Below are 125,364 nucleotides of genomic sequence, written 5' to 3'. Positions count from 1 at the left end.
TACCACAAAATTGTGGTAGGGTCCATGTTCTGTTTTATGAGTAAACTAAAGTCAACTTGAAGATCCCGGGGAATCCTGTTTTGCCGATAAGTTTTGGAAAACAAAACCCTTTGCATTCTCTTCATATCCCTACCTCAAGACAAAAATTGTACTCGTACTTCAAGCTTGGTTTACGCATAATGCTTGCTCATGTTTTGTTTACAGACATTCCTTTGCCAGCTACTCAAGCATCTTATATAACTCAGCCAGGTGAATGTCGTCTTCTCTCTAAACAGCAAGCAGCAAATAAGTTCAAAAGCAGAGTTTTGTGTCAACAAGTCTATGTAATACCCACTGTTCTGAAACTTTTTCACAATGGCTGAGTCAAATAGTGTGAATGATATGAATAATGGAATTGTTGTTATGTCTGCTTATGCACAAGACAAAGAGGATGTACCCGTACATGCCACAAATAGCGAAGAGGGTAATAACCCTGATATAATTAGTTTTTTGAACTCACAAGCTCACGAACTGATACTTGATTCTGATGTAAACGACACCAGTCCTCAAATACCACCCACAGAATACCACATTGAAGACGACATAATTTCATTATCTCATTCTAATCCAAACCAATTTTTTATTTCGCACTTTAACATAAGGAGTATAAACAAAAACTTTGATCAATTCAATATGTTCGTGAATCAAGTTAAATTTGATAGTCAGGTTATCGGAATCAGTGAAACCTGGTTAAATGAAACATCACCTTCTTCGCTATTTACCATTGATGGCTTCACTCTTTTGACAAAAAACAGGGCAGGTAAAAAAGGCGGCGGAGTTGGGCTTTACGTCACTCAGAATTTGAATTATGAACTCTTAGACGAATTCAGTTTAATGTCTGAAGTTATCGAGAGTATTTTCATTGAAATTAGGGTTCCAAATAGAAAAAGTATTGTTGTCGGTGAAATATACAGACCTCCAAATACAAGCCCCACTGAATTTATTGAATCTTTATCCGTACTTTTAGCTGATAAATATTTGGAGAATAAAAGTTGCTTTATCATGGGTGACTTCAACTTAAACCTTTTAGACTGTCATACCAACTCCGCATGCCAAGATTTCCTCAATGTGATGTTATCCGAGTCCTTTTCACCTCTTATAAAGAAGCCCACTCGAATTTCAGATGTCACAGCAACTCTAATTGACAACATCTTTGTTAATAGTTCTCTTTCCAATATCACGTTTGGTGTAATAGTGTCTGATGTATCCGATCATTTTCCGATTTTCGCTGTTCTGCCCAATGTTAACATAAGTAATGCCTCTTTTTATTCGCCCAATTCTGGTTTTCGAGAAATGTCAGAAACTAATCTTAATAGACTTAGGGAGAGACTAGGATCCGTTAATTGGTCAATTGTTAATAACCAAAGCGATGCAAATCTAGCTTTTGAACACTTTTCACAAATATTATCATCCGCATTCAATTCCATTATACCCGTTAAGCCATTTACTCGTTCAAACCGTAAAAAGGTTCCAAAGAAACCATGGATTACGAAATCTCTCCTGAGGTCTATTAACCGTAAAAATGCTCTTTTCTACAAATACCGAAGTGATCCTAACAGTCGAACTCGGTCTCGGTATGTGCATTATCGCAACGTTCTAACATCATCCATACGTTTAGCCAAACGAATGTATTTTTCAAAGCAATTTATCAAGCATAAAAATGACATCAAGAGTACGTGGAAGGTGATAAATGAAGCGCTGAACACTAAAAATAACATCGAACCACCTAGGCATATTATTAATAATGATAAGTACATTGAAGATGAAGCTGATGTGGCAGAAGTATTCAATGAATACTTTGTAAGCATAGGACCTAATCTTGCCAGCAGTATTCCGCATTCAAATACTGATTTTTATTACTTTCTAAAAGACCAGAATCAGCAGTCTCTTTTTTTTGAACCTGTCATTGAAGAAGAAATCAAAGATATCGTGCAAAACTTGAACACTAAGAAAAGCTCTGGATGTGATGGAATCACCAATTTTCTCCTTAAAAACATCATTAATGAAATAGTTATACCATTAACACACATTTTTAATCTATCGTTATCTACTGGCATAGTTCCACAACAAATGAAAATAGCTAAAGTAGTACCAATTTTTAAAAAAGGACAAAAAGAATCTGTGACAAATTATCGCCCTATATCTTTGTTAACTTCATTTTCAAAACTTCTTGAAAGGTTGGTATATACGCGCACACACAAATTTCTCGAAAAGTGTGAAGTTTTCTGTAACTCCCAGTTTGGTTTTAGGAAAAACCACAGTACGACCCATGCCTTACTCACTTTTATCCATAAAGTTGCTCATGCTATAGATGATGTCTCCCACACTATTGGAGTTTTTCTTGATTTTTCGAAGGCCTTCGACACAATTGACCACGATATTTTGATTTACAAGCTACGACATTATGGTATACGTGGGAAGGCTTTGGACTGGTTTCGAGATTATTTATCAAACAGAAAACAATTTGTGAGTATAAATGGCCGTGATTCTCAGTTAAAGTTAATTTCATGTGGTGTTCCACAGGGCTCCTTACTAGGCCCACTATTGTTCATTTTGTATATTAACGATCTTCCTAGTTCCTCGCCAATTCTTTCCTTTATATGTTTTGCTGACGACTCCAATCTGTTTTTTACACACAGAGATCCTTACACTCTTGTTAACACAGTGAATAAAGAACTTAAATCTGTGCAATCTTGGATATACGCCAACAAATTGTCACTTAATATTGATAAAACTCATTGTATGCTTTTTAGCAATAGTCTTAAAACCCTTCCTTTTCATATTAAGTTTAATGAAACTGAATTAAATCAAGTCAGTAGTATAAAATTTTTAGGGCTTTTTATTGATAGTGATTTATCTTGGAAATCCCACGTTAGTTATTTAAGTAATATTCTTTCTAAAAATACGGGTGTTCTTAATAAACTTAAGAGTGTTTTTCCAAGTCAAATTCTGCTTAATCTTTATTCTACTTTGATTACTCCGTACCTTAATTATGGTATTCTTGTGTGGGGGAATGCAACTAGAAATCTTCTTGATATACTGTTCCGTATTCAAAAACGTGCCATCAGAAATATCAACCATGTCGGATATTTGTCCCACACGAATGATTTATTTTTGAAAAATAAAATACTGAAAATATCAGATCTGTTCAGTTACAACGTCGGCATATTTATGTACAAATTTTCTGCCAACGAGTTACCGGGTGTTTTTACTAGCATGTTCAGAAAAAACTATTTGATTCATAATTATCCTACCCGCCAAAGTGACGCATTTCACCTTCCACGTACTCGAACAATTTTCGCTAAAAAAACGATAATGTATACGGGCCCTAGATACTGGAATGACCTCTCCCCCGAAATAACAAGCTGCTCGTCCTTATATTCCTTTAAACGTAAATTAAAAGAGTTTTTATTGAGTGCATATTTTGCAGACACTGAACAGTCGTAATGTCTTATGTAATACTGTGGTATGTTATTGTCCAATCAAACATTTTGTCAACACGTTGCAGATTCCATTTAGGGTCTTGCCGTCGGGCTCTCTGAATTCATCATTAGCAATTCCACATTCTACTTCGTTTCCCTCTCTTCCTCTTTCCCTCTACCCCTCTTTAACCTTCTATGCAGAGCTTGACGGCAGGCACCAAATGGCTTAATAGTTGTACATGTTACTTTTTGTGTCTTACTGATCATATCCTGGTGAAAGTTTTAATGCAACAATAGTTCATAGTATATATACCAAAGTAGGCTGTATAATAATGATGGCTCGGTCACAGTAAGTTCATATTAATGTATAGTTTGTTTGTTTTTCTTCTTCTTCTTTTTCTTCTTCTTTTTTATTACATAAAATTGGCAACCTTACATCATCATTCTGGTCTTATCTTCTATCCGTTCTCCGTTTCTTTTTCACAAACACTGATTACTCGGGGCTTACAGCCAAACAAGCTAGCTTTCATGTAGGTCCCGTCATACTTCTCTTTGATCAACCCCATTTCGATTTCGATTTTGACCAGTTATCATTACATGTAATTACTGTGTTATCACCATGTATATTGTTTGTTTTCTGCACATTGTTCACAAGGTAAAAGAACTTGTCTGGTTTCTGTTGTAATGTTCATAAATGAGAAGTATGAAAATAAATGAATTGAATTGAATTGAATATTCGAAAGGAAATCATGAATGGACATTACAATGTATATGAAATTCACAGATCCAACGCGACATGAGTCTGTTCAGAGTGTAGGCCTATTTTGAGGTGATTTTTCAGTGATTTTCCCTGATATATTATTAGTAACACGCATGTCCAGCGGGTGAGAAGACATTGTTTCATTCAAAATGTTGCAACGATAGTACCTGCATGATACACTGTACTTTCAAGAAGCTTTTGGAGCTCCTTGGCCAATTTGTGTTACAGGCAAAGAGTATACAGTTGTACGCTTCTATACTCTTTTTGGTTACAGGTGTTTACTTTTCGGATCGCTACGCAAGATTTGCAGCCACTGTTATGTGTACCTTTGCTAAGTATGACAAGTGCACAACCAGCGCATCGATCGCGCAGCATGTTTACAAACGCCACTACCACAGATAACTACGAACTGAGGTGCCATGGCTGACGACGAAGAAGAACTGCTGCGAAATGAAGAATTAGAGCATGAAGAAGGGAGCGACGATGAACAAGGTCAAGACGGGGATGACGACGACGAGGATGACAACGGTAATCATGTAACGTTTAGAAATTATTCTATTTGTTGTTTACAGTTTCTGGCCCAGGACATGACACGGACTCAGCAGTCTGCTAGCCCCACACGTTCATAATTGTGTTTGCAGCGGACCCAAAGCTAGCTGCGCTGTCATTTCTTGGACATCGCGTTTAACTGTAGGTCCAGGAAGACACTTTTACACCTCCCACGTCACGAAAGTGGCGCAGACAAGCGCAGGCACTGGTTTGAACAGAGATGACATTATGACAAGTATTGCCATAGACGTGCTTACACATATAATTTGCATTTCCCCCCGCAAAATGTGAGGTTAGAACGCAGAATATGAAAAGATTCTGTACAGACTGTATTTGATTTTTGATGTTTAAAAGCACTGTCGCTGTTAAACTGACACTGACTGCAGTGCTGTACATGTAGGAACTGTAGTGCTAAGTTTATAATGTAGATGTTTGACTAGATACCGGTCTTTAGTAGGATTAATGTTTAGGCGGTCTAGTCTAGTCATACCAGGGTTCGAAATTGGCGATGGTCCGCTGGCCATTGGCCACCCAAAATCATGTTGGACTAGCTAAAAATCATAAAATTCTGAAGTAACTAGTCCGTCTGGCTAGCCAAAATATTGCTTCAGTATCAAAATTGATTCTAAGTAGTCCGCCTGGCTAGTTAAAAAAAAAGTTAAGTGCGACCCCTGCATACATTCATTATACAATGATACGCTGTGATGTGGATAGTGGATTGACTGCTTCAATATAATATTGATGCTACATGTACAACAATTTGTGTATTAGATTACAAGTTCTGCAATATTTTTTTGTGTAGGACCTACTTTCGACTGTTTTTGGTCTGTTATTAATGTAAGCATTTGCCTGTTATTCAGATGGCGGGAATTGCATTGTAGATATTACAGGTTGCTGTCAAGGATAGCACTACTAGCTATACGTACACTGTTGAAGGCATCGCATGATTACAGATTGCAATCAAAGTGATAACAGCAGGTTATTAGTAATGGTGAATAGAAAATGGTTGACTTAATGATCAACTGCATGTCTGCTTATAACATGCTAATCAGAGATATACAACTGTACTACATGTATATTACATAATACCCCACCCCTCATACATCCTCAGCTCAGAGATACTCGATGCACATGTACCACTGTTACATCAAGAATGTGCTTGCAATAAAAAAGGAGATAAGTTTCAAGAAACCATGATGTACCCCAAAAAATGACTGATCTGTAAACCAGCTACTGTTTATTTATTTACTACTATTCATTATTTATTACAGTATTTTTTAACCCATATGACATGTAGAGTTCTTGAGCCAAAGTTTGCTACAGTGAGTAATTTGTTTCATGCAAGTACATTTTGTAAAATTCACTTTCACAAGCTTATGTACAATTTTGTGTATATGTGTATGTACATTTCTTGTGTCATGGATTCATTGTTGTTGTTGAATGTATGATGGTGGATATATAGCAGTTTATTTAACTGGTCCAAAACTTGTATTTTAAAAGAAAAAAATGTGTGTGCATGCTATTACAGCATTTTTCATATTACTGGTATTCTGGAGCACATACATTTGTATGGGCTTATTCTATTTAATTTCATTTTTTTTTCAATGAATACTTCAATGAAGGTGTGAGTGTTCATAGGAGACAGTGAAGTCATAATCTTTTTTTTTTTTTGTCTGTTTTACAATGTACCTGTGGCGATTGTCATCTCTTCATGCAGATATCAACATCTTTGAAAGACTGAGATTGCAAATACGAGGAAGGGTGGACCAAGACAGTGTCAGCAAGAGGCCAGACAAAATAACCTATGACCCTTCAAGGCCAACAACGCATTCGGTGGGTTAGTGGAATGGTTCAAGTGATTATGTTAGAAGGAATTATATGCTTAAGTTAATCTTAACTATTTCTATCAATAAAAACCCAGTTGACAGTGACAACTTTCAGCTGATCAGTCGAGCAGGATAGCAGAGATTTTCATGGCCATTTTGTTTTGCCAGTTGAAAACTGCAGATGTGCTTCCAGGCACCGTTTCTTGAAAGTTGTCAGCCCTGGCAAGTTGTTAGTCTCTGACAATTTTAGTGGAATCCCTGGTTGTAATTGGCTGAGAAGCTTTGGTCACTGGCTGTTACTATGGTAATCAGAGACTGACAACTTTGCAGGGCTGACAACTTTTATAAAATGGTGCCTACATAGGTGATCACTTTCCAGACTCTTCCTTGTACATAGTATACTTTGTATCTATTAGAGCAATTGATTGAGGTCAATATCTGTACTTGGGTTCACTTTCCTCCTCCTCCTCCCCCTCATCTTCCTCCTACTCCTCATCTTCACCAATTATTGACCAATACCATTATTGTCTACACCCTTTAACCTATCTTGTGTTCATTTTCGGAACAATTAAATCAAACTGCACAAATGGGATATCCTGCTAAGTATTGCTGCCTCTCTGATCCACTTTCTGTCTGCAGTATCTGGGTTCCGACCTGGAGGAATACAGTGGCCGGACGGTGCTTGATGATGAATGCTCTGTGTCTCTGCCCCTGGTCCAGTTTCCAGGCGTGGTTCTTGTTCCGGGAGAGACCCTTCCCTTGCACCTCTTCAATCCTCGGCTGATCAGCATGATGAAACACATATTACACAACAATCGCACATTTGGCATGCTGTATGAGAGGTTCGAGAGACATTTCATAACCATCTTTTTTCTTTTTCTTTTTTTTTCTTTTTTTTTTTTTTGGGGGGGGGGTCCATTTGGAAGACACTGCATCCAGCATTCTGGCAGCATTCCACTGCACTCGTTTGATTTGATTCTCATTGATTTGAATTCAGATACAATTTTTGATTTGGATACATTGTTTCTGCATGGAAAAATTAAATGCATCACCCCAAAAAACAAACAAGTCATGGTAGTTTGCATATGATAGAGGGTAAATATTAAGACAAATTTTCACGAAAGGGACAAAATAAAGTTGGTAAAATAAGATTATCAAAAGTACAGTATACTGTAGGAGCGTTCCGTGTTGATGTTAAAAAATCTAACCATTAATATTTTCCATCCCTGCTTCTACTTTCACCATACCTGGACTTACTGTGAGTTTCAAATTGATCAACACTGATCAATTACATTCGTACTTCAGGTTGGAAATTTGTTTTGGAAGAAAAATCAAGAGCCTATATTTTTTTGGTAGTGTTTGACTTTATCTAAAGTGAATCAAAGTTTGTTTAGTTATGTGATAATTTAACACATACATGTATCTACAAGTTCTTGATGTCTTCATTAAATGCACTTTATGTTTATTTACTTGTTTAAGGAATCAATAAGGATAAATCCTATAAAGAAACATGTTTCATATTCACAATATTTCACGATGCACTGTTTGCAGATTGCAGAATAGGTCATTATTACCATTCAAGTTTTCATGGATAGATGAAAATGACATCCTCATCTCAAATGCAGCCGGGACAGAGCCGCCAGACATGATGGCAACATCCCAGATGTGGGAACGACAGCAGAGATCTTCAGTGCCAAGGAGGAGGATGAGGGAGGGGTGGAGACGATGCGAATCAAGGCCATGGGAAGACAGAGGTTTAAGGTGATGGAGACAAGGCGACAGACGGACGGGTAAGACCATATGCTCAGATCCTTTGTCTCATCCAAAGGGTTACTCACAGATAATAAACAAAACTAGAAAAGCACTTGGAGAGTGCAGACCTCCGCCACGCAGCTCATTTCAACCATACACGTATGCTGAAAATCGCTCCATTTCCCAATGCAGAAACCTTTGGTTTGTGTCATCAGCTTCCAGCAGCATGACACATAGCCCCAAGCAGAGCACACACTTTATTATAATACTGTGGAAAAACGAAATAAATTCGAACTTGAACTTGAAGATATAGCCAGGTTTTGCTGGAAGTTTGGGCGAAGTGTACATGACTCTCTTTTTAACTGCAGGATTCTGATTGGTCACTGTACATGACTCTCTTTGACTGCAGAATTCTGATTGGTCACTGCACATGACTCTCTTTGACTGCAGGGTTCTGATTGGTCACTTTACATCACTCTCTCTGACTGCAGGATTCTGATTGGTCACTGTACATGACCCTCTTTCACTGCAGGATTCTGATTGGTCACTGTACATGATTCTCTTTGACTGCAGAATTCTGATTGGTCACTTTACATGACCCTTTGACTGCAGGATTCTGATTGGTCACTTTACATGACTCTCTTTGATGCAGGATTCTGATTGGTCACTGTACATGTCTCTCTTTGACTGCAAGATTTTGATTGGTCAATGTACATGACTTTCTTTGACTGCAGGATTCTGATTGGTCACTGTACATGACTCTTTCACTGCAGGATTCTGATTGGTCACTGTACATGATTCTCTTTGACTGCAGGATTCTGATTGGTCACTTTACATGGCTCTTTGACTGCGGGATTCTAATTGGTCACTGTACATGACTCTCTTTGATGCAGGATTCTGATTGGTCACTGTACATGACTCTCTTTGACTGCAAGATTTTGATTGGTCAATGTACATGACTTTCTTTGACTGCAGGATTCTGATTGGTCACTGTACATGACTCTTTCACTGCAGGATTCTGATTGGTCACTGTACATGATTCTCTTTGACTGCAGGATTCTGATTGGTCACTTTACATGGCTCTTTGACTGCGGGATTCTAATTGGTCACTGTACATGACTCTCTTTGATGCAGGATTCTGATTGGTCACTGTACATGACTCTCTTTGACTGCAAGATTTTGATTGGTCAATGTACATGACTTTCTTTGACTGCAGGATTCTGATTGGTCACTGTACATGACTCTCTTTTACTGCAGGATTCTAATTGGTCACTTTACATGACTCTTTGACTGCAGGATTCTGATTGGTCAGGTGATGATCCTGCCAGAGAGGAAGGTGGCAGACCCCTTACAGTGCATCCGCTGCCATTCCCTGGACCGCAGGAGGATCGTACCCCACCACATCGCCCCCTCCCGCAGCGACGGAGGGGTGCGGTGGCTGAAGGAAAGGCGGAAGCGGTACCTCTCAGAGGCCAACTTTACCTGGTGGCCCCCCTGGGTCTACGAGATGTATGATTGTGTGAGTTTGTGGGGTTAGAAATGAAAAGGACATTTCTTTGAGGGGGAGGGGGGTAGTTGATGGGAAGGGTAAAAGGAGGAATACAATGTCTTGTTTGGAAATCATTGCTTTGGAAGAAAGGGGTTGACTGTGATGATGGCACTTTAGGTCAATCTAAATCACAGCAATCACTGAGGAAATTGGTGGGCATACGGAGAATGATCGGTGTTTATAAGATGGAATTCCACACCAGTCATGGTCAGGGTGAGTTTGATGAATAAAGTAAAATCAATTGAAGAGAATTTGAGAAATTTATCAGACTTGGACATGAAATTAGAAAATAGAAAGTTATGGAATTCTAAAGAAAGGTAGTGTAACATTTTCTTATGTACAGTCACTCTCACAATGAGATGGAAAAAAAAAATAGTACTGGTACTCTAGGTTCTGTAGTAGATATGCAAATTAGACATCTCCTGTACTAGCCAACTGTATATTCAGACTTTGACCCTATTTGTACTGCTGTGGCCTCTGATTGTGAGTTTTATGGGTTATTTCACTGGACTTCATCCTTGATGTTTGTTGGCAGGATGTGCTGATGATGAGGATCAAACAAGAGCTGAGTGGCTGGTATGAAAACTCCATGCAGCTGAAGACGGTGCCAGCTAACCCATCAGGTAAGAGTTAAGTTTCCTCCTTAGTTTGGGTTTCACCAGGCACTTTTTTTCCCTCAAGGCTCACTGAATAGAACGGTCATGTAATTTGTTCAGATTCTATGCATGCTTTGTTCACAAAAGCTGCCCTTAACAACCACAAAGCTTGCTCCATTTAGCAACAGATAAGTGAATTGCTGCGTATGGAACTTAGTGGGAGGGAGCAGGTGAACTCGGCTGAAGGCCAACTTTGCATATTTTGTTCAAACGCACAACTACGCACAAACGGATCACTGAATCACAACATGCAACGGTACATTGAAAGAGTCCTGGCCAGTGTCTAAAAATGTATTTCAAGCATAGCTTGCAATTTTCTCTACAACTTTGCTGCACTGCATTTATAGCATAAATGCTTCTGTAAAGAGGCTTTGAAAAAGAATGTTTTCCAAAAGCACTTGTGTATTTCGGTTGCACTTGTCTATTTCAGTCTGAGAATAATGTGGCACACAGGTCCACCCCAGGACACACAAAGTTCAAATGGTTTTACAGTGTGACATAGTTCACAGTGACCCAAGTCAACAGTATTGCTTGCCATCTCATCTTACTGCAGACTTCTCATTCTGGGTGGCCAGTAACATGCCCCTGGATGACAGCCAGAGAATCAGCCTGCTGAGGATAAACTCTGCTGTGCAGCGGCTCAGAAGGGAACTAGAACTCTTACAGAAAGTATGACCTTTGAACTGTGAGGTGGTGATGAACTCACTTCAAATTTGTTTTTCTCCTTAAAGTCACTGTTGGGCAGGGGGTGGAGTGTTTTAATAGCACTTTTGCTTTTCACTTCTTACGAGATTTGCTCTTCCTTTCAAGTGATCCTATGTCTGGAAAGCAATTTCTTGTATTTTTCTTTCCTTAGGTATAAACATATGTATATATACAATGTATTCAAACTGTATAACCAAAAAAAAAAAGTTTTGAAATGTGCATGCAGTCATAACTTTGTCGGGTTGGAAGGGAAATGAAATATTGGATGTTCACCAAGCCATAAATGAACAACAGCAGTTAATTCATTTCCTAACGATTACATAAATGTGTGCTGTCATTATCTTTTTCCATCAGAACAATGATGCACATTCAGTGCATGTTTCTCAAAACTGCGCCCCCTTCCCACCCCCACCCCCCAAGAAAGTTAAGCTTTTCTTTCATTTTTTTTAAAAAACTAACCCATGACCTCACTTGCCACTCAATGCTTTGGAAAATATATGAGATAATGTATTTGAGGTAGTTTTGCTTTGCAGACAGATATGAAGATAATTGTACATGACTGGCAGCATACAATTACAACTTTAACAACTCCACTCATTAAAAATGATGTTTTTTAGCCCCAAATATTTCATGCCTGCAAAGGATGCAATGGTCACTTTTTCTCTTCATTTCCACCTCATATCCCATAGTGTACAATGCTCTGCTGTGGAGAGTGCTACACTCAGATTGCAAATAAAAGCGATGTCTTCAGGTAAGTAGTTTTAACGCCTTATAAATCATCCTTGTGAGTTCATTTTGTTATCTCTGAGCAAATTGTGGGAGTGGCTGATTATGTGTACATTGATAGTAGAAAATTGTACTGGACATCAATCAAGGCATGATGGAGTTGTGTATGTATCAGTGCTATGTATTGTGAGGCAAGTTTTCTAGCCAAGTAGATGAAAAAATTGTTTGCAGTAGAAGAGGATTTAAAGTATTATTACCATATCAGACATCTGAGCTGTGGTTCTACAAAATTGTATTCCACTCGTTTTACGTACCAGCAGCTTGAACAAGGGTGTAATTCTTATATCCCCCTCTTTTACAAATGCCTATGGGATTTACGTGTTAAGAAATAGGGGAATATAGCATTCAGGCATTTGAGGACTCGGTGATGAAAATTCGCTGTTGATGTGAGTTTTGCAACAGAGGGCAAATCCCATATGCTATCACATAGAAATAGGAGACGGTCGCAGCACAGTGTGTAAGCGCTTGTGTGACTGTGTGCGCTGGCTGTTATGCACGCTGCATGCCTGAGCTGTGCATGTGTGCATCCATGGTATGGATGTATCGTAGTAGTGGTGTAGAGCTCAAGCTGGCACCGATTGGAAATTTATTGTGAAGTTGAAAAAAGTTTACATTGAAATAGTTTATGTTACTGCTCAAGATGTGGGTAACAATAGTGAAACCGGCATGGACTGGTTGCTTTCTGGGGATACGACATTAATCGCCCTCACTAGAATTGTAAGTAATAATAAAAATATAAACTGGCTACTTTTGGAGGATACAGCATTAATTGCTTTCACTAGAATTGTATTGCTCTCGTCTTTGACACGGGCAATACAATTCTAGTTCAGGCGATAAATGTATCCCTCTCAGGGCCAGTCCATATTATTGATATACTCGGGATGCTGAAAACTTCTCTCACGAACAGGTGGTAAAAAAACAAAAGGTTGGAGGTTTGAATCAGATGGGGGCTAGTAATGGTGGTGGGCAAAATTCTCTAAACTCCATGATCAGAACAACAAAGTGGAGTACATGCAAATCCCATTTCCCCTTTGCTCCTATCCAGCATGTCGCTTGATGGACCGATGGCTGCGTACGTCAATCCGGGAGGGTACGTCCACGAAACGCTGACCGTCTACCGCGCCCAGAATCTGAATCTCGTCGGGCGGCCATCTAAAGAGAACAGCTGGTTTCCAGGGTAAGTCGGCAGTACATTGTATAGGACATGCTTGAACTACCAGCAGTTTTCAATGCTAGGTTGTGTTGCATAGCTGTGACCCTCAAGGTAATGATATATTTTGCAATAATTGTAGTGGTAGTTGTGTGGTAAGTGTTAAGATTTATGGTGGAAAGAGGAAAAGTAGGAGTAATAGCAGATGGAAGTAGTAGTATACAAATGATGCACAGGATAGAGTGCGTTAGTGTAGGCGTATAGTGCACTCGAGGGTATTTACAATTGTGAAACATGCACGAGGCGAAGCCGAGTGCATGTCGCACTACATTGTAAATACCCGAGAGTGAGCTATGCCTCCACTAACGCCACGAAATAATCCTGTGCATCATTTGTTCTATAAAATGGGTCGAAAATTCGAAAACTAACAGCATTTTTCAGCGTTTTTCACGTACCTTTGTGGGTCAAGACGTCCGAAGATGTTCGTCCCAAACATTTACGCACGTCGCACTCAGAAATCCCGCACATACAGTATAAGTATGATGGGGGGTTGGGTTTCCGGACACTTAAGTTCCTGCATGAAAACTTACTTATTTTACGTAGAATATGCACCCTTTACCTTAAAGACTTGATATAGACTCCTCATATAGGCGTACTAGACAACATACTCTGAAAACGGCGTGAGAATGAACCTGCTAAATCGTTGGATTTGCCCTTCAAAGTGACTCCATGTACGCGTCCGGTCCCACAACGCTTGGTCTACTGTACTGTACAAAGTGTACGTAAGTAGAGCATACGTACGCCACACATGTTACTACAGTATGCACAAGGGAAGAAAGGCCGGCCGGCCGGCAGCCCGAACTAGAAGTTGTTTACAGGATTGACAGCACGTATGCATGCAATTCAAAGGAGCCGCCGCGCGCACAGACGATCGGCAATAGGATTTAACACGCAGTGCAATGGGACTAGAATAAAGGAAGCACACGTGACTCATTTCAGCGCTTCCTATTGGCTACATTCTTGAACCCATTTTATAATAGAATTTAATAGCAGAAGTAGAAATACTGTGGTCTGTCATAATAAATGACATTGACATATTACAATCTTTTAATCTTTTTTAATCTTTTTTTCTTGCCCCAAAGTTCAACGTATATTTTTGTCCCCACCGAACGAGTTCGGGCAGGGGACTATGAAACGGGCTCTGTACGTGTGTCCGTGTGTCCGTGTGTGATCAAAATGCTACAAAATGCTACTCCTTCGCCATTTCTAACCCGATTTCGATTCCGTTTGCTTTATGTTATGGCGCTAGGTGAGGGCTTCAAAACTTCTACACAGAATTTTGACTTTTGACTTCTTTGACCTTTGACCTTGATTTTTGACCAGTATTGTACATTTTGCTACAAAATGCTACTCCTTCGCCATTTCTAACCCGATTTCGATTCTGTTTGCTTTATGTGATGGCACTAGGTGAGGGCTTCAAAACTTCTACACAGAATTTTGACCTTTGACTTCTTTGACCTTTGACCTTGATTTTTGACCTATATTGTACATTGGCTACAAAATGCTACTCCTTCGCCATTTCTAACCCAATTTCGATTCCGTTCGCTTTATGTGATGGCACTAGGTGAGGGCTTCAAAACTTTTACACAGAATTTTGACCTTTGACTTCTTTGACCTTTGACCTTGATTTTTTGACCTATATTGTACATTGGCTACAAAATGCTACTCCTTCGCCATTTCTAACCCGATTTCGATTCCGTTTCCTTTATGTGATGGCACTAGGTGAGGGCTTCATAACTTCTACACAGAATTTTGATCTTTGACTTCTTTGACCTTTGACCTTGATTTTCGACCAGTATCGTACATTTTGCTACAAAATGCTACTCCTTCGCCATTTCTAACCCGATTTCGATTCCGTTTTGCTTTATGTGATGGCACTAGGTGAGGGCTTCAAAATTTTCTACACAGAATTTTGACCTTTGACTTCTTTGACCTTTGACCTTGATTTTTGACCTATATTGTACACTGGCTACAAAATGCTACTCCTTCGCCATTTCTAACCCGATTTCGATTCCGTTTCCTTTATGTGATGGCACTAGGTGAGGGCTTCAAAACTTCTACACAGAATTTTGACCTTTGACTTCTTTGACCTTTGAACTTGATTTTTGATCTATATTGTACATTTTGCTACAAAATGCTACTTCCGGCGGGGACATATATTACGCACAACATAATTTCTACTTTTCCTTGTTGATTTTGTATTTATTTTCAACAAAAAGATCTATCAAGTAATTAACTGGTCCAAAGGAGTTTTAATGAGAGGTATTTGTAGTATTAGTTGTGACAAAATTAGTAGTAGTATTGTTGTTGGAGCATTATTAGCTGTTGGAGTAATAGTGAAAGCTTTTGAAATATTGGTGAATCTACAGCTGTAGTTGGTGATGGTCTTTGCAAGGGTGATAGAGAGTGGCACATTTTCTGTTCAAAACACCGTTGTTCAATGTTTTCATTCCAATTGACATTGAATGAGGAATATAATGGTGATTGGACTACCACATTGACAAAACTCATATCATAATTTCACCTTATCATTGTCAGTAATTGCGAGATATGTAGTACAATGATATTTCTTGTATAGGCAGAGTCATTAAAAGAAAACATACCCTATAAAACTGGAATCGGGAAGAGAGACGGGTTTAAGTGACATCCCTCCTCATTACCAGTCACTATCTAAGGTTACTGCACTACCCTATGAATAATAACTTCCACATAATCAGACAGTCACAACAGGTATTTTCACCTCATAATGGACAATTTTTGACTTGGCCTGCAATTGGTGTTTCTACATTAATTCAATTTAGTTAAACTTGGCTTTATCATAGCAATTTGCTACTGGTAGATGTATGATAGCACACAGAAAGAAATTTGAAGACAAAAATAAAAAATGAATCAGACACAAAAATTCATCATCAAATGTATGTGTCTGCCCCCTTCCCTACCTTTTTGACCAGCTACGCTTGGACCATACTCCAGTGTCGCAACTGCACAAGTCACCTGGGCTGGAAGTTCACCGCCGTCGAGAGGAGGCTGCGGCCGGAGAAGTTCTGGGGTCTGACGCGGTCGGCTTTGAAGACGGGTCTCCAGACGGATGAAGAGGAGCACAGCTTCCCTCTAGAGTAGACAAATCAACAGCATGGGTTCCTGGAACCATGAGCATGGTGCCAGTGCACACCCCACCAAATATTTGAAATAAGGGGAAGGGGCTTATTAACCATCAAGGGGGAGTTCCAGACCAGTTAAAAGATAGTCTGAAAAGAAAGACTAAAATCTTGTAAGCACAATAGTGAAAATTTACTCAAACTTGGACAAAGCTTAGGGATGTTCACTATTTCACTATTTTTGTTTTTTATTTTTTGCAAAATGGTTCTGAAACAGTTGATATGAATGAGCTGATGATGTCATCACCTCAAGAATTTCCATTAATTGTGTCCCAAAAAAATAATGAAAATTCAATTATTCTGCTATCAAATTGTAAAACAGAATGTCATTCTTGGCTGAATAAATTCAAAATATATTAGTCAGATATGTTACTGTATGATTAGGATTTGAAACTGGGGCATAATTGATTTTGCACGAAAGTGGACATTTCAGAATTCTGTGTACAAAGTATATGGCAAGGTGTGAGGTGATGACATCATCAACTCACTCATTTGTATATTCATGTTGACTGTTTGAGAAATGTTCTTTGAAAATTTCCAAAACTTCACAATTTCATTACTTCCTTAGATGAAAATTGCACTGTTGTGCTTATGAAATGTTACTCTTTCTTATTACATGACCTTTTAACTGGTCTGATTTCCCCTTTACCATGCCTCTCAATGTGCCCAGTGCCCAAAATGCTAACCAGTCAGTGCCACATCTGATTGGATATGTAGGGGAAATAAGAGTTCAGGCGACTCCTGTTATAACGAAGTCCTTGTCGGGACTGGCAGTTTTCTTTGGTTGCATTGAAATTTCATCATCGCCAAATAACAAAGTATATCATTAAGATATATAGACAAAAATTTTGTCACCTGAATTTGCACTTCGTTTAAATGAGAGCCTTGTTACATCCATGTTCATGATAACAGGAGTGCACTGTTCTTATTTCTGGCGAAGATTAAAGGCAATCAAGTTAAACATGATGCTGAGTGATGATCTAATCAGTGGAATCAGCCATGCATGTTTCACAATATACCACAAGATCAACAGGCACCCAGAATGACTGTGTGTCGGTGGCTAGTAAATGCAAAAAGGGCACTTTGCACCAGGGCATGCATATGCAAGTGTGACCTGTTCAGGGTTACCCCTCTCCCCCCAGCTAATATCTCAAAATAGATTATTTATTTATTGTCGATCCCAAGATTGATGCCTTCCTTCAGCTTATCATGTTGAATGTGATCCCCATATATAGATACATTCACAGATGAGAATGAGACATTTGAGAGCTACGAGGGCATTGGTGGTACATGAGAAATACTCTACTTAACTCGAAATAAGCCAAATATGCCAAACAACAACAGCAAAAGCTAGACGAAAGTAGCATGGGATATAAGTCAAAGATGAGAACCAGGGGATTCGATTTGAATTGTAAATGACATCTGCCTATTTGCCTTCCAGTTTATTACAATAGAAACAATGTGCATCTCAAACAATGCTACAACTGTTGTACTGGGTAGTATACACATATGAAAACAACATTGCAGCCTCCTATTCAATGATATCCATCAAATTGATACTTCATCCTCATGTGGTGTATATACCTAAACAATACTTCAACTTCATTATACCATAATACTGCAACTACACATACCATTGTATATGATGAAAAACATTTCTTCACTTGCATTATAACATGATACCATATAATACTTACTGTGTAAAGATCAAACAAAAAGGCATTGCATGATCATAGTAGATGGTGTATTACTGTTCAACTTCCAGTTGTGTCCAGTTTTCATTGCCAAATATTCAAGTCAGATGTTTTGAGAGGCCAAGGTTGCAACGTTAGCCCATTTGTTCCTCTTGTCGTGATAGACACAACAGTAGATCTGCTCTGTAAAAAGCTGAATAATATGTCAAAAAACAGTATTATGTCATGATTACAACAGATGGTTTGAAAAGATTAACTTGAAAATGTATTTCATACTTTATACCTTGGGGGTTTGTCCATATGTGCTCTCAATATCATGCCAATGTCATGCATGCCAGATGCCTTGTCACATTGCAATCAAAATTTTGATAACCCAGCTTTGGAGTGCAGATTGACCTGAAATGTAGTACAGACTTTATACCGTGGGAAGTCCTCCATGTGTGCTCTCAATATCATTATGTCAGATGCCTTGTTACATTGCAACCACTATTTTGATAACCCAGTTTCGGAGTGCAGATTGTGCAAGATGTAGGGTTGGTGTGGGGCAAGGGTCGATCATGTGATTGTCATACAGAAGGGTTTTTTTGTGGTATCATTTCAATGGTCAAGATCAGTGGCATGACTCATAATGATTATCAATAGCTGACCCTGTTCTTGGTAGAACTTGATAAAACTTTGCTTCTTTTTGACCAAAGTTCAAATACTGAAAGGTTTCCACATCAATTTGTCAATTGCCAACTAGTTTTCTGTGGCAATATGAGACCTGAAATTTTAGGCTTTTGAACGGAGTTCATGGACCCTAATTACATCATACAATGAAGGTTTGTTATTGTAACCCAAATACATCAACACATTACTTCTTTGTGTGCACACAAGCTCATCAGATAGGATATCAGACAACTATTGACTGTGTCTTCGTGTGCGCTGGGTGTTTTGTGAAAGTGACAACAGTTGTCCATGTCATAATTGTAATTTGTCATTAGAGTGGAATAAGGCTATGAAATTTTGGAAGAGCTTTTTATTTTCTCATCAAACAGTAACTGTGGTGATTCTCATCCATGCGAGAGTGTTTGCCAGGTATAAGCATGTTGAGGAATGATATAAAAACCATAATCATACAGAACAGGTGAGATTCAGTACACTCATTCAAATTACATAGCACCTCACCTTCTAAAGCTGATAAGTAATCTAGTATAAAGTATATTCATGTGGTACACAGACCCCCCCCCCCCCCCCCCCCCCCCCCCCCCCCCCCCGCGCCTACCAAACCTGAAAAGGCTGTTCATGTGTAGATCATGGGTAGAGTACAATATAATATCATAAACTGCAAAATACAGGTGTATATCATTGAATATTGATGTTTGTGCTTCATACGTATGTATATCACAAGTGATACGGAAAGGAAGCAGCCAACTCGTAGACATCACATAAATTCTGCTACTTCCCTCCAGCGTTGATGTTCAATAGATGTGCATTAAAGCCACTGTGTTTAAGTTAAAATGTTATCATGTTATGCTGTAATGACAGGAGTGCAGTGTGCAAACACCACACACAGATTTAAAGGTGGTTTATTGGCAGGAGTATACCAGTATTCCATTTTTCCTATTTCCCGTTGAAATGGAGGTGCTGTTTTCTTGCTGTACTGTCAGTGTATAGCCACAATTGTATCTTACTGTGAATGATTGTGCAAATAACACACTCATGGCATAGTACAACTCAGAAAATGAAGGTTTAGAAGTTAACAATGATGCGATAGTAATCTTATTTACCATCTGTACACTCACATTTATGGATGCATACCTTTGCTGTAGATGTAAGTTCAAGTCACACCAGGTTTACCTTTATTGTTGCTTCTCATGCCTTGATTGCTATGAACTGAAATGACTTCTTATAAAGTGAGAAATTTCATTCTGGAACAACAGCAAAACCCACCAAAGAACAAACATGAAACAATCAGAACTTTTCCGAAAAGGTAGATTGGTCTCCCCACCCCTCCCCCAATGGTTTGATTCATATTGATCTCATTTTATGCTTCGGGACAAATTCATACCCTGCGCATTGTTGAAATGAGGTATAATCAGTTTAATTATGCAGAGAAAACTGGGATAATCGAGTGCAAATTTGATCCCAATCTCACCTTCATGTTCACATGTTGGAGTAACAAGGCCATATCAACTCAAAGCTACAGGGGCTGTAGAACTGATGCCAAGCGGAATCATGTCTAACGTTATTATTTATATTTCTCCAATTCGATTTCAAGCATGTTGATTCACAGATGAATTTTTTATTATATTAATGTGTTCATTCAAATGCAAGGTTTGTTACACCTTTATTCACCCACAAACTTTTACTGTGCAAACGCCAGCTTTAGAGTTGTAGAACAGTGGGGCACAGCGATTAAATCAAGCTTTCATTTTCTGTGTACCCCATTTTTCACGAGATATATTTTCCCATTATTTTGCCACCAAAAGCTGTATTGTATGTACATGTATATGAAGAAGATGTCTCTTTATCTCTTTCTGCCCAACAGGATAAAATCCTTTGAGTGTTGAGTATAAATGCAATAAAATATTATGGTGAATGTTGTATGCAGTATGTATGTAGTTTTGTGTAGCATTCTTGGTTGGGTCAAAGGTCAAGTTATTTCTTATCTTGTGAGGGTTTTCTTTCAGCCAGCACTTATATTACTTGCCAGGACTTAAGTGTGAATGATCATATGCTTGAGTTTGTATATGTTTATATATATATATATATATATATATATATATATATATATATATATATATATATTATGTATTATACACATATGTGTGTGTATATATATATATATATACATATACACTATATATAATGCTGTTTATATATTATGCATGTACATTCATTTGTCTTTAAGTGTTTGTTAATTTATGTAAGCATTAATGCACACACACACACACGTACAGTTGGTACATAGGTATATGGTTAGATTCAGGTGTAGATGCAGATATGGTGTTAGATTACTGATGACGAGGTCGCAAGTTAAGCGAAAATAAATGCAGATGTAAAAAAAAGCAACAGCAAACAAACACTGAAAGGCTCATGGGACATTTTTTTTTTGTACAACGTAGTAGGCAAAAGAGGAAAAATTCACGAGTAAAAAAAAAAAACTTTGGTGGTCAAGGGACTTCCAAATGATTGCCTCTTGGATAAGCAGTATGATTTCACAAAGATGGAACCACAGGAATGGAAAAGAAAATGAAACGCAATGTACTAGCACTGAACCATCAAGGCCTAGGAGCATTTGCTGCAGAAATTATCTTGTAATCATTGAACTGGCAACGGTGAATTTGACTGCGTATACTTATATTGGAGAAACATTACATTAGGGAACGGGTTGATATTCATTATAAATAAATCATTAAATTCATTAGAGAAACAGTAAAGTAGTTGTTTAAGCCCTGTTGCCAATTTAAGAAGCAGTTATAAACTTGAAAGAAAGAGGCTTCTGAAAATTCAGCAGCTGAAATAAACAAAACTAGACGGATGAAAGGGACTCAAATGAGACAATTTCATTTTTACTCTGCCTTTTGAAATGCAATGTACTAACAATAAATATGCAAAAGGAAGTATATATATATATATATATATATATATATATATATATACATACATACATATACATGTGTAATTAATAAAAAAAAAGGATACAGGACCAAACCTCAGACTTGTGATTTTTGTTACTTGATACATTAACCACGCAATGTTTACGCATTTTTGTTGTTGTTATAAAACACCTTCAGATATAGGAACAAACAACAAGATGAGTACACATTTATATCAACTCGTTAATGATGTGCCAAAATGCCATTCAGATCAATTTTGATGTTTAAGTTACTGAAAAGAAGCAGTATAAATCTATTTGCTATGAGAGTACCGAACTCTTCAATCATCATAGATTGAATTCAGATTAAAGGCTAAACAATATTTACAACCCTTACTATTCATTCATTCATATTCAATCGGGACAGTGCATGAATTCTACGTGTTAGATGACTTGATTCCTGTCCTGTTAAGTTCTAATAATAATAATAATAATAAAAACACCCAACAAATTTATCTCAATAGACATGATAGATCAGTCAACTTGACCGCGTCCTGGATTTCATCCTTAAAGTGAAGATTATTTACAGATATATTAATAAATAGACAGAGGAATTTACATAAGCTAGTAAATCACGTTCACAAAAACCCTTGTAATATTGTCTGCCAGCAAAATCTTACGGATTCAAAATACCAGTTAATCTCTGCCAGCCGAGGCCGTTCGTATATAGGCCTACCCATTCGGCTATAAAAGGCTGTGACCAGTTTATTGCCATAGTTTTCTCGTTTGTCGTAATTCTGTGAAAAGACTTATTAAACAGTTCTCTTTCATGGAATGTGATATTGTGATTACATAGGCACGAACAAAGGCAATGTTACATAATTTTTTTTTTCCACCTCCGAAGTGAGTTTGAGAGTATCCGGATGATTTCTGCGGTACATCGTTAACCGCGCAGCATTTTGTGTTAGGGACGGAATGTGCCTTCCGCTTTAATACACTGTATAGGCCCTATACGTGGATGACGTCGACAGTGTGAAGGTGTACATCGCGAGTTGTATCTTCTCTCCTTCATGAAAGCACATTGATTTTCTTTTGTCAAGTCGTCTTGCTGGCATCATGACAAACAGAGAATCACCCAAAAGTTTGTCTTATATCAATCTGAAGTTCACCTAGAACGCTCACTCATAAAGGTCGCAGTCACATCGTCACACTGCAATGGAAGTGGGTTGTTCAACCGCTTCCACTAGGTCGGTCACGCCAACCGCAGCGCGGTAACTCCCGCGTCGCATCGTCTCTCGTTCATGGTAGTGGGTTGGACCTTCCACTTGTCTTGCCACTGGTCGTAAACCTCTACCGTATCCAACAGAGATTGACCGTCATACCTTGATAATATAACAGAAAGGATGGAGGGAGAAAGAGAGATCTGCTTTTACAGGACCGTAAGAGGGACATTGCAGCTTACCTAAATGCCGCAATCGTTATTTTTGACCTGGGAGGTGAGTGTCTCACCTTCCTGTTTGGACAGAGGGAGAATGAAAGCGATCGCAGTTTCTCTGCCATGATGAAATGCAAATTTACATTGTCTTTAGTCTTATTTCGTATCCTGTTCACCGTGAAGTTTGAATTAAGACATTGATCATCACGAAACTCCAAACAACAACAACAACAACAACAACAACAACAACAACAACAAAACCACAACGGTTAAACCGGGGGTTTCAAGGGGATGGCTAGTAACTGATCAGTGGGAATCAGTGGGAATGTTGTGGGATTCATTTTAAGAGTATATCATACATTGTATATCTGTTGTTGTGTGAAAATTATTTGCTTCAGAACGGTCTCACATTCAAGTAATGTGCAGTTTAATGCCCCGTCACTGTACAGGCATGCTAGCCTGGAACCATTAAACTGCACATTACTTGAATATGAGACCATTCTGAAGCAAATAATTTTCACACAACAATAGATATATAATGCACTCTTAAATGAATCCCAGAAGAATTGGAACAATCATCCCCCAGCATTCCCACTGATTCCCACTGATCAGTTACTAGCCATCCCCTTTAACGTACATGAGTTCCATGTAAAGTATCAAATGGAAAGGGACTATTTACAGATATCAATTTACTTTCCTCTCAGGGGTCAAATTGGCCGATAACATTCGCGTGATAAATGTTTTTTTTTTTCATTGCAGTTTGAAAATAAGATTAACCATACTTTAAACTTAGACCCTTACTGCTGTGTACCATTATTTCATACCATGGTAACTTTCTCTGTCTCTCTCTCTCTTTAAACCAATCTCGGAGTATTTGGTTCTTTCAACTGAGGTCACTGCAGATAAAACTATTGGTAACACCATTAAATAAACTCCACAAATTTATCTCTTTTGCTCCCAGTTAAAACGCTGTTGGTATACATGAAATAGCTGAGTCATTATGACCCACATGTGTGCTACATTAATCTATTGTCGGTATGCATTAAAGAGAAATTTTTGCACATTTTTGATCTATTGGCACAGAAAGGGTTAAAATTGACATAATATGATTGATAAGAGTTGATAAAAAGATATTGTGCAAATTTGGAAGACTCGCGGTTACCCCGAAACTGCGTACACTCGTCCGTGTATAGAGGCGGCTCCCGCGTAACACCTTGCAGAATTCATTTCTGACAGAATCGTCCATTTGTTAGTGCGGGGGTTAAAACACTCTGCCGACGCGATGTGTTGTGAGCCATCGAATCCTCCGAAAACATAAATCAACTCATTTGCTACCGTCACACCTGCACCTATATTTCCAATGAGAATGAATGGAAATGAAAATGTTAGATTTCTCATTGTGATTTCATCGCTGGATGCACAATAATTGGTCTACAGACACAGATTAATGAAATGAAAATACAGTGCAACTACATAATCTCATGATGAAAAATCATGACACATATGAAGCCATACAAAGTCATTCAATAATAATATCTATGAGTAATATGAAATCTAGACACGTTAAAGTTGGTTCATTCGTTATGTAATGGAGGAAACTCAACATTAATCGTCTAATATATTTCAAAGAAGAACAAAAGGATAGTGGTCGTATAGGCTGATGTGCTCTAAAAGTTACTGTGTTAATTGTGACCTATAATACAATGGCCAGACAATAGTCAACAACAACGAAAACACACCCTACACTTTGATAGCTTTACCTGAGCGCTGAATATTCATGGGCGGAGCAGACATCCACTGCCCACTGTTGGGGTCAAACATCTCCACGGATTTGAGTATGGTGGCGCCGTCGTAGCCCCCTATGCTGTAAATGACGCCATTGGTGGATACTAGCCCCGCCCCTTCCCGACTAACGCTCATGGGTGTGGCGGTGGTCCAGCGGTCGATGAGCGGGTCGTAGGTCTCCACAGAGCTGTGCCGTGAATCACCGTCAAATCCACCGGCCACATATATGAGATCTGTAAGTATCAAATTGATAGTATTTAAAGTGGCAAGGGTTTTTTTTTTTACTCATCTGGTATGTCAACAGGTCTCAGACATACTGTAATCAACTTCATTATTAGCTCATCATTAATTTATCTATTTTCTTTTTACTTGGAGCAAGGGATGTATACAGGAGTCAACAGACCATTACCTCCTTGCATGAAGCCAAAAAACTCAGCGGACCTGTTGACAAGGTTGACAGATTGCTCCGTCTGAGGTAGGCCTATGCTCTAACAAGAAACTTGCACTATCATGTTAATAATTACAAAAACAGCAGTAGGCCTAGTAGACCCTTACGTCGAATGGAGAAAATGATCTAGTGTAACTTCAATACTTGTCGGTCTTCATGAAGTCTCCAAGCAAGTCATGTTAAAGAAAAAATACCATCCATGATTGAGACAATAAAAATACATTGCATGTTGTCTCTCCGTTGTCGTATTCTGTGGATGCGTGTATTCACACGAACCTTTGTATGCAGTGGCGCCAGGGAGGCCTCTGCTGATGCTGAGAGGGGAGAGGTGGATCCAACCAGACTCCCCTTCTCCCAGAGTGGCACAATCCAGACACGTGACCGAACTTAGACGTGACGTACCATCGTAACCGCCAATCGCGTAGAGGCGATCCCCGAGGGCCACCGAGGCGAGATAACGTCTTCCATGATCCAGGGCCTGTCAGAAGCGGCAAGTGAATATCATCATTGTATTCTGAAAGTGTTACGAGTAACATGCATCTCTCCCATTTGGTTTTTGTTCAGCAAAACATAAATTCGTAATTTAGAAATAGAACAATTAAAACCCCCATGCCCCCGAAACAAAGGGGGAGGGGTAACTGTAACTCGACAAAAATTCATGAGGTAATTAATGGTTCGTTTCTTTTCTGTCTCAGTATAACGTTAAACTTCAGAATGCACAATACATGTATCTCTTATTATATCGAAATCATATTTGTATTCGACATATCATATTATGTCGAAACTAAATAGGAGAAATTGAGTGAAGATTTTTCTTGAGGTCAGTCGAAAAAGTGTGAGGTCAGATCGTCACATCACCAGTTAATAATGTCTACTCTACTCACGGGAAGTGTGCGCCATTCTGATACTTTCGGGTTGAACTCCTCAACGAGAGACAGCGGCTGGCGGCCTGTACCAAACCCGCCAATCACAACGAGGCGAACATCGCCCCCTGAGAGAAAGAGATACGTCATAATAACTAAACATGTGAGTTGTCACGTGATTGAATCAAAAGAGGGATGAATTAATGACTACTCCATGCAGGGTCCCGTTTCATAAAACTTGTTATTAGTAACAACAGCCACATTTCTATGGCAAATTTGCCAATCAGACGCACGGATTTCAGTAGCTTCTAACAACTATTGTTACTTGTTACTGATAACAAGTTTCATGAAACGGGGCCCAGGGTAGTGTGTAAATGTCCTGATGATATGGTGTGGGGCATAAATGCACACTGTTGACTAATTTCACGTTTTCACAACAGGAAGTGGAGAAGGCGGGGAGACTTTGAATGTTTACATACTCTCCGAACGATTGAGCATACAAAGGGGACTTTACTCTGCTGCATTCTCTGACAAGAGTTCGACTTGAAAGCTACAATGTCTAAATTTGTATCTCTACTTAAATTTACCTATTATTTTTGTTTTAAGCCACTAAACCATAGCTTGTATATCCGTTCGTCTACACCTGACTCCAATTCATGACAAATCAATGTTTGAATCCAAATCACAGTTTTTATTCAGGTTTGTAAAGTGGCTAAAAATGCAAATGATTTTGTAATGTCTGGCCTGAGATGCGTTTGCAAATACTCCATCACTGAAGGGAGGAAACATACGACTTTGACGTCATGCTATGTATATATGAGATGCTGATTCCACTTCATCGCGATTGACTTCATACACTCACCTGAGGCTGAAGCGATACATGTGAATAATCACACACCTAAAGCACACCCCACACATGCGTACACGCACGCCTACACAAATTCGACAGAGGAAGATAGAGATGGTAATTTTAGATATAACTGCCCGTAATGATTGATTTGCAATGTCATCTGTGCTGAGATGAGTGAGTACTCTGCATCGACCGTTTACCTGTCCGAGGTTGGAACCTCTGTCCGTGCATCTCGGTCCGACAGTCTGGCCTAAGATGGAACCTCTTAGCCTCGTCCACTAAGTCTCGACACTCGTGACTGGTCTTCACCAGAGGCTGTGGAGTTAAAAATTTTGCCATTAAATATCAAGTGAGAGTGGTTACATGATTGGGGGTGTGTGTGGTGTGTTGTGCTGGTGCTGGTGCTGGATCAGTCCATTGGAAAATCCCCCTTCATCGATTTTCCGAGGAAAAACTCTGGATTTAATCTTTACCTGTTGTGCACATTAGATACTTAGCTACATCTGAAGTGATGTCTGTGAGTATATTTAGTCATTTCATTGATGAAAATCTGTCAGGAACTTTGGACTAAATGTCTTGTCTTCAGAGTACTCTACAACTGGAGCTGTAGTCCCACCACATGTCTCTGATGTCGTGATTGGAAAACACAACCCAACACTGGAATTTTGCATAAGCCACATAATCTTTTGGACCAGATGTGCACAGTTGTATAGGCCTACAGTTAGGATCCCTACTTCATCTGGAGTGATCCTGTGAGTATCTGCTTATTTGATAGGTGAAATTTTGATTGTAGTTTTGCCGGATTTGTCATGGAGTACTTTGCAAGTGGAGCTTATTTCAACATCACAAACTCCATCACTACTGCATAAACTTCCCAACCCTGTCCTACATCACTCCAGTTGCCGCACCTACAAGCGCTCTCCATGCACAAGGCTATGTCATTCCCCGCTCCAGAACAGAACATCACAAAATGTCCTTCTTCCCCAGAACACTAAGAACATGGAACATCCTCCCACTGAGTACTGTAACCGCACCATCACTGGAAGCTTTCCGCTATCGACTGACGGAAGGCAGTGAATAAGTCCCTGGACTGTTTTTACTTGCACCGTGTGTATACTCCGCACCATGCACCTCAACCACTACATTTCACCCACACACTCACACACATCCAAAGTTTGCGAGAATCTTCAAGTTTGAAGATGCAGACTGAACTAGAAGAAGAAGAAGAAACCTGCGTTTGTGAAAAGACGCGTCAGTATTTATCGAAGCATGTTTTATCAAGAGGTTATTCTATTTAACAAGTGGCTGCAGATCGATTTATAGTCCTATGACATTATACGTAAACTTGGACGTCTTATAAGCTCTGAAAGGAAAATCTTACCACATCAACCACAAAAGTATAACGATGTTTCCCGGCATTTAATTCGTCGCAGTTTTCAAACTTATACAAATATTTGAGCGCGCTTTTATGGTAGGGACTGAACCCCCCCCCCCCCACAGTTTTCTGTATCTTCTCTTCGTACTCAAGGAAAGAATAACCGTATGATCGATACCTGTTTATCGACGATATCGGTGATGTAGATGGGGCTTAACAGAGGCAGTCGTACGTGTTCTAGGATGGTGTAAAGGTGATTCTTCCTATCGTCCGGTCGATGCTTGACCCATCGTATCACTGCTTCATATACCTCGCTTTCATCCGATACCTATTATCACCAAGGTGACGATCATCACCATCAGAACAGTAGAACGATAGATGTCGTTGTACGATTGCTGGACATAATCATAATCTTATGTGAGCTTCAATAAGTCTGTTCTATCAAACAAGAACGTATAGAGGTTACATTTTCACGCGCTGTCAAAGGAAATTCCTTTCTCTGGTAACAATGGCCCCTTTCAAATTAGCTCATTTTTTTTCTTTCTGACAAGGGTCCATTAATATGCCAACCTTCTCGTATACATGTACTCATTCCATCCGTCCTTTCAAATAAGATAACATTGAATTCTATGAATAAAGAACATGAAAAGAACACGGAACTTATCTGTTAGAACTAACATGTCTTCAACCATTCAGCTCTTAACCTTCTTTTCCATTTCTAGCGAGTCGTAACTTGCCTATAGATTTTACATTTTACACCGGTGAAAATAAAACCAATCCAATTATTAGCTCCGAACGAGATGTAGGCCCTACATGTGCTGAAAGAATGATCCCAAAAACATCAAAAATTGCTTCAAGACTGTCACAATAGAAAGTCAACACACAAACAAATATGACAATGTCGAAAATTTCTGCGCAAACACCAACTAGCTGAAAACAATTAGACGAACCAACGTCATGTCCTCCTAAGTATGACCACGCCGGAAACTTGCCTCGAGATTGTCTCGACAGAGGAGTTGGGAGAGTTCGTCCGGCCTAATCTCGAGGAACTCCTCCTCCCCGGTGATCTCGCCGAAGTGCGTCAGACAGTACGTCTCGGCCGCCGCCAGAAGTCCCGGCACGGAGTGGGTCTCGGCGAAACGCCTGATCCCGATGCAGTTAGATGGATCCAGCTGGTCTTTCAGGAACTCGCTGCACCGAGTTTCGATGCCTTTGATAGGGTGGGAGCGAAAGAAAAGATTCGGTAAAATCGCCAGCAAAAACTCAATAGTCAATGTACACTCCATAGCTCGTTAACTCCCTTCAAAAGTATTTTTCTCCTTTAGCTGTACAATGTTTTGCTTCGATCCAAACTTAGTCTTAAAAATACATTCATTTTTTTTTCTGCAGGTTGACAAAGTTATATTCATAGCTACACAGTGACAAATGAATGAGTGAACTTACTTAATCCTTTCACATTAAAGGGAGAGATCTAATGCAACAATCATGCTTTCAAACATTACTGATAATAGGATCGATAGCTGCGATGCGATTCTTTAACGGTTTCAAATGTTTCACCAAGAAAACTGAACTTGTGTATCAGGAAAAGTCTAGGATAATAACTGTATATTTCACAATCTCATTGATAATGAACATGAAAATAGAATTTCACCTTACAATCGCGCGAAATGGCCGTGGCTGCCGCTGCTGACTGTAACATGTACTTCTGTGCAACGTTCCTTGTTGCTACTTGAAAAACTACTAATAGAACAGGTATTCTATCAATTACAGCTTCTGCGGTTAGCGACACTTTTACTGTTTTCTCTGATGTCACTGCGCCTAATAATCATGCATATATTATGCATTTTGTGTTCATAAAGCAAATCATTGAATTTGACTGATACCAGGGCAGTTCCCGAGGTCGTACCTTTCAACTGCAGGAGACAGGCGGCCGGAAGTAGTTCCTGAACATTTTCCACAGTGACCTCTACTTGCTCTGTGTAGATGAACTGGAGGAGAACCTCCATGGTGACAGCCTTCAGACCGCGCAGCTCAACGACCGATTGACTGCTCTCACTCATCTATGCAAATTAGATGAATGGGGACAGTGAGCAAGGAAAGTTGACAATACTGATAATGGCGATGATGACGATGACGATGATGATAATGTTGATTATGATGAAGATGATGGCGATGATGATGGTGATAATGATGATGAAGATGATGAGACGACGAGGATGACAACCTCGAACCTGTCATCTACTTCTTTCCGGGCAGCGACACTACCACCAGGCTATCCCAGGTTGCCGGCAGTGACACGATGAACTTGGAATGAACACCCAAGCTTAGAAATTCCGACACTGCCATGTTAAGTAGTCCAAAGCTGACTGCTTTTTTTGGTAGTGTCGCTGCCGGGAAAGACAGGTTCGAGTCCCGCGGTTCCTTTTCACCGACATGTTTGTTAAATTACAGGTCAGTAGTTGCGATCTTACAAATATCATTTGTATATAGAGGGAGACAAAGTGAAGAAAATTCACACCGTAAATCTTATCCCTTTTCTAATTCTTGCATATAAGGGCAACTTGCGACAACGATTGTCGTTGATCATCATGCCACAACACTGCTACATAGCGTGGATGCAATCGGGATCCTTTGTGCAATGTATGCACTGAAGACGGCAAAGCAGTTGTTTTTTTTAATTGTCTTCAAATTATCGTGAATGACCTTTGACATTTATTTCACGCTCTGGGCTCACATTGTAGGATGTGGTTCTATACGAAAGTCCAACCCGAATTTAAGGACCTGTGATCGGCAATCAGTGATACACCCCTTCAAAATATTCAAACAAAATCAATCTGATTCCATTATGAACTTGCTTTTAACAAAGTAATACTTTGTTATATTTGTGATGTTTATCATTATACATGTTCAGTCAACTGTGAGGTCGTTGTGAACATTAAATTACAATCTCTGTGAAACGAAACAAGTTTACGATCTCAGCTCGCATCCTGCCTTGGATATTCTTTCCCGACTTTCATCTCTTTGTTTAACTGTATGGGGCAAATTGTTCCCCACGCTAATCAGAGGAACTTAACATCTAAAAATAGCGTGCAGTATAGTGATGCGCTTCAGTGAACTATTTTCATTTATTTTTCATCAAAAGAGAATAGCGCCGTTGCTACGCAGTGGATTGAATATTACAAGGTCAATACAATATCAATACCTTCTTTGCCAATGAGTCAAATGTGCACAAATTTCACGCATATACCTATGGACAGGTTATAAATGTGGCACACAAAGGCTTTTAAATCATGTGACTGATGAATGTCACATGATTGATTGCAGAGCCCTGTTTTGAATTGAACTTCTGAGTATGAATGATTGTATCATTTTAAAGAAACACTTTGATTACTTTGCAGTTGCATTATCGGCTTTTGTCAAGTTAACTGCTGTTATCGCATCCTGCAAGTGTCCTGTAATATAGGTCACTGAAGACACAATTCTGCGGTTGACACTGCACTTGACGATATGACATCATCGGCAGTATAAACCATTGTTACGAGAACGACCTTATCATTTAGCATTGATTTGTATGAAATCAAACGGATCGATTTTGACTGGTGATGCTACAATACTTTGAAAGCAATGTGTGGAATATACTGATGTTCTCGCATGGCGTTTGAAACAAGTCACATTTTTTCCACTTATTATTCACCTCCGTCACAAGAAGTTTGGGAAAATGTTCCAGATGGTTTTCGTTTGAGATAATATCAGACAGTTCGTATAATATGCTCTTTTTGGTCAACCTGTACAGATGGCTCGAACAACAATGCTCCTGAATAAAAACAGAATACACGAAATTTTTCCTCCGATGAAGTGTGTGTAATTGAGAGGAGATAACAGTGCGCCTGACTTTCTGTTTGTCGAAGTGGTAGAGGAGGTGGAAGAAAAAACAATTTACATTCCAAGACTTTCCCGCTTAATTCATTTGCTCAAGATCGGCAGATAGCAGGAGTTTGAAAAAGGGAAACATTGATTCCGAAAACAGCAACAAAAATAACAAAACAGCGACAAAGATTTGGACTCAACTGATCGGTTTAGCTAACTAATCGGATGTCAAAATAGTTTCTTTCTCTCCTGTTGCTTTCGTTTCATCCCTTTATAAAGAGCTCTATGTACATAGACTCAATCACCCCTAGACAAAAGCGTTGTTGAACCCAGATTTCGCCGTGCGTGCATCATCCAATGAAGACGGATAAAGGCTGGAAATATCTGGCACTGCTGATTTTTTTTTTTCTGCGCACAGTTGCTCATAGCGTTTGAATCGATGATGATGATGATGATCCACAGCATTTGTATGGCGCCATATATCTGTCACAGAAAGATTCAAAGGCGCATCGAATCGATCAACATTATGCATGTCACGCAATACACAACCTCCTAAAATGCTCATAAACTTAAATAACATGCCAACATACGTTGCTGAAATGAGTGAAAAACAAATAGAAGATCTGCTAAAAAAGAAAGAAAATCACCAAGTGTAGGTTACCCGATCACAATTTTCCTGAAGTTTGGTCCCATATTTTACACTGTCTATTGTATAAAGTTATTGATAACAGCAATTATCTTAATCATCTTAGCATTAAAATCCAGGATGCCAAAACATTGCATGTTTCATTAAGAACTTTGAGTACAGAGAATCAATATATTCCTCATATATGATGTGAATGATCATCTATATCTTGAACAATAAATTTACTCCGAAGTTCAAAATACGCCACAAGATGTAGATGAATGAATGGAAGAAAAAAATGATTGCAGAGGAATATATCGGTAAAGGCACTGGGTAATATTGATAGGTGTTGATTTTATTATGAAAAACATTACCTGGTTCGTGAACATGGCGCAGAAGTAGTCGCTGCAAGCCGCCAAAACTGCTCGATGGGCGACGAACATACTGCCGTCGACGGTCAAGGTGACGTCACACAGTTGACCCCTGACGCGAAGGTCGTTTAGGGCGAGCAACATGCACTTTGCGTGCGAGCCAAGAAAAGGCTTGCGCGCGTCCGTTTTCCTCAGACCGGTATTATCAGTCATTTTGTGCGCAGTGAGCGCATCTCAAGCTCGCCAGCTTCACTTATTTTTTGCCCTCTTACTGGCTGAGGTGCCGCCAAGACTTGAAAAGCAATATGCAGGCTCAGTCAACGACACGACCTGGTCATCTCACAGAGTTTCTTTGAAGCATGACTTCCGGGTGAGGTGATACGATTTCCCATTCTTTATTCGTAGCGTTTTATTGCCATCAAAATAACGTTCGGCCTAAACCAGGTATAACTTTTGCTCCCCCAAAGGAGCATTCAAGGTTACGCTGCGGTTTGAAATAAAGGTATCAAAATCATCATATCAAAGGAAAACAGATCGAACACATATTGCCAGTCAAGTATAACTACCGAAGCCTACAGAAATCTATGCATCCAGTATCGTTATGGTTTGTTTCTGTTAATTTTAGTTTGAAGTTCATCATCATTACCATAACGGAGATGCCATTATAGGATGACTGGTCGTGCTATATGTGTCGAATGGGTAAAACTGATGTCCGACGGGCGAGTTCGGCCGATTGAGACAATGATGAAGCAGTCTGGAAGAGTGATGACAAGTTTTGCAAGATTAGTGTCATATTAATAACTATTCAATTAACAATAAACTCTTTAAATATCAGCAACTCGTTTATGCAAAATGTCAATATCATTTTCAGAAAGTGGTCCGGGAATAGGAACAGTTATTACAGTCTTGATGTTGAAGTGCCAACATATTACAGTTCATACATTTTGCTTAATTCGTACCACCCTGTCGTTTAACCTATTGATAATGCTAAATACTAGGGACGTGCATGTAATCACAACCATGTGCAAATCAGATACCATGATATACTGTATAATGAGTATTATCATAGCATATCTAGCACATGGGACAAATTAAACCATATTGCTATACATGCAAACATGAGTGCTACCGTATTTTCGATATTCGACGCCCTTAAAAAGATTAGCCCACAAAACATTCCAAAGCGGGTTGTTTATTTGTTAAGTGATTTGAATAGGAAATGCACAAACACAAATTTGGAGCCCACGCTAACTGTCTGAAAATGGGTCACGACAAAAGGCACGTGCATTAACCATATGCAACGTTGTCCTTCTATCTAAACTAGACATTTTCAGTAAATTCGCATTTTCTGCTTTGACGATTTCCCGGCTCAAAAAGCCGTATACTTTGTTGTATGGAGATCTCAAAGATGAGCTTCTGGTTTGTACATCTGCTATCTCCAGGATATTTCTGAAAAGCCAGTCAACAGATTTCTGACATATGCAGCTACCAATGAGAAGCTATATAGGGTGAAGTTTTTGGAGAGAGCGATCTTCGGGCATAAGGCCAGAGTGACTGCACTGACACTATAGAACTGTGATAATATCCAGATCACTATGAAAACTCACTGCTTATTGATTTGACCATAACAGGCTCATCCTGCAAATGAAATGTCGTCAAATCTGTTCATAACTTTTTAAGTATACAGCCTACGGCTGCCACACAAACAAACAAACAAACAAACAAACAAACAAACAGTAAAACCCAACCCTTTTGGAGAAGATCTAGCTGTGGCGGGTCGATCTGCTCGAAGGAGTGTGGGAATTGGAACTTGACCAGTGAGCATTGCACAGCTTGTGCATGAGTAGTAATTTCAGAATATTTGATATCTGAGAGCCCGAGCTATATTTCTATTCTTTACCCTCCGTCAATTTGTATACACACACACACGCACACACACGTCTCTCTCTCTCTCTCTCTCTCTCTCTATATATATATATATATATATATATATATATATACAGTATATATATATATATATATATATATATATATATATTGTGTGTGTGGGTGGGTGTGTGCGTGTGTGTATGTGTCTACGGATAGTAGAATACGTATTATGATTAGTGCGGATTAGGACAATAGTTGTAGAACTTGCAACGTGTAAAATTGTGTAGATATCTTTACCAACCTCTTTCGAGATAGAGCCTTTAATATTCCACACATTCAATGATTGTTGCACTTCACGATAGTATGTATAGCATGATCACAATTTCGATTCACAACGACATTCACCGGATAATGATAAAGACGGTGCTCAGTCCCACTTACCCATCTTTACCGTGAGCCGTGGTCTAAGCCATTCCTCAAAACAATCCGGCACTTCGCAACATTTTAATAGACATCTCTTCTTCCAGCAGGGCGATGGATCCTGATGTTCATATCAAAAGCAAACACCGTCTTTCAAAATAATCAACAAGGCAACAGCAACAAATAGGCAATTTAACAGCCTCTCCTTAGCCGGTCACCCGGCCACCCTAAATGTACATGACTGTCATTTGGCAGGCCAGAGCAATAACACACGATCTCTTTGCCATTTGCAGCTGTGAAAGTTTGTCCCGGGGTACACCATGCGTTCAGATTGCTTTGCATCAAACTGGCTGCCAGCGCACAATAGACGTCATTCAAGCTGGAATCGTGTCTAAAAGTGCCATACAATGGCAGACGATATATGTCCCGATCGGAGTTCAGTGTTTACCCCGAAATCTCGCTCTCAGAGTACACGCCTTATTGTATTGTACTCATACAGCACAGACAGAACAAAATAGGAATTCACGCTACAAAAGTAGGCCCTACATGATTGAAACTGTGTGACTGGAAATGCCAGCAAAGCGATGGAGCGTAACTTTAAAGGCAGTGTCATTATTCTAGCTCATATAAACTAAATCAAAACTTTTTAGAGCTTGAATCTATCTTGAAAGGGCGGTACAATATTGAATGAGATGAAGTTACTAGTAGCTTTTAACTTCTTGCAAGATACTTAGAAAACATTATAAGAAAATGTTAAAGAGCATAAAATTCTACGAGGAATTCAAAGTCTATTTGATGAATATCAGTTTTGAAATGGCTAAGATAATCAAAAACAACGTAAAACAAAGCGATCCTAACAAAAATTGGGTCTGTTTTGGCTATATCAATCATTTCAAACCAATTTTCATCAAATAAACTTTGAATTCCTCCTACAAATATATGTTCTTTCATAATCATTTCATAAGATATTTCTCATTATCTCACAAAAAGGTTGGAAACCTGAAGCCCCAACCAGAACTATATACCATCCCTTTAATTCATATTCTTCTACGATAGAGTATGTCAGACTCCCCATGAACCACAATAATCATTGCCGACGTACAATGTTATGTCATATTGAAGTAAAACTATTTTGGGAATACACTCAGCTCTGCTGAGTTTTGCTCTTACTTGCCTTTGAGTTTTTCACGTCCAGTGATATCCTGTAAAAACCGTGGTATTGCCATCTAGGCCTACATCCATCTATCTCTCCAGATACATAAACATCTCTGTTTCTCTTATAAATCTTTCTTTGTATATCATATATATATACATATATATATATATATATATATATATATATATATATATATATATATCCTTCAACCTCAACACTTCAACCTCCCAGAACACAGCCTGAACTGCTTACAAATCACTGCCATTGAACTAATCAAGAAGAAGACCCGCCCTGTGATTCTAAATCGTGAATCCTACTGGATAGCCACACTAAAAACATTACAGCCAAATGGCATCAATGTTGATCCTTAACCAGCAGACCATTAACTGCACATGCGCAACAATGTGATGCGCATATGCAACCATACGCCAACCCAAACATACACACACACACGAACAGACACACTCAACCCACACAGACACCACCGTAAGCCTTTATATCCGCCATTAATAAGGTAAATCCTTTTTTTTTTATTATGTGAACCGTTCATTTTCTGTACCTTATGTAATATTCTGTTATTATGTTATAATACAACTGTATGTATATGAATGGTTGTGGTATATTAGTATTATTTACCTCATTATACGATAGCCAGAAGATGACGCGCGGCTGTTGTACTGTATTATATAGCCACTTACGTCTTGCAATGCTGCCACATGCTGTATTATCGTCGACAACATAAAAATGTCTAGTTTGATAATATTACAGTCGTCTGTCACACAACACATAAGATGAGGATACTGAATTGGTGTTTTTGTTATATACCTTAACCTCAATTAATAACACGAGTGTGATATGAAATGTATTCAATAATATGCAATTGATTATGTATATGATTATTGGAATATGTTATATACAGCTGTAATTACGGATTGATTGATTACACAGTCATTATAGACTCACGCCAGTTAGATTTATATTAGTATATATATATGAATATATATTTATTAGTGTAGCCATACGAGTGAGTCATTTTTGTATCGTTACAGCCCTGATGAAGGTCCGTTTGGGACCGAAAGCTCGGCGGCAATAAACAGACACGTTGACCTAGCTACGTCCACCTGGCTCTTCTTTTCACACTATATATATATATATATATATATATTAAGATTCCACAGCATATTTCTTTTGGTTACCTTTCTTAAACTACACTTCTGTGTATATAGTGATTACAATAATCTGAGACACGATTACCCCCTGTCAGTGGGCCATAAAGTAAATTCAAACCCCATGGAAATAAGAAGACACCTTCCTCCAGGTGTCACACAACTCTATTACACTCATTTTGAACACGAAGCTGAAATATCGGCTCTAATTTAAACATTGTATAAGGTGGCATCCAAATATTGCTACCTAGACCTATGGCTCTGGCGTTTTGCTTGGAAAACATCAAAATGGACTTTATATTTTTCCCTGTATTCTAATGAAGATAACTATTACGGAGCTAATTACACTGAATACTAGTAACTGTTTTGACACGCTTGTAGCGCATTGTAAAAGAGAAAGTATTGTTACAGATGCAACGTATTCTTCAGGCAATGTCTGAGGAAAAATATTACACGTAAAAGGATAAATGACCTTTTCCGAAGTGTGTATACACGATTCAAAATAGATTTTGCACATTGGCCTCAGATCATTATACTGTTACGACTAATACACTCTTGAAAATGATCGCACAAAAGAATCAATAAACTTTATCTTATTAACAGTAATATTTGGGGTACAACCAGTAATCAATAACAATCACATATCAGTACAATGATAATGTAATCACTTACATTTGTGTTACTGTAAAATGTAACATCACAAGGTCCATGTAATTCCCCTGGTATTGTCCAAAGATGATGTCCAATCAATGCACAGGTGAATGAGTTTCATTTTCAATTTCAATTTTATCATTTTTTCGTATTTCTCGATGGAAAATACATGATATATAACAAAACAGAATACTAATATATAATAATACAGAATGTCCAGCTTAGAAATAGGAAATAGGAATACGAACATGATACATAGCGGTCGATGTGTCATTTTTAATCAAAGTAAAGGATGCAAAGAGAAATACGATGGAACCTACTAAAAAGAAAAGCTTGTTGAGTGTAGGTCGCTTGTATAGCAATGCCAATTTACGTGAGAATGGAGTCTGTCGCGATTATACGAGAATCAATTCTCCGTAGGCAATATGTCTCACAGGTTTTATCTCCACAAGTATAGCTGGCCAGCAGGCAACACAGGACTGATTGTAACAAGTCGCTTCAGAGCCAGAAGTGGCGTAACTCTCAGAGCAGAGGTGTTGGGTACTCTGTCTTCTTCATCATTTCTGTGGCTTAGGTACCTGCAACCTTTCTTGAAAGTTCTGTAATTCTCTTCAACAAGGGGCTATATACTTGTGATTTCAAGAGCCTTCGAGATACCCTGACTCACTGTCTAGTTATGTGCATAACATCATACCTAAAAATAGTTACTAATCACACTGGGCTACAAGTACAGTGTACGTATTGCATCACTTTGAATGGCAATATGTAGACATTTCTTAGAACATTCTGGATTGGGTGAGTTCTTCCTTTTACATGCATGCATTGTAGCTATACCAAATAGAAACTTCTCTCTAATCTGGTCAACCTCTTTACATATCTACCAGTATGTACATTCATGACAGTACAGCGTGATAAAAAAACCTTAATGATAGCAAATGTCTTATCCCATAGATTGCACCTGTTGCACGAGTAGTAATTTTCTGTAGAACATCATCCATGTATGTGACGCCCAATTCAGATGTTCATTTTTTGTAACACCAAGAATTAAAAAAAAAAACAACAACGACTCGCAATCTGTTATGGTCTTTGTTATAATAATATCAAATATATACTCTCTAAAAAAAATCGAATGAAAATATTGAAGGAGTGAATACAAAAAAAGAGAGTGAATTTAGAGTAATATTGGAGTGAATTTTGAATGAAAATGTTCATTTTCTGCAAGGCAGGGCACTCATAGGCTCAAAATATAAGAAAAACAAGTGTCACGCCTCACCCATTCACTAAAAACATAAAAAGCAAGGGTTCGAATTGACCCGCTCTTAAATTCATTAATCGAGGTTTGAAATCTAATCTACATCTCACACACAAACTGTCATCAAGATGAACTCACCAGTTTTGTCCATTGGAACATTGTCTACGCTTTATGACAAGATTCTCCTCTTCCTGTTTCACTGGTCATCTTCCCATAAACTCTTTGAAACATCGTTTTCCCTTAAAAATCACACTACGAACGAAGGAGTAGGCCTACAGACAATTTGCAGAATGCATTTTGCTTTTCATTTATTTAAAACATTTCTTTTTTTGAAATAATTATTTATAATGCAGGTTATGTTATATTTTGTTGTTGCTTTTTGAAGTGTTTGATATTTGTACTGAATAGGCATGGTTTTACCGTCACAGCTGCACAAGTAAATGAATACGGGGTGCGTATTTTGCTGTCGACCTTTGGTTCTGTAAAGATGGTCGTAATAGTGATAGGTGGGCGCTGTGGCATAGTGGATAAGACGCGAGTTCGAATCCCGCCCAGTGCTTCATACGTCCTTGGGCAAGATGTTTTTACCAACTACTAGTATGTCCCTCTCGACCCAGGTGTATAAATGGGTACCTGGCAACGTTAGGGTAATGATAATAGCAAGGCCCTCTGGTAGAACAGTGGCAACACTGAAGAGGCTACCCTGGGTAAATAATACCTTATTATATTATTCCTATTCTTCTTATTATTCTTCTTCTTCTAAATTATCATTATTATTATTATTATTATTATTATCTACAGTGAGTTTGTGTATTGATTAGAAGTGATATGGAGAAAAATGATTGACACATGAAGGATTGAGTGATATTAGGGCTTTCTGTTCTTATTGGTGATCATTTTAAGAGAATTCATTTTCTGTTCGGGGGAGGGGGGGTGGCATTGAAAAATTGCCAATCATATCTTTGTGTTCGTAAGTGTCAGACTTTCATCTCTTCTGGAAAGGATGTTTAAATCAACATTTTCAAAACGAATGAAAGTATCCAATAGAGACATATAGACATTACTGTGATAATTTACATAAATTTCCATTACGGCGGCCATTCTGAACACCATTTTGGCTGATAAAATGACAAAATCGGTGAACTGAAATGTGTGTAAAAGTACACATTTTTGCTTTTCACCCTCGGATCAAATTTCCGAATCACTTTAGAGCATTATTTTTCAACATTTACAAAAAAAGAAAATGAATAGTGAATCTAAAATTTGGTGGCCATATTATTCATTTCGAATAATCTCAAAATCTTGACGGGTGCAAGAGTTGAATCATCAGAATTCAGCACTACAGAAGCAGAGTAAAGCCTTGTTGTTGTTTTTTTTTGTTGTTGTTGATTTTTTTTCATCATTTATAAGGCAATCCACACACAGGATTTCAGATTTTTGCCACCATTTTAGCAATCAAGTTTTGGCGGTCATCTTGGATAACTCAAAACCTTCAATGGTACTAATGTTTCATCGTTGTTTATATGTAGTTCTTCATATACTTATTTCTTGACAAAGGGAATATCAGGAAACTGAGAAATACCGATTTATTCAGGCTTATGTTACAAACATGAAATAAATCATTCTCGGGGTGGGAGTTGATAATGATAATAATAATAATAATAATAATAATAATAATAATAATAATAATAATAGTAATAATGATAATAATAATAACAACAACAACAATGATAATAATAATAACATTAATATATATATCTTATTATTATTATTATTATTATTATTATTATTATTATTGCCATTATCATTGTCATCATCATTATTATGGCCGGTTCCTTGAAACTCTGGCCATTTATATAAGTACTGACATGGGAACAAATACCGCAGGTATACAAAAGAGACGAGAACTAATGTTCCATTGAGAAATGAAGCACGTGAATAGTTTTATTAGCTCCTGAAATGTTCCGGCATTTACTGTACAAAATATAAAACACTGGAAGTATCTAATCATACGTAATCAATGATGTACATGTGTTCCAATCTGCATCTCGGTAAAGGCAATTTATCTTCTATGGTCATGTTCTTTGTAATCAATGGAGTCTACAGTAAACATTTAGCACGGTCGCTTGAACAGGCATTGGTCGCACTTGATGCGGAATTTCTTACCGATCAGATAAGATCTACAATAATTATTGCATGAGAAACTACATTAAAAGTTGCATGTTTTAAAAAAAAGTAAAGAAAGAAGGTGCGTGCGGAATATACATTACTTATCTATACTAATCTGAAAATAATTGGTCAACATTCAACCCACCGTCACATTACAGATCCAACCCTTTATTATTATTTTTCTTTTCTTTTTTTTTGGAGGGGGGTACCGGCAGCTTTTAATGAGCACAGGCGATTGAGAGTCTCCACCCGCAGCCATAATACAGTATTCAGTGTTGCAGTTTGATTAAAGAATGATAAATATATATCATATATCCAAATTGCATAGAGCGACATAATTACAAGGACAACAACCATAACAAAAACACCATGACAATACTCAACTCATCCATTGCCACTGACAACCATTTGACAGTAAAGATTCGTGATGTTTTAAAGTGGTGGTGCCAAGAAGGTTAACCTGGATGGTTCAGCGTATGATACGGCAACGGCCGATACGTTTTTAAAGTAGTCTCTTTCGAGAGAGACGGTTTTCTCTGACAAACGGAAAACTTGTGTTTGCTTCCGTTAAGATAATGTCCAATAAAAATAGATTGTGGAATTATAGACCAGGTTGTGTCTATCTCTTATCAGGTTGCAAAATATGTTGAAGGTGAATTTTTGTTTCCAGGCAAAAGGTTGGATCTGTAATGAATCTTAATAAATAACTTGCACGTCATGAGATATCCTTTCGTACCTAACTAAATAAAAAGACATATTCAATTTAAAAGAGAAATGTACAAATATTCGAGACTCGCAGTGCATTCTCTATAAGTGCGAAAAATACTTAGATGGAATGAACTTTGAAATAAAAAGCAACATATTATTTACATAGCCACCAAACCACTTAATTACAAATAAATATGCAACATCCTGATACTTATATCATCATGTATTCATATTATCATCTTATACAGGCAAACCTTTAAGTAATTGATTAAAAAAATAGTAATGAGAGTGAATGAATATGATAATGTTCAGCCAGCATGCAACATAGGAAAAAGTAATTACGTAACACAGGAAAAACGAGTAAAATTTGCAACCATAATGATCTATGACATCAGACAAATCGTTCCGTCACAGAGTAAACTATTGTCGCTAAGAATCTAGCACCATCAATAGATAAAATTGTCGGAGAAAGGGTCTATAATGAACACGAGTTCACGATCGCACATTGTAAATGCCAAAAGACTTTATATCTAAATTAGCAACATTCACACGTACAAAATTGCGGGATGACGATCGCGATGCAAATCTTGAGATTTGTATCCCGCTAATTTGCGTACGTATGAATCCCACTAATACGATGTCTCTTTTGCATGAACAAAGTGTTTGTGTCAAAACGACAAAAACGCCATTTGCGCACTCAAGAAACTCATAGGAAATATACATACATGTATAGTCATTCAGTTTGAACAAGCCGGGAGCAGTAATGCATACATAATATTATCTGATATACATGTATTATACATATCTGACGCTAAACTGCACGCCTGCTTAAAAGTTTGCTTAAACTGAATTTGCTTGGAATTGAAAAGGAGGGATAGAAAGAGTTCCTCTATAAGTGTTTATATATATATATATATATATATATATATATATATATATATATATATATATATATATATACGACGCCCGATATTCATGAAGCACTTCACGATCACTTATACAAGGAGCCTTCTGAAAACCCAACGGAAAGAACCTGCGTCATTATCACTACTAGCTATCTGTTGACACGCATGTCTACCCCAGAAAGGGCCAACGGCAATGAAAAGACATGATAACGTATAGTATTTGCTGAAGTGATTGAGGCATAATATAACGTTCCTTGGCAGAAGAGCTATGGCATATGAGGGTATATTATGCAGGTAACTGTATACACGTCATGTACAATATACATGATACGAGTGTCTCCCGATGATACTTAAGACTGAGGCACGAGTGTGTGGAGTCGGGCTTTCCTGGCCTGTTGCTGGACGAGTACACTCATTAGGGCCTACTCACCTTGACCTGTAAACAAGAGAAGTAAAATCAAAATCATCATCGGGTGGGTTTGGATGAGTAGCACAAATTCAGATTTTGTTACGTCACATGTGTACAAATCTGCTTGTGCAACAAAACAAAACAAAAAATGATTCTGATAGATTACATCGATAATGATGCGTCTCGCCAAAATTACTTATTAGCAAAAGTCAGTATTGTGACGATTTTGCCTTTAAAACAAACAAAAACAACTCACAAGCGAACAAGGAGAAAAACTTGATAATAAACATTGGTGGCAGAAGGATTGAATCCTGTACAGGTGCTTTAGCACTTGCTTTAGCCAACTATATTCTTGTGTTGTGACGAATAGGACTCGCATGTAGAGTGATTTTGCAGATGAAATTTAATGCAACTTTATAGTCATTTCAGATTTCGATTATTGCGTATTTCTCATACTAGCTCATATCTGAGAAGTCTTAAACTATTATTTCTAAGATACCCATACTGTTATTGTTTCATAAGTTATAATGCAGAAGTACAAATCCCAGTGTTTATCTCTTATTCATTGTACTGCATAATATATGAGGAAAGGGGAGAAAGAGACCTGGAATTGTTAAGCCTTTTTTCTTCTCTCATGTAGCTTGTCAGGCCACTTGTGTAAAGGAGATATCAACTCCCTTGCCATCCTCTATAAGATGTGATGGGTTGCCATGATCGATGATTTTCGCATTTCATTCGGAATTTTACAAAGATCGCTTCATTTCAGCTCTATCATATGTCTTCTACCAATGATAATAGCTTTAAGGACAATAAATAATTTCATATATTTATTCATCTCGTAAAATAAAGCAAAGCAATTTATCAGTTGTTGGTAAAGTAATGACGGAATGGTAACAGGTATAACACACAAGTGACAGGGAATATTGGCTCAAATTGTAAGCGTGTAATAACTTGTTATTATGGAGCGACGCGATTTGCGACGCGAACGTTTGCGTTTGAGACGAGGATTGCGTTGGCCGTTCTCCTCTCTCCCTGCGTCGTGTTGCAAAGTAGCTTTAGATTACGAAGGACGCAGTCTAGACAAAGTAATATGGCGCCCCCATATTATTATGATCAATGCGTCAAATGACTCTCAGCGTCGTAAAATGGCCCAGAACCGACCGTGCAAAATCAGACGACGCGAGGTCGATTTTTATAAAGCAAATTTGCGCATGGGCAGAGCAGGTGTTTGTTTGTTTGTTTTTTTCCTCTGAACGTCCGCGTCGCGAAAATCCAAAGCTCCCTCTTGCGTTGAGAACGCAAACACAATATTTCAATCTCCCAACCGACTTACTAATTTCACATTTCGCCCCGCTCCATCCATGTCGACACACACAAGTATTTGGCGCCACACATTGTCCGTGGTTGGAACAATTATCGGGACATACGTCAGCTAAACACAAAAAAGGAGGGGATTTAAGAAAGAAGGAAAGAATCATATTACAAAAGGACACAATAAAACTTGACAAATAGACATGACGAGTAAACTTTCATTTTATAAACGACTGATTCACATTTGGAAATACCGATGCGAGTATTTCATACAATAACTATTCTTTAACACTGAACGATTGTTGGTTTTTTTTTTTCTATTTATGTCACGGAACGATTATAGTTGTAACGAGAACCTGCGTAAACCATGGAGTACGACACTCCAAGCTATTAAACTGTATATTCATTTTCTGATGACTAATGTGACCGAAATACACATACTTCAGTTAATAGTCTATAGTAATGCTAATAGGCACATTTATAAATGAGTGGCTCTACAAATACAATTCTCTATTTATTTATTTATTTTTTTGTTTACTGTGGCATTCTCTCTTTACAGATCCAGGAATTATGAAAGTTATAAAACTATATTCGAATACTTTACAGCATGCCAAACAAATCTCAAATCTATATGATTACTATGCAACATCATTCGTATTTATGGTTATAGATGTTAGCATGTTATGTGTGTGTGTGTGATTGTATGTATGTTTATTTGTCTGTGTGTGTGTGAGAGAGAAAAGAGTGTATGACCCCGTTTACAGTGCGAGGCTCGGCCGCGGCTCGGCCGCGGCCGTGCCCAGCCCCGCTTCAGTGTAAACGCGCAAAAGGCCAAATGCGAGGCCAAAATTGGCCTCGCATTTGGCCTCGCTCTGGAGGTGGTCTCGGCCGCGGCCGAGCCGCGGCCGAGCCCGGCCTTTTCTTGGTGTAAACGCAAACTGGGCCAAATGCGCGGCCAATTGCGCTGCCAATTTTAGTCTGGCTTCCAAACCCTCTGCCTGTATCTTTCGCTTTTCAGGAAATTAACCCCCTCAACGTCGAAAAGTAGTATAGTTTAAGGTGGTTTTGTCCTGCAAAGGATTCTTTCCTTCGGCAAAGGCCTTTGCCCGAACGGCGACTTCGTCGCCACGGAATTCATTTGGCAAAGGGTCTGAAAACCAGACAATACCAAATTGCATTTGTTTACAAGCAGAGCGCCACTACGACAAAATAATTATTGAAAGGTTTGAATCAAAAGCGCGGCCGAGCCCAGCAGTGTAAACGGACAAAATTGCGGGGCTCGGTCGCGCAATTGAGGACGGGCTCGGCCGCGGCCGAGCCACGGCCGAGCCCGGCCCCGCACTGTAAACGGGGTCTATGTCAGAGTGTGTGATGTATTTGTATAATTTTTTGTTTGTGTGTTTTTATGTATATGCTCTTGTAAGTACGAATGAGTTACATGATTCAATATATTCAAGGGATATATTTGTGTTTGGCATATGTCAATACTTTCTAGAGAAGGAATTATCAGTGGGATTGATTCATAATCGAGTTATTCATGTTGAAGAGAGATTATTTGCAGTATAAATTGAAAACATTGATTTGTTTGTGTTAAGAATGTATTTGTATTGTTTTTGTTCGTTACACCCAGCATGGGTTGATTCATGAATGATTTCAATGAAATCAATAAATATCAAGGAAAAACAAACAAAAGTGTAGCTTCTTTCTTTGCATTTTTTATTAATCCATAAGCTCCTTAAAGAGTAACCATAATTATGTAGAATTCACGTTATTAGCAAAAATTGAACATGAAAATAAATGTAAAAGGAGTGAACGCATACACTCCCTTCGTTACCAGCTGAAGCAGGCCTACATACCGGTCTGGCAGCGATGACCACTGAAGCCCGGAGGACACAGGCACACGTTCGGCTCTACACACTTCCCACCGTTGAAGCAGTGAGGGATACACAGAGCTGTGGAGACAACGAAAGCAGACAGACGTGATAACAACAACGAATCTAATCATGTACGTTTAACTTTAACCCATTACCTGCCATACCTACGGTTACTTCGTAACCCCCATGTGTAAGGTGGGGATTTTCAGATTCTCGTAGGGAATTATATAGTTAAACCAGATAAAAAAGATATGACAGCGGCAAGTGAGGTTTACGTGCAGATTTCGAATCGACTGGGTTGTATCCCCTTCCCTATCTAATGTTCCCATCGAAAAAGCGATTTAATGATTCCTTAGTCATTCTTCTTGAAGGCGGGTTTACATTTGAAATCACTCAGAGTCGTCCAGAATATTTCCACCTTGCCGTTGTCTCTTCAATATTCATTCCGTTAAACCAAATATATAAAAAAAATGAAGGTTTAATAGTATTAATCATGTTACCAATCAATAATTCGATCATCCATCGAATCAGTTATAAGCGTAGGGTGACCTACATGACTGCATGTAGTAAAGAGCCCTGCTTGCTTCTCAGCGTTAGTGTACGATACCAAAGCACCGGGCTTAGAAGGTACCACAATGCGTAATATTTATGATATCATATTACATATGATTTATGTACATAAGTTTGGGTGCAAGAGTTCAGACGAGACGCGTACTGCTCTGGCTAAAGACAGACACCGTGGGAGAGTCAAATACTTTGCTGTCACGGTCGGACAATTACTAATCCTCGCAGTCTATTCATCAACATTACTCTTAGACTCATCCTTCGATTTCGGCGGTGTGAAAAATCTTGGTCCAACAATCAGGAAAATTGTTGCCCATTGTGTCTCAATGTCACTTTACTGTAAGGGATTTGGCGACAGCGACGGCCACTGAAACGCCGGTAGCGCGAAAGTTATACCAATTGTTTATGCAGTCACCTGACAGTAAATAATCATTATTTCAGAACAGTGATGGATGGTGTTTAGTGTGGTTTCTTTCGGTGTTTGTGACGTCATGTTCTCTGTATCATGATTATTTCAAAACATTATATGATCTTATATAGTTAAGATGCATCAATTCAAACCAAGTCAAATTAAATTAAATCGTGCGGCCAGATATGAAAAGCCAGCAGTACAAAAATTGTCAGGACGGTGCTTACCATAATGTACAGCCACCTACATTACATACTGACTACTTCAAAACAGTAAATTATGTTCAGTAAGGTTTCATGCGACGTACCATATCGTGATCATTTCAAAACAGTAAATGACCTCAGCAATGTTTCATAAAGTCAAATATCGATTCGAAATTAATCAAGTCAAATCAAGTTGAAATAAATCAAGTCTTGTTCCACCAAATCGGATCGAAGATAATGATTACCTAAGTCAATAGCTCACAAATCCTAGAATTACTTCATTCAAGCTGACGAATTTCCCTTAGTTTAGTGTCTATTCGCGAGATTCCAAGGCAACCTTCGATCACAAACTGGTTCACTCATCCTACAGAATATTTGTTGCTGGATATTTCGACATGCAACATCTGTTTATGAACGCTCCTTCCCATCAGAGCGGGCTAGACTTACCATTCTCGCAGGCGGTACCATAGTAACCCGATGGACATTCGCAGACCCCGTCATCGGCACACCTAGCTCCGTACGCACAGGGCGGATGACATGGCGTAACTGGTCGGGAGAGAACGGACGGTAACGGTTACTATTGTGATTATCTGTGTTTTGGGCAGGTGGGTTAACCTCCACTTACTTACAGGTAACGAGGTGTGTAGTGTGTTATCCCTATTCAGAATTACAACGTCTAGAAGGCAACGTGTTGATAATGGGATGGACGGATGGATAGATAGGTAGGAATAGGGACAGAAAGACGAAAGATGGATGATTATACACGGGTGAACATAATATGGGGGATAGATGGATACAGCATTCAAACACAGCACAATTTTACAGAACACATACAAAGTTTAACAGATTTATGATCGATCATAAAATCGTATACATTAATAGGTTTTGGTCTAAGATTTGACAACTAAACCCCCTTAAATGCCTGTAATTAATGAACTGTATATATTACATCATTAATCCCCATCCCCCCCCAAAAAAAAAAAATAAAAAAAAACATCCGGTGAGGATTTGTGTGATGGTCAGTAGAGGACATGTTTATTCGATGGCATCGTCACATACATCTTAAGTTTCGTACACTGGTACATGCAGCTGTAAACATCAGTGTTTCGCAATACCAACATGGTCCCGTAAAGTATATAATTTTCCTATCCTATTTGCAATTTTTCATGAAACTGCACTGACCCATTTCTTTGAGCATACTAAATTTCAAGTAGCAAACTTAAACAAGGAGTGAATGTTTTATGGTTTGTGTGCTCCGGATGTATGTCTTTGTCGATGTATTTATCATTCATCGTAAGACATGTCAGACAACCATCGTGACTAAACGATTATAGAATTGTTGCTATCATATCAAAGAACGCAACCCGAGTCCAAGAGTACATTATGTATATCATGACCTTGGAACTATTAACTATTTTAAACTAGACTGCCTCACCCTTTTTCTCGCACTGCTTCTGAACGTGTATTTTCAACGGTGACGCCGGAATCTGGCGCTTGGTGGCGTCCCATATTTTTATCGTCAATCTTCCAACAGCAACGCCCGACTTGCGTCCTGTACACGGGAATCCGACCTTAAAGACTAAATTCGTGAATGAGAAATAGCAAGACAGTGTTTAGTGTTATCGCAACACGAGTGAGAAGACAGGGAAAAAGTACATGAGCAACTGAAATCAACTAAGGATACGAACAAAAGAATGGGGGACTAATTTACAAGCCTCATTTTCTCTTGCTTCAATAAGCCAGTTCGGAGTTAGCCCATGGGCACATTAGTACAAATGACATTTCTCTTTTCTTCGTCGGTTAAGGGCTTTACGTTACAATTTATGGGATTCATAAATCCTATTGAAACAAAGAATGAACTTGAGTAGACAAGGGGGTGTTTCATCAACGTTTGTCAGCGCTGACAACTGTCAGCACTGACAATTTCAGCAAAATCCTTGGTTTTGATTGGCTGAGATGCTCTAGTCACGGACTGTTACTATGGTGATTCAAGTTGTCAACGCTGACAAACGTTGATGAAACACCCCCCAGATGACCAGAATGGTCCGGCAATTAACACTTGGCAAAGCGTCCATTTCATTATTTTGTATTAAATGTACTGTATAAACAACCTCTTTCTTTGATATTGCCAATTACTACTTTGGGTGTTAGGTGGATGTGCTGGCAAGCAGCATTTTTTAGGACCATAATCACAGATGCTTATCCCAGTGAATTTAAAAACCAACATGCCTGTTGATAGGAATGACCTTTTTTCTGCTCATGCGAAAAGAGGAAATGCGAACTGGCTTATTATCCAATTTGAAGAGCGCAGCTTGAGCCCGGAAATAACCCATGAACCACTGTCAGCGTGTACGATATCGTCGGCGTAATAAGGGCTTTTGTTTTGATCATCATATCTTTGACAGACTCGACTGAAAATCATCGACAAGAGAATTCGACTCTATGCCTCGGGAAACATGCGATTTCCTGTCGTCAGTCAGATACGAATTGTTGTAACTTGCTTAGTTTAATTTTCTTGAAAAAAAACATACATATACACACACGCACATACACACACACAAAAAAAAAAATCATGAAACAGAGTTGATTGCAGTAAACGAATGATACTGCCAGACATTTTCCCATTATATCTCCTGACATTTTCTTGAAGTTAGTAGGTATTTTACTTGATCGATTTCCTGATAAAATGGAATAGTCCAAGAGTATTAGTTTTAACCTGGACATTTTTGGTAACAAGCTGATTTTTTCAGGATAAGTCCAGAAAAATGTCTAGAATAACATACTAAAAGTCCTCATAAATCCTCTTTGAGCGTTTTCCGCAATCAAAGATGGCGTCCAAAATGGCCGCCATTTAAAGAAATTCTTATAACTTTTCAACCAGAGAACCCAAACACAAAATTTAACTGTCTAAATATAAGTTTTGAAGCATGAAGAACTCAATAAGATACATATTAAGAGATGTTGGTGCACGCAAGTACCGAAATCCAAGATGGCGTCCAAAATGGCCGCCATTTTCTGAAATTCTTATAACTTTTCAGCCAGGTAGCCTAAATACAAAATTTGAATGTCTAGATATATGTTTTGAAGGATGAAGAACTCAATAAAATACATATTAAGAGTTGTTGAAGCACACAAGTACCGTAATCCAAGATGGCGTCCAAAATGGCCGCCATTTCTTGATTTTTTTTTTTCATAATTTTGCCAGTAGATTTCAACTGTACACACCTGGAATGTCGAAATATACGTTTTGAGTCATAGGGAATCAAATATAACATTTATTCAGAGATTTTGAAACACAAATAAAGCACTTAAGCACTTTCAAAAATGATGTCCAAAATGGCTGCCATTTCCTGTTTTTCCATAACCCTGCATCTAGGTGACCGCGATATGCACTTAAATGTATAATATAAATTTTGAGACATAAGGAACCCAACGAAATACTTATTCAGAGATCATGAAGCACGTACATTGTAAGTTCAAATAAAACAACGTGAGTTCTTCGCGAAAACCAAATGTTGCCCAAAATGGCTGCCGTTTGTTTATCAAAAATTGCTGTTTTTAGCCTGTTTCAAGAGACAAAGAAATTCAACATAATGTTCGAGATTCAACAACTCAGAAGGTCCAGCGGAATCTTTCCCTTAAAATGTGCACAAAACGGGTATAGGTTGGGTTGGATGTATTCCCCCCCCCCCCCCCACCCCGTCCTTGGGGAAGGTGGTGGCCTGTACAATCATTATTTTCCAAATATTCAACCTGAAGTATTTGTACTTTGTCATTGAATTACAATCATAAAAATGCTAAACGTCCCTTGCTCGGCCCCTTTCCATAGACTTTGTACACTTTTGAGATTAACAAATTTCCGAATCTGTCGTCAAAAAGTGTGCACTAGATCTTTCACTTACAAAATGCAAAAGTTAGTTCCCTCATATTGGAGAGTAATTTGCCCTAACTTTTCAACCGCTCACTTCCCCCAATATCAATTGAATACCTCTTTGATTAACAATTCTCAAATATTCCATCAAGTGTATGTAAATGACATAATCATTTTCATTTCTATTCAAGTGTAAAAGCTCCCTCGTGTTGGTGGGGGGATGGGGATATTGAGCATATTGAGACTATTATTATCTCCTCTTTGAGGATGGACAATGTTCTCAATATAACACCAAGGGTGCATTAGGTCGTTTAATGACAATCATCGAAATGCAAAACTCCCTCCAGTGGAAAGTGATCCCCCCCCCCATCCTCTACTAGCTCATTGCCTTGAATATACTAGTCTTTATTCTACTTACACTTTGTAATAGAAACAAAAATCTAGTATTTCATCAACAGAGCGCACCATAAAACCCATAACCTGAAAAAAAATCTCCATTTTGTGTGAGGTGCATGACCTCATAAACCTCCCCCGCATATTTCCATAAATATATATTTTCTATACTTATAGGACAAAAACAAATCTCAGATATTTCACCAAAAGAGTGCGCTAAGTCTCTGAATTTCAAATTGGAAAATCCCCAAGTTTCCATCGTATGGGAAGGAGTATTTTCCTCTCACACTTCTCCCTCCCGGACGCTTTCCTGAATATATATTTTTCCTAACGTTTTCAAATAGAAAACAAATATTGGATATTTCACCAAATGGGTGCAACAGCTCTGTGAATTTCAAGTCCGAAAATACGAAAATTTCCCTCATGTGGGAGCAGGCAACCCTATAACCGCGCGCACTTCCATGATTAGATATCTTTTTGTTCCTTATTTTGATGGAAACAAAAATCTAATATTTCACCAATAGGGTGCACCAGATGTCTGAATATCAGGTCTGAAAATGCAAAATCTCCCTCATGTTGGGGGTGGGGGGGGGGGTGGGGAGAGGGAGGGGATCCCCCTTCCACACCCTTCCATATATTACCCATTTCCCTGAATACTACTTTATATCCAATTTCCTACTCTTTGATGGAAATAATTCAATATCTTACCAAACGTTTGCACTATATGTTTCACTTTCGAGTAAAAAAAGAAAGAAAAAAGGTCCCTCGTGTGGTAGAGGAGTATCCCTCCTCCATGTACCAATAACTATGAGTGCCATATTCTCTGATTTTTATTCATTATATAATTTTACCTAATCTATACGAAATGAATAAGATAATTTAGACACTATATGTTTAGGTAAGCAATATACTGCACCAAAGAAATTCACTGTCATGTGATGAATTACACATTATTTTGTCGCACATGTAGACACTAATTTATTATTAGTGTCTACCTTTATGTAGCACAGATATTAAAAAGAATTGTTTTTACTTCTTTAAGAATTGTTTTTACTGGAACTCACCTCATGGTAGACATCAAATGCATTGGTAATAAAAAGGGGCTAGCACTAAATGTTCATCTCATGTGCTTAAAGGGACACAGTCCTCACGAAATTTAAAAAAATATGTTGTTGTTGGTACCTCCAATGAACTACTTTCACCAAAAACAAACTTTAAAATCACCAAATAAGCTCGTACATTTTGGTTGAAAAAGTGTGACTCTGCATGGTGAATATGCTAATGAGCAAGTCTTGGCGGAGAGTCATACGTCGTCGATGCACAACTCTTCCCAGCCGTGTTCTGCTCGTTATCCGTACGCTCCCTAGTTTACCCGGATGCATGAAGACGTCGGTGGCTACTCCGACTCGTATTTGACATTGTTTCTACGTTGTGTGTGTGTGTGTGTGTGTGTGTGTGTGTGTGTTTGTGTGTGTGTGTGTATGTATTGTGTATTATATTCGCACGTGTGGACGGTACAACTAGATGATAGATCTACGGTAGATACGCGTACGCACCCCGTACGCGGTTTGCCCTTCGCACTTTTCCAGTCTCAAGCGCAGCTGCAGCCCTACCTGTCGCCGCTCATGCATGTTGATAGTACGTACAGAGTGTACATATTTGTAGGTAGAAACGATTCTACACAGGCCTGCTAGTACACTACAGGGGCGACCGCATTCAGCGTCGTCTGGTCAGGCTATCTTACATCAGTAGTTTTGCTCGAATCGTGCAGAAAATTTCCCAGGAAAATCCTTTTTTCCGTCCCAGACCAACAAAAGTATCGTGAAAGGTGAGCTGTATGGCTGGGAAATATCGGTACAACGATGCCGAACATAAGAAACTTAGGGCCTACAAAATCTCGAAATCGTGTTGTGACCGACCTGTGCGTGGACAATTTGTGAAGCGATGTTTTTACGTGGACCGGCAGGCTGTGGCCCTCGGTTATAAACCGAGAAAACTCCTGAAACCAGATGCAATCCTTACCATTTGCTCACATGAGTTATAAAACAGAAACACCTCGAGCATCGACTTCGAAGAGAACCGAGGGAAAAAAGCGTAGAGAGGTAAGGAAAGTGGCTAGCTATGTTTAATTTACCGTGGGCCTGCAGCCGGGGTTGGACTGCAGTACAGTGCCACTGAGCTAGCCAGTGCCGACTGGACATGCACGGCAAAGTGGAGCGAAATCATATCCCTACGACCCCCTGTGTTTACCCTTCCCGGCTCACGTCATATTTTTTTTTTTTTCGAGGAAAGGCGATTATCTGACTACTTACAGAAATATTGAGATACAAACAATATTTTCTTTGAAGAATTCGACTCTCTCATGCACAGGTTATCTTCGGTTTGAATGCCAAAATCGACTGAACGGAGTCGAGTGTACTGTGTATGTATACATTGGTATGGTAAGGATTTGCGCGCGAGAGTGGTTTCTACGCTAAGAAGTATGCAACACGGACGGAAGCTAGAAAACGACCGTGCCTATTTGATGTCAAGTTCATGGTATATTTGGTTTAAAAATACATATGAATTTATGTTTTCAATATTAATTTTTCGTAAATTATATATATCTAAGCTTGAAATATTTTGTTTGAAATTATAAAACCACAAACTTTCACATTATATGATAAAATTGCAACTAATCATTTTAACACTTAAATTGGTTTTTAGAGGCACGGCTGTCAACTTGGTGAGTAGGGCATGCACCACAGAACTCTTACACATAGAAGAATCACTCGCCACCCGTTTTGTCGCCGTCGCTCGACTCATTGTCACGTGACGTCCGCCATTTTGCTTAGCGGAACTTTTTTGCGTGCAAATCCCAGCAGACGCCATCCACATACAGTGACTGCATGTTGCACCGTGTTTTTCTGACGTTCCGAGACCCTGAGCGAGGCATTAAAATGCCGTAGTGTGCGGCTGTAAACTGCACAAATCACTTGACAAAAGGATTTTGAAACAGGTAAGTTTGACACCAAGCCATGATGAGAATAACAAGTAATTAATTTCCCAAGTAACGTTACAATTAGGCGGATCGGTCGTATGTTGGCTTTCTTGTGAGCGCAGTAGCAAAGGTAGTCCCAGACACTGGATTTTGTGTTTGCCGTCGACATATCTGTTTACCACCAACTACCAAAATATGCAAAATAAAAAAGATCAAGTAGGCCTAATTTAGGCCCTGGGGCTATACACTCTGTACGTTGTGTGTTGGGGCAAGCAGCTTTGTACATGTTACTATCTATTTATGTAAATTTGAGCTTAGGTGTAAACTTTACACGTAGATTTATTCTTGTCTAGCTAGAGTCACGTACAGTACTAGTGGTGGGTCAGTGTCAGTGACAACACTCTACAGTCGTTTAGATACTAGATTGTCTAGACTGACTGTGTACTCTAGTATTATCAGGAGCTTTCCATGGACCATGTCCATGCATGCAATCATCATCATGCTTGCCATAGTTGTATTGTAGGTACACATGTTTTATGATTATGAATATGAGGTCTATACAAATCTGATATGGTAATAATTTTCACATGTATCATATGTTCTCTGTGTGTTAAAAATCCTAGATTTCCAAGAAGGGGTGTTGCTCTTCGCCAAAGATGGATTGTGAACATGAGAAGAGACCACTGGATTCCCAAACCATACTCTACCTTGTGTTCTGACCACTTTGAAGAGAAGTACTTTGATCACACCGGCCAGATAACAAGGCTGCGGGCAGATGCTGTACCAACTTTATTCAACTTTCCACAACATCTCATGAGGGTACATGCAGAAGAACAAATTTTAATTTTGCATGTTAGGTGTTTGAAATTTGAGTTTTAGTTTTGAAATCCGTCCGACCAGGAGCAGACATATACCCTTCTGTGTATGTCTGCTTTAGAAACGGATTTTAATCTACCATCACATCGCATCCTGGTCGCTGATGAAGAATGCGATGACTAACCTGTTTGGTGTCTTGTTTCTAAATAATGCGCTTTCCTTGCCAGGATAAAGCGTTTTGAGGTCTATTGCCATTTTAGGTTTTTATCACATTCACTTCTGTTCTTTCAAACTATATTGCAGGATTTCACTTTAAATGGTGCTTAACCTAACAAGAGCAAGTGCAATTTTGCACTACGTGTGTATATGAATGTATTGCCTTTGTTATCATTGCCAAGAATGCCTTTCATATTCTTGCCAGACAGTGTCCATTATTCATGGATTTATTTTTATGTTGTTGCCACATTGCCAATTTAATGCATGTTCATGAAACATATTGCTTTCGCAATATGCAATATTTTTCATACATGTATTTGCGAGACTTGTCTTGCCTGCATATTGTTGCCACGTTAACATTTCGTACTATACCATAGTATGTTTTCACACTCATAAGGATTTCATTTTGAATTGCGCTTGAAGCGAACAAGTGCAAGTGAAATCATGGATTATACAGTATTGCCTCTGATATTTTTTTTTATATTCTTGCCAGTGTCCATTATTCATGGTTTTATTTTGCTGCCATATTGTATGCTAAGTGATTGTACATGCATTTGCTTTTATGATATACAAGACATGTAGTTGTCATATTTGTGACACTTGTTTTGCCTACATGTACATACTTTGAGATACAGTGTACTGTAGTATGTTTTCACACTCTTTAGATTTCACTTTGAATTTCGTTTGAAGCAAACGGGTGTGTGTGAAATCTTGCATTATACAGATGTTCATGTATTGCCTTTAGTTGATCTTGTTATGCCAAGAATGCATGTGATATTCTTGCCCGACAGTGTTCATTATTTATGGATTTTATGTTGTTGCTATATTGCATGATAGTTGATTATACAGGCATTTGCTTTCGTGATATACAACATTTGTTGTATATATCTGTGATACTTGTTTTGCTTACATGTTGTTACCAAATTATATTTTCATACTATACAGTGTATGGGGTAGTTTTTGTTAAACTCATTACTAAGGATTTAATTTTGAATCATGCTGAGCTAACAAGTACAAGTGAAATCTTACATTTACAAATGTTTTGCCTTTAATACTGTTACCAGGAATGCCTTTGGTGTTCTTTTCAGTGTCCATAATTCGTAGATTTATATTGCCATAGTGCATGCGGATCAACACAATATGTTTTCATACTATACCATAGTGCGTTTTTACACTCATTAGGATTTTCTTTTTGAATCACGCTTGAAGCTATCAAGGGCAAGTGAAATTGTGCACTATATTGATGTATTGCCTTAGATAATCTTGCCAGACAGTGTTCATTATTCATGAATTTTATGTTGTTGCCCTAGTGCATGTCCATTATAGATGTATATATGCATTTGCTTTTGTGATTACAATAGTTGTCACAAATTTGGGACACTGGTGGTCTTGCCTATCATTTGCATAACATGTTCCTGACGCATGTACTGCCTGTGATTATAGCCGCCGTATTAGGTATGATAATGGTACGTGTACTTCAAGCAAGTGGTATATCACTGTACTGTGGTTGATTCTCAGCAATCAACTTTGACCTTGATAAATGTCAAATAAATTGTAAAAAATCAGGAAAATTAACTCTGTCCAACTTAACTTCCTGTTTTTTTTTGTGGGAAGACAATCTTGAAAGGAGTTCATGTTTGTAATGTGTGTGTGTGTGTGTGTGTGTGTGTGTGTGAATACATATATATATATATATATATATATATATACATACATAGATAATTATATATATATATATATATATATATATATATATATATTGATTGAGTACCGGGTAGTCTACATGTTGGTGCAGCAATATCATGATATCGAAAGTAAAACAGGAACCAAGTTCATGTTGATCACCAACAATTTATTTACAGCACACAAATATTTGAGCGATTCGCTCTTTCTCAAGTGTTGTTGGAAATCGCTCAAAAATTGGTGTGGTGAAATAAATTGTCGGTGATTAGCATGAACTCGATTTCTGTTTTATTTCATGTATACAGATATACAGCGTATATATGCCTATAGGCCTATTGCTTCCTATACCAATATGTGCAATAGTGATAACTACATTGTACTACACACTACTAATGATAATGATAACAGCAGGAATATATATAAGTAAGGTGATCGTTGTCTTCCAAATTTCTAATATGTTGAACGAGTATATGTCAGATGGGGAAGATGTATTACATGATCATATCCACAAATCATTGATTTTTACAACTGGACTGACTGGAAATTAATTTGACCTGTTTAATGGGAGAAAAATCAAAAGCACGAACACACATCTTCTTACAATATCACTGGAGGGGGAAAATGCAAGACATAGGGTTGAGAGGGGTATCAGAAAAATGGCAGGACACAGACAAGGACAGGCGCGCGTCTTAGATTATTTTATACCAAAGCAGATCACGTCTCCGAAGTCAAATACTATAGTACATCTATCCAAAAGGGGAAAAACACCTGTTTCAATACAGACAACTTTCAGGGAAGAGTGTGAAATAAATAACATAAATGAGTACATGAATCTGTGGTCAACGCTGGATTGAGAAGTACCAGTTTGACAGTTTACAAGTTCAAGTAAATATCAAGGGCTATGAGCGGCTGTCATACTGCCCGATCAGTGAGTTGACCGTACCGTACTCGCGAGGAGCTGCGGAGGTTCCGCTAAGCAACATGGCGGCGTGTGCACTGAGGCGTCACATCCGGGGCGCGCGGTGGCGACACCGAGCTCAGCGGGTTGTGAATGGGTGTGATTCTTCTATGTGTAAGAGTTCTGTGGCATGCACTACGTAGCATCTTTTTGCCGGCTCTTTCACGATCGCTTGCAGGAATTATTTTTCAAAAATCGCGTACGGAGACAATTTTTGATGTCCAAGCGTATAAATTGGTGAAAGTTTATATTTTTTACTCTTCTTAATTATCAGTACAGTGAAAATCTCAGGACTGCTTCCCTTTAAGGTGACGAAAATAGACCATGTGGTAAAAAGATATTGCCTTGTAGTATATAGGCTCTCTGTTTAGCAACAAATCTGTTGGTGAAATATTTCTCTCGTAACAAGGACACACTCCTTGAGTTTAACATGCAAATGCTTTTATTTGTATACTTTACACATAAAAACTATATTTTGAATAAAAAAAGTTTCTTATAAACTATACTGACATTTACATAATTGTGAGATAAAATTGTGACTGCCGGCCATTTTGCACCCAATTTTCCATTTTAGGAAGAGCTCGAGCGGTTAAATCAGTACATGCGAGCGTCAAAATCTCTTAATATGTGTTTTATTCAGTCCTTCACGTTTCGAAACTTGTAAAGACGCTTAAATTGTGTATTGGGTTCCCTAGTTGAAAGGTTATAAAAATTTCAGGAAATGGCGGCCATTTTGGATGCCATATTGGATTACGGTACTTGTGTGCGTCAGCATCTCTTAATATGTATTTTATTGAGTTCTTCATCCTTCAAAACATATATCTAGACACTTAAATTTTGTATTTGGGTTATACCTGGCTGAAAAGCTATTCAGAAAATGGCGGCCATTTTGGACGCCATCTTGGATTTCGGTACTTGCGTGCATCAACATCTCCGGATATGTGTTTTATTGAGTTCTTCGTGCTTCAAAACAAATATTTAGACATTTAAATTTTGTATTTGAGTTACATGGCTGAAAAGCTATAAAAATTTCAGAAAATGGCGGCCATTTTGGACGCCATCTTGGAATTCGGTACTTGTGTGCACCAACATCTCTTGATATGTATTTTATTGAGTTCTTTATGCTTCAAAACATATATTTAGACATTTACATTTTGTATTTAGGTTCTCTGGTTGAAAAGTTATAAGAATTTCTGGAAATAGCGGCCATTTTGGACGCCATCTTGGATTGTGGAAAACGCTCAAAGAGGATTTATGAGGACTTTTAGTATGTTATTCTAGACATTTTTCTGGACCTATCCTGAAAAAATCAGCTTGTTACCAAAAATGTCCAGGTTTAGGCCTTTTTTTGACCTAATGCTCTTGGACTAGAAGGGAAGGAAATGCATGAGACACCCACCTGATTCAGTCGTTGGTATGACTCCAGAGGGCGGTATATTGATAGTTGGATTGCCTAGGATTTCCGTGCGTGCGGTGCGACCATGGATTGAATAGGAGAACTGGAAATAAACGAGAGCGAGAAAAAAGTGGAGTGAAACAAGAGCTGATGAATTCCGTTGAGACTACACAATTAAATAGTTAAAATGGTGGAAAGGACTAAATTTAATAACAAAAGATGGTAAATGGAGAGTTCGTTTTAAATCAAAATATTGAAATGCTTACTAGAATAAGACTTTTTTACTGAAAAACATAGATCGACACAGTCTTCATTTTCTTATTCTTCATTTCGTAAAATTCGTAAATTTTTATTGACAGGGATAACCTCACATATTCACTATAAAACTTTAGAAAGTAAATAGAGTAGATGACAAAATGATCAGAATTGCAAAAGAAATAGATTTATCTTTTATCTATCATTGCATCCTGCTGTATAAAAAAGTACAAAAATTTTTAGTCGTTGTTTCCCGAATACTTATTTCTACATCTGCAAAGTAATCATCTCAAATAAATACAATAAATAAGGATTTTTGTGCGTCTCCTGTGTGTGCACAGTGTATGTGTGTGTGGGTGTGTGCGTGCGTGTGTCCGTGTTTGCTTGTGTGTTTGTATACCATGATACACAATGAATGATGTACACGTAAGAAAATGAGACTTTCCGAAAGTAGGTGAGGAGACATGGATTCATTGATATCATTATCAATCCCCTATCGTATCACACCTAACATGTTATTCCAATTTGTAACGTCAATCGCGTTTTGTGGTACTCTGATTCGGAAAGAGTTCACGAGAACGCGTCTGATAATATTATAATCACAGAGCCATATGGCGTCATTATGGAAAGAAAATTGCTACAAATTGATCGGTGACTATACGGGACCTCCCACAAGCTCGTTCCCGACAACCAGTGGCTAAACAGCGGACGGGTTAGCGGGAGCCGGTTAGCGGTAGCGGGGTTGCCTCGGTCTGTCGTGTGTCAGGCATATCAGTGGGGTTCATATCATGACGTCAGCTGCTATACCAGCAACATGTGTGTGACGGCAAGCATCAGGGCCCCGTATCGATGAAAGATGTTAGGATGTCAACTCTTGCTGGAATGGCAACTTCCCATAGCAACAGCCAATCAGGAAGCTGCATTCTAGTCGTTACCATGACAATTGCCATTCCAGCAAGAGTTGTTATCATATCAGTTTTTTTATGAAATGGGGCCCAGCAGATGGCAGTTGAGGTGGTGCGCGCTCTTTTGTTTGTTGTTGTTGTTGTTGTTTAGAACGTATAGTTTTGAGCACATAATGATGCTATTGAAACAAACGAACATTTTTTTTTCAATACCTATTTATACCGTACTATAGTTATACGGAGTGAAAGAGAGAGAGGGAGGGGGGGGGGGGGGGAGAGAATCAACTGCAAGGAGCAGAAGAAGATGAAAAACAACATAGACTGACAAGAAGAAGGAGGAGAAGATGGAGAGGGATGGACGAATGTCAGAGTTTCGAAAGATCTTTAAGCAGACAAGGGATACACGGCCGGGGTGATGCTTCGTGACCGTCCTCTCTCATCGTATGGTGTTCAAAAAGTTTCCGTCGTTTGGAATTATTCAACTGTTCCTTTTCATTGGCCATCTCCTCACGGGTCTGTAGCATGATGCTTGAACAATAGGAGGAGTAGGAGGAGAGTTCTAATTGATTTTATGCTTTTTGTTACGAACAGACGCGTTTGGTTTCTTTGAGTCAACATGTGCAAGAATTTCATAAATTCTGCGCACACAGAAAAATTAGGAGGAAGTTTATCGATCATAAGTTGAGAGGATTATTGCGATACGCTTCGCTGGTCGAACTCAACCTCCGTGTAAAGAGCATTAGTGTGTGATACCTGTTTTTACTCTTGAGGTTAACCCAATTTCCTGTGTTAAATATATCCGTGTACATATACCATTGTTTCTACAAGCTCCATGCATGATTCTTGCACATCTGGTTCAAGGCCCCCGAGGGCAGATGTGGCACGGGCTCTTGCGGCGAACCAAGCACCAGACTGGATGCAGCAGTGCGAGAAACCGACAGAAGTCTAATCGAGAAACAAAAGTCTTGCGGACAGTATAGCTGGCGTGGGAAGGCTACAATCAGTTTTGAAGGGCAAATAGTCATCTGTATCGGCTTGACGATATACATAATATTCGCGTGTGTAAATGATCGTGGAATCAATGGGGGAACAAGTGTTTAAAAACAATGAAGGTAGTATGATATTATGAGGTGCACGGAACAATATTCCCCCTGAACCACAATACGTGTGCAGTCTCAGTCATGGATTATGAACACCTTATGAAGCATTAGTAAAACGGTTCCATGACATTTGCTCCTGCGACAATCATTACCCCAGTGAAATATCTGCGCACTAAGCCAAATATAAATTCTGCCTACAAACATAACCCCTACCCTAATCCTAATCCTCACATCAAACTAAATCTAAAATCCTATCACAACCCCCACCCTTTCCCTAAGTCCTTGCAGAAAATAAACCCGGCGCAATTGTCCCGGGAGCAAATGTCGTGTCATCCAGTAAAACATTCGAGGTGGTGAAATCGATTAGGTGCATGATGGCTATCACAAGTTTTGGTCACACAACAACAGCAATGGTTCTGACACAGAATGTCATAATCATTATTATGTCGATGACTCGGCAACATCAAAGTGTTCCTGAGTCTTGCCCATAAAAATCGTCAATGCTCTAAAATTATTACAACAAAACAAAAATATGATGCGAAGGATGCACGTTCTTCTTTCTGATTTCACGATCAAAATAGCATATTCATCCAACAGCGGTCCAAGTTTAATGTGCAGGTCAATGGTACACGCATGAGGCTATATGACATCACCTTATCGCTGTTTCAGGAACAAAAATGTGAAAAATAAATCAGAATTCCCCAACTCATTTTTTTAGGTCAACTTGATGAACACTTGTGCATTAATTGATTAAAGGTCCCGTTTACTTTTGAGAGCAGTGATATAAAAATGTTCCAGATATCACATTTGATGCATATGTGTAGCACTGTTGTATCACAAAACATCCTACCATATAAAATTTTCGCAATAAAGCCTAAAAAAGGAGATATCAGTATTTTTCTCAATAAACCATAGCTATAGACGGTTTAGTCTGAGAACATTTTTATTAATATAGCTATTGTTCACATTTTGTGTATTTAATAATACTTAACATCGATTGTACGGATTCAAATTTTTGCAGTGGTTGTTTCTATCCCTAACTCACATTTTTGAACTATTGTAAAGCACTAATGTTGAGTTTTTGTTTCTTCTGCAAATGGTAAATTATGCCTTTAATCTTGCTTGATTTTGAATCGCAGTCTGTGATAAATCCCACCAATCGCTTTTATTGGTACAGTATTCGCTACTGGCATGGTGACTGGGGTACATTGTAAAATATCACATTCTTGTTTCAAGACTATTCTATCTAAGTGCTATACAAACATGTCGATAGAATATTATTGAGCGCGGCATCTGTTCCACGGCTAATTCAGCAGAGACAAAAGAAATTTGAAGAACATATTATTCACGACGATTTCGCCTATGCCACGAGAAGTCAAGTTCGATTTCGCCTATACCACGAGAAGTCAAGTTCAAGTTCATTTCGTTCTCAGTACGAAGTAGATATAGCTCAAGGTTTACAGGAAGTCATACAAATTAAAACCATAGGACGACGAATTCTGGGTAATGTACGAAATTCCAATGCCATATTGTACAATGTATATTTTGTAAGAGCGGTTACATCGTTAATTACATTGCGAAATATGAACTTTGAAAATCACAAAGTGTAATTAGTAATAAACTGATTAGATGATGAAAGAGGGATACATGTATATAATTCATAGCAGTCCTTTTTATGAATAAGGTTAGTGAAAGTAAATTGCACCCTTGGTGGAGCATGGGGAGACATAATTCTCAATATCTGGGACACCCCACTTCACCCAGATCTGTACCCTGCGGAGAACATTGTTGTTACGCCGACTTAATGCGGCTGTCACCAAAACACGACGTCGTCAAATCCCCAGCGGAAATCGAAAAATACAAGATAGGCTAGCTGCCCGACGTATACTACATAACTGGTGTCGTCTGCGTGGTCTGGTGTTCTGATAACCCGTCAAATTATTGGCGTAACCGTGAGTCGATGTTTCGTTCAAACTTGAATCACGGAACGGCTGTTATTCCATTTCAAGTTGATTGACCATTCGTTTTGTGATGGGCAAAGTTAATACTGCACTTTGAGTTTCTAGTGTGTCGATTTTCTTTGGGTCTAGCTGTCTCCGTATCTATCTATCTATCTATCTATCTATTTATCTATCTATCTTTATCTATCTATCCATCCATCTTTATTTCTATCTATTCATCTATACCTACTCGTCTCTCTTTTCATCAAGCTTTCTTTTCATTTATATCCTTCTTCTTTTTTTCTCCGAACAGAAACGAACAGTCAGCAGATATGGTAGGACAGTGAGTGTAAAGGGTAACGTTTGTCATTATGCATATTGCTTTGAAAACTTTGTGCTTGTTTGACATTTCAAAACACAGCCTTTATCACCATAACTATATTGATATCTCTTTGGTGACTGCTTCTTGCCGATTGTTGGCGTCAGATTTCTCCACAAATATCTTGAAGATATAAGTGCTTTTATCGCTTATAAACACAAAACTGCCAAACAACTTTCCAACAAAATATGAGCATATCATATCAAAGAACACATGAAGGAAAACTTCTAGAAAGTCAACACCACTTCACGTATCCGTAGTTTCATCAGGGAGGTGGTATATGTCTCATATACCATCTCCCTGCATATACCACCTCCCTGGTTTCATACTGAGTAGTCATTGTCCTGCTTAGTGACATAACAGACAGATCATAGTTGTGTACTTGGAAACATTTTGGTTAACCTGATAAACAGTCATGGTGATATGCATGCTTCAATTCAATATTCAGTACTCATTCAATATTGGTCGGTTGCTATACTTTTCCATATTGAGCCTACATCATCAACACGCCTCGAATGTTTTCAAGATGAAAGGCCTGCATTTTCGACCAGAACAATGAATATAAACGCAAGTTGGAGGAGAACTTCTTTTCTGTATAGACAATGAATGTGAGGATAATTATAATAATGGTATGGTATTCTTTGTCCAGGGTAGATTCTTCAGTGTTGCCACTGCTCTATACCAGAGGGCCCTGCCATTATTATTACCCTAGTGTTGCCGGGTACCGATTTATACACCTAGGTCGAGAGGGACATAGTGGGTGCAAACATCCTGTCCATGGGCGTTGGCACTTGACGGGGTTCGAACTCGGGACCCCCGATTGAATGTCAAGAGTCTCATCCACTAGGCCACAGTAACCATGGTAACCCCACTGCCTTCGTTTTCTTGTTCACTGCCTGTCGAATAGTTATAGTGATGCATATACAGTAGACCTGATTCGAAATTCCCTCTTACCCCTATTACAAGGGGGGTCATCCCACAAGACCGACACCCATGAGTCATACAGCCTACGAGTCCTACAGCCCACGAGTTAGACACTATAGGCAAATAAAGCTCATGAGACCGACAGTAGGTAAAAAACAGCCCACGAGTTTGACAGAGACAACCCGGGGTTTAATGTGTCGGTCTCATGGGTCTTGTTTGCGTAGTGTCGAACTCATGGGCTGTATGATTCGTGGGCTAGATAACTCGTGGGCTGTATGACTCGTGGGTGTCGGTCTCGTGACGTGAACCCATTCCAAGGCATGTATCGAGCAGATTTGTTCTTTGTTTTTAATTTATCATAAAGATTGCCGATTCAATGTCACGAGTTCACAGTTGAGATGACATGCTTACTGGGAGAGTCGGTGTCACGATGATGCCACGATACCACGAGACACCTGAAATGCTCCGCAGGTGGGGAATGAGACCATCCGCGGTCATCCGCAATGATCGAATGTTGTTCCCGTGTGATGACTCAGTGATCACCTGATTGACACATCGGTCACGTGTCACACACACACGTTGATAAGTCATTCATCTTTCTCGTCTTCATCAATGCCATTAAACAATCACATTAACCCTCGACTTCAAAATGCCATTGAAATGGTGTACAAAGAATTTGCCATGTAAAGGTATTCAAAGGGTTCAACCATGACAATGTGACTTTAAAATCAATGTGATCTTGAGAAACAAACTATGAGTAACGCTGCATGTAGCCAGATCCTGTCGACATCAGCAGCAATAGCGACAAAAAGCCAGACAACGAAAACTGGGACAGCCTGCTAAATCACAAACTAGAATTAATCTAGGACATGAGCTCGTGTTGTCCTACTTCACCATATATCTCACAAATGAACGTGTACCGAATATTTTTCTTTGTCTCTTGCCAGACGCAACCAACTTCCTGGTCATATGATGATTTCGATACAAACATCTGTTTACAACAACCACTATCATAATAGCCTTGAATTCTGCCTTCGTAGGACAATAGACGACAAAAATTACGTGATGATGTAGCATTTTCATAAACAAAAATCGCGTAAATATCAGCGATGTTTACGATTGCGTATGACATGTATGAGCTCATTCAGTTTGTGTACACGATGCATTCGGACTGTTGAACGTGATATACCGTGTATACAGGGTGTGTTTTGCTGTGCGCACAAGAGTGACTTTTTTTGTTTGGTTGGTTGTTATTTTGCATTGACTCGATTCTAATGTTTAAACGCATTTTGGAGAATATGAAGAGTAAAGTCAAACTAGATTAGTGATGAACTTTTCCTTGAATTGGACAGAGTGTTCTCATTAAGCACTGATATAGTTTGACATTATAAAAATTAGATACAGATCATGATGATCACTCCCTCCCCCGAAATTTGAATACAACAGTGATAAAGTAACTGTAATCTCTGCTATTGCAAAATTACGATTACTAAGTTCCTGCAATTTTCGAACAATATAATACGTAGAAAAAACTCTTTTTTAACTTTCTTTACTTTTACTTTTACTTTTTTTATATACTGGAATTCATTTCAAAAGGAAAAGGCGTATATCCCTTTGTGTATGAGCAAAGCTATGTTTGCGAGCCCTACTATTCTACACTTTATATCAATCATGGCGAAGTGTTATTTAGAACAAAAGTGCCACTAAAGGTTTAAATACCCTTGAACTATTTTGTTGTGTAGAATGCATTGGAGTATGTAGACTAAGGTTAACGTTCTTCATAACAAATTGTGTAATAACGAAAACAATCTGTCCACATAATATGATGATAAAAAACGTTACTGCCTCGATACTTCTGAATTAATATTTCTCTGCGTCTCAATATAACATAGTTCTACTTCGAGCTACCAGCTGCTGTGAAAGGAGGATGAAAGTCTATGGAAAATTCCGAACCGTGTTTTATTGAGCAGGTGTTACTGGCGCAATCGAAAGTTTATTCCCGATTTGCACCAGATGTTGAAGGAGGGAAATTTTGTGTGCTCGTTTTTACTGTTCTGACGCTGACATTTGACCTTGACACGCTAATATAACCAGACAGTTTTATCATTTTTTTTTCGTCACCATGGAAACTGGAAGGTTTCGTGCGATAATCTTGACTGAAATCGCGGATGAAAAAACGCTCAAGACAAATAATCAACTGCAATGTTGAGCCGGCAGATCAAAGATGAAAAATCCATAAAGACAAAAAAGAAAAAAGAAAAAAGAATAAACAGAGGGAGCGAGAAAAAAAATATACTAAAGATGAAGCAAAAATAAAACCCATAACAGCCAAACACAAAATACAAAGATATTAAGTAAGCGGACGCGTAGACTGACATGCGCATAATCTTATCTATCAAATTCGTCATATATGCATTTCAATTTTTTTTAAAGGTTCAAACGAATAGATATAATCATGTCAGTCTCCGTCAAAATCTAAATGAAATCTTTGACAAAGTTCACAAAGTGAGCGAGACAAACAATTTTTTTTTTTTTTTTTGGGGGGGGGGGGGTGCCAGAAAGGCAGTGAATGAGTGACAATAAACAACCGACGATAAACAACTAACCCCCTAGCAATGATGTGCATTTCTACTCTGACAATGTCAGATGAAAAGACTTCCTGCCTTCATTCAACTCCGTCTGACAAACAAACAAACAATTTCTATTTTTGAAACACTTTTTTTTTGGGGGGGGGGGGCGTGGGGGGGGGGTGGGAGGAGGTTACAATCCGAACACCAACAGGTATTAACAAACAGCACTTCATCACACCATTCATGACGAGTGCGGTATATGGAATAGTTAGCTTTTTATTCATGGGAGGGTAGCTTAGTGTCCGATGAATGGAACAGGACAACAAGAACACTTGACCGAAAGATCGGTCTGTATCTGGTCGTCGGGGAAATGTTCCGCGGAGACTGCGTCTGGCTTCACGGATCCCCTCCTATACGGAGGAGAACGATAACGTCAAAAAAATAAAAGACTCCTCCGGACAGACGGATCTTTCTGTATACAAGAACACCAACTATGAACATGTTTTTGCCGTTTGAAAATTGGTTTTGAAGTGGCTGATATATCAAAAAAAAAATAAATAAAGAGGTTCCGATAGAAGGTGGGACCCATCTTTTATTTGGGATACTTTGTTTTACTTTTTTTGTTGTTGATATCTCAGCAATTTCAAAACCGATTTTCGTCAAATGAATCATGAATTCCCCTTAGAATTGTGTGTTCTTTAACATTTCTTAAGTGGTTTCTAACTATCTCACAAGAAGTTAAAATCAGAATCCCCATCACGCATCTCGACCACTAGAGTAACCCATCCCTTTAAATTAAGTTAATCCCATTTCTTTGCTCAATTTTCCACTAATAGATTAAATCTAATTCAAATTAATTCAGCTCAGTTTAATTCACTTCAATTCACTTCAATTCAGTTCAATTCAGTTCAATTCACTTCAATTCAGTTCAATTCAATTCACTTCAGTAGTGCCGACCTCTTTTTTGTGCGAAATGCAAATTGTCAAGTTTAATACAAAATATGTTACATTCATTCTAATAAGCGAAGACTTGAATTTTCTTGATTCTTCTCGAAGAGCATGGCCAAACTGGCCGAACGGGAGTTGGGCTCCTCTATACGTGCTAGTGGTACATGTATATGATGGGGATCCATAACCGTGCCATCTGCGTGAGGGGTCGTCTATAGGCTCACTCTCAAGTTTGAGAAAATATTTATCGAAACCGCTTTCCTTTCAGCTGTATTATACCCCATCAATATTTTGACTTCCTCTCCCGTGTTGTTCTCCTCTCCCTTTCGTTTCTTTTTAAGCTTAACAAAAGCCGGTAATGTCAACATATCAAGATGTCGATTCTCATTAGGGGAGGTGTAGAATAACACGGAATTTATTGTGCTGCTTCAGTGTTCAGAGACTGCATTATAGGCCCGTCATTCTAAGCTCCGAAGTGCATGATGTGCTCTTCTTTTTCTTTTTTTTTTCAATACAAGACTTTGCAAGATAACTCCATGCAAAAGGACATGATTAATAAGTCCTGTGGAAATATCAATACCATTTCAATTGATGCAAGCTTGAATTTGGTGTGCGAGGTATTCATCGATGCGGTTATGGTTTACACACGGGTGGGTTAAGAATAGCGAATGGAGAATGGGAAGAATTAGACTTGTTGCTACAACTCCTGTACTAATTTTTTTCTCCTTCTTCGTAACAATTCACGGTCTGTATTTTGCACTATGAATTAATGGAAATAAAACGTTCAAGTTCTGCCTGTTCAGTAGTTTCATTGAGAGCGGCCTCGCTCGTTTTAAAGCGGAACAATTTACATCTTTCTTTTTTTTTTCCAGCGTCTGTTTGGATAAAAATGATTCTGAAAACGAACGGTAGATGTCCCTCACTTTTTGGCCCTTTCATGCTTCTTTTTGATTTTGCACAATTTAGGGGTGTGATTTCTCTTTTGCGTGACCTACAAACGGTGAGCGGGGGGAGAGAGAGAAAAAAGAATGAAAACAGGTAAGCTGCTGGTGATGTTTTGATATCGGTTGCTAATGCGGTGCATGAATGAGACTGGTCACAATGCGAGAAGGCAAACCCCATCGCTAGCCCGGCGCGTACCGGGAGACTCACGGGAGGCTGCGGTTCTCTGTTTGTCGATGGCTGGTACCAGTGTAAAGTGAAACGCTACATTCATAACAGGTGCTAATCCTTTTTTTTTAAAATTTCAATGCATCCAGCGGCGCCTTTGTTTCCATGCTGTTTCACACATCCCTTAAGTCATACTCTCTTTTATAACGTTATTATTACTATCTCTTTCGTTCTAATTCTTCTTGTACGTTTATAAGTTTATAAACAAAATACAGACAGGTAAGATATTACTGTCGGGATCTCATCAAAGAATCACGGCTTCAGACAGATCGAAGTAGTTAAAGGTCGTATGTCCCTTTGCAAACTTATCATGTATTTAGGCTTACGGTGTTAACCTCATTTCCTGTTTAAAGAAATGAAAACTAACCACATGCCACTCAAATTACGCTCCCCTTTTGCACCGAAAATAACAATAAGCCAGTTTGAGAGACAGGTTGGTCTTTAAATTCACTGAGATAAGCATCAGTGATGTTACAATTATTCATGTAATCCTTTACATGGTGCTTGCCATAGTACATCCACCTGACAGCAAGCCTGGTATTTGGCAATGTTAAAAAGAAAAAGTTTGTTAACGCATTTAATACAAAACAATGAAATGGATGCTTCCCGGAGTTTTGATTGACGAACCATTCTGGTCACTTAATTGGTCGATGCAGTTTCATTCTTTGTTTGCATATGGATTCCATGAATTGCTATGTTGGGCAAGCTGATGTATTATGTCTCTTTGAACCGAGTGAAGTGCCTAACCAACTGAGTAAAAAGAAAAGTCATTTGTACCCATGAGCATATGAGCTATCTCTGAACTGGCTCAGGTAAAGCCTATTGTATTTTTTTTTTGTTCGGGGTTCGAATAGATTGATTTGAAATCTATACTTTTGTTTCCTCCTCCATTGTAAGGAAGTTTCTAGTTTTTTTTTTATCATTCTGAGGAAAGGTCTAAATTACCTACCCCTACAATATATGTATCAGTTTATGAAAAGAATATAATTGTCAATGTTTCAAAAGGGACACACGAACTTCAAGGGAGTCCGCTTGATATTATATTTTTTTCTTCTTCCCAAACCAGGGGCCCGTTGCATAAAAGTTACTTTATCATGGTAACTTTGCTATCCAATGGTAACTACCATAGCAACAATACTCAACAGCCAATCAAAATCAAGAATTCCATGGAAGTTACCATTGGATGGCAAAGTTACCATAATAGTAACTTTTATGCAACGGGCTTCAGATCAATACACTCGGCAAGTTAACTGACATCTGAAATGTCATAATGAATACCACATCGAAACGCACCAAAATAAGACGAGGCGATATTTGTTGATCCATGAAGTCTTTGCAACTAATGCAAATATGAACTTGAATCACACTGATACACAAAAGACGTGATGATTGCATGACTTAAAGGGTTAAGCACACGGCACGCCATGGATTATGTGACATGGGTGAAGCGAAGTATAATCAGGGAGGTGATGGGAAAACTTGCTAGGTGGGGTAGAACTTGCACCTACATTTTCCCCCTTTTTTGATTGTCTGTCGTCTGGTCTATAATTGTCCCTTCCGCTCTCATCAACCTTTCTATTTTCTATCTTCAGCGTTTCCACTGTTCAATTTCTGTTTTTTTTTTTACCTTGTTCACCCTTCCCTCTCTCCTTCCGCTTCTATCTGTCTGCCAATCCCTCTCTCTGTCTTACCTCTTTCTTCTCTTTCTCTTCTGTTTTTTCTCTTTCCCTCTGTTCGCCTTTCCTCTCTCTCCCCTCTGTTTCCCCTCTTTTCCTTTCTCTCACCCGCCCCCCCCCCCACCACCATCCAATCTAATCTCTTTCTCATAATGGACATCTCACCGTCCTTTGTCTGAGGACGTGACCCTGGTATCATATCGGGTCTTTACCTTGTTAAATGCTTTAAAGTGCTCCGAACTTGGTTTATTTGAAATGGCACCTGTTAATCCCAGGGGCAAGTTTGAATTGATGAGAAATATTCATCATTAACACAACATTTCCTGCCAGAAAAAAAAAATGAATAAATGGAAGAAGATGACTTTGCAACTGAATTCCCCTCAATAGCATTCAGGGAAGAATTGTCAATTTACGAGTGATTTTCCCCCCAAAGGGGACGATGCGTGGAAGCGGTTTCATCTTGTTATGAGAAACTGTTAGTTATAATTGACATGCCAGATTGAAAATCGTGCGTCTAGCAGAAAAAAAAAAAGGTCTTCCGAAGTCCAGAGGCCTAAAGTGACGTTGGGTACAACTGAAGTGGAATTGCTCAACCCTGGACCTGATGTGCTTTCAAAGTTCACAGAACCATGTGAAATGAGACTGCGATTTGTCTCCTATTTCTAATGCTTATCATCATTTATACTCTAAAACACTAATTTTAAACGTCGCCAGACTGTAAGCAGGATATTTGTTGCCAGACATATTAAACTCAAGCGATACAAGTAATCATCTTGATATCATATTCAATCTTCCATTTGTTGAAGGATGGAACGTGAATGGACCCCACAAGGCAGGTTGTGCCACTCAGACGGCATGTCGACATCTTGTTTCTTTCTGCTACAGAAGTCTAGCTTTGGTATTTTAGATACATAGAAGCCAGAGTGAATAGCCTCATGTTCGTAATGTTGTCTGGCTTACAAAACTGTTATCCATACATCAAAGGTCTATCATTTTCATTACCGGTAAAAGTACAATGTAACAGCCGGAGGGAGGTGGTCTATCTCCAATTATAATTATGACTTTTCCGTCTATTTTTGTAGTCGGCTTGAACAATTTTAACTCGTGACTGATATCACTGATCCATGGGAAACAAACAAACAAACAAACAAATAAACACAACAGCTTACCCGCTGAAAGCCAGATGAAAGGTCAACAGAGCGAGATGCTACCAATTTGCCGTATTTCTCGCAAGATTGCAAATAATACAAGACATAGAAGAAGAAGCTTGGACATCTTGCCAAAGATGCCATTGGTCGGCATGCAAGAACCAAATCTTTCGAATACGCCACATGCTTTTTATTTCTCTCTGTGTGTATGTGTGTGTGTGTGTGTGTGTGTGTGTGTGTGTGTGTGTGTGTGTGTGTGTTTTGTCTTGGACATCTCTTTTTGTTCACCAAGCACTGCCAAGAGAACTTCGAGATAAAAATCTTGATAACTGCGATCGAAGTTATTTTCAAACACTGTTTGTTATTTTTGCTACATTGTTTCCTGCACTCTCGAAGTTTAAATGTGATTGTGTAATGTTTCTGGACATGAGTGAACATAAAAGTAACCCTAAACTATCAATATTAAGAAAAAAAAAGTTTGAGAAAGCAACGCAAATTGTGACTTCATCTTACCCCAGGTGACGCCCTCCACGTGATATTGACAGTGCTGACTTCAGCTGGGATGGTAGTGTGTTTATCCCGCAGCTTTTCGAGGATGGGCTGCGGCTGACCGTTCCGCACAATATCGAGAGTGGCGCCTCGACCTGCAAAATGACAATGAGAAAGAGAGAGAAAACCTGAATAAATATCAAAGAATACCCAAACAAAATGACCAAGTTGTTGCCACTTAATCAGGCGTACATACAAGGAAAATACAAAGAGAGTACGTAAGGTTGAAGGCCATGCACTTTCGCTCTCGTCCAAAGACACAAAGCGCATTGGAAATCAAATTCATGCATTCCTTAGTCATAAAAGAAACACAGCAATCATGCAGTTGAAAGTATTGAACTATTTTATCCACCCATTCAGATACGCCTCCAGATTAAGAGATAACGATATCAAATTTGCGATGGAAATTGTTTTCTTTCTTTCTTTTTTATTTTCGGAGCGACATTGACCTGTTCTTGTTCAATCGTTTGTATTCATGCAGCGAAATACTGTGCTCTTCGAAGCAGGACGACATAAACAAGGATATTGGCATGATTGGGAAGCAAAGTCTTGTGATCATCAACATGCAGGCCTAAATATAGATGACATGTCACCGGTCAGTGGAGCCTTTGTATAAAAAGCGATAGCTATGAATATGGCCATAAATGACTTTTTTAATACAAAGAAGGGGTGTATACGCGCAGTGTGATAGTAAGACTAGTTAAAATGATTCTGGCACATCATGGCCGAATCGCTCAACAAGGGAATTACCCGTTGTTTATTTGCCGTTGGCTGGATATATGCCCTTGTCTATAGGAAGGGCTGCATGGTCCGTGTTTTCACGTTGAAGCCGCCCACTGCAACCCGCTCGTGTCTTCATGTCGAAGACATAATTGATACATCCTTCTCAATCATTTGCAATTGGCGAATCAGCCATAGATGATACTCATCACCAGTAAGGTCTCTCTTATTTTGTATACAACTCTCGATACTAGTAGGCCTACATGAACCTGAAAAACATGACAGATGTGATCAGCTAGTATCATGTTATTGATTGGTGGAGGAGTTCCATCCTACGCTCGTTATCATCATGAAGATAAAGAAGCAGATATATTTCATCACGTCCTAATGCTGGTTGCAATTTATGCAGATAGTATTTGGTATTCTCCCATTTGCATATCCATTTTAAACAAACTTGATCGTCAAGGTGGTAAATGATCATTCTTTTCTTCGATGCTTATAGACCTTTCTGATATCAGACAACGTTAATACTGACCTTCAACTTGTCTGTGCCGATCATTTGTCACTTACTGACATCTAATGTATCAAGCCCTAACTTATACACAGGGACTTGCCTTTTTTTTACCTAAAAACTTTTACCAGGGGTTTGACGAGAATGACCCAAATATTGAGCGTCATACGGCGACGAGGGACGCAGCTGGCCAACACATTGTTGTCGACCTGTCTCTTGTGACTCATTTTTACTTGTGTTCTCCATAAGACACTCGGTCAAAATGCACTTTACGGTTGACATGTTTAGATATTCATCTTTGCTCTCCAAAATGGAAGAAGACACAAATAATCTAGCTGCATGAGATAGCCAAACAGTGGCTGGGAATGGATCCTTGCTATTGGACCAAATCTCTCCTCATCACTGCCTGTAAAAGTGAAGGTCTTGCTCGACAAAAATATTCTGCTATTGACTAGACATTGTGCATGTATGCGGAACAAAAACATTCAAACGCAGACAAAACGCCCAAAGCTAAATGACTCGCTGGATAAAGGTAAAGAGGAGCAGGAGGCTTCAGAAGCGCACATATAGTGGACCTTCAGCTCGAATCTATGGGGATGATGCCTTTACTAATCAAACGGGATCGATGTGTAGGGATAACCTTATACTATTTTTTTTTTCTGAGAACAAGAGAAAGACGTACATCTGTTGGAGAAAGTCGAGCAGTGGCTGGAAATATGTGAAGAAAGAACACATTTCATGATGGAAAATACAAACAGACGAAAAATCTCTGTGAAACCACCTGGAAGTTATATTGTGCCCATCACGCTGGTTCCACCGTAAGTTACGAGCAAGTTACAATCTGCGTAGGAAGTTAATTCTCGAATCTCCTCTAAACCGACAAAATGAATGCTTTTTCTTGGCATTCCTTTCATTTTGTATATTGTAAGTCTACACCAGCAGGTTAACTCAAAACTCCCAGATGTTAACATGTCATGCAGCTTCACCGTAGGGAGAGAATAAACGAAAAATCAAAGTCTCAGGACCCGAGCCACAACATATGTTTCTTATCACAAACAGCCGATCACTACAACATGTGATATAGACATGAAAATATCTCACTCTAATCGGTTATGACGACTTCCTAATGTGAGGATGGTGCTGTCGTTTCATCGAAATTGAGTAACTTCGTTCCCCTTGTGATTATAGTATAGGCCGGCATCCTCCACACCACGCAGACAAACAACCCATCACTATTAGCTGTGGCAGATTTGAAGGCACATCTGAAAGTAGTTGCTCTGATTTGCAGCTCGCTCTGTGGGGTCTTCATGAGTACATACTTGAAGAATTTAGAGTTGTTTTTAATTTTTTTAATTTACCTTTTGACGTGGCCATTCAGGAAGAAATTACATTTTAATAAGCAAGCAACCACAGTGATGAAGACTTTAATTAAAGGTCCCTGCAAGAGACTTGGTGTTACTAAATGATGAGGTCTCTTTCTTCATCGCGCTGTACCGATGCCTTAAAGGGACCCGAACCTTAAGGTACGGTCCTCAAAATTGAGAGTCCGTGGATCTTATCCACTGAGACACAACAGGTCCTCAGATAACCGAGATAAACATGACAGTTGCTTGAAACAAAGTCAGTCATGATGAAGTCATACAGAGTCGTAACATGACGATGATGTTTTTTTTAATGCAACGTGAGACACTGTGGTTTCAGATGTTCAATCCAAGGGATGTTTTAGTGGATTAAGCACTGGACTCACAAACGAAAAATCCTGAGACCCTACGATCTGACCCTGCTTGGACAAGGTGTATTACCTACAATACGTCTTTCTTAGCCCACGTCTGAAGATGCCTATCTAGCAATGTAAGACTAATAATAATGTGACAATGGTCTGACCAACTGGAGAAAAGTTCCAACACTGAAGATTTAGTCGTGGACGAGTAGAACTTTAAGCCCGTGTCTTTAGCCATCCAATTTTGGGGTAATTTTGTTGCAGAAATGATCATCTCAACACCATCAAATTTGCACCTCTGAATTTCACTAGTTATCTTAATTTGGACAAAAAGAATAAGCTAGCTAAATTCAAGATATCCGTGCAAAAAAAAATCAGACCGAAATTTTAAGAATTTATTGATTTAACGGGGAAACTTAGAAACTTTGACATTTGAAATCGTATTGCAGTCTTAGTATCAGTTTTTTTTTTCTGCAACCGAAACAAATAGTTTTGGTATAAATAACAGAGGTCTAAAATGAAAGGCTCCTCGTAAGACACAAACAATGAATAGTAGAATGTCTGATGAAAATGTACAACGCAACAAACTACAGATAATGATTTGGTTTCTGAAAGTTGATGAGCCAAGTACACTTTTAAGACTGCATTGCACTTGAAACGTGTTAGCTTATCTGAGGCAAAGGAAGAAGAACAAGGAGGACAAAGAAAAAGAAAAGAGAGGAATGAGTTGGAATACTTGAAACTTTTGGAAGCCAAATGTCGTCTGTTGCTAAACTCTGGTGGTAATGGATGATTTGCGGCAGGTGTCTCATGACGTAATTACCTGGGGACGAAGAATTTTTTTCGGGGGGGGGGGGGGGGTTGCGAAGTATTTGTCTTTTGTTTTCAGTTTTCTCTTTCACAAATTAGTCACTACTGTATGGCTATGTTCTCCCCCTCCATCACCCCCCCCCCCCATGATCTGAACTTGAACCCAAGCCAGAGAGAGTCATTAAACGTTGCCAGTGGGAACTGTCCTACATTTTTAACATCTCCACCCAAGAACCCCAGATTTGACTTCGATGTGTACAATCGTTGTACGTGTATTCTCTCTCCTTCTGACCACAGTACTGAACATGTATTCTGCGTTCCCTTGAAGTCCCCTACACACTCGCCTGAACGTTGACATATACTATAGGCTTTGACATTTACTATAGGCTTTTGTTGGGACCTACACTCAACAAGCTTTGCTTTTTAGTAGGTTCCATCGTATTTCTCTTCGCATCTTTTACTTTGATTGAAAATGACACATCGACCGTTATGTATTACTTTTGTATTCCTATTTCTTCATGTATATATCCAAGCTGGACATTCTGTATTATATTTTGTTATATACCATGTATTTTCCATCGAGAAATACGAAAATAAATTGAAATTGAAATTGAAATATCAAAAGGTTCACATTGCTACTAAAATGGCTATAAATCAAGTAGAGGCTTGCTGGTAGAATTTGACTGTTGTCTTGAATATATTGATAAGTACTTTCAGACATTCGAATTGCGCACTGTTCTACAGTCAATAGTACCAAAAGTCTCGGTAACGTGGATTTGTTTGCCTTTGAAGGATCTTTATACAACACAATTGTCAGAAGAAATAATGTCAGAGCGTATAAATTGCGGTTCTACTCTGACTGAGCTGCCTTCAGACGGAGAAAAAAACCCCCACGGGTGAACATATACCGCCTATAGCTAGATATAATAGATTTTAAATGTTTGAAATAGAGAGTCTATTTCCGTGACAAGTTTTGCGGGAAGTCTCTAAGCATTGTACCAAAGTGCAATGCGAATTCCACTGCACGACTCTCCAGCTCGTAATGATGATTCTTTTGTCCCCATTTTTTAAAGAACTTTGTCTAATAACCTTCTGAATAGCGCACTCATGTGTATGATAGCAGCCTTGCCTTGTTTTATCCGTAATTAGCAGCTATTGAAATAGCGTGACTGTACGGCATGCAATTGTTCGTACCGAGGTGTCAACACAAGCCATGAAAGATATCTGTCTATTTAAGTATTGATTCTCGCATCATTTGACGGGTGTATTGAAGGCGATGTGTGTGATTGAACTCTTCAAAGACAGTCCAGAGTCCTCGAATGCATTCGTGTGTATCAGAAGCTAAACATATACAAAAAAATATCTTATTTCATTGCCAGCATTTTCTGTTGTTCGCACATCATTGTTTTGGGCATTGGGTGCCAATATCCAAGTATCCACACAGCGTGTGAATGTTCTGTTCATCTTTATCATAGAAGGCATGAACGACGTATCTAAACAGGTGATACTAAAAACACAATCTTCTCAATTTGTGAATCTTTGAGGTACACTTCACACTGTTGGTAAACAATTACATTGTATTTGGATATTGTCACCTTAAAAAATTTACCACAAAATTTACAACGAAAAAAAAAACCCATTAATGCGTTTCCTTTTATTTTTAGGCAATTGATTTCCTTGTTATCTTTCAAACTCAACGTCTCAATCACGCTGTACAACTACACCACCATTGCGAAGCCTTGACTACTGGGAACTACCCCTGTGCTTGTGAGGGCCGAAATATCTGGCTTTGAGGGTATGCCTTCCATTCTGTGTTACCGTTACTAAGGTCTGTACGTATTTATTATTAAAGACTAAGGAAAATGAATGATTCGTCCTGGGATGTTAAAAAAACCCCCCTCAAACATACAAACAAAACCAAAACATGAAGGACGTGCGCCCGCCGGGCCTTCCTTGGTAGCGTGTCATACAACCAAGTATGAATACAAACAAGAACTAATATCATTATCATGATTATTGTCATCACTATCTTTTTTGTTTATCAAGAACTACATATTATCATGTGTTTGCTGCGTTCCTGCACTGTTTTCGTTTGTGTCTTTCAATGCTTTTTTTATTTGTTTGTCTGTGTTTTTTTCTGTTTGTACCTGTCACATGACAGTATAATTTGCATTCTTGGTAATAAAATGTTGTCTGCGGGTCAGTGTTACCTCGCCTTGATCGAAATTTGAAGAGGGGGTGGGGCAGCAGCCATTTAGAATCATTTTGATTAAAAACACCCCTGTCTTCAAAATCAACAATTATGTTTTGCTCTAGATAACAATGATCAAAATCCAAAGAATTGAAGCTTCTCGTTGTTGTTGTTTTTTTTGTGTGTGTCTGCTAGAGCTTTCATATTTACTTTTTGCTCTCTTTCTCTCCCTTTTGACAATCTGTAGGGTTTCGTCGTTATTTTGTTCGCTTTCAGAGGGAGGTGCCATAATCTCCGCTTTGTATTTGGGGTCAGCTAAACTTTTCGGAGCTTCCATATCATTCACGGCGTACGTTTTGGTTTCGCCCAGTGTGACGTTCTGGAAATCGGCCAGGTTTGACCTGTTCTGAATAATTGGGATTAGTGCTGAACCACTCGTTCAACAATGGCAACATTTGCTGTTTTGTCAACGCCATTATACCAACAGCGAACTTTAAATATCGTACTCTTCCAGTGACTAATATTCCTGTTCCCATCGACGACTAACCAGCGGCTATTAGACCGGTATAATACAGGTTTCGCGTGGTTTATGATTTGCTACGAAATCACATCTAACGACAGGTGGATCGGGATAGAATAGAGCGAATTAGTGTATTAAAAAAAAAAAGCGCCTGGACTTGGGTTCAACCGCTACTGACAGCAGAGTCGAACCGGGGACTTCGAAACTGAGAATCAATGGTCCTATCCACTGAACCACAGCCGTTCCTCAATCTATTTCAATTTTTCATCTTTCAATTATGATTTTGTTTCCATAAAAAAAGAAAATATATAATACATTTAATCAATTCAAGTGTTCAATAATTTGAAAGGACAAATCATTGAGTATAACACAAAATATATGTATGATTGATTGAGAAAATAGAACAATGCACACTTTGTAATTGTGTCATAAACAAATAGGCCTAAATATGGCAATGGAAAAGAGTGATCCACTGAAAAGCAAAGCTTAAAGCTTGTAGGACATAACACTAATATACTAGTAATGCATTCAATGTACTGCTGGAGCATTTGATCATTGATATGATATTATGATGCTAATGATGTAAAAGCACATCGTTGAACAGTACTTGTTTTAAAGTACTGCTTATGTTAGATTGGATGAACTGTACACATGCAAGAGTTAAATGCTGTTTTTGCTTTTGTTATTTCTGTCGGCCTGTGTGAGTGTGCGCATACATGCGTTGCTCGTGTGCTTCCTCTGTGGACTAGACCAAGTCCTGCAGAACAATTCTTTCTCTATTCTCCATCTAAGGCAAAATGACGGTCTACTTCCGAACCTGCGTCTCATAGGGATTAAAGCAGCAACAAAGCATATTTGCATGCATGCAAACACATGTACGTGAAATTATTATGCACACACACACACACATACACATACATGTAAATAGTATAAACATACACATTTGTGGATGTGCCAGAAACACAAGACATTCAACAGAATAATAAACATATGAAGTCATAATCGGTCAGTGGCTGGGTGGTGCAGTAACTATCCCATCACTTTTTTCCTATTTCTTTTTTGATAGGTCATGAATTATTGGACAAACTTTCCACGACTAGAAACGTGTCGTCGTTTACAGAGAAGCTCGTATTCTTTCTGATATTTTGCCTGTTTAACGACGATCCCACATTTTTTTTTTGTCTTTTTAAAACCCAGTTCTATAGGTAGAGTGACGATGATTTATCGAGAGATAGTGATCTGTGTTATGAGAAGCAAATCGTAAACCGCGCACATTGAACTCCAGGACCGCGGCTTTTCTGCATTTAGATTTTACCAAGAAGAAGAAGAAGAAGAAGAAGAAGAAGAAGAAGAAGAAGAAGAAGAAGAAGAAGAAGAAGAAGAATAGAGGAAGAAGAAGAAAAACCCTCCTTTTTATCAGCTCAATTGCCCGAGATGTGGGCAGCTCCCGATAGAAATCTCGGTAAGCGCCACCAATTTATGTTATGATAACAGTCCCTCTATATTCCTACCTTTCTCTCTTTGTCAGAAATGTCAAAGAAGGTTTCGCATCCGAATCCCCTATGGACATGACGGAATGCTAATGACCATGTTGTACTTTCCGAGATTGTGGATAAGAGCAAACTTATTCTCAATTGGCATGCCTTCTCAATCATGGAAAGTATAAACCGAATGGTGAGGGACCAATTTCACCATTTTCACGTGATATAAATCGACATAAAATCACTCTCTTAATGTCTATAGCTATTTCCCCTTTTATTAATACGAGTGTCGTATTCAGAGAAAATTGTGAAGCTACTTTGATTTCTTGTGTGCGGCAAGCCCATTATGCTGTATACATTGACAGAGTAAAAGTACTACCGGTCTGCAAGACTAATTGCCGCAGATGTTCGAGGAAACACAAATGTTTGGAATTGAAAATGAATTACATTTTGTACCACGAAACATATACTGTGATTAAACTGTCGATCTGTCTATCGTTGAATCAACCAATCAGTTATTCATCAGTCAATCTCGATACTTGGCAAGGATACGCATGGAAGGAAAGAAAAAAAATCATGGATGCATTAAGTTTCATACAGATTACTCCAAGGAGGTTATCCAATATACTATAGGGCATCCATATCGTGCAAGTTTTCGCAAATTTCCCCTCCGAGTACACAGGTGAAAAAACAGAAAACAGATTTCTCGGCAATCATGAATCATAATAATGATGGAAACACTGGTTCTGTTATTATGTTATCTCTCCATAATGATCCAATTACCGTGCTAACAATATGGATGTTATGCCTGCACACACACGAACGCACCCTTTCATACGAATAATCTTATCTACATCATCTACCTGTCTTGGTATTGTCGTCAATCGTCAGAACTTGTTCGTGTCAGTTGGAGTGTTTAAATCTCTTCATGTCAGAAAGCTAATCGAACAGTAGACTCAATGATCTAGTGTATTCAAACTTGAATAGTATAGTTATAATGTTTGCTAGCTAAGAATGTAGGGGAAACGTTCCGTGTGATTGCAGGTCACATTTCGCCAATGTACCGACTTCATTATCGACTAAAGACATGAACCACAGTGCAATTCATGTACCACAATGAACCCTATCCTGCTGGAAAGAACACAGTGTCCCACAATGTGTTCACAGTGTGTTCACATAGTCAACTACGTGAAAACGCTCGAATTTAACATTGTGGAGATGATTTCACACTGTGGTTTGGTTTCCACAGCGAGTGTTCACATGGTAATGTTCTGTGTCACACCGTGAATTGATGATTCACAATGTGTTCACACTGTTAAAACGCTCGAATTCAACAGTGTAAAGAGATTTCACACTGTGTTCACAATGTGTTCACAGTGTGTTTCTCACACTGTTGGACACTGTTTTTCTCCAGCGGGGTATACTCAGTATCAAGACACACCTGGGGAAACCGCGCAACAGCAGATCTCATTTCATGCTACTCTTACATAAGCGACATGAGGCGACATCTATCATCTCTTCGGAGATAACTTTTATGTACGCTTTAAAGAAAAGATCTGAAGAAACAATTTGATTTGGTTAGAATAGTTGTGGAGAGAATCGGGAGAAATAAGAGGAGGAGAAAGAAGAAGAAGAGGGGAGACAGTAGGAGATGTAGGTTAGTGGATGTTGTGATTTGAAGAAAAATGGAAGAAGGAGAAAAGAAAAGAAGAAATGAAAAGCCAAAATGGAAAAATTCTGCTACTCTAGGATCGGCCAAATTTTGGTTTAAGAAGCATGTCTGGAACATGAGCTTAGTAGCGCCGGTTTATGATGGTGAAGAGAACAAGGAATGATGGGAGGATCCTATTAGGAAGATAAAAAGAAGAAAAGAAGGCAATGAAGGGGAAGAAAGTTGGTAGTGGGTTGTAACGCCATCGTAATCAGAGTGATGATCGGAACAAGAGGAGGGAGGGATGAGGACCATGGGAGAGAAGAGAGTTGAAGGTTGGTAATGGTCGTGGCTCTGGTGACGATGATAGTACATGGTAGCAAATAATATGTGTGAAATGAGGATGATCATATAAACAACGCAGATTGACAAAGGTGATAGAGGGCGTGTAAAGATCTGGAAAAAAAATGCTGAAATTATCAGTCTTTTGGACTAAGATCAGAAAAAGCGTTAAATCTAAGCGCATGCGTGCGCTTTTCTGTAATTCAAGATTGTCAATTCATCTCGTATCTTTTTCCCATATAGGATTGGAATGATATTTTCAATATTTTCTTAATAATTTGAAAAAATATACCAATATAAACTTTGATAAAGCAAAGAAATAGAATTGATCATGATCTCGTATGCCTACAGAAAGCACATCAAGAAACTAACTAATAAAAAAACATTTCGAAATTGAATATGCCTTAAAGTAAACAGTCAAAAATAAAGGACCGCCGTGATAAGAGAAGCAACTAATGAAAAAAAAAAAGAGAAGTAGTTCTTTCAAAATTGCTCACACAAGAGTGCTCTAGCCTGCAGGGGATCGATCCACACGTCCACATCGTCGCTCGGCCGCGGGCCCCGGGCAACCACCATCGAGAACAGGCAGAGCACAGTCGCTCCAAACAAAATCATTTTTAGAGTGGATACTCTGCCCTGGTACTGCCAAAGAGAAGAATCTCAGTTAAAATGTCGCGAGTAACAAATGATGTTCCTGGGCGAACTGAAGGTAATCCGTCTCTCTCGGAAGTTCACACCACTTCCGGTTCCTGGTCTCTGAGAGACTTGGCTCGATTCTCGGCTAAGTTTCGCCGTCAAATAGCGGACCAAGCAACTGAGTCCAGTACGACGTCTCCACTGAGGTGTAGTGGGGCGGATCAAGGAGCGCGGATAGATTTTCAACCAACAGATACGAGTTCAGCTCGCCTCACTGGCGACAGAAGATGTACGGGTTGGGTACGCAGCGCATCGTGCGGTTGGTGGAGCGCACACAATAACTGAGCCTTGCTGGTATAAGCGAATCGGCGTGCACGACGCGGAAGTGCGCATGATATACATGTATAATCAGGACCCTAGTCAACATTCTGCTGCAAATACTCGGGTCTTTGTATGAACTGCAGAATACAGCTGTACCTATAAATATCACGTAATCATAACACGTTACAGATAATAAAAGCTTCTTCAAAACCATTCTTGCTCGATTCGTACCAATAGTTTTTCTGTTTGTCAGTAGGAAGTGAACCGTTTTAATGGTATTCGTATCACAAGTCTTCGAAATTACAATTACATCAATCATTTTTTTTTCAATGTCTAAATAGCCTATAGATTGCCTTTAATTTCCCACGGATAACGAAAAATTATTGTTTCATTTCCTATTTGATTGACAGTTCTGGCGGGCCACCAAATCAACAGGGAATCCATTAAACCCCCTCGCTTTTCGAGCCTTTCCTAATAACTTCAGAAGATGACAGGTTGAATCAGACGTGCATCAAAGATGACAGGCTCGTCAAATTTTACATCAGTAGCCTATTAGTGTATCGAACCGACGCCAGATTTTGGTGGCAAGAGACAGTATCATCATGTACCTTGAAGATTAGTTTACCTTCATAAATCATATTTAAGAAGATTATTGTCTTGCGGTGGAAAACGTCAGAGGAGGAAGTCTTAATTGAGACACGTAGAAAACATCCACTGGGTGTGAATATATAGTACCTCGGCTCGGGAAAATGAAGCAGTAATGATATATCGACTGATTGTTAACACCTATAAAAGAAAAGGTGGGATTCATTCTTATATCACTCGGATTATCACTTCGACGAAAGAACTTGGTGTTGGAAACATAATGGATTGACCGAAGTTATCTCATAATGTGCCTTTGAGATACTTATGTTCGATATGACACCTCTGTAGTAATGTTTGTGTATTTTTTCTTTGATTTTTCTTTCTTTATTTTGTTGGTTTGCCTTGGTTTGGTTTTGTGAATAAAGTCATTGCCTTTATACCAGAAAAGCAATGTGGTTATATTTGATATACGCTAAGATTTCGTATTAAGGACAATATATGACAATAACTTCACCATCAAGATCTTATCATTGAATAGTTTATGACCTTTCATTCTTCGCACAGAAGATTAATCCTATCTGAATCAATCCGGTAGTAATCGAAAGGCTTGAAGATCTACTGCAATTATTTCAAAGTCGCTATATATGCTATATATACAGGTCATCTTCAAACAAACTTTGATAATCTGATATAGATTATCATTCATCCTGTCGAAATGTAATCTCCAAAATTTTTATTAAAAAATATAAATATAAATAAATTTTCAATCCAGTTTTTGATTTACAAAAATTTGGACATTTTTGGAAATCTTCGCAAGGAGCGCTACTGCCAACATCGTCATTGCACTGACACAATTATCTCCAATAAATGCGATGTGCGATATCTTTTGTTCTGTGATCATGATTATACGTTGATGGGAAAACTTGCGAAGTAATGTCCATTTCATTTTGCGGTTTCCTTAAAAACTTAAAGTGGCCTCCGAAGGAGAAGTGACTCAGACGTCTGTTCACATCACAACCTGTCAAATCACTAACCTCTGTCTGACTCCAAATTCAGCTAATGTGCTGTGGTATAGTATTGTACATAGGAAGATAAAAATGTTGATGATATACTTGGTTCCGCATCCAGCAACGCTTTTATCGCACTAAGACTGACAGGCACAGTTTGTGCCAAATCTTCATCCAGCTTCGCTGTTCAGTCGAGCAGGCTAACTCATGAAGAAATTATAGAACATGGAAGGATGGATGTGTCATAGATCGGTTACAGCTCGTTATTCCGAAGGTTCGTTATTCCTAAGGCTCTTTAGTCCGAAGATTCGTTATTCCAAAGCTTCGTTATTCCAAATGTCATTTTCGGACTAAAGAATCTCCGGAATAACGAACCTTCGGAATGACGCCACAAATGTTCGGATTAACGAACCCTTTTTCATTTTCGGATTAACGAACCTCTAGGTATAGGGAATTTGTGTGTTTCGGATTAACGAACCTTCGGAATAACGAACCTTCGGAATAACGAACAGCACCCCAATCAATCAACAGATAAAGACATATAGCTATAGGTAGGTTAGATTGATAGATAGATCCATGCATGGATTGACAGTCAGACGAATCGATCATACATGTAGTTCGATGGATCAGATACACGAAAGTTTGAATTGAATTGAATTGAATTGATACATCGGAAGATTGACAGATTATAATAGTAGATAGGTAGGTGGATCTGGACGACATACATGGGTGGATGAATGGATAAGTAGATATTGATGCATAGATATATACATAGATTGAAATACACAGATAGAAATATGTAGATAGAAAAAGGGCAAAATATTCCAGAAAAATAATTGACAGAATGATATAGTCATAGAAAACACATTCGACTCAATCTTAATACACAAAAGGCTTTGTTTGAGTAACTGTTAGTTAATGTGCTTTGAAGTCATCCACTTCACAGCCAACATTGACAAAGTGCTTTAACATCGAAGAAGGAAGGAATTCGATGCTATCTATAGACAAGCAGGCTTGTGGTGACAACGCATTGGTTGACGGTAACTCGAACCAGACTTCACAGAGACAGCCACTTTCATCAAGTTGATATCGTAGCTGTCGAACCGAGGAGGGAAAGACAGAGGATACAGAGAGAGAGAGAGAGAGAGGGGGGGGGGGGGGGGGACGGGGAGTTAGGGGGAGAGATGAGGGACGGAAGAGCGAGGAAGAGAGAGGCACACTATGATGCGATACTCTGGGCATGGAAGTCACATTGACCTTGATGTTTCGTAGATGTCATCAGAGGCTGGGGATGGTTAGAAGAGGAAACTAAGCCACGCCTGGCAACGGGAGGATGCAGAGGTAGCGACCTAGAGAAACGCAGCACTACCTCATTGATACCTTCAGTTGAGCAATGGTGAGATATCCAAAGCGCTGCGTGGCGTGCAAAGCTGTAACCCAAAGAGGACTGAGGTACAGCGAAGGGAAAGTAAGTTTGTATATCACTGAAAGTCTGCTGCCCTTAGCACATTTTGACGAGAATAGTCTTTGATTGTTACTAAGCAAGCAAGCTTTCCTCCCTACCACCCCTATAACCAGGTATACATTATACTGTATGCAGATAAATATCAATTTTAGTGTATGCGTATATATGTATTTATTTGCACATTACACTTAGCGATATATTATGAGTAAGGCATTCCATTCAGTGTTCTCCAATCGATTGTAAATCTCTAACATGTTGTTTATCTGCATTTTTATTCCATATCATTGATCTTTCTTTTCTAAGATTCAATTTGTGCGTGTATGTGTGTGTGTGTGTGTGTGTGTGTGTGTGTGTGTGTGTGTGTGTGTGTGTGTGTGTGTGTGTGTGACGAGATACTTTAATTACACCCCCGATGAGCTGTGCGCAGGAGGCACTACGAGTATACGAGGGGCTGTCATGTGACTCTTAATCAACTGTTCCGGCATCACGTGATGACCGTTGTATATTATGATCAGGATTGCTGGTCAAAATAAATCAAATCATATATAGTTCTCACCACAAAAACTTGTTTTATGTGAAATCATGAAGAGAAGAAGAGAAGAGATTAGGCTGCATGTTCATTACATACATTTCCCTCGAAGTCTACTGTCACTTTAAAGCAAATGCATTTTCTCATAACATTTTGGAGTGAGACATGGGGCGGGTTCGCCGTGTCAATACATTCTGGGGAAGCGAGAGAGAGAGAGAGGGGGGGAGGGAGAGAGAGAGAGAGAGAGAGAGAGAGAGAGAGAGAGAGAGAGAGGGAGAGAGAGAGAGAGAGAGAAAGAAAGAAAAAAAAGGTGTCTATATCAATTACGACCAGTTTACATGACGGGGACATCTATGTGGAATGCTGTCGGGATATTAAAGCTGGGTAGCATTGCGCTGCCTAGCAACTGACGCACAATGTCAACCACTGCGCAAGGTGTGAGGAAATTGTTGATTTGGAAGGTGGGTTTCTCTTCCAGGGGCGGGTTGAAGGGGGAGGATGGGGTGAGAATTCCGGTGCGATGAATCCTTAAGTTGTATGTATATGTAATGAAATATGATAAGGGCAAGGGACGTAACAGCATGGTTTGAACATGAGAAAAGGAGGGATTGTCCGGCACCGATCTAACCTCCCACTCTGCCTTCGACACCCCGTGCTTCCAACGATTTTAATGTTTCATAGAATATCAAATAATTCATCTTCATGTCGTTTATTTGCAGATCTCGCCCACTTTTCTGCGCACCCTTGTCACTCCCGCCTTCTCCTGCACTCTTTAGCCGATGTGTTTGATCTCCGGCTGCCGCGATGAAAGACGACGAACTTTGCTTAACCTTTCAGTTTGCTCCCGCGGTGAGCTGCGTCCAAGTGCATGGGTGTTCATCTTCGGAGCCAAATGGTGATTCACTGCCTATTAACGCAGACACACCATGCCAAGTATTTGTCTTGCCATTCCATGCATGACACCAGTCATATTTTGTGTGGGTTTCTATATTACTTTGTGTATCGTAAAAGACACAGTATAGAAGGCAAATTAAAAATTCTCCGACGTCAACATAACAAAGGCCATAATAAGTACACAACGGTGTTATGCAATACATTACCAGAGTATTAGTGTTCATTATAATCTTTGGAGCTCTAAATGCAGTCCTGTAAGTGTGTATGATAGATTATATTTCCTCTTTTATTCATTTCAGTATATCTCAGGCACATGAACCTTGGATTGGATTAAACTATATCATGTGTTAGGATAGTTTTAGAATATTATATGATTATGTTGTTGACAAACTTTACTCCCAAGAACACATACCTAACCTCGGCCTTCACGTACATCTTAATTTTAATGTAATTTCAAAATAATATACACTTTGCTGTGCAATTGACTGATGATAAAAATCGACCGTGAAAAAAAAAATCGACTCACTAAAAACGATATCATGATTAAAAACTTCATCACAATTTATGTCAGCCTCTCTCTCTCTCTCTCTCTCTCTTTCTCTCTGTGTGTAAAACGGACATCAGTGTTAACGTTCATCTCTTCCATGCCTACACAAACTTTTTTAGTTTTTCCAACGATTGCAAAGTTGCAAGGCTCCTATATATGTTATAGATATTATAGAGTATAGAGTATACCGTTTGTAGTGTATATCATATATTGTACATATTATATATTACGTATCATATTGTATATATTATACCGTATATGTTATAATTTATGTAATATATGTCCTATTTCTATTGGCTATAATATAAACTGTCCTCAAATTTTAAAGTATCTCATTACAATCACATTTCTAACTCATGCAGCTGTTAAATGAACGTTGCTCACTTTAAACTATATGATTTTGCTATGGGTAAAAACTGTTATCACTGTTAGACTCCTTTGCTTATTTTGATGTGGTATCATTATCAATGACACATAGAATCCCTATGTAAACGGTTTCAAAGTTCAAAGCCGCGGTGGAAAATAACACGGATTATGTGAGGTGACATCTGGCACTGATGCGATCTTTCAGCTCAGAGTATCTGTACTACGGACAACTTGTTGTCACATAACATTTACGACATTCTGAGGAGTCGGTATCAAGGGGGTTAACCGTAGCAGGTGCAACATCTTTGACGCGACACGTGCGCGCTAGATCTCTCCCTTTGCACCACACCGCCGTCTGCGTACATGTATTTTCGCGGTTTCTGGCGATATTCGGCCGGCCGGGCATCATTCAGCGCTGGTGTCGTCTGTTTACCTGACGGCGTCAAGGTCACGCCTTTCACCTGTGCGACGGGAAGCCTCGAAAGCGACTTGGCTGTGGCATTGAGGGAGTCGGTTTCAAACCTCAGACATGATGTTCGCCCTTCCCCCCCCCCCCCCCCCCCCCGTTCTGCCGCTCTGTCTCTCTCAGTCCTTCTCGCGTTAGAGCTCTCTCATCCTCTCCTCTTTTTCAGTTCCTAAGTTTTTTCTCTCTCTTTATACCTTATATACCTTATTTCTCTTTCTTTCACCCTGTCTAAACATGTCCTGCTGGCGGGCTTTGCTTAGAACAACTCGTCCTTGCACTTATGAAGGAAAGGGAGCACGGAAGTTGCGTCTACTACAGATTCGTAAAAGGAAGCATGAATGGGGATGTTGCCTAGTACGTGTTTGGGTATTGAATTTGATGTCTGCATCGGTGTTTTAGCGTCTGCCTGAGACCGAGGACATAAAGACAGACGCACCACGAAACATCCTCACAGCACTGCATGTTTTTGTTGTTAAAATTCAATTGTCATGGGTCTTACGTCACTATAAAAGACTGCGACCAACGCATAATATTCAGCAGGGAGGAGAGTCCATATTAAATAACTATTATTGTAATACAAATATGTTTGCAATCAAGGACATGCCTGGAATAATCCTCGGGAAAATAATAGATGGTGAACGCCTTTGTGCTTAATCGATCACTATCATTTTCATGTCGTCAGACGTCCATGGACAATTATCAAAACAACATCACACAATAGTTTTCCTTCGACAAGAAGTCATGATTGGCGGTGTTGTGCGCACACGTACTTAGAAGGATATCACTGATATTATAGCTTGCCCTGACAGTACTTTGTTCAGGCGAACAACTGGAGACAGCTAGGAGTCAGATCCAATGATTGACACACAATTTAAAGGGCAACGAACTTTTCAGATCTTGAACTCTTGTCATGTTCAACATTGTAGACCTTCACCAAGCCTTTGAGTGACTAATAACGCACATGATATTTGCTCTACGTATGACCTCATATCTCTTCGGGAAAGAACATCTAAATGCGCAACTGGTCGGTGACAGCAACAGATAGAAATGATAATATTATGCTATTATCAAATTCAATTAGTCATAATAAATACACGTCAGCACTCGAGTGGAAATGATGACATAATTTATGAATTATTTTCAGTGTTTTCCCATAGGAAAACATTTCATGTATTCAAACAAGATGTTATCAACAACAGGACAGAAATGTTGTACTTTGAGCGCAATCGACAGACTACATTTTGTATTCCATCCATTGCTTAAGACTTGGCGACCAATGATAAACCGATTTGTAATCAGCTCATGTACAGAATATGGGACCTATGACTTTTTTTTTCTCAGATGTTTTTTCACTTGTTTTTTGAGCGGCATAATACATAACCTTGCCATACGTAACACTTTTTGGAATGTATGTTCAAACAAAGAATAAACCTGCGTAAGGTTATTGGAATGGCTCGTCAAAGGCCAATTTTACATGGGAAGCATCCATTTCATTGATTTGCATTTGATTCATTTACAAACTTTCTATGTTAATACTGTTAAATATCAGGCTTGCTGTCAGATGGATGTAGTGGCAAACATTATTTATACGGATTACACGAATAATCATTTCATCAGAGATGATTATCTCGTTGAATTTTAAAACCGACATGCCTGTTATTTCAAATGACCCTCTTTCTGCTCATGCGCAAAGTGGAACTGGCTTGTCATTTTCAGCGGAAATAAAACCGGGAAGCAACGACGCGTAGAAACAAAAGTTGAGTACGTGGTGATGCCTCGAGCATGGCTATCACGGAAATTCAAATTCGAAGGGAAGCGGGTTTTTTTTTTCAAAAAAAAGGTAGTACAACAAAAATCTACTTTTGTATATTTCACTGTACAGAATGATCTCACTTCAGGTTTGAAATCATCATTTCTTGGAGGGTTGTGAGTCCTCCGACGTCGTAATCGTGCTTCAAACTTCCCTCCATAGCATATTAAACGCTTCGGGTTGAACAGTCTGTATGTCCTTACCCAATCCCTCGAGATCCCCCCCACCCCCCCTCCTCCTCTTCCACCAGTCATCAGCATTCTACGATCACAATTAATATGTATGCCTGCTTAAAAAAAATGTATGCCTGCTTACAGAGTTGATATACCTGGGATTGACAGAGTTGCCAGGTCACGAATAATGTTATCTTACTTGGCACTCAACCTAATTTGTGTCCTCTGTCAGCGGGGCATTTACTCATCAGATTATGTGAAACGTTGCCGGCGATGGTTTCAGGGACTTAAAGGAGACCTCCTGATGATTTTCAGACTTGAGCATTTTAACATCTTTAAACTGGTTATGCTGGGTACAAAGTTTCAGAATTTATAGTGATTGGGATGAGGATTAAAAATGTTTTCGAAATTCATAACAAATTGCAACGAACGAAGATGGTGACATTGCAGCTTCACATCCGAATGCATGATTGGGCGCTGAAGGAAGCAGAACAAAAGAAGAAAGCATGCATAAATTCTACATAGGTAAACTTGTTGAGCAAGTGGTATATTGTAATGGAATGACATTGCTACATAACTGGGATATGCCGGCCTCGATGTCATCATCCTTGTTCAGTGTACTAGTATTATGTTCTGGGTATTTTCAGAGAACAGTAGGCCCATTGGTTTACTTGCTCAAGGACCGCAATGGATTCCAGAAATCATGGTTCTATCGACTTGTGTACTACATGATGTGAAATGACATAAATCGTCTCGTATGTTCCTTGAAGTCATGAGAGGATTGCGAATGCTGTATGACTCGCACCCAGCAACTAACGATTCATCGACTGCGTGTGCGCATGCTCACTCGGGTTCATCATACCTCGCCTACTGCTTCCCCTCCCAACGGATATCAAAACTCGTCACAGTAATGATGAAGATGATGACAGAGTCTTGATAACCCATGGTAGTCCCATAGTACTTTCGCACGGTTCGGTTCTATAGCGAGAGCCCCATATCTTTACCGTCACTCTGTCATTATGAGGCGCCTTGTTCTTCTTTTCTTTTTATTTTTGCATGCCTAATTCGAAAGCGTGATTGTGATAATTAACCAAAATAAACAAAATGAAGCAAAGAATAAAAACGCTCTCAAGGTGGGAAGTTACACACTGTGGAGGCATAAAACACAGGACATTTCAAAAGGGCAAGAACACACACTGTAACGCATTTTGAGAGCGTCCATGGTAGCATAACTTGAAGCCTAGCCGTCACACATTGACAATCGGACTTTTGGTTCCCTTTGACGAGATTGTTCACACGTCACAGTGTCAAATGAAAATACATCCTACAAATATATTTCCTCTACTCTCTTTGTTTGATTTCTTTGTCACCGGGTAAATCATCCGTATCAACAACAAAAAAAAAAAAAATGTGGTAATTTGCAAGTCAATTGTCCTTCGTGAAATCCGAATAACTACGAGACGAGTCATTCTAGACCTCAGTATTAGGTAAGCACGTCTTGTCTCCGGAAAGCAGACATACTCAATAGACCGTTTCTGTCGGGTGATGTTCGTTACTTCAAAGGTTTGTTAATCTGAAAGTGAAACAAGGTTTGTGGCTCTGAAGGTTCGTAAATCCAAAAAATAGAATAAGGTCCATTTCAAAGGTTCATTATTCCGACGGTTCGTAACCTGAAAAATAGATAATGTTATCGTTACTCCGAATATGAAACGAAGGAACCATCGGAATTACGAACCTTGTTTCGTTTCCGGATTAACGAACCTTCGGAATAACGAACTGTAACCGTTTCTGTAATTTTCATATTCTATGCAAGCTTTGTTTACAGATGATTGCCTAAACAACAACTTGGCGGAAGGTTACCTTATCCATAGTAACCAACAACTAATGAATATTAAGTTAATTCCTGCCTATTAAGAGACTTTATTGGATGGAGCTGGTGAATAAAACGGTTAGTTACTAGGCTATAAAGGAAAAGAAACATCCTTGAATTTGAATGCAGTACCGAAACGGTGTATTTGAGCGGCACGAGCATTCCGAAAGTTTACCGTAAGTGAGACTGAGATTTCTGGTAGAAACTTTACTACACCCATTATTCTAATTATGCATAATTGTAAACGAAATCAACCGTAAGGCAGGTATACTAAAAGACACGCCTCGTACACAACAGCAGCGCCGCTAAAGCCACTTCATTCTGCTGACTATTGCTAGTCGTGTGATTCGCAGACCCCCCACAAGCAGTCTTGTAATGTCGTCCGTCACCTGGCGAAACGTCTTCAACCAGCTCACTACGTCCGTCAGAAATCCGAAGCCTCAGATTCATCAGTGTCACGGGCATTTGGTGACGTTTAACCCTACCTCTAAGCTCGAGGGCGAATAATTTTCATTCCCACACAATCCTACATGTTATTTAAAATCTGCCGTCTTAGGATACTTCAAATTTCGAGACATCATTTTGTGGAATCCTCCCAACAAGAATATGGCTGGACTCGCATCCCGAGATCGAAATCTAATCCTAGTTAGAGGAGCAGCCGTCCTTCGGAAGAAGTAGGGCAATGACATTGGGATACTTGCCCGAGTCGAACGTTGAGTTAATTGGCAGAGTGGATGATGGAAAAGAATGGACAGACGTGGATGCCACCAGTCATAGCTATAAACGCAACACTAATCGCTTTTAGAGGTGCACTTGTCCGATTATATCTTTAAAGCGGTATTTACCTCATCGAGAGTATACCCTTTGGGCTAAAACATCCTGTCTTTGTCTTAATTAGTTTGATCTAATCCTATCGGGTTCATTTGAATTTCCAAGATTCATAGAATCTGAACCTAAACAAACATGTACAGTAATATGTTTTTTTCGAAACCATTTTTCTTTTCATTTCACGTAAATTTGCTTCTAATTAAAGTTATAAATCGAGAGGTGATGTTAAGCCACGACATAGAGTTTTCTAGACCGTTTACTGTTTCCACTGATACCCATATTTTTGTGCGGAAACTTGAAATCAAAAAGGGGTGTTAAACAGCTATAATTTTTACAGCATTTAAGAATCTGGATTACAAGAAATATTACTAAAATAAACATGTATTCTCATCACTCCCTTTATCTGCGCATTTTCACTTTCTGAAAGAAGTAAACATGAAATATTGTAAAATGTTCTATATCTGAAATCAAATTTTGGCCTATCTCATTCTAAAATAATGAGAACATGGTTCATTTATCACATCTGTCAAACGCATTTGTAATTGATTTCGTGGGGTGGGGGAGAGGACCACATAAGATGTGAATATTGTCAATAAGAGGTGAACAATGCATTATCCGGTGTCATGATATGACGAAATACACGTTTTCTCAATAATCTCGCAATAAACCTCATAAAAATCCAACACGGTCCCTGTTTTCTGTGTCTCGTGCTCTTGAAAATATAATGTCCATTCCATAAATGAACACATGAAGAAAATAATGAAGTACTCCTCCTTCATTAAGAGAATAATTCACTCACTCATGTCTGTAAAAACGAGGAAATTGAGCCAGGTAAGCTCAGGAATAAGGAGTCCGTAAGTACGGATAGACGGATAACCCGTTTTGAACAAGAGAGGGCGACAATGCTGTTGTGTTCTCCTTACCTATCAACAGCAACACTACGCTTTTGCCTTGAGAGGGCAACCGCGTGTACGATGACGCTGATTCCACCTCAACAACTACGACCGCGAGATTCACAAGTCCGATACTTTTGAGATGATAAACTGTGAAACCATAGATTTGGGGACTTTCTGATGAATATCTGTTATGCACTTGTAAAATTTGTCACAGGAGAAGGGACATGAATCGTGTGCCAGGTGAAATCAATTACAAATAATCAGCGAGAAAGGAAATAAAATAGAAAGAAATAAAAGTAGAAATAAAGTTGAACGAAAATCTTTATATCCCTCCTGTATGAGAATATTTTCCAAAATAATTTGCTTGCTACCCTACTTTCACATTTACTTTCTATCTCCCATATAATTTTATACTTTCATTATTCCATTCCTTTCGTCTTCCCGTCGTGTAGCGAAAGTTCCCATTGCGTGGATAGGCAACGCACAGGTACAAACATAGATGAGAAGTTAAGAACAGGCTGTATGAAGCAAAATATGCATAATATTTGAATGTATTATCGAACCAGTCTATGCCATTGTGAATTGGAATACAGACTGCCATGAGCGAATCAAAAGATAAATGAACTAACGAAACAAGAAAGCTTACCGCTACTTGAATGTGCACTCAAAATCTATGGATATTTGTCCTTAGTTCAAGCTACTTGAATCACGTGCCCCTGATGAATACTTACAATACAGTCTGCATGTATGATTTGTACCTGTGTCGGGCAAGCTTTACGTAGCCTGTTGCCGGGAACAGTCTTTGTTATGAAGGTATGTACTGATTTACATACATTTGCAAACCGTCCTGTTGTAAGTATGTTTGAGGAATGTTTTGATATGAATACGGCGAATCTGCAATAAATTGTCGAGGACCAGGCTTCTGTCTTATTCAAGGGTGTTGGCTGCTGCCTCGTAGTGCTTGTATGAGCCGTGTGGACTGAAACGGATATCATCGCCCCTTCGGTCAGTCCTGGAACTTGAGACTTGGGGGAGGCAAGTTAATCTTCTGACGAATCGTCGGGAATCACTTGAAAGAAGGTTAGTGATTATCGATGTGAACAAGTGGGAATGATGCCATATCATTTTAAATAATCCTATAGTTGGAGATCCACATGAGACATGAACGTATCTAAATGGTCTCGACCTAAGCTAGTTGGGTGACGTGGTACGCAGTGTTTTTGCCGTACGATTTTCGTGGACGATATACTGTTCCCTGGGTCAAGTCACTAAGTCGTAGTTGACAAAAAATGTGTGAGTCTCTTTAGGCAGCAGATTATTCGTGTAAGCCTCCCTTTGTTTTGTGGCTTGCTATACTTCTCAGTCTATGACGATACATCGATTATCTTTCTCCTAAATTGGTACCAATATTGTGGGACTAACACTAATTTAGATTAAACCTAGATTCTAGATTGTCCAACAAGTAAATTTATTCAACATTTCGGCACGAGGTGCATATGCAACCCCCTAGAGTCTAGACATAATATGAAATTATGCATAAACAACGTGAATACACATTTTAACCAATGCTGATATAATTTACAATGTATAGACATCGCATGTTTGAATTGAATTTGATATTGAATTGCACAATAATTGATTTAAAAAGTCAGTTACCCTCAGCCCCGGGGCGCAGTGACAGGGTTAATGTTGGGATTGGTGCTAGGATTTTAGAGTGGAACTCTTTCCGGTATTTCTTATCATATATAATTGTCACAGAATTCCCAGGTTTCAACCAATAATTAGACTGATACTTTAATCCTATGCTCTATATTCGTTCAAATATCGCAATCTTCATTTTCCTCTCTAAGATGGCTACGCTACTATCGATGGGAATCACAATGTGCTGCATTGTCTCCGCCGCTGTCGTTGTCGTCTTGACGCTGTGCAATCCGGTGGCAGCCGACTACAAGTACGAGCGGAGCATCGCTTTCAGCACGGAGCGGACGTCGTCCATGGGGACGTCGACTGAGACGCGCGAGATCGGTGGCTTCAAGAAGAATTCGCAGACGATCTACCTCAACATTGGCGAGGCCTTGGACCCGAGCACTGGCCACTTTACTGGTTAGTATTAAGTGAAAGATGAAGAAAAGAAATAAATAAAAAAGAGAGGAGAGGGGATAGAACTTTAACTTCGTAGCAATATCAAAACATACTCATCATTTGATTTGTCTAGAGTGATGTTATCGTATCGGTAAATATGACTCGAATTTTGAATAAAATAAATCAACTATGACCAACCATCAAACACTCTATAATTTAGATAAGCACCATGTGTCTGTATTTGTGTTGGAGATTAATGAATATTGGACGCGTTTACTCTAGTTTGATTTCTTTCGAATGTTGAGAAACTGCTCCAAGGGATATTGTGGTACGTTCATTTCAACTCTTCAAAAATGTATAACATTAGACAGCAGAGAATGCATAAATAAAAACTTATTTTACGCTCCTTTCTTAATTCATAGAATCAATTTGCATGGCTTCAGACGCAGGCAAACATGATGTACCTACCAATGTCCTATGATTACACGTAGGAGGGGGAAAGTACTTAGAAAGTAAGCATTATGAAATTTCTTCTTCCAGCACCAATGCACGGCGTCTACGCCTTCTACTACAGTTTCTCGAGCACAACCACGGAAGCAACCACGCAGGTGGAACTGCTCAAACTACAAAGTGGAAAGAGCCTCGATTTCGCCACCTCCCTGGTCAACCAGACCCTCGTCCCGAGCATCGCAAACCCCCTGGACTTCGCCAGTGCGTCGGTGTTGGTGGAGCTCGAGCACGACGACGTGGTCATCATTCGTCTGGGACCAGGCTTGCTGGACGCGTCGAGAGAGAGACCGCTGCTGTATACCGGTTATATGGTCTACCGATTAGGTGAACCCGTTTACTACGTGGTTTAGTAGCTTCGAATTTGTTTATCCACGAAGCAGCCATGCTTATGTTGATCTTGCAAAGATTTTGAAGTTGGTCTGTTTGAGCCCGTTTCTCTTGGTTCCTTGCGAACGTTACTTTGATAGCCCGCTCTTCCAGGTTGGATGAAGAAATTTGTTTCGTGAAACTGTCGGCAGTGAGTGTTCTTACGCATATGAAAAATGTTTGATATCATTTACATTGGTATATGTTTGGCTCATAATCACATTTTTACAATCGCACTAACCCGCGTCATTAGATTCAATTAGTCGCAGAGAGAATGCATTATTGTGTGAATAGCACGTAATACATGTCCCTTGGCTATCACAGTTGAGCTATGAGGTGAAACGGAAATACTTTTGAATCTACGAACATAAAATGGCGTAAAATGAAATTCGCGAGGAAAATTTATTTGCCCTTCGCCTCAGCTATGGTGATCGCTCACTAATTTGATACATGATGGACCCGACGCCTGTAAACAATAGGTTACTAGAGTAACAACCTGTCCCATAAGAATGTAAATTGCTGTGCGTCGTGTGTTTACTGCCGAAATGTATCACTTCACCAATGGGTAAACCTTCCACTCATTTTCTTCGTGAGCATAATTATCATGTCAAGAGCTGCTGACATGGCGTACAATTTCTGCTTGTGCGAAACAAATGTTGTTTCCTGTGATTATTTCACATTTTTCAAACAACTAAAAAAAAAAAATAAGATAAATATGTGATGTTTTACTTGTGTAATGCGAATGATTATCATTCTAATGACTAGCTTTGCATTTCAATTTGTATAAATAACCCTCTCATAATTGAAAAATTGAGAATATTAGAATTTTATTTGCTGATTCTGTTTTTTCCTCCAGATTCTACTCCAGTGGACTTGGGTCTTTCTTGTATTTAAGTATTCAAATATTTTATGTAAAGTAGACTTTAAAGACTTGAATAGATCGATACGATAGATCCTCGCACTTCATCGCTAAATAAAGTTTGATCACTAAAATTTCGCAATTTAGATCAATATAAAATGGTTTTTAATCACTTGGTCATAATTTGTTTCTCTCTCCTCCTTAGCTCCCGTACCTTTTTTCCTCTCTCTTCATGAAATATTCAATGAAATTTTCTCATAAGATTTATCGCGTACACACTTGCTTTGTTTTGATGACAGTGGTACCTTAAAGGGGAAATCCAGTCCAAATATTAGTCAGATAAGAAAGAGTAAAATATTACGAGTTCAACAGTACAAATTTGATCGAAATCGGAAGTAAAATAAGGAAGTTATGACATTTTGAAGTTTCGCTATTTTTGGGGGAAACACTTCTTGAACAGTCAATATGAATATGCAAATGGAAAAGTGAGAATGTCATTCCCTCACAACTTACCATATAGTTTGTACATAAAATTTTGAAATTTCCAGTTTTTCATTCAAAACGCAATTATGCCTGATGCTCAAATCCTCCATCTAACTGATCACTATTCTGAAGTTATGAACTTCAAAATTTCATAACTTATTTTTCATCCGATTTCAGTCAATTTTTTTACTGTTGAACTCGTAAAATTTTACTCTATTTGTATTAGACTAACTTATATTTGCACTGGATTTTCTCTTTAAAGGTTATTTTGTAACCTCATAATTGCTAACATTTATTTAAAGTAGCATTCCGTCAGTACTCTTGAAACTTTTCGCTTTCCACAAACAAGAAGACGAGGTCTCTTCGACTGATTAATCTGAGAATTCTTATTTCGAACGACGAGTAAACGGAGGCAAGATGTATGAATTTTTGTTCGCTTACAAACATATTTTGTGTATATAACATAGTGTCATATGTTTGGTCTTATTTCAGAAATAAATGAAAGGTTGCAAAGTCATTTTCACAGATAACGCTTGCAATATTCTGCCCGTCCTCATTCGAGGCAACAAACGGTGTGATGAGAAAGGCGATTGCTGGCGAAAGTTGGTGATGTTGAAAATGTTAATGGTGTGGACGAGGAGGTTGGGATGGCGGGTGAAATACCAGTTATTGCAGGTATTTCAGACATCATGACAAAATTGGATGGAAGGAAGAGCGGCGGAGAAGAATAAAAAATAAAATAAAAGAATAATGGGAAGACGATTGTTCATAATCATGCAATACATCAAGCTGCCTTTCCTTACAGATAATTATATCTCACATTTGTGTGTATTCATATACATAATCCTATTATGTATGTATACACATAAGTCACATTGAATATGCAACAATACATATAATATGGAATGTATGTATCTATCTATCTATATATATATATATATATATATATATATATATTTGTGTATGTGTGTGTATTTGTGTATGTGTGTGTGTTTGTGTATGTGTGTGTATGAGAGAGAGAGAGAGAGAGAGAGAGAGAGAATGTTATACATTAGATAACCAGGATTGTGATGTTTGATAAATGATTTCTTCCGACTGTAGATCATTATCATATTGTGTTCTTTTAGTTATTCTGTGTAGAGAGGACTCTTATAATGCAGAATTCTTTTCCTGCACTACTCCCTCATTCCAAAATAGACATGAAATATCAGTGTGAATAACTTAACAGTAAAACTACTCTGTATCAAAACGTATTTGCAGAGCGCTACTTCTAACCCGCATGTTAAAGCGCAGTGGGATATAATGTAAACCTTCAACAGAAAAGAGAATTATAAACGCCATAACTACATTTTTAGCTTTACCTGTATCAATGTTGTGTTGACATCTAGCTACATCTAGCCGGCAATTTCGTCACTAAATTTGCTAGTTTGTTGGCGAAATAACAATTTCGTAATGAAATCGTTTTTTCCTTGACGAATTAATGACCGATTTCGTGACGAAAGAAACCATGCGACACTTGGCGCCCCATACGTAACTACGAGCTTGTCTTCGAAGTTCGCTTGGACATTGCTCGTAATGTGTTACTCCTGACGTCGAATCTCACGTCTGCAGAGGTAGCAAACCAGATATTGCGTACCATTTCAAATAGTCTAGAGCCCCCTTTCCGTTAGTAAATACTGCTGACGCAGGTTAATCAATGTTGCTGCACATAATTTGGGTGGAAACCATCAGATATTGATTCCAATTTTTTTTTTTAAATTTGATGAAGACTTTTCATTTTGTGATTTTTTTTTTTTTGAGATGTGTGTATGTCTACTTTTCAAGGGGTAGGTGGAGTTTGGGGATGGTGTGCGTTTTGATTCAAACACTTTACTATTACAATGATGGGATGGGTCAAAACTATCCAAGATTCAGTTTCCTTTTTACTAATCAGTTACAGATTTATGATTAAGAGATTCTTGAAAATTCTGCAACGGACATAAACAACTAAATGTGAACAACGAATGGATTTAAAGGAAGATATATTGTTTGTTTGCTTTAATCCCTCTTATAATATTAGTCAGTCACAGGAAGAATCATGTTAAGAGGAGAAACACTCAACCCAAAAATGGAAAGTGATTCTCTGAGACTAGATGGGTTAAAGTATAAGGTGGGATTGATATCTCGAGAATCACGCCTCCGCCACGGCACAAAGTCCTCCGCAAAAGTCATATAGCAATAGAGGAGGATTTACTTGGTCCGTTTCTAGCTGTCATTACTGCCGTTGATTACCCGTCAGCCACTGGTGTTTCCATGGAAACGGTGAGTGCTTTCAGGTGGATCAGTGTAATGATGCACTCCTATCTGCAGATGTATCATACTGACAATTCGATAATCATCATGGAATATATTTACCCTCGTCAGAGTAGTCAGTCTAATGATAATAAGTGTATTTGTATAAATTTCTATGATGAAATGTATCTTTTCGCAGAATCCAAGGATCGTGCGCACAGTGATGGAGAATAATGCGGTCTCTAAATAACCACGAATAAACGATATTTCTGAGTAACGTAATAAACACAACGAGAAATGAACGTCTCTTAAGCGCCCGCTCAGTTCATCAAAGTGCCCATGAATCACTAGCACTTATACACCCTTAAAGGGGAATGCCAGACCAGTCGAAAGTTATTCTAAAAAGGACGGGCTAACATTTAACAAACTAAACAGTGAAAATTTGATCAAAATCGGATAAATGTGAGGGAAGTTATGCGATTGTAAGGTTTTTATTTATTATTATTATTATCTCTTTTTTTGGGGGGGGGGGCAATCTGTATGCATATGAGTGACTTTATGATGTCACCCTCTCACAATTATAGCAATTGATCGTGTACAAAACTGACAGAAAGTAAACTTCTCTGCTGCAGAAGTGAAAAACTTATCATGATTCCTGGCTGAATAACAAACAAACAAATACAAACAAAAACAAGACTGGAAATGTCAAGATACTATATTCAGTCTATTTAGCCTGTGAGGGGATGAGATCATAAACTCGCCGCTCAGTTGCCAGTTCATATTGCCTGTTCCAGAAATGGCTAGTGAAAATTAATTTCCTTAATTTCATGAGATTTTGGTCTAATTTTCACTTTTGTGCTCATAAGATTTGACTCTTTCTTGTAAGATTAACTTTTAACAGGTCCGGTGTTCCCTTTTAACACCAAGGGACCTTTCTCCTCAAATTTCAATGCCACTTAACACAAGGGGTCTGAAAAAAACTCTTACGGAGAAGACCAATCTTGATGATTCAAACCAAGTGATCTCACAAAATTAATTCTATCGTGCTGTTTACTTGAAATAGCATTTGTGCAGGCTCCTGCGATGGGAGGCTTTGATTCTTGTAGAAAACAACAACAACAACAACAACAACAATGATCTTTATTGCCAGTTAAATTGTTCAATAGTTACATGTGTTGTCTTCTCACATAAACGATAGCGACTACAAACACGTGATGTGGATAGTAGCAGTGTTCATGATGATAATGATATAAATGAAGATGCTGATAGTAATGGTTGGATATCGTAACTCTTGCAATTATATACATCATGGATCAACTACTCCTATAAGTACTGATTTACAGTAGCAATAATGGCAGTGCGGTAGATATCAGCATTTTCACAAACTGAAATGTTGATCTTTTTTTTTTGCTTTTTAACATCACACAAGCACAGATGCATCCTTTTCATTATTCATCATTTGACTACTATGTTGTCATGACAACATCTCTGGGATTTTGCTTACCACCAAGTCACCAAGGTGAGAGAAGACTGAATGATATTGCTTCAGAGAGGGGTTACATTTACAAAATACAGTAGCACATGCAATTTCTATTGATTTGTATACCAAGCATACGTACCGAAACGCTTCTATCATTGTGTTACCAGGACTAACTGTCCTATCATACATAACCTTTACCTTGTAATAGTCAGAGTTGGAAATTTACGTGCTAAGTGATTTGTGTTATGTTTTAATACAGAAATGTTCTTATCCTTCCAACAGCAATTTCTGCAAAGTCATTGCCATAGCAATGCCCCGTGTTTCAGAGAAAATGTGACTTTGGATGACCAAGATTTTGATGGAGAACGAAGTTTTAACTTGAGATAGACATTCTCAGGCACTTCTATTATGGTTTTACATTATTCCATTATGAATTATGTTAGTTTCTGGAATTTCAACTGTTGCCGTGGCAATGGACATTTATATCATTCTCATGATCTTGAACGGCTATGATTTCGATTGTATTTGCACGGGTAACTCAAATTCAAATTCAAATTCAAATTCAAATTCAAATTTTCATATCCATCAAATAAACAGAGAACATTATATGCAATGTATAGGCAGAACATATTTGTAAAATTACAAAAGCGTAAATTAACAAAATACATGTGATAAGGAGTAACAAAATGAAGAAAACATAATTGTGCTTATTTTTCAATATATGCAGAGTACAAATTAAAAAAGGATGGGAATGGAAATGGAGAATCCCACTAAAAAGCAAGGCTGGTACGATATGGGACCCTCAGAAAATACATAAGAAAACGAATTTTAATGAATTAATGAAACTGCAAACAGATAAAAAACAAAATCAAAGGAACCCACTGTCAACTTACATGAAATCAAATTGGGAAGAAAAAAAAAGGAAAAGAAAATTAATGAAAGTACAACACGTGCCATCGTGGACACAAGCAAACTGGATTCCATGATGTAAGAGTAATGATGAAATACAACCTGGATTAGATAGTATATTCCAAAGAAGAGTGTACATATACCGGTAAGAATGCAGAAGAGCGGACATAAAGGAGAGAATAGACACGTATTATACAGCACAATAACAAGAACGTCTGAGGAGGACTTGTGTTTGACAGATTATTTTTCTCTAATAAAAAAGATGATTTACAGGTATAAATTGTTCAATGATTTAAACATGGACCTAAGATACATGGACTGTTCACTGCAGTCTTTCTTTGATGTAATGATCGTCGCCGACACCTGATTATGTGCATCTTAATGAGTACATTCAGGTGTCAGGACAATAACAATTGTGTGATCATGTATCGTCACTAACAAAAGAATCTTTTCTCTCATTTCAGTCTCGTTTCGCTGATGTGCCTTTTTCAGACGGAAATGCCTTTGAATAAATACAGATGATGAGGAGCAGCAAACCTGAGATCATTACAAATGTTGTGTCAAAAGATGGGTAATTGCTGATTCGCACATTTTCGCACACGCATTAGACCTTGCCTAATGGCAAGATATATCTGTTCTCTACCATTACCGTCCCTTTTTGCTCTGGAATAAGCTGGAGAAAAGTGAAATATTGAGATGACAAATGACAATCATTCTGCCAAAATGTTAGCTTTCTTTTAAAAACAAACTGCCTGCTTCTCCCAAGCGAAATTGTTTGAGGTATGATTTTCTAACATACACCACAACTGCACATTCACTTTACTTGATTTTTGTGAGTTATTTTCTTCTGCGCACATAGTTTTAGATTTCTCGAATCTCCGTCTTGTTCTTCTAACGGCTTGCTGGCGGTGACAATCATGGGATCAAAGCAGTGAATCACGCTAAAAATGTCTTTGTGGCGCTTTTGAGATGTACTGGTGCATGAATTAATTAACGATACGATGAATGTCCATGTGTATTAGGTCCATGATTTAAAGAAGTAAGGACTTGGTTGAAATGATGAAGAGAACCTAATTCATCCAAAGTCTGAATGTAGTCACTTTTGTCACACTTTTGGTACTGTTCAATGAGAAATGTGTATTATTTTTCCCCTGGCAATGGGAGAAGACAACATGCAATTGAATCATCATGAATGATTCTAAATCTATTAAGTCACTTTCATCACATGTTATCATCATTTACTTGTAAATGTATATGTACTTTTTTAAATGATTCGTTACCATGGCAATAGGACAGATGAGAACAACTAGGACATTTATTCCAATTGAATGATTAATTCCAAATCTAGAAACCTAGTCTCTTTTTTGCATTTTAGCTTGGTATAATTTGAAATATATGTTTTTGGTTTTTTTAAAGATAATTCATTACCATGGCAACGGGAGAAGAAGCCCAATGGCAGACCTTCTGAATGAAAGGGCTGATATCCAAATCAACTTGAAGTATAATCAGTCTGCACGTTTGCCGAATATGGTGCTATTTGATAGATTTCTCACTTTGCCGCTGGACTAAATAGCTCAGTATTATACTGCATTTCTTCCTTGTATGTATAATCATTATACTGCTTTTTGCAGTTATGAAAATGGGTTTCCTACGTCTTTTTCAGGAAACCGAATTTATCACAGTGTCAGATACTGCGTTTTTCGGGGGGGGGGGATGGTGACTGTGAATAGGCCTATTATTTTCCAATTAATTTCATTAGTGAACATGCTACAATGGAATCCCGTAGAATGTTGTTTCTTTGAAATGACGACGAGCAGTAAAATGTAAGGTATACTATACCCCTACAAAATTCATGAGTTGCGGTCAATCAAATTATGGTTCATTTGCTAATGCAGCAGGCGTTTTGCCATCATGCTTGGCTTAGCAAATAAGAAAAAGTATGAATTAAAGATCACTTGAGTTGGGAGGTATTGTTGATATTTTGCGTCCTGATCATGTAACGCCGATAAAGCGATTCGCATGGTTGAATTGTGGAGGTCAGGTGAGAGACACTCTGGTCGTGCCAAAGACTGCTCACAAGGTAGGGAGTGCCATTCACGTGCACAAGAACACGAACACACGCACGCACATACGCAAACACACCAGGGATCCAGAGCGAGCACACTGGTAATTAGGCCTACATATTATTTCATAACGCAGAAGTGTCCACACAAATCAAGATGGCAGCAGTGACGAGTCTGCTGAAGTCCATTGAATACACCTACATTTGGCTGCTGCAGAGTCACGTTTAACTGTGATTTTTGTTTACCTGTTCCATAAGGGAACCTGGTGGCCCGTGTATTAAGTCTACAGGAATTTCAGAATTCAGTACGGATCGGGTTAACAATCAACCATCAATCAACGATACGAGTGTTGAAAGAGTATCGGTATCGGTATCGATACCTCTTAAACGATCTAGTGCATGTGATTGTCATGTGACACTCGCGCACTTGTTTGCACTTGCAATGTGGCTCATCGACGAAACTGGTTTATCCTTTCTTCTTTATTTACCCAAAGAAGACTTGGGGAAAAGTATACACTTTGTGAAACAGACGAAAGACCATTTTCGAGCGGAAATGTCGGTTCCATTAATGTGACGAATTTCTTCTACTTCGCGCCAAGTAAATGACCTTGTTTCACGGTGAATCTTTATTTCAGCAAGTGAGCTTCTTTGTCGTGACGAAGTTGCAAAGAAAACATCTTTTTAAGCTTGCATGCGGATCACACTTTCGTTCACATACTTATTATTGATACATTCTTAGCCAATAAACGTTTTTACAGACACAGATGTAAAAACAGCGGAACAATGCAGAATTTCACTCCACACGTCGATGAATCTAATGAGGGCGAATTTGAGGTCGGTTACGTCCACCGTGCCATCGGAGCAAGCATCCTCGTAGTCGTTGCCGTCATCGGCATCACCGGCAACAGCCTGGTGATCGTCGCGACGGCTGTCTCGCGAAAACTGCAGACGATAACGAACGTGTTTGTATTGAGTCTCAGCGTTACGGATCTCCTGACGTGCGCCCTGCTGCCCTTCCAGTCTTTAGGGCTGGTCCACCCAGCAGGTTGGCCCCTGGACCACACCTTCTGTCAGGTGATAGGAGCCTCTGTCTATATATCCACAATAACCAGCGTGCTCACTCTCGCTCTCATCGCCTTCAACCGCTACTATCTGATCACGAGAAGACCAGCTGACTACCAATGGCTCTACAAACCCTTTCGATTGTGCCTCATGCTGGCCGTTGCCTGGTTCCAGTCAATACTCTGCTTGCTTGTACCAGAAGTTGTCAATATCGAGGCGCTGGGCTACTCCAGCGAGCAGCGGTGGTGCAGCTGGTTGAGTAAGGAGGATCCGGTCGGCATATACGAATCAATCGCCTTTGTGAACATCTTCTTCTCGTTCCTTCTCATAATTTTCTGTTACGTCAAGATTTTGATGCGGGTGCGTCAGCAGCGGCAAGTGTTGGCGCAAAGCGATGTCGCACCCGCTTCCGTCGTCACCGCCAACCGTCCGGAGCCCTCCGAGATGCCTGGTCAAGATCAAACTTCTGACGGTCCTCGCGGACTCGATGCCCCACCGAAGAAAGAAGTTCGGAAGAGAGACGGCCAGATCAACATGAACCTATTTTTCGTCGTGTGCGCTTTCTTCCTCTGCGTGATGCCCCACAGTCTCTGCGTACTCATCCCGGGACACGAGATCCCCTCCATCTACACCTTCATCCTCATGTCCGTCAACTGCTGTATCAACCCTCTCATCTACGCCCAGAAGCATCCACATTTCAAGCAGGTGTTTCGTGCCCTCCTGAGATGTAAATACAACGACATTCCGCATCCATCCTCCTGGATAAGAGTCTCCCTGGAATGACTTTGTCAAAAATGCCTGCCCGGCGATACAAGTCTACAATAATCAGTGTTATCTATCATGTTCTGATCTTGGAGCAATCCCAGTAAATGTTGGTGTAGACCTATCCCTGTTCGATGTAATGGCACCGGCGGCATTGAACAGGTGGCTGCAGAATAAACTATTCTTTTCTCTCTTCAGGTATGCTAGTTTCTGAGGTTTCAGCTTAGTAAACTATTTGCATCTTTTAATATCAATGACAGTCATCAAGCTAAGAGATTATTCATGCCACATTGCTGGAGTTTTCCTTTTATCCATCAGTTATCTACACTTCCAGTCCCCCCCCCCCCCCGCCCTGCACAGACAATAAAAACACCAGACACACATTTTGCACAGCTCACCAGACCTTTCTCTGTGGGGAGGTCCAAATTCATTTCCGCATTTCACGAGTTCACTAAGTAACGCATAAATCATTTTATTCTTACAAATCATTCAATGTACATTCTTACTACCATTTTGTTATATTATGGGAAATTAATCGGCATAGCTTGACTGTCATAGCTAGTATACACACTGATGGCAGTTCACTCACATCATCTCGTAATACCTTATTCAGTTCTTTCAGTTCCCTTGAGTTCTCTGTATCCGTCAATGTGCGCTATCCATCTGAGTCTCAAGACGTTTAACTTCACTCAACTGTGATCAACTTTATAATTTCTCCAGTGCCTTATTTTTCATCGAACACTCAATCTCTCCCGTATATTCATATATGTATGTAAGATAAGAAACAAAACTGGAACAAAATATGAACTTTGTTCCAGTTTTGTTTCTTATCTTATTATTTCGCCAACACGTGGACAGCCTACTATATATATATATATATATATATATATACATATATTTGTGTGTGTGTGTGTGTGTGTGTGTATGTATGTATGTGTGCATATGTGTATGTATGTAGCTATACAATTTCTATCCCATGCATGCACCTCGGTCTTTGGTTATTTCTCTATCATACCACGCTTGTGTACAGACGATACAGCTGACCAAGAAGACCAAGTGTCGAAAGCTTCAACTAATCCAGCTGGCATCCGCCGACATCCCTTGTCTTCATTCGTCACAATTGAAACTATATAATATACATATATATATGTAATACATATATATATATATATATATATACATATATATATATATATATATATATATATATATATATATATATCATATGCATATGTATGTTTCTTCTCTTGCTTTTTGTCTCTCTCTCTCTCTCTCTCTGCCGACACATACTTTAAAGCTTGTAAGGGAGTCTAATAGGCTGGTATTTGTTAGTAGATCTGTTGTTACGTAAGTTCATTTTAGTACATGGACATGATAATAAGTGACAACAATAAGAAGATATAACCGAACGACTGTAACTTCAATTGATTCTGAATTTTATTTGCAAATGCAAACATAAACAAAACTCAAAATAATAAATAATAAATAAAATATCAAAACAACTGGCGAAACATAAATCAACAAAAATGGAATTCAAACTGAGAGATAGCCTTAGAGGTTTTTTTTTTTTTTTGGGGGGGGGATAATGTATTCACACAATTAATATTTCTTGCATTCATTTCATCAAATTGATATGAATGCTCCTTCCTAAAGTAGATTTTCACGTGTTGGCAAATTTTAGGGTAAATTAAGATTGCATAAAACTTGTAATCTTTGTTTAACAGATTATCACTCCACTTTATATAGACGAAACTTCTGAATTTGCAAGCGACTTCTTTAGATGTGCCCCAGCATTTTCAAATTGATCGCATGTTACTTGTAAATATATATATATATATTTGCTGGAAATAAATGTCATTGAACCTGCACCTGAACGATCCAGATCACTAATGAAGATTTATGCCACTGTGTATCATGGCGTGTGTGTTTTTTACATTGAGGTTTTAACGCTGTCAGTACATGAATATTAATTACAAAATTAGAAGCGGGTACTAAGAAGTCTCCAAAGTGCAAGCAATGAGAAAGAAAGTATGTGCCTGACGTTGATTTGTAAACTAAAACAACACAAAACGAACGAACATAAAAAGGAAAATGCATAAAATAGACGAACAGAAAAGTGCATTTTTCGTAATAAATAAATACGTTGTCCGAGCAACGATGCACGAAGACGACTACCTTCAGCATGTTCAGCGTCGCCTAGGTGAAGACACCGTGCGTGCCACCTGTCAGGATGAATTTAAAAAGAAAATACGTGCAAAAAGCAACCGGGTGAATAAGAATATTGATGAAATTGCCTGAACTTAATGAAACAGTGAAGATTCAGTTACCATGGCATTGGCGTTCAGTACTAACTTCTTTTCAAGCTAATTTTCCCCATAATGGAAACGTGAAATGAATATCAGTGTTGGTTTGATGCAGAAACTACTGATTATGTTTGTAACGATAGCCCGGTATATTTTGCCAATGGATGCCACGTTAGGATGATAAAGCAGAATAAAGTTTCCCAGATTGTCAGCTAATTCTTGAAAAAAAAGTCATCAATTCGGTCAACGAGAAGAAACTGGGAAAGTAGTGAAGACGTGCTAAACGGCAGAACATCTTTTGACATGATAATCAATGAAAAATTTCAAAACATAACTATCAAATTGTGTTGTCACTACGGTCATCTCATGAATTCGATTGAACTATTAAGATTAATGCTGAAAATGATATTAAACACTCTTGACATTATGACAATCCAAGACGTCTCCATCAAAGTGTGCTCTGTCGTAATCTAAGGTCTGCGGCAGTGCATATATCAGCTGAAATGCACAAAGAAAACAAGTTTGAGATCGATTAATCAGGTGTTACCCTTTGCATTCTTGCATAAACTGCAGAGAAAACCAAATCTAAAGCAAGGGCGATATCATGTAGAGGTATGGAATGTAAGCATCAAATAGAAAGGTCATGCTACCATTTTGTTTTCTAATCTTTGCAATGATTTACTGCTCCATAGTTCAGTAAGAAAGATATGTAGAGATCATTAATCTAAAAGGCCTTTTGACTGATTTCATTCGTATATTGAGGATCAATGATTCCACATTAAGCGTATGTACCAGTCTCTTCCAAGCAAATGCACTTACCTAGCTTTTGCAGAGACCACAATCTAGTAGTGCGAAGGCTTTCTATGCAATAGTTCCCACCCTGAGATCATCTGTAATAACATAATAGAAATACATGACTGTAGCATTTGGCAACACATATGTTCGTATTTCGAGAAAGAAAATAAGGGGGGCTGTAACGACGGCTTAAAGGGATGCATAGTATTGGTTTAGGTGAGAATTCAGCTTTTAACTTTTTGTGAGATACTTAGAAACCACTCTATGAAATTTAAACAAACATACAATTCTAAGGAATTCAAAGTTTATATGATGAAAATCGGTTTGAAATGGCTGAGATATCAAAAAAAAAAATGTAAGACAACGTAATCCTGATAAAAGGTACAGGTCCCAACTTTTATTAGGATTGCTTTGTTTTGGATATCTCAGCCATTTCAAAACCAATTTTCATTAAACAAACTTTGAGTTCTTTTTAGAATTATATGCTCTTTCAGATTTCAGAAGAAGTTTCTTATTATCTCAAAAAATCCTCATTAAAAACATTGGAAACCTGAAGCCCCATTTCAAACGAAACTGTACCATCGCTTTAAACTTTGCATGACGACGATGACATGAATATGAATCAAAATGAGCTTATGACATAATGTTGTAATTTAATATTGACAAGCAAATTTCCTTTTCACTGAATAAGAACCTTTTTAAAGTGAAACAAGAGGTTACATATACGCTCTATCAAATGATAGCAGGAGTATACTTCTAGTCCCCGGCCTTGAAGCCATTTTGTAATCTTCAAACAATGTGTGGAATACAATGGCACATGCAACAAAGATGATACGAGACTAAAGCATGTGTATTAGGATATTAAATGGCAATGATGCCACATCTATGTGATTTGAAAGTGATTACAACGGGTCTCATGAAAAAAGGGGCTTACTCACCACTGTCAGATGAACCACCGTTTGCATCACAGCCTGAGGAAGCAGCATCGTTCTGGGAACAGGTGCCAGTGCCGGCATCAGCCGAGGGGGCAAGAGGCACGGTTGGAGCCTGTGCGACTGGAGGTCGTGGTGCAGCAGGTGCTGCTGGGCGTGGCACCGGTGGTGCAGCAGGGCGTGGTGCAGCAGGACGTGGTGCAGCAGGACGTGGTGCAGCTGGGCGCGGTGCAGCTTGGCGCGGTGCAGCTGGTCGTGGTGCGGCAGGTACAGCTGGGCGTGGAGAGGGGGCCCGTGGTTGCACTGGAGAAAATGCGGGAGGAGCAGGTGGCGCAGGAGCTGGTGGGCCAGGGACCGGAATGCCTGCACCAGGAATGCTTGCAACCGTTGGAGAACCAGGAGCTGTTGCCGACGAATCTGACTCCCCACTAGAGTCAGCATCGGCTGCGTCAGCAGCAGGAGCAGCAGCAGCTGCAGCAGCTCCATCAACTCCATCAGCCCCATCTCCCGTATCAGCGGCATCTGTGTCAGCACCGTCGACGGTTTCAATGGTGTCAACCTCCTCTTCGCTGCTATCGCTGTCGGCATCACTGCCCGCTGTTCCAGCATCTGTAGCAGCGTTCGTCCCGTCGGCGTCAGCCGCGGCAAAGACAGTGCCGTCTCCTGGTGCAAATCCCACACCTGGCACGGGTGCTGCAGGGGCGTATGCTGGAACACCAGGAGATGCAGGAGCGTATCCTGGAACACCAGGAGATGCAGGGGCGTATGCCGGAACACCAGGAGATGCAGGGGCGTATGCTGGAACACCAGGTGATGCAGGGGCGTATGCCGGAACACCAGGGGATGATGGAGCGTATCCTGGGACACCAGGGGGAGCAGGAGCTCCTGGTGGTTGAACAGGAGCACTTGGACGAGGAGGAGTAGGAGCCCTTTGGGGAGGATAGTAAGGCGCAGCCGGAGCTCTAGGGGGAGCCTGAGGTGCCTGAGGTGCCTGAGGTGGGGCTACAGGAGGTCTCGGCGCTGCAGGAGCTGCAGGAGGTACTGGGACCGGAGCCCGAGGTGGTCCAGGTGCCACAGGAGCCCTCGGTGGCGCAGGTGCTGCAGGCGGGGCCGGTCCTGCAGGCGGGGCCGGTCCTGCAGGCGAGGCCGGTCCTGCTGGGGGTGCGGGAATAGGCGCGCTAGGGCCTCCGCCCCGACCACAAGCTCCTGAGTAAGAAACCGTGATCGTCGTTCCACTGGACTCAGCATCAGCCTCTATGTCACACTCATCGTTGTAGGTCTTGCCATTGCTTCCACACACAGTACCAGAGCGGCCTCTTTCGCACGAGTCCCGTGGCACTGTGGACACAAGAAGTTCAACAATTTGATGTAAAAATGTAGATGAAAATGTACATGTCCATGCTATCTTGTATGAGTACTTTTTAACATGTTTCATCACTGCTTTCAATCTATGTCAATTCATTTCATCGATTGAATTTTGCGCATGGTGCAGCGTTAGCACGTATCGATCTTCGGTATATCTGCGACTTGCACTTCATGAGCAGTTAAGTTATGACATTTTTTTTTGGAAGACCTCTTGAGTGTTGCAGCTGATGTACTCTACAAAAGATGCATTTAATAAAATTGAGAGTGTTCCATCAGAGTTTCAACATTCTCATGCTTGAAAACTAGGATTGTGATTTTGTTTATCACACTATCTTGTAAGAAGGTGCAACTTTGAACAATGAAATATCATTCTCTCGTAATGGATTATATCAGACTGTTGCAAATTAGCTGATTCAGAAGAAATCAGCAGCTTGGTAAATTTACCTCTTGGGGCAGCTAGTGACAGCGTCGCTAAAGACAAGAGACAGCCGAACACGGCTAGACTTGAAATCACTCGCATGATGAATCACGTGACTGCAAAAAAGGAACAGAAAAGATGCAAAACAAGTGAAAATGTTTATAGATGGCGTACATTGTGCGATTCTGCTAATGTAGGTCGCATTTCAGCAATAATTGTCCCAACGTTCAAGCAGTGGGCCACTCCTTCCCCTTTAAATTATCCGTTAATCTATTAATAAGTGTGTAATTAGACGTCATATGAAGTATTACAATGATTTGCTAAAGTTTCCTAAGTTTAGCGAGCGACGTGAAGTTTGAGAGGTTTCATTAGTATGTTCTAACTTCGCACATATACGTGCAAATACTCAGTGAAAGAGTGTGTTATACCCTCCACATGATATGAAGAATAATGCACTACTCTGCATACCTTTCATGGTGTTGTCAAACAGCAAAGTATAGTTGCATATCTAAAAGTTATGGACAACAATGAAATATACTTTCAAGATCACCCTTACCGCGTTATCACAAAATCCATAATCGGGAAATTTGTCTCAGTCATCATCTAAAAAGTGCAAGGAACTCTTAACAAAACGTTCAATACTCACAATTGAAATGCTTTCTTCTTAGAGAACTTGACTCTTAGCTGAAAAAGGATGTCTCTTCTCTCTGGGTGCTCTGGCGTGGTTGCGGAGCAGACTTAAGCAGCCCGAAGTGATGCTGCTTTGAAGAGAAACTCCTCTATATATACCATTTTCCCTCCCAGAAATATGCTTATTCACAACCCATGGTACAGATTGTAGCAAAGATTGCAGTCAAAGGACACTGCAGCAAAGATTCAGGGATGCTCAATCCATCAGAAGCTGCGTGCACAGTAGCAACTTCCGAATAGAGTATGGCCATTGTGAGTAAACAAATGAAAATTTCCAAGACAGATTACAGGATATACCCCAGTTGATACTCTCATTTCACTAAAAATGTATGTCAGTTTCAGCGTTCAATGTCATCACATCGATTGCACTTACTTGGGTCAAGATGCTGCATGAAGTTAGCTGTCATTCTATTAAATCCATCTGATTGGTATCGCTCTAGAAGGAGAGAGAGGGGTTCTCCTCAGCCTTCATTGTTATAGAAATACATCGCGCTCCGACAGTGATTCATCCTCAGGTTCGGAAACTAGGAGACTATACAAGCTCCGCGCTACTTCCGATCCCTATTAAACATTTAAGGTTTCAAAAACAGTGCTTGTTTTCTGATTGAGAACTCCACTATTGTTTCCTGTCGGGAAGACGCAGTGAAAATCCGTGATTTACTGTAAAGTCGAGACGTGATTGACTTTGAGCTCTTCAAAGTTTGACGGATCATTTTTTTAACTCTGAGGATTGTTTGGCGGGAAACGTATAGGGCGAGATAATATCAGCCTGACGAGAGGTTCTCCAAAAAGGATGATTGACATACTTGTGAAAAACATACAGCTGGTGAAACATTTCACGGTCAACAACGTCTTAGGATCATTGTTTGCGTCTAAAAACTTCGAACTTATCAGTCTAAAGGAGTAGGATTGTCTCCCAGAAGATGCGAGAAAACGGATTTTGTCATTGATGTTGAGGCCTAGCCTGTAAGATGCCGACCCAGTTTTCCGTTGTTGTTGTTGTTGTTTTGTTCATTATAAGCTAAGCAAAGATTGCCTCTTTGAAAATGCTCAAACTTTAGTATTTGCGTTCGCAATGACATGCATTATATACACGTTGAAATTATGTGTATATAACATTATGATAAACATGCACATATACGCGGTGCATGTGTTTATCTCGATCGGGGAATTGTACATAAATTATTCACACAAAATTTGTGGTCCTGCTGTTTCAGGTCTGTGTCATTGATGGACAGATTGATAGCTTGTTTTATTTTCATTGATATTGTAGGAGTGTCAATTGTAACTTGTGTTGTTCTATGTCACTGTACTTTCTTAGTTCGTCTGTGGCTATCTTTGAGGTGATATGCATGGTGTGAGATGTAGAATAATCTATATTTCAGTGAAATGTATTCCGATAATTTCTAGGGTTAGTAGACGTTTCTTTTTGTCGGATTCGGTTTTAGTGGACGTACGTAATATCAAAATCGATTACTTATAAATTGAAAAAGAAAATTAAGCAAACCTAAAAAGGTATTGTTTCACCTATATTCCCGTTACTCCTAGCGTAAGGCTACATAGACAAACGTCCAATCCATCACTCTTGATAGAGAGAGAGAGAAAGAGACAGGGAGAGAGGCACAGAGAATCAGCGAGAGAGAGGGTGGGAGAGGGAGGGGGACGTACTACGAACACATTCCCATTCTTTGTGGCGTTGCAATGAATTGCTGCATAATCGAGGGAGTTCAGAGTCAATCATAGAACATCATTCCCTTGCTGACAAAGTTTATGGAAAATATGTGCGTGTATACTAGTATGCATTTTATAACATCATGCATGGGCATGTACTCGCGTATGTGTGTATTTGTATCTATCTATATGTGTGTGTGTGTGTGCGCGTGTGTGTGTGTGTGCACGCATATTATGTATGTATGTGATGTGTAATCTTGTATGATTTTGTTTGCGAATGTTTAAGAGACAATGGGCAACCGGACTAATAGATACAAAAGGGGAAAAAAAGCAGCAGAAGATGTAACAGCACGCTCATAGAAGTCTTTGTCTTGGCCAACAGGTTAATGCCGTCAATAACATCCTATCTGCTTTACATTCATATAAAACATTGACTTGATTTGACTCTGGACCTGAGAAAGTGGGTTACGGAAGTGTCCTGTTCTGGGATTAAGCATGCGTTAATGTTCCTCTCCCAAATCTTACAGTCTTACGGGCATTATCTGGCAAATAATGACGGGGCTTACGCTCTGCAGCCCCACTCCCCTCTTTTGACATCACAAGTTTAGCCTTATACTGTATTCTCAAGCTATTTGTTTGCCTGTGAATCAGTAGCAAAACAGTACGCGTGGAAGGAAGACACTAAATATTCTGATCACAACTATTGAAATAATAGATTAATAGATTAATTATAATTGATAAAAATAGATTAATGTACGAAAATAACGTTATGAGTTTTGCATAATCAGGTGATAAACACGTTACGATGTCAATATGTCCCTCCTTTCATGTCAATAAAGCAAGGTCACAAGAAACACAAATAATATAATTACGATGGCTGCACATGTGTGATTTATACTTTATAATTTTCAAATTCTGTGATTGGTCTTTTACCACAAAACTTCTTCTATATTCCACTAACAAATAATTAAAATGGAATACTTTTCCTTTTCTAGTTTTGTTTCTGTTTTTGCTGTGCCATCTTTGGCAGCTGCTTGGGACGTCATGGGCTATTACCGGAGAGATTGTGATGAATATCATAGCAATGATTGGAGTATCATTCAGACAACATTTGCTGCTTTCTTGACGTTAGAAGAAAGTCCAAGCATAGACCTCAGAATTTGATTATGATTTGTAACCGAATTTGAATGCATCCACTAACTAAACACAGTGGATTATTTTGTTTTTGGCAGAGACAAACAATGACATAACTTTTGTGATATACTGATTGGTATGCACGGCCATGCAGTGAATTATGTATAATGTAGTTGGACTGAAAAAAGGCAAACTAAAATTTGTTCGTGGATAAATGCGATGTCCAGTTATCATTGTTGATATCATGAAGTTATGCCAATTACTTAGTTATACACGATGATGAATTCACATGTGTTTGTGTAATAATTTTATGTGTAAAAGAGAGTGTGGACGCACATATTGTGTCCAATACAAGCCACTACAAAACACCAAGAGTTTGTCTTAAAAAGCCCCCCAAAACCTGACTTCTTAAAGTATAGCGGCGAAATGTAAAGCATGGCGTCATGTCAGGGATGATATTATGTTTGCCATCAGTATTTTATTCCATTCATACCGTATTTCATGCCACTTTCTTTAAAAGATCTCTGTGATGCAACCGTAACTTAATAATAAATTATTCTCATGTTTATGGGTAAAAGTCTTTAAGTTTCAATCATTGTCAAAGTGGTTTTGTGACAACAGATTAATTGTTAATATTGAAAAATCAAATTATATGTATTTTTTTAAAGGTAGAAAAAAGATTCCAGAATTGGAACTTTATGATGTGAAAAAATGATGTAAAATTATCCCGAGTAGAATGTACACAATTTTTAGGGGTTTATATTGATTGTAATTTGAACTGGAAAAAACATATAACTATGATGAATAAAAGAATTTTGAGAAATATTGGAGTAATTAATAGGTTAAAAGGTATTTTATCTGCAAAGGTTTTGATTTTGTTATATAACAGTTTGATTTTATCTCATTTGAATTATTGTAATGTTGTATGGGCGAATACTCCTCAATCAAATTTACACGACACTTTTATCCTTCAAAAAAGAGCAATTCGACTGTGTACAAACTCGCACTATAAAGCGCCGTCAATGCCTCTGTTTCTGAAAATGAATGTTTTGAATATATATATCAATTGAATAAATTTAATATTCTTATGTATATGTACAAGCATGAAACGAATTTGCTACCTGAGATGATTTCTGGTATGTTTAAATCTAATTATCAAATTCATAGTTATAATACTCGCATTAGTAATAAATATCATTTATTTAAGGTAGATAAGATGTATGTAATGCACACACTTAGACACACTGGACCCTCATTGTGGAATTCTTTACCAGATACAGTTATAACTTCTCCAACTTCAAATATTTTAAAGAAAAATCTGAAAAGACACTTGTTAGAAAGTTAGAGTGGTCATTATGAAATACACTATGATTATAGATAATTTTAAGGTTTTTATTTTCTAGGGGTGATATGACTAAACACTATAATTTCATTAATTATAATTTTTTGTGTTTGTTTGTCTGTTTGTTTGTTTGTTTGTTTTTTTAAATATTTTCACCTGTCCTACGTCTCGATCGTAATGCAATATTATTTCCTATTATTCTGTCTGTTGGGAACTACCCTGACAAGACTCCGGTCTTTTGTAGTTTCCATGTTTCATTTATAGTTGTTATTATGTTACGTATGCATGTTCATGTACTCGTTTACTGTCCTCAGATTGTCATTGTACAAATTATATGTTTTTTAAATGAAACAGAATAAAGTTCAAGTTCAAGTTCAAGTTCAAGTTTTCTGAGGTTTTCTTCAGTTACCTCCTAGAGCCTGTTTTAAAGTTGTTAGACGTGAACATAATTGTCCTAGTTTGTTCTATATCTGCTATTATTCGGGATGTTTGTTGATTGTGTATTCCCTATGTTTTGTTTGTGTGTCATCACTGAGAGACAAGTACTGAAAAAATAAAAAGAACTACATGTATAATCATTGTTGAAGAACATACGCCATTTGATTCCATGGGAATTCACTCATCAAATACAACAGTGTACAACCCCTTCTTACACGTCCACACATAAACACGCACACAGAACAACTCTTCTCTCTGTCACACACACACACACACACACACACACACACACACACACAAACACACGTACATACCCACATTAAGGGTACAATGACTCAAAGCTTCACTACAGACAAGAATCAATGAATCCTTGTTGTTAGGGATTTTATTTTTCGCAATAAATAGATTAAAAAATGAACAATGATAAACAAAAGGATGATAACAAATAAATAAAGGAATGTGAAAAAATAGTGAAAAAATCACCTCTTACATGTACGTCGTAATAACGATAAAAAAGGAAGAGCCGAAGAAAGAGAGAAAAATAATGTATAAATAGAAGTCATAGTAACGTTGTCAAGGACGTTGCTAAAAGCCAATGTGTACGGGGAAATGTACCGCTCAATGGGATGGGAAACTTCCTTAACTGCTTTGTATATAAGTCTAAATGACATTAACGCACATAGCTGTTACAGAATTGTTCATGTCTACTGGTATAAAACAAAAGACTGTTAATGGCATGTAATTAAATTTCAGTTCCCGGACTATTCGCATCAACAGCTAAGGGACGTCTGCATCTATATTCGGACGCTTCGCCTCTTCTGCGTTTATTAACGTCAATGCCCTGGTTTTCCCGCCGCGCTCCCTGCGATCGGAATACCTCTCTGCTGGTCTTGATGTCGGCTCATATGAACGTCCTTGTACAGAGTCACTGCATTTGAACATAATGAGAATCATTGCTTTAATGTTAAGAAGCGCGTGACTTGACGCGAAAGATGATGCAAGAATGGAGGGCAAAGCAAGCGTAAAGAGGGATACAATACATAGCACAGCATGAGTAATGAATATAATGATTTAAACATTCATTTCATGGAAGTATCGTTTTCCATTAAGTCGTTGGCAGTCTTTGACAGGTTTTGTCATGAGTTGAAGTTAGAGATCATGGAGTTACAAATCTGTGTGATTGCCCTTTATTTCACCTCTTGTAAAAGTAAATAAATAAACAAACAAACTTCTTAAACAGTAATACAAAAACCATGAAAATGCTCACGTGGCTCTGAACACACAAAATTGAAATAGAAGTAAAATTTTCGTAAACCCCTTTTTTCTCATACAGAAAGAACCCATGGCAAGAGTAATGAACAATCCTTCCACCTCCCTTCCTGTGAGACCTTTGCGAATACCTTTCGTAATATGTAAGATTATTTTATTTTGATACTCTCACTAATTGACTTTGACTATAGCTTAAAATAAGAAAACAAACGACATACCCACCATGTCTTAGCAGGCGCCATCCCTAGCTTTAGCGAGCTGGCGATCGCCCCTGATGCAAGCGGAGTATCGCAGGTCGCACAGGCTTTTGTAGGTGTGCCCATCCGTCCCACAAACCTGCATGGTCTGGGCAACATAGTTGGTGGGGCAGGGGTCACAGGTCTTCTTCAGGTCATCTGGGCACCAGTGGTAATGAGGAAAAGAGGTTTTTCTCTTTTAAATTTGGTAATCCCATTGACGTAGCAATCACTGTCTTTTGACAGAGTATCCAATTCAATAATCCAAAGAGAGCAGCTATGGACAAGGTGATGTACCTAGTCAGCGACGGGTCTTTTTTTTCTTTTGCTTTGCATAAGTTTCTCTGGGAAGGAGGATATGGTTTAACTGGCTCTATTCAAAGCAATTAACCTGTTTAGCAGTAAACCCATCGAAGATTATTCTGTTATAAATTTGATCCTATTGTTTCGAAAAATTTTGTTTTTGTCATCGTCGAACTATTTGATTAGCCTAATTTGGAACTCTCTTAGACAGGGCCATCTGAATTAGTTATTGTTTGCTTTTGCACAATTTATATATAAAAACCTGTAATAATGATAAGTTTTATTGCCTAATTAAGGCTGTCGTGCATTAGGACATAGTCTACCTCAGTGAAGGAAAGTTTCAGGATTGGTATTTACTCTTGAAATGTCAAGATCTTGAAAGGGTAGACAAACACGTCTGAGCTTACCGTAATTAGACGTTGTGGTGCAACCGTTGCTACTGCCACCCGGTTCTCCGTTGTCGCATCCATTATCTCCGTTATCTCCGTTATCGCCTTCGCTTGGAGCCTCAGGTTCTGGTTTAGGCTCTGGAGCAGGGGCTGGAGCAGGAGCAGGAGCAGGGGCCGGAGCTGGTGCAGGGGCCGGTGCAGGAGCCGGAGCCGGAGCAGGGGCAGGAGCAGGAGCTGGAGCTGGAGCCGGTGCTGGAGCTGGGGCAGGAGCGGCTGGTCGTGGTACAGGTACAAGCTGGGGTTGACGCGGTACAGGTGCGCGAGGAGCTGGTGCCGGCGCTCTCGGAACAGGCGCCCTGGGAACAGGCGCCCTGGGAACAGGTGCCCTCGGAACGGGAGCCCGTGGAGCAGGTGCTCTCGGTACAGGGGCACTTGGAACAGGTGCTCTCGGCACAGGAGCTCTTGGAGCGGGAGCTCGTGGCTGGGGCGCGCTGACTGCTGGGAATCCAGCAGGAGCTGCTGCCGGGAATCCAGCAGGAGCTGCTGCCGGGAAAGAAGGGGCAGGGGCACCGGCAGGAAATCCCGGAGCTGCGGCAGCAGCCACTCCACCACCAGCGGCTTCAGCCTCAGCTGCAGACACACCTCCTTCTCCGCCATCGCCCCCTTCTCCACCATCACCCCCTTCGGATGCACCTTCTTCAGCCGACGCAGCTGCAGCAAATGCTGCCCCTACACACTCCTCGCTGCTGTCACTGTCACAGCCAGCTGAAAAGAGAAAAAAAATCACTATATGATCGTAGTGTGTTTTCCATTGCATCCAGATGAATGTTTCAGTAGACAAAGTTTCCAACAGCTAGGGACTACATGAACTTTATAATGAGTTTTTTTTTTACTTTTGTTTTTAGTGGTATCAAGATTCCGCATGATGACTTGACTAGAAGTCTGATTTATTCTAGCGAAATTTAGGAGTCTTGAAAGTGTTTTTCCAAAATGCTTTGAGTAAGTACCAGACAAAAGGTATTTTTGTTCTTTTTCAAATTAAGTTATTAGTCTGAATTGGGATATAATTACCCGCTGCTACTTCAAAACCGACAGCTCCATCCGCCGCATCGAATGCCGCGAAAAAGCCACCTTGCGGGGCGGAAGCAAAAGCGGGAAATGCAGCACTTGGGGCTCTTGCAGGGAAGCCAACCGCAGGTGCGCTTGCCGGAAAGCCGACTGCTGGAGCCCGTGGGACTGGGGCATAAGCTGGGGCACTTGGTGCCGGTGCTCTGGGAGCAGGGGCTCTTGGAGCAGGGGCCCGTGGAGCAGGAGCCCGCGGAACAGGGGCAAATGGTGTTGGAGCCCTTGGGGCAGGAATTGGGGCTCGTGGTGCAGGTGGCTGAGGGGCTCTTGGTGCTGGGGCCGCCGCAGGAGCGCATCCTCCTGGACCACACCCGCCGCCGTAGGATCCTCCGCTGGTATCACACGAATATCCAGGATCACCGTTGCTGCAGCCATTGTCATCTCGTCGTTCTGGTGACAGCAAAGTGATAATCATGAGGTTGAAATCATTAATAAAGTTGGTAGTTGTTTGCGCATCTGTAGTGATTTAACATGAAAGGAAAAGTGGCCATTGATTGTTAGAACTCTTGAAAACAAGACGATATCTTACCTCTGGGAGCTGATATCACTACGCCCAAGGTGCACATGAGGGCAAAAAGTGTTGCAAGAATCCTTGTTGACTCCATGACTCGAAAGTTACCCTGAAATGCAAGACAAAAATGACTGTGAACTTTTCGATGCGAACGAAAATTTCATCTCGTTGATTTAGGCCTACATAAAGTAAAACAATCAAAACGAAGCTGCTGAAATGCTTTTAAAAGCACTGGATACGAAAAAGAAGCTTACAGACATTCACCATCAGTTCACTTTTCAAAGTGTTCAGTGCGTTCTATTCTAAACAGTTTGTCAGGATTGGGTGTAATGTGGAATGCACATCACGTGTTATAGTAAGGAAATGAATGAGTGCAAGAGGAGTAAACAAAAAAGTACAAACAAAATACAACATGCTCTCTGTTAGCTGAGAGAATTAAAAATTCAAGAGTGAATTATGCGAATAATGCATGAACTTACGATTTCTTCGAGAATGCGATTTCTTCAGAATACGAGTTCGCAACAAATATTCCTTTCCTTTCCTTTCCGTGGTCTTTCTTTCGCTTTTCGAATCCGACCGACTGATGGTTTCTAGCTGTAAGTCGAGCATATTTATACATTTTTGACCTGCATTCCAGCAGTCCCTTTGAATTCATAAAAATAACAACATTTAGTTAAGGTTTGATAAAATCGTTCTATTGTGTGGAAATTTGAAGTTTCTGCTACCGCAGCAATCTATCGCAACATCGCAAGAAGTGATTGAAGAAATGACATCGTCTTCATTGATGTTCACCTCGGACTGCGTTGACAGACAGTCTCCATCTACACAAGGAGATACCTCGACATTTAGGAGGCAATCTTGACTACACGTTATCTATCACTATCAGTGTTAAAAGGTTAATCGCGAGCACCCTACATCTTGACAGAATATGATTAATTTCATGACGTAATAGCGATAATCACATTCATTGCGGAAGTAATATTGATGTCGGTGTCAATATCAGTCTCTGT

General features: G+C 39.1%; 5 protein-coding genes across 5 annotated transcripts; 3 read left to right on the top strand and 2 right to left on the bottom strand.

Moving 5' to 3' along the window:
* The first annotated feature begins 4,622 nt into the window (after positions 1 to 4,622).
* LOC139740585 (protein cereblon-like) lies at positions 4,623 to 16,860 on the top strand. The gene is made up of 10 exons (XM_071651172.1): positions 4,623 to 4,749; positions 6,488 to 6,603; positions 7,236 to 7,438; positions 8,222 to 8,386; positions 9,645 to 9,867; positions 10,433 to 10,520; positions 11,107 to 11,222; positions 11,948 to 12,009; positions 13,090 to 13,221; positions 16,206 to 16,860. Exons 1-10 carry the CDS (start codon positions 4,641 to 4,643, stop codon positions 16,372 to 16,374), a joined length of 1,383 nt encoding a protein of 460 aa, XP_071507273.1. The 5' UTR covers positions 4,623 to 4,640; the 3' UTR covers positions 16,375 to 16,860.
* A 6,078-nt stretch (positions 16,861 to 22,938) lies between these two features.
* On the bottom strand, positions 22,939 to 33,518 carry LOC139740567 (kelch-like protein 12). The gene is made up of 10 exons (XM_071651153.1): positions 33,309 to 33,518; positions 30,349 to 30,502; positions 29,435 to 29,652; positions 28,621 to 28,770; positions 27,268 to 27,382; positions 26,239 to 26,345; positions 25,631 to 25,832; positions 24,882 to 25,139; positions 24,284 to 24,470; positions 22,939 to 23,068 (listed from the first exon to the last, which is right to left on the bottom strand). The coding sequence occupies exons 1-10, from the start codon at positions 33,516 to 33,518 to the stop codon at positions 22,939 to 22,941; spliced, it is 1,731 nt and encodes a 576-aa protein (XP_071507254.1).
* Positions 33,519 to 44,023: 10,505 nt separating this feature from the next.
* LOC139740566 (wnt inhibitory factor 1-like) lies at positions 44,024 to 84,898 on the bottom strand. Its single transcript, XM_071651152.1, has 8 exons — positions 84,692 to 84,898; positions 74,213 to 74,343; positions 60,688 to 60,787; positions 49,807 to 49,950; positions 48,819 to 48,917; positions 47,178 to 47,273; positions 45,344 to 45,442; positions 44,024 to 44,037 (listed from the first exon to the last, which is right to left on the bottom strand). Exons 1-8 carry the CDS (start codon positions 84,807 to 84,809, stop codon positions 44,024 to 44,026), a joined length of 801 nt encoding a protein of 266 aa, XP_071507253.1. The 5' UTR covers positions 84,810 to 84,898.
* A 13,539-nt stretch (positions 84,899 to 98,437) lies between these two features.
* Positions 98,438 to 99,529, top strand: LOC139740565 (uncharacterized). The gene is made up of 2 exons (XM_071651151.1): positions 98,438 to 98,690; positions 99,210 to 99,529. The coding sequence occupies exons 1-2, from the start codon at positions 98,438 to 98,440 to the stop codon at positions 99,527 to 99,529; spliced, it is 573 nt and encodes a 190-aa protein (XP_071507252.1).
* Positions 99,530 to 108,392: 8,863 nt separating this feature from the next.
* On the top strand, positions 108,393 to 109,454 carry LOC139740564 (G-protein coupled receptor moody-like). Its single transcript, XM_071651150.1, has one exon. It carries the CDS (start codon positions 108,393 to 108,395, stop codon positions 109,452 to 109,454), a length of 1,062 nt encoding a protein of 353 aa, XP_071507251.1.
* Positions 109,455 to 125,364: the final 15,910 nt, after the last annotated feature.

The sequence above is a fragment of the Diadema antillarum genome, unplaced genomic scaffold, assembly GCF_040938485.1.
Source record: "Diadema antillarum isolate AM-2024a unplaced genomic scaffold, OU_Dant_1.0 seq00000861_RagTag, whole genome shotgun sequence".
Taxonomy (NCBI): domain Eukaryota; kingdom Metazoa; phylum Echinodermata; class Echinoidea; order Diadematoida; family Diadematidae; genus Diadema; species Diadema antillarum.
Note: the sequence above shows the minus strand (reverse complement) of the source record. Positions and strands in the feature narration are given on the sequence as shown.

Excerpts from the sequence above, each read along its gene's own strand:
- LOC139740565 (XM_071651151.1), top strand. The coding sequence starts at position 98,438 with ATGGCTACGCTACTATCGATGGGAATCACAATGTGCTGCATTGTCTCC. Across the intron at positions 98,691-99,209 it reads GAGCACTGGCCACTTTACTG|CACCAATGCACGGCGTCTAC; the intron begins GTTAGTATTAAG and ends TTCTTCTTCCAG.
- LOC139740566 (XM_071651152.1), bottom strand. The coding sequence starts at position 84,809 with ATGATTTTGTTTGGAGCGACTGTGCTCTGCCTGTTCTCGATGGTGGTT. Across the intron at positions 48,918-49,806 it reads GAAGCAGTGCGAGAAAAAGG|TTACGCCATGTCATCCGCCC; the intron begins GTGAGGCAGTCT and ends TCTCCCGACCAG. Across the intron at positions 45,443-47,177 it reads TGGTCATCGCTGCCAGACCG|CTGACGTATGTCCCGATAAT; the intron begins GTATGTAGGCCT and ends TTTTGTGTTTAG.
- LOC139740567 (XM_071651153.1), bottom strand. The coding sequence starts at position 33,518 with ATGACTGATAATACCGGTCTGAGGAAAACGGACGCGCGCAAGCCTTTT. Across the intron at positions 27,383-28,620 it reads CCGATATCGTCGATAAACAG|CCTCTGGTGAAGACCAGTCA; the intron begins GTATCGATCATA and ends TTAACTCCACAG. Across the intron at positions 24,471-24,881 it reads CATGAATATTCAGCGCTCAG|GTGCAGGTGTGACGGTAGCA; the intron begins GTAAAGCTATCA and ends TTGGAAATATAG.
- LOC139740585 (XM_071651172.1), top strand. The coding sequence starts at position 4,641 with ATGGCTGACGACGAAGAAGAACTGCTGCGAAATGAAGAATTAGAGCAT. Across the intron at positions 7,439-8,221 it reads TTTGGCATGCTGTATGAGAG|CCGGGACAGAGCCGCCAGAC; the intron begins GTTCGAGAGACA and ends TCTCAAATGCAG. Across the intron at positions 13,222-16,205 it reads GAGAACAGCTGGTTTCCAGG|CTACGCTTGGACCATACTCC; the intron begins GTAAGTCGGCAG and ends CTTTTTGACCAG.
- LOC139740564 (XM_071651150.1), top strand. The coding sequence starts at position 108,393 with ATGCAGAATTTCACTCCACACGTCGATGAATCTAATGAGGGCGAATTT.